The sequence below is a fragment of the Scyliorhinus torazame genome, chromosome 10, assembly GCF_047496885.1.
Source record: "Scyliorhinus torazame isolate Kashiwa2021f chromosome 10, sScyTor2.1, whole genome shotgun sequence".
In the NCBI taxonomy this organism is placed as follows: Eukaryota; Metazoa; Chordata; class Chondrichthyes; order Carcharhiniformes; family Scyliorhinidae; genus Scyliorhinus; species Scyliorhinus torazame.
Genome location: NC_092716.1, coordinates 103,959,459 through 104,103,637, shown reverse-complemented (window position 1 = coordinate 104,103,637; position 144,179 = coordinate 103,959,459). Strand labels below are relative to the sequence as shown.

Below are 144,179 nucleotides of genomic sequence, written 5' to 3'. Positions count from 1 at the left end.
GCCACAGCCAGACAATACGATTTTATTGAATGGTGGCGCAGGTTGGCAGGGCAAAATGACTTATTGCTGCCCCGAAGTCGTATATTTTTATGGAGCTATATTTCAGTTAGTGAACCCCAGCGGTAGCACGATTACTGCAAACCTTAAAAGGAGCCACAAGTAAGCCACAATGGACCTGCATTTTTAAAATGTGTTAATTCCTGGGATGTGGGCTTCGCTAGCTAGGCAAACATTTACTGTCTATCCCTAATTTCCCTTGAAGAAAGTGCTGGTGAGCCACTTCCCTGTAACCAATGTGTTGTAGGGACAGCCACGTTAGTAGTATGAAGGGAGCTCCAGCATTTGACCCAGCGGCTGCGAGGGGACGGCGATATGTTTCCAAGTCAAGATGGTGTGTGGTTTGGAGGGAAAATTAAATGTCCTGTGTTGTCAATTGAGTCTTGGTGAGTGGCTGCAATGCCACACTGCTGCCGGTGGTGGAGAGTGTAAATTTTGATGGTGGTGGATGTGGTGCCAATCAAGTGGGCTCTTTACCCTGGACGATGTGGAGCATTCTGAGTGCTGTTGAAGCTGCATTCATCAGGCAAGTGGAGAGTATAGTGTTGCTGCCCTCTGCTGGCTTCAACTGCCGAAACAGACAAGTCTTCACAGTGAGCTTAATTTTAATACAACTTGAATCACAATTATTATTATTTATTAGTGTATTGAACTCATTGAAACTCACTGAACTCGCTGTCATTTAAACAGTAACGTAAGTTTCAAGACTCACAATTTGAACAAAAATTCCTACCCGATAGTGAGAACCTGGCCAGGAGAGCTCTGGAGTGTGTGCGCGGTGAGTTTCCAAATTTAGAGTCTTGTCTTGCGAATGTTGATCCCAGACTAATCGTTGCTGAAATCTCCAAAGTTTTTATTTCTATGATTTTAGTTCTTAGTTTATAGTTCATTCATATAAACAATCCTGTAGCACATATGCCTAATTTATCTTTGAAAGAACCGAAGTATTTTCAGTAAAAAGTCCAGTTGCAAGTTATCCTGTCTGTTCCCACGGTATTCATTCTACTGAGTTGTAGTTTATGTACACAAGTCTCTTGTCTTCTTTTAACTTCATGTCCACTGTTAGCCTCTTTTACTCTCATGCTTCACGACACAATGTGAGCCATTGGCCTCATCATTCCTCCATTTGATCCACTGAATTGAGCGAAGTGGGTCACAAAAACCATTAGCCAGATCTTCCCATCGGGCAGATATTCAAATCCAAGCTGCGTTACAATTGATCATAACTACTTAAAGCAATTGCAGCAATGTGTGTTTTCTAAAATTATTCAATGGCATATCATTTTCCCATTAATCGCTCCCGTTCTTTCCAAACACAACTCCATCTCTAATTTCTTTTCTATCTGAACTTTCCAGCAATTTGACATAATTATAATATAAGTTTCAAACAATATAATAATAAGCATGGTTATTATTATATATGGGATATAATTAATTTCCATGGGTAAAGCTGTATATTTGTTCCCCAGTTCTAAATATCATCCCACCAATTAGTTTCCTTCATTTCAGTTATGTCGGTTTTGATTACACTTTCTTATTGTACTACCTGCTGGTGTGTTATATAAGCACATTTAAGGCGTTGTTTGTTTACATTTCTGGCAACAGTTCTATATTTGTCACATATTTTCCCCAATAATCCTTTATTTTTTAAAATATGTTTATTCAAAATTTTTCCAATACATTTTTACAAAACACTCCAGAAAGGAAAGAAAATATACAAAAGAGAAATAAAAAGGGAATTACGCCAACGCACAAAGCAACTTAATCCTCTAACCATTAGACTATCTAACAAACTAAGAACAAAAATGGGGCAAACGCCCCTTACATAAACCAAAACAAGAACCCTCCCCCCCCCCTCCCGGGTTGCTGCTGCCATTGACCTCCACCTAACGTTCCACAAGAAAGTCTAGGAATGGTTGCCACCGCATGGAGAACCCCTGCACAGACCCTCTCAAGGCAAACGTTATCCTCTCCAACCTGAGAAACCCCTCCATGTCATTGATCCAAACCTCCACACTTGGGGGCTTCGCGTCCCTCCACATTAGTAAGATCCTTCTCTGGGCTACCAAAGAGCCAAAGGCCAGAACTCCGGCCTCTTTTGGCTCCTGCACTCCCGGCTCGCCTGACACCCCAAATATTCCTATCCCCCAGCTCAGTTTCCCGAGTATCCAAGGCTCTAGACATAGCCCTTGCGAAGCCCCTCCAAAACCCCTCAAGCGCCGGACACACTCAGAACATGTGGGCGTGATTCGCTGGGCTCCCCTGTCCTCTACCCCAAAAACCTTACACATCCTCGCCCCTGTCATATGCGCCCTGTGCACCACTTTAAACTGGATCAGGCTGAGCCTGGCACAAGACGAGGAGGAATTAACCCTGCCCAGGGTGCCAGCCCACAGGCCCTCATCCAGCTCCTCACCCAGCTCCTCCTCCCACTTGCCTTTCAGCTACTCCACCGAGGCTTCCTCCGCCTCCTGCAACTCCTGGTAAATCGCCGAGACCTTACCCTCTCCGACCCACACACCCGGAATCACCCTGTCCTGTATCCTCCGGGCAGGCAGCAGCAGAAATTCCCCTACCTGCCTCCTCACAAACACCCTGACCTACATATACCTGAAGGCATTTCCTGGGGGTAACCCAAATTTCTCCTCCAGCACCCTCAGACTGGCAAAAGTCCCGTCAATGAATAGGTCCCCCAACCTTTTAATTCCCGCCTGATGCCAACTTAGAAATCCGCCATCCATCCTGCCCGGTGCCAACCTATGGTTGTTCCGTATCGGGGACCAAAACGAGGCCCCCACCTCCCCCCTGTGCCATCTCCACTGCCCACAGATCCTCAGTGTCGCCGCCACCACCAGGCTCGTGGTGTATCACGTTGGCGGTAACGGCAGCGGTGCTGTCACCAGTGCCCCCAGGCTAGAACCCAGACATGATGCTGCCTCCAGTCTTTTCCATGCCGCCCCCTCTCCCTCCATTACCCATTTACGAATCATTGTCACATTAGCTGCCCAGTAGTAGCTACACAGATTCAGCAGCGCCAGCACCCCCCCCCCCCCCCCCCCCCGACTGCGCTCCAAGAACAGTCTCTTAACCCTCAGGGCCTTACTTGCCCATACAAACCCCATAATGCTCTTGCTCACTCACTCGAAAAAGGCCTTAGGGATGAGAATAGGCAGGCACTGGAACACGAACATGAACCTAGGGAGGACCATCATCTTAACGTACTGCACCCTACCCGCCATGGAGAGTGGCAACACGTCCCATCTCCTAAAGTCCTCCTCCATCTGGTCTACCAACCGTGCCACGTTGAGCTTGTGCAGGACCACCCAACTCCTGGCCACCTGGATACCCAAATACCGGAAACTCCTCTCCACCCTCTTGAGCGGCAGCTCCTCCAGCCTCCTCTCCTGGCCCCTCGCATGCACCACAAAGAGCTCACTCTTCCCAACATTGAGCTTGTATCCTGAGAAGTCTCCAAACTCCCTAAGGGTCTGCATGACCTCTGCCATTCCCTCCACTGGATCTGCAGTATACAAAAGCAGGTCATCTGCATATAACAAGACCCGATGCTCCTCCCCTCCCCGGACCAACCCCCTCCAGTTTCTGGACTCCCTTAGTGCCATAGCCAGCGGCTCAATTGCCAGGGCAAACAACAGGGGGGACAGGGGGCACCCCTGCCTCATCCCAAGGTACAACCTGAAGTACTCTGACCTCAGCCAATTCATCGAAACGCTCACCACCGGGGCCTGGTATAACAATTTGACCCATTCTATGAACTCCTCCCCGAACCCAAACCTGCCCAGCACTTCCCACAGGTACTCCCACTCCACCCGATCAAAGGCTTTCTCCGTGTCCATTGCTGCCACCACATCCGCCTCCCCCCAACCCCCTCCGAGAGCATCATGATCACATTCAGGAGCCTCCGCACGTTTGCATTCAACTGCCTGCCCTTCACATACCCCGTCTGATCCTCTTGTCGCACTCCCGGGACACAATCCTCAATCCTAGTGGCCAGGACCTTCGCCAACAACTTGGCATCCACATTAAGGAGCAAAATCGGCCTATACGAGCCACACTGCAGCGGGTCCTTGTCCCGCATGAGGATAAGCGAGATCAGCGCCCAAGACATCGTCGGGGGAAGAATACCTTCCTCCTTCGCCTTGTTGAAGATTTTCACCAACAACAGACCCAACAGTTCCACAAACTTCCGATAGAATTCGACCGGGAACCCATCCGGCCCCGGGGCCTTGCCCGCCTGCACACTCCCCAACCCCTTAACCAGCTCCTCCATCCCGATCGGGGCCCTTAAACCTTCAACCAATCCCTCCTCCACCCTCGGGAACCTAAATTGGTCCAGGAACCAACGAATCCCCCCCCCCCCCCCGGGGATTCTGACTTTACAGGTTCCCGTAGAAATCCCTGAAGACCTCATTTATTTTGGCCAGACTCCGCAGCGTGTTCCCCCCTCTATCCCTGATTCCTCCAATTTCCCTCACTGCCTCCCTCCTACGTAGCTGATGATCCAGCATCCGGCTTGCCTTCTCCCCATACTCGTACGCTGTCCCCTGCAACTTCCTCCACTGGGCCTCGGCTTTCCCCGTAGTCAGCAAATCAAACTCCGATTGGAGGCTCCGGCGCTCATTCAGCAGCCCCTCTTCAGGGGAATCCGGGTATCTCCTATCCACCCTCAGTACCTCCCCCACCACTCTCTCCCTCTCCATCCTCTCCCTCTTCTCCCTGTGAGCCCTGATTGAGATTAGCTCTTCCCTGACCACCACCTTCAGCACCTCCCAAACCACACGAACCGCTACCTCCCCATTATCATTGGCCTCTATGTACCTTTGAATGCACCCCCGGACCCACCCACAGACCTCCTCATCCACCAGCAGTCCCACATCCATGCCCCACAGCGGGCACTGGCCCCTCTCCTCCCCCAACTCCAGCTCCACCCAGTGCAGGGCGTGGTCCGAAATCGCTATGGTCAAGTACTCCATCCCCTCCACTCTTGGGATCAACGCCCTACTCACCACAAAGAAGTCTATCCGTGAATAGGCCTTGTGCACATGGGAAAAGAGAACTCTCTAGCCATTGGCCTGGCAAACCTCCACGGATCCACTCCCTCCATCTGATCCATATATCCCCTCAGAACCTTGGCCGCAGCTGGCCTCTTGCCCAACCTCGACCTAGACCGACCCAGTGCCGGGTCCAGTACCGTATTGAAGTCCACCTCCATTATCAGATTCCCGCCTCTAGATGCGGGATCCGGCTCAGCATGTGCTTCATGAACCCTGCATCGTCCCAGTTCGGGGCATATACATTCACCAGCACCACCCGGGTCCCCTGCAGTCTATCACTCACCATCACATATCGGCCCCCATTATCCGTCGCAATACTCATCGCCACAAACGTCACCCGCTTGCTCACCAGGATTGCAACCCCCCTATTCTTTGCATCAAGCCCAGAGTGAAAGACCTGCCCCACCCATCCCTTCCACAGCCTGATCTGATCTGCCATCTTCAGGTACGTCTCCTGCAACATAGCGACGTCTGCCTTCAGTCCCTTTAAGCGCACGAACACCCGGGCCCTCTTGACCGGCCCATTCAGGCCTCTCAGGTTCCACGTGATCAGCCGGATCGGGGGACCACCCGCCCCCCCCTGCCGACTAGCCATCTCCTTTCTTAGGCCAGCCACGTGGCCACGCCTCCCGCACTCTCCAACCCCCCCAGGTGGGGGCTCCCCACCCCGACTCTCCCTCTTACCTCCAGCACCCCCTCAGTCAGTACAGCAGCAACCCAGTTCCGCCCCCATCCCCTCCTCCTCCCCCTGCCAGGCAGTTGCCTAGCCCCCTCACTCCCCCCATTGCACTCCTGTAAGTCAGCTGACTCCTGCTGAACCCGGCCGCTCCCACTTCTGCCGACGATCCCACAATTGAATTCTCCTCGAAGTTCCCCCCCCTCCTTCCACTACGAGCCAGTGCGGGCTCCCATCCGGTACCAACCCCCGTGTCGGGCCACGCCCCCCCACTTTTTGCGCGGAAAAAAAGCCCGCGCTGTCTGCCTGGGCCGGCGCCGCCCCCTGTGGCGCAGCTCCTTTCTCCTGCAGCCTCTCCCCAATTCCCAATGGCCCAGGGACTCCGGCCTCCCGTCCCCCTTCAAGCGCGGGGAACAGCCCCTCCAAACCGATACACATGCCCAGAAAACACACACATCAAATCAAATCGCCCCTTCCCACTCCCCAGCATCCCCACAACCTGCAGCAAACCATTAATTCGAGTCCAGCTTTTCATTTTGGATGAAGGTCCACGCCTCATCCGGCGTATCAAAATAATAAAAGTGACCCACAGCCGCGCTGGCTGCAGCAGCCTAAATTTCACTCCCTTTCGGTGGAGAACCGCCTTGGCCCGGTTGAATCCTGCCCTCTTCTTGGCCAGCTCTGCACTCCAGTCCTGGTAGATGCGGAATTCAGTGTTCTCCCACCTGCTGCTCCGCTCCTTCTTCACCCACCTCATGACACACTCTGTCAGTAAAACAGTGAAACCTCACCACCACAGCCCTCGGTGGCTTATTTGCCCTCGGCCTCCTTGCCAAGTCTCTGTGAGCCCCATCCAGCTCCAGTGGCCTCGGGAATGCTCCCGCGCCCATTAGCGTGCCCAGCATCATGGCTACATATGCCCCAACATCCGACATCCGACCTCTCCACGCCTTCAGGGTGACCCAGAATCCGCAGATTCTTCCTCCTCGACCTGTTCTCCAGGTCCTCGAACTTCTCCTGCCACTTTTTGTGCAGCGCCTCGTGCGCCTCCACTTTCACCGCCAGGCCCAGGATCTCATCCTCGTTATCAGAGGCTTTCTGCTGCACCTCCTTAATCACCGTCCCCTGCGCCCTCTGGGTCTCCACCAGCCTCTTGATCGACGCCTTCATAGGGGCCAACATCTCCGCCTTCAACTCCGCAAAGCAGCTTTTCAAAAATTCCTGCTGTTCCCGAGACCACTGAGCCCACGCTGCCTGGTCTCCGCCCGCCACCATCTTCCTTTTCCGCCCTCGCTCTCCTCTCTTTTCCAGTGCCGCTTTTTTGACCACTCTGCTCCTGGTCCACTCCATACAGTGCTGGGGGAACCTCACTGCTGCCTTCCCACACTGGGAATCGCCGTCCAAGTGCCGCTGGGGCTCCGTAAAAGGGCACAAATGTCCTTTCACAGCGGGAGCTGCCGAACGTGCGACCTACCCAGGCATAGCCGCAACCGGACGTCTTCCCCAATAATCCTTAAAATCCGAATTAATTTCCTCCGTGACATCAATTCACTCTTCTTTCGTTTATGAGTATCAACTAACTCAATTGTACAATGCTAGCTGAAACCTCATATTTTATGCAAAACCTGAGATTCTCAACGAGCATATGCTGGTCCCATGCCCATTAGCTTCTTACTGAGGTGGTAACACAATATTTTCCTTTACCTACATGTACGATGTTTGTGATATCTGTTTTTTGGGCTCTAACTTCTGGGGGAGAAGTTACATTCTCATTTGACTTAAATCCACACTTGGCTTGATCCGAGGGGTTTATTGGATATGGACAGATTATAATTTATCTGGCTTGTTGACATTTGCCCAGCATAGTTCCTATTCATGTTTTGTCCTGTTCTACCGCACATAGGGGTGTACATTTGTGTCCCATTCGCATATCGTGCTAAAATGTTCCTGTATGGACATCAAAGACCCTCACCCCAGACGTTTCAGGTGGGATGATGGGAATCCCTAGTACCATCCCTATTGCTTGTGTAGCCATCTGGGATGGCCACGTCCCAATTACAAAATGGACACTTGGCAAAGAATGCAGCAAAAATTGGACAATACCGAAAAAGCAAGCAGGTGCAAGGTCTGTCTGTTGATTAGAGCTGTAGCTCTCAGACAAAACCAATACTGCAGAACCATCTACATACTAATGAGCCAGCCCCGGGAACAAAAGGCAACATTTAGGTAAACTATGCTTAGACAGACATCCCGGTGCCAGAGGAGACTAAAACAAAGCAAACCAACAGCCACCTAGGACACACCCAGCAATCAGGGCACCCACCCCTCTATTGGAGGAAAATCGATAAGAACGATTGGGAAACGGCCCAGTTAATTGGGGCCAAGTTCAAGGCCTGCCCAAAAGTGCACAAAGCCCCTTTTTAGGTATAAAAAGGATTCCCCAAGAGAGAATCGCTCTCTTGGCCTTGGCTCTCAGCGAGGAGAGACCTGCCCAAGCTACTCCAGACCAAGTAAGTTCCAAGTCAACGCACGCTACGAGATAGACGCTCCTAGTTGCTATCCTGTAAACAGCTCAACCCAGCAGCCTCAGAACCAAGCAACGGTCATTGTTCCTCTGACTGAGTGGGCACCCAAAGCTAAGTATAGGCTTTTAGTAATAGTGATAGTTTAGGTTATAGAGTTTTATGCATGAGTAGATTTAACTGTGTGTAAATAAATAAGCATTACTTTTGAACTTACTAACTGGTGTATCGAGTCTTTGATCATTATTCGGTTTTGAACCTTGTGGCGGCATCAAAAGATACCTGGCGACTCTTGAGCAAACGTAATTAAACAGAGGCAGATTAAGAGACAACAGCAAGTTCGCAACATTTACTGGCAACATCTGACGGGACTCGACTTAGAAGTGGCCTAACCACTCTGAGAGAACCCAAAATTTGAATTGAGAATCCAATTGGAAACAGAAAAACCACAAGCATAAGAACAGTACTGATCAAGCCTCCGAGATTCAGAAGTGTGTTAATGCATGCGAACTAACAGGGATATAAGGTAAACCTGAGAGATTTTGTTACGTAAAACTGTCGGGAGTTTTGCAGGCCGGAAATTAGCGTAAGCCATACCCGTGTTTACATCACCACTTTATCACCCCCCTGTTCCAAATTCAGTAGAGAACCGAGATACAGAAAATGGCAATGAAGGCAATGGAACGCCTTGTGAACCCCCTGGAATTTGAGGTCACAGCGACCAGTAGAGTAGGACAGTGTTCCGTTTCGGAAGATGAGATCAGGAAATATCTCAAAGGGAAAGGATGGCCCCTTTGGAGTGAATTCTGCGTCAATGATGAAACAGGTCCCGGGAGTATAGGACATACTTGGTGGGAGAACCTGTCAGAGATCCACAAGGAGAGCTTAGGGAAAGCTCGCAAGCCGATGGCAATCGTGTCCTGTTTGGCACAATTGTGAGGCACAGAGGAGGTCGTTAGGACGCTCCGTAGAAAGATAGAGGAGAGAGACAGAAGTAGTGAGGTAGACGTGAGCGAAGTAGAGAAGGAGAATAGAGATTTGAGAGAGCAGTTAACGGCAAGGGATAGAGAGGTGGATGATGCCAAGTGGACACACCAGTCTTGTCTCGCGCAATTGAGTAGTTTCCAAACGCAATACGATAAGGCCTACCAGGCCACGCAACGGGCGGTCTTGGTAAGACAAGAGATCGAGGAACAAGTTGAGAAATTGCAGAAACAGTGAAATGATTTGAAAGCAGCCCTACGAGCACGCCATACTTCCACGACAGAACAAAGGCAGAGCTCAGTCGACCACGCAAAGTGACGGAAGCAAATTGCAGAATTGCAATCTCTGCTTTCCATTCAAAATGGGTTTCAAAGCACATTCGGACCCCAGTTAGATCAGGAAAATGGCCCTGATTGGCAGGAATTGAACGAGACTGCCCATTGATACGTACATGGGACATGTACGCAGGAAAAACCCCAGAAAAGGAGAGCGTCCCAACCCCCAACCGAATTGGCAGAACACACTCCCATGAACCCTGTAACCACACACCACAGGGCCACAGCAGAAGGAGACGCAGATTTCCTTTATACAACCCCATTAACCGTGACCCAATTAAGAGACGTGTGTGGAATAATTACACCGTTCCTTCCCACATCAGACCCACACCAATTTTTCGCGAAGGTCAACCAGCAAGCTACCATGTACGGCCTGGATGTAAAGGAGCAAGTGAAGCTCACAGTTTCAATGCTTGACCCTTCAGTTGTGGTAGCCCTTCCCGACCCACAGAACGTAGGAGGAGGCACACTCCAAGAGATGCACACAGTGATTCTTGATGCGATCAGCTACAACAGAGGAGACCCCGTAGAAGGACTAAATAAGTGTAGGCAAAAGAAGACAGAGCACCCCACAGCGTTTGCTGGATGCTTGTGGATACACTTCACAACAGTTTTCGTAGAGTTAGCCCGCGCCCATTTGTCCCCAGAAAATATGGCCAAATGGACTTGAATCCTAGTCTCTCGCGTGACAGACACAGGACAGAAAGCTTGCGCAACTTACGACCCCTCAGATGAGGCCCACAATGAAAAATGGGTTTTGAAGAGATTGTCCTGCGCTTGGGAGCAATCAGTCCAAAGCAAAACCGCATTTATAAAACCCGATGAAGAGCAGGCAGATGTGAATCCAGTTAAAGCGCACCCAGAACTGGAAGAAGACAAAGGGTGGTGGTTGAAGGGAAATGTTCAGACTGGAGTCCAGTTACTAGTGGTGTACCACAAGGATCTGTTTTGGGGCCACTGCTGTTTGTCATTTTTATAAATGACCTGGAGGAGGGCGTAGAAGGATGGGTGAGTAAATTTGCAGATGACACTAGTCGGTGGAGTTGTGGACAATGCGGAAGGATGTTACAAGTTACAGAGGGACATAGATAAGCTGCAGCACTGGGCTGAGAGGTGGCAAATGGAGTTTAATGCAGAAAAGTGTGAGGTGATTCATTTTGGAAGGAATAACAGGAAGTCAGAGTACTGGGCTAATGGTAAGATTCTTGGTAGTGTGGATGAGCAGAGAGATCTCGGTGTCCATGTACATAGATCCCTGAAAGTTGCCACCCAGATTGAGAGGGTTGTTAAGAAGGCGTACGGTGTGTTAGCTTTTATTGGTAGAGGGATTGAGTTTCGGAGCCATGAGGTCATGTTGCAGATGTACAAATCTCTGGTGCAGCTGCATTTGGAGTATTGCGTGCAATTCTGGTCGCCGCATTATAGGAAGGATGTGGAAGCATTGGAAAGGGTGCAGAGGAGATTTACCAGAATGTTGCCTGGTATTGTTGCTAACTTTTGGTTGGTTCAATTGGCTCGGTTTTATAACCTTTGCTCGCGAGTCGCCAGGTATCTTTATGATACCGCCACGAGGTTCAAGTCCAAGTGCTGATCAATAACTCAATACACCGATTAGTAAGATTCAAATCAAAGCACATTTATTATACACAATAATCGCTACTCATGCATAAATTCTACGTCTAAGCTACTTCTACGACTAACAGGCCTATACTTAGCTTCGGACTGGCCCACCAGGTCAGGGGAACAAATGGCCTTTCGTTCGGGTTCTGAGTCTGCGGGATTCGAAGTTGGTACGGATTGGTAGCTAGGAGCGCCTATCTCGTAGCGAGCGTTGACTTAAGACTTACTGGATATCATAGACTAGATTATCATAGAATTTACAGTGCAGAAGGAGGCCATTCGGCCCATCGAGTCTGTACCGGCTCTTGGAAAGAGCACCCTACCCAAGGTCAACACCTCCACCCTATCCCCATAACCCAGTAACCCCACCCAACACTAAGGGCAATTTTGGACACGAAGGGCAATTTATCATGGCCAATCCACCTAACCTGCACATCTTTGGACTGTGGGAGGAAACCGGAGCACCCGGAGGAAACCCACGCACACACGGGGAGGATGTGCAGACTCCGCACAGACAGTGACCCAAGCCGGAATCGAACCTGGGACCCTGGAGCTGTGAAGCAATTGTGCTATCCACAATGCTACCGTGCTGCCCTGAGCATATCGGCGGCAGCTGTACCGGTCACGGTCAAGGTTGGTTCGCGTTGCTGAGTGACCCGGTCAAGAAGAACGATTTGAACTTTGGAGCTTAACTTTATAGTCCCCAGGGGCTTCCCGCCTTTCGGGGCGGACCCTGTACCTGGTTCCAAGTGATTGGACTTTGTTCCAATTGCTTGGTTCGATTTCTCCAATACTGGAGCGGTTCCCTGATCGATGGGCGGTCTTGAGGCGTCCGTTAACCTCTTTTGAGTTGGCTCCTGCTGGCGCCGGGGAGTCTGGCTTAGCTTTGTTTGTCCCAAATGTTGCCATTGTTCCCGGGGATCGCTTATTAGTATGTAGATGGCTGCTACATTATTATGCAGATGCCTGCTTTTCTCAATGCTGTCTGGGCTTTTGCAGATTTTAATACACAGTAACAGCACCTGCTGGTTTCTGCCTGTGTTGGCTGAATTTCCCTGCAGCCTTTGCTGCTCTCCATTTTACATCAGGAGTTGGCCAACCCAGGTGGCTACGTTATGGAGGGAAGATCTTATGAGGGAAGGCTGAGGGACTTGAGGCTGTTTTCGTTCGAGAGAAGAAGGTTAAGAGGTGACTTAATTGAGGCATACAAGATGATCAGAGGATTTGACAGGGTGGACAGTGAGAGTCTTTTTCCTCGGATGGTGATGTCTAGCATGAGGGGTCATTGCTTTAAATTGAGGGGAGATAGATATAGGACAGATGTCAGAGGTATGTTCTTTACTCAGAGATTAGTAAGGGCATGGAATGCCCTGCCTGCAACAGTAGTGGACTTGCCAACACTAAGGGCATTCAAATAATCATCAGATAGACATATGGACGATAAGGGAATAGTGTAGATGGGCTTTAGAGTGCTTTCACAGGTCGGCGCAACATCGAGGGCTGAAGGGCCTGTACTGCGCTGTAATGTTCTATGTTCTATGTTCTAGAACCCCGCATGGGTAAATGAGGGCAGGAACAGCCCACCCCAGCCCAAAGCTCAATTGTGGACAGTTAGGACACTTTGCACGAGAGTGCAAAACACCCCAAAAGCAGCAGAGAAACCAACAAGAGGCACCCTAAACAGGAATAGGGCAAAGCCAATGCGTAGCGTCAGCGCCCGTTTCGAGAATGCAGACATGAACGGCACCGACTGACGGTGTTCGTGCTCCCCAACTTGGGTCTGCGACACCCTTTGGGACGAGTCCGGTAGACCGATAGTAGCAGGCAAAGTTCGGGGACACCCCATAGAATTTCTTTGGGACACAGGAGGGTCCCGCACCACACTCAATTCCTCCATGATGTTTCAACGAGACACGTGGCCCACAACAGACACCATCACACTCAGCGGCTTTACAGGCCATTTACAACAGGGACACATCATAGCCCCTATAGCAATACAGATAGGGAACATCACAACTAAGCACCCCGTAGTTTTGGTTGATTTGCCCCGGACAGCAGAACATATCCTTGGGATCGATTTCATGAGCTCTCATAACCTTTCTTTTGACCCAGTTAACAAGTGTGTTTGGAAAATGGCAAAGGCAGCACGAGCCCCCGCCACGCTCACAGTAGGAGAGTATGTAAACAGAATTAGCTCTGTAGGAGACTTCTGGTTCGACCCTCGAGCCATTCGTGCAGAAAACAGGTTATGGCAGTCCTGCAGGAACACAAAGCGACATTTGCACAGCACAAGCACGACTGTGGCAAAATGGCTGGCTTTGTGAACATTACAGGTCCCGACCCCAAACCACAGAAGCAGTACGGATTTCCCCAGGAAGCAGAGGGAGAAATCTCCAAAGTAATGGAGAGTTTGTTGGATCAAGGCATAGTCAGATCAGTAAACAACGCATCAATTTGGCCCGTCAGGAAACCGGATGGATCATCGTGACTGACCATTGATTACCAGGAACTGAACAAAGTAACCCCAGCAGCAGCCCCCACTGTAGCCACAAGTCCCGAGACCATGCTCAAACAGGGACTCCAGTCAAAATTATTTTCGGCTTTGTACATTAGTAACGGCTTTTGGTCCATTCCATTGGCTAAAGCGTGCCAGGACAAATTCGCCTTTACATTCCAAGGGCAACAGTACACATGGACGTACCTTCCACAAGGCTTCCACAACTCCCCATCCATTTTCCACTGACATCTGGCAAATGGATGGGCAAACTTTTCCCGCCCCGATTGTCTGGTCCACTACGTAGACGACTTGTTACTACACATTTCACTTCTCGCTGAGCTCCTAGGACTCCGAAAAGAAATTGGTTGTAAAGTCAACCCCAAGAAGGCCCAGATTTTGAAAGAAAAAGTGATTTACTTAGGAACAGTGATCACACATGGTAAGCGCGAGATCAAGCAAAAGAGAATTGACTCGATCGTCAAATTGCCCCTTCCCCACAATGTCCCAGCCCTCCCGTCATTTTTAGGATTGGTTGGCTACTGCCGAAACCATATTGACGGTTTCGCCACTAAAGCAGCGCCCCTTTCCGAACTTCTCAAGAAGCATGCACCTTGGTAATGGCTTCCACAGCATACGGATGCCGTGGATGCGTTAAAAAGAGCCCTCAGCACAGCCCCCGCACCACAGGCCCCAGATCCACTTTCCCCGTATGCTATTGAAGTAGCAAGCACCGACCGAACCCTTTTGGCCGTGCTCCTCCAGGAACGCCAATAATAATTACGCCCCGTAGCATACGCCTCACGTATGTTAGACCCTGTGGAGCAAGGATTTTCTGCCTGTGAAAGGCATCTGCTCGCAGTTTTTTGGGCAGTACAATATTTCGCCTGCATTACAGGACTCAACCATCCTCACAGAACACACCCCAACACAGCTATTGTTAGACGGCCGACATAAGGATGGCACAGTCAGCCAAATCCGCGCAGCCCGTTGGACCCTTCTTTTACAGGGACGGGACATCACAGTAAAAATAACCAAGACCCACACCTTCCTTGCCGATAATTTGCAGTATGCAGGCACCCCTCATGGGTGTGTGATCATAACCACAAGACAGAACACAGGCCCATTTATTCCCAAAACACCTCCCAGGAAAACAGGTAGTACACCCCAGAGACCCCAGCCCATAGACACGTGTGCACCCCTGAAGATTTATGAGGATGGCTCCTCCACAGTGTTAAATGGAAAGAGAATCACCAGTTGTAGTATTTACGTAGAGGATGCGCAGGGACGTGCCCTAGATGAGATTGCATTAAAGTTGCCAGGACACTTCGGCTCGCAGGCAGCAGAGCTGGCAGCGATCGATTACATTGTAGACCACCCCGACTCGTTCCCGACCCCAGCAGACATCTATTCGGACAGCTTGTATGTTTGCAATAGTTTGACGGAATTACAATCCCTGTGGGAAACAAGAGGATTGTTTCCGCGGATGGTAAACCCCTACCCTCAGCCCCATTATTCCGCCATATCTTAGAGACAGTGAAGGATGGAAAATATGGAATAATTAAGATTCGCAGTCATCACCGTTCTTCCCCCCTGGTCACCTTAAAGCAGACGCCCTAGCGAAGGCAGGCTCCAGGCATGGTTATTTTTGGAACCCCCCCCGAAAGCACCCCAGTACACGCAGTTCAGGTCTCACAGATCAATATTCAGGATCTAGCGAAGGCACAGAAAGAGGACGAGAAACTCAGGGAAGTTTTAAAGGGTACCTTCCCAGCCCCGTATGATAAATACAAGAATGCAATAACCACACATGACGGTGTTATTTTAAAGGCTGGCATTTATATAGTTCCCAGCCAGGACAGGAACCAGATCATTTGTCAGTTCCATGACAATCATGGACACCAAGGTATTGAACCCACCCTAGCCCACCTCAGACCGCTCTGCTGGTGGCCTGATTTAAAAGCCAATGCTGCGCACTACATAGAGAATTGCTTGATCTGTGCCCAGAACAATCTGGACAGATATGCGAAAAAGGCTCAACTTCGTCATACCCGCCCCGTTAATGGACCCTGGACAAATCTCCAGATAGACTATATAGGACCCCTTGCAGAAATGGTTATAAGTATGTGTTGGTGGTCATCGACACCTTCACAAAATAGGTGGAAGCATTTCCATCAAGAACTAATACGGCCAAGACAACGGCTAAAATATTAACACATCACATCTTTACAAGATGGGGACTCCCCCGCAGTATAGAATCCGATCAAGGCTCCCATTTCACAGGAAATGTAATGAAAAACGTCTTCACGATTTTCGGCATTCGACAAAAGTTTCTCATTGCATACCACCCCCAGTCAAGTGGTATTGTAGTGAGGATGAACAGGACATTAAAATCCACCCCCCAGGAAAATGGTACAGCAGAATAACAGCACCTGGGATTCAGTTATCCCATTTGCTTTAATGATTATAAGAACACGGTATCCACGTCCACAGGATACACCCCCCTCACCCTCATGACCGGACGCCCATGAAAGGTACAGAGTATTTATTAGGACTGGATTTGGCCAGCCCTGCAGTCACAGCCCTCACGCATGAAAATGCGGTTCAACTATTGTTAGAAACATGAAGGCGGCCCAACTCGCAGCAGCTGTGAGACTTGGGACCAGGAAGAAACAGAGCAAAGCTTGTTTCGACAAAACAGTATGCGCCACTGAGTTTGCAGTAGGGCAGCAAGTGATGCTTTCCCTATACAACCCAGTTCATTCCTTTCCCCTAAATTCTCCGGACCGTACTCCATTTCAGACAAAGTCAGCCCCTCAGTATACAAAATCACATATCCAAATGGTAAGTCTGCGCGTTTCACATAAACCAGCTCAAGGCTTATGGCTCGCAGAATAACCACACACACCACACCCTGCTCGCAGCAGCAGACGAGCCCACAGATGACATTTTCCTACCCTCCCCCAACCAGTCCAGCCCGTCCTCAGACACGACTTCAACTCCACCCCCAGAGGCACGACTCTGCCTCTCCCTTCCTTCAACCAGCAGCGACAGCGACAGTGAAAGCGATCACGATGACGATAGCCACAGAACACCACGTTACGATTATCCCCCTGTACCAGGCCCCACTCCCAGTGAATCCGAGCATGATTCCACTGACCCCTTCGAGATTACATATATCAAAACCTCTGACCCAGACCCACCGCCCGACGATTACGGATTGAAACCTAGTAGCTCCAACCTCAAAACACGATTCTGGCGCCGAGACAATTCGTTGAGGCACATCCGGGATGATGAGATGGACCCCAATTTGCCCCAAGCAGCTTTAGCACGGTTAGGGCAGCACGGTAGCATTGTGGATAGCACATTTGCTTCACAGCTCCAGAGTCCCAGGTTAAATTCCGGCTTGGATCACTGTCTGTGCGGAGTCTACACATCCTCCCCGTGTGTGCGTGGGTTTCCTCCGGGTGCTCCGGTTTCCTCCCACAGTCCAAAGATGTGCAGGTTAGGTGGATTGGCCATGATAAATTGCCCTTAGTGTCCAAAATTGCCCTTAGCGTTGGGTGGGGTTACTGGGTTATGGGGATAGGGTGGAGGTGTTGACTTTGGGTAGGGTGCTCTTTCCAAGAGCCGGTGCAGACACGATGGGCCGAATGGCCGCCTTCTGCACTGTAAATTCTATGATAAACTACAGTCAAGAGTGTGGCAGCCGGGAGAAGATGATGACAGAGAGTCTGACTCCCACCAAATAAATCCCTTTGCGACCCTGTTCGCTATTGAGCAGTGAGGTATCTAGATGATGGAAAAAAGGAACCGATGGAGCGATACGGTGTCCTTTCTGATGGAACCTGCACCATGTTTGTTGTATGTTTGTCCGTTAGTGTCAATGTTAAGTGTTGTTTGTAAACTTAGAACTTTTTCACGGCCCCACGTCACCACTCCTTTAACGCCCCCTGGCAGTTAATGGAACAAGTTTGTCCCCAGACAACAGTTCAGAGAAACTAGTTTGTCAACAGAAACCAGTTCAGACGAACTAGTTTGTCAACAGAAACCAGTTTAGAGGTACAAGTTTGTCAGCAGACAACAAGGCAACCCCCACGACGACCACATTCTTACCCGTTCTTGCCGGTTGCTCAGGCAGTGGAGAAACGGCACTGGTCCCGCCCTGCCTGAGGACCCACCTCTGGTCAGCTACGCTCGGGTAGAGCACAACCGGCATTGATCACCGTCCTACCCGGGGATTCCACCCATTTCTTACCCGCCACGGCCCATACACACCCCATTTTGGCATTTTCAGTTCAAAATTCTTTTGTTTGGTTTTGGCAACCCTTAGGTTGCTTCCGTATGCTATTTACATCCTAATACACTAGGATGGTAGATTGCACAGGCTGTGAGACAGCCCGCACTGTGTCAGTATTTTTCTCAGATACCTTGTCCCAAAAACTTGGTTTTTTTTTCAAATGCGGGAGTCACAGATGGTGACCAATTATAAAGAGAAATTGGCAACAAAGGACAGACAGACAGGCATACGAGATCTTAGGCAAGTTATATTATGCTTGTGTTCACAGAAAACTCGCAAACGTCCCGTCCACAAACAGGTCCTTCAGCTTCCTAATTCCTGCTCGCTGCCAACATTGAAATCCCCCATCTATCCTCCCCGGGACGAACCTGTGGTTATTCCTTATCGGGGACCACACCGAGGCACCCGTCACTCCCCTGTGTTGTCTCCACTGCCCCCAGATCTTCAAGGTCGCCACCACCACTGGTTTTGTGGTGTACCTTTTCGGGGAGAACGGTAGCGGCGCCGTCGCCAGCACTTTCAGGCTTGTTCCCTTACAGGACGCCATCTCCAGCCTTTTCCACGCCGCACCGTCCTCTTCCCTCATCCACTTATGGACCATCGACACATTGGCGGCCCAATAGTAGTCACTCAGACTCGGCAGTGCCAATCCCCCTCTGTCCCTACTGCGCTGCAGGAACTCCCTTTTTACCCTCGGGGTCTTTCCCGTCCATACAAAGCTCGTAATGCTCCTATCTATTTTTTAAAAAAAGGCCTTAGTAATCAGGATGGGGAGGCACTGAAACACGAAAAGAAACCTCGGGAGGACCACCATCTTGACCGGCTGTACTCTGCCCGCCAATGACAGGGGCACCATATCCCACCTCTTAAAGTCCTCCTCCATCTGCTCTACCAGTCGCGTCAGGTTAAGTTTGTGTAGGTTTCCCCAGTTCCTGGCCACATGAATCCCCAGGTATCGAAAATTCCCTGTCACTCTCCTCAGCGGCAAAGCATCTATACCCCTGCCCTGTTCCCCGGGGTGCATCACAAAAAGTTCGCTCTTTCCCATATTTAATTTATATCTCGAGAACTCTCCAAACTCCCTAAGTATCTGCATTACCTCTGGCATCCCCTCTACTGGGTCCGCCACATATAGCAGTAAATCGTCTGCATATAGTGACACTCGATGTTCCTCTCCCCCTCTAAGCACCCCCCTCCACTTCTTAGAGTCCCTCAGCGCTATGGCCAATGGCTCAATTGCCAACACGAACAGTAACGGGGACAGGGGGCACCCCTGTCTTGTACCCCTATGTAATCGGAAGTACCCCGATCTTTGCCTATTTGTAACAACGCTTGCCACCGGGGCCCGGTACAGGAGTCTAACCCATCTAATGAACCCCTCCCCGAACCCAAATCTCTTCAGCACCTCCCACAAATAGTCCCACTCCACTCTATCGAATGCCTTCTCTGCATCCATCGCCACCACTATCTCTGCCTCCCCCTCCGGTGGGGGCATCATCATCACCCCCAGCAACCTTCGTATATTGGCGTTCAATTGTCTCCCTTTAACAAACCCTGTCTGGTTGTCGTGTACCACCCCTGGGACGCACTCCTCTATCCTTGTCGCCATCACTTTGGCTAGCAGTTTGGCGTCTACGTTTAGGAGGGAGATGGGCCTGTATGACCCGCACTGCAGCGGGTCTTTGTCTCGTTTCAGAATTAACAATATCGTCGCCTCCGACATTGTCGGGGTAGTGTCCCCCTTTCCTTAGCCTCATTGAAGGTTCTCGCCAGAAGCGGGGCCAGCAGGTCCATATACTTCCTGTAAAATTCCACCGGGAACCCATCTGGTCCCGGGGCCTTCCCTGCTTGCATATTCCCAATTCCTTTGATCACCTCCTCCACCCCAATCTGCGCACCAAGACCTGCCACCTCCTGCTCCTCCACCCTCGGCAACTCCAGCTGGTCCAAAAAGTGTATCATTCCCTCTTTCCCCTCCGGGGGTTTGGGACTCATACAACCTCTCATAAAATGTCTTGAACACCTCGTTCACTTTCCCTGCTCTCTGCTCCATCTTTCCCGTTTCGTCCCTAACTCCTCCGATCTCTCTCGCCGCCCCCCTCTTTCGAAGTTGTTGGGCCAGCAGCCGGCTCGCCTTTTCCCCATATTCAGATTGTATTCCCTGTGCCTTCCTCCACTGCATCTCCGCCTTTCCCGTGGTCAGCAAGTCAAACTCTGTCTGTAGTCTTCGTCTTTCCCTGTATAGCCCTTCATCCGGGTCCTCCGCACACTGCCGATCCACCCTCAGAATTTCCCCAACCAATCTCTCTCTTTCTTTACCCTCTTGTTTCCCCTTGTGGGCTCTAATGGAAATCAGCTCTCCTCTAACCACCGACTTCAGCGCTTCCCATACTACCCCCACCTGGACCTCCCCACCATCATTGACCTCCAGGTATCTTTCGATGCATCCCCTCACCCTTCCACATACCCCCTCGTCCGCCAGTAGTCCCATGTCTAATCTCCAAAGTGGGCGCTGCTCCTTTTCCTCTCCTAGATCCAGATCCACCCAATGTGGGGCGTGATCTGAAATGGCTATAGCCGAGTACTCCGTTCCTGCCACTTTCGGGATCAGCGCCCTTCCCAAGACAAAAAAGTCTATCCGGGAGTATACTTTATGGACGTGGGAGAAGAAGGAAAACTCTTTCCCCATCGGACTAGCAAATCTCCATGGATCTACCCCTCCAATCTGCTCCATAAATCCCTTAAGCACCTTGGCCCAGCCCACAGCCCTGGGTCCAGCACTGTGTTAAAATCCCCCCCCATTACCAAGCTTCCCGCCTCCTGGTCCGGGATACGTCCCAGCATTCGCTTCATGAATCCCACATCATCCCAGTTCGGGGCATATACGTTCACCAGCACCACCGCCTCACCTTGCAATCTGCCACTCACCATCACGTACCTGCCCCCACTATCCACCACTATGGTCTTAGCCTCGAACAATACCCATTTCCCCACCAGTATTGCCACCCCTCTGTTTTTCGCATCTAACCCTGAGTGGAATACCTGCCCCACCCATCCTTTCCTCAGTCTAACCTGATCGGCCAATTTCAGGTGCGTCTCCTGGCGCATAACCACGTCCGCCTTCAGTCTCTTTAAGTGCGCAAACACCCTCGCCCTCTTAATCGGCCCATTTAAACCTCTCACATTCCACGTAATCAGCCGGGTTGGGGGGCCATTTACCCCCCCCCCCCTCATCGACTAGCCATCCCCTTTTTTAAGCCAGCTACTCACCCAGGTCCCACGCACCCGACTGTCCCCCAGACGGCACCCTCCCGGCCTGACCACCTCATCTCGTATCAGCTCCCCCTTACCCTCAGCAGCAGCAACCCAGTTAATCCCCCCCTCCCCCTCCCCCGCTAGATTCCCCTCTAGCTTGATTGCTCCCCCCATATTGCTTCCGGGAGTCAGCCGACTCTGTCTGACCTCGGCTTCCCCCGTTTATCCTTTGACCTCCCTGCGTGTGAGGCCCCCTTCCTTCCTGCGCTCTTTTTCCTGCCTCAATTTCCATAGCGCGGGAAAAAACCCGCGCTTCCCTCTCGGCCCCGCCCCTGATGGCGCAGTTCCCTCATTCCCCTTCCCTGTCCCCTTTTCCACCGGCACCCACATTTCTTCGTGTGTCCCCCCTCAGTGGGGGGGGGGGAGAAAAAAAAATTCCCCGTCCAACATTCTTATTTATTAGCCCCCCCCTCTCCCCACTTTACATTTCTGTGCCACCACCTCGCTACCTCTCTCCAGACATCAATTTCTCAAGTCTAGTCCAATTTCTCTTCCTGAATGAATGTCCATGCCTCCTCCGCCGTCAGATTCCCTTTGTTACATGCACTCCCTGCTTGTCTATCTCCCTGTTGATGTCCTCGTCAATTAGATACCAAAGCATGGAACAGGGGCAAACATGCGAAATAGGAGCAGAAGTAGGTTATTCGTCCCCTCTAGCCTTCTCCGCCATTCAAAAAGGTCACAACTGATCGGCTTGTGTTTTCCAGGCGAGGGCCCAGTGGTGTTGTCAGTGGACTAGTAATTCAGAGACACAACCTACTGTTTCGTGGACAAGAGTTCAAAGCCCACCATGGCAGGTGGTGAAATTTGAATTCAGTGAAAACAAATCTGGGATTAAGTGTCATGACCATGAAACCATTGGCGATTGTCATATAAAATAACATCTGGTCCACTATTGTCCTTTAGGGAATGATGTCTACCATGTTTAACCAGTCTGGCGTGCAAGTAACTCCAGAACCACAGAAACGTGGTTGCTCCGTAAACGCCTTCTGAAATGTCATAGCCAGTCATTCAGTTGAAAGTGAATTTGGCTTGGGCAATGAATGCTCGCCTTACCAGCTGCGACCACATCCTAGGAAAGAATAAAGAAAGAAATCCCGTCCATCCCCAATAACCATTAACCGCGCCTATCAAGAATCCATCATTTTTCATAGATTATCATAGAATTTACAGTGCAGAAGGAGGCCATTCGGCCCATCGAATCTGCACCGGCTCTTGGAAAGAGCACCCTACCCAAGGTCAACACCTCCACCCTATCCCCATAACCCAGTAACCCCACCCAACACTAAGGGCAATTTTGGACACTAAGGGACAATTTATCATGGCCAATCCCCCTAACCTGCACATCTTTGGACTGTGGGAGGAAACCGGAGCACCCGGAGGAAACCCACGCAGACACGGGGAGGATGTGCAGACTCTGCACAGACAGTGACCCAAGCCGGAATCGAACCTGGGACCCTGGAGCTGTGAAGCAATTGTGCTATCCACAAGGCTACCATGCTGCCCGGGTTTTCTACCTTGAAGGTAACCAATGACCCCGTCTCCAACGCTCTCTGAGGCAGAGGGTTCCTATGACGCACAACCATCTGAGGAGATCTTTGTCCTAAAAGGGCACTGTTTTAATTTTATAGTAGACCACTTTCTCAGTAACTTCCAATATCTTTCATCCTTCAAACAAGTGATCGCTCACTCGTCTAAGATCTAATGGAAACAAGACTAATCTGCCTACTTTTTCCTCTTTAAGACAGACGGCTCATTCCATGTATTAATCTAGTAAACCGTTTGAACCGCCTTCAACGCATTTACAACCTTCTATAAATACAGATGCCAAAACTGCACACAGAATTCGAGATGTGGCCTCGCCAATGCTCCGTGTAACTGAAGCGTGGCATCTGTAATTTTACGTTCAATTCATCTCATAATGAAGAAAATCATTCCATTAGCAATCTTAATTATTTGCTGTACTTGAGCACTCGGACTTCTGCTGTTCTCCGCTTAAGTAACACTCTGCGTTTTTACTCCCCTTACCAAAGTGCAAAACGTCGCAATTTGCATATTGTGCTCCATTTGCCAGATATTTGCCCCACCATTCAACCTATCTACATCCATTTGCAAGCTCCTCATGTCCTCTTCACATCAAACTTTTCTACCTATCGTTACTCTGTTTTGAAAGTCAGCTACCATGCCTTCACTTCCGTCATCAATATCATTGCCGTAAATTGTAAAAGGTGGAGGTTCAGAACAGACCCCTACGAGACTCCAGTCACCGCATCCTGCCAATCAGAAAAAGGCCAGTTTATGCATACTCGCTGTTTTTTGCCATCCAGCAAATCATATATCCATGTTCATACATTACTCTCTACACGATGGGCTTTTGTTTTCTGCAAAGGTCCGTTGATCAAAAACCAAGTACAGTTCATCTAAAATCCCCTGCCCCTTCTCCACAGCGCATTTTACTCCTCAAAATTCCAATAAATTGGTTAACAAAACTGATTTTCCTGAAACTATGTTTGCTCTTCACAATTACATTGATTTTAAAAAATTGCCCATCCATAAATTCTAACACTTTCCCTACGACAGGTGTCCCTACGATAGGACAGCATGGTAGAAGTCAGTAGCACTGTTGCTTCATAGCTCTAGGGTCCCAGGGTCAATTCCCGGCTTGGGTCACTGTATGTGTGGAGTCTGCAAGTTCTCTGCGTGTCTGCGTGGGTTTCCTCTGGGCGCTCCGGGTTCCTCCTAGAAGTCCCGAAAGACGTGGTGTTAGGTTACTTGGACATTCTGAATTCTCCCGCTGTGTACCGAACATGCGCCGATCGGGGCGTTTCACAGTAACTTGATTGCAGTGTTAATGAAAGTCTACTTGTGACAATGAAGATTTTTTTTTAAAGCTGACTGTCCTATAGTTTTCTGTTTTCTGCCACTTTCCCCTTTTGAATAGTGAGACTATATTTGCTACATTCCAGCCTGATGTAACTTTTGTAGAATCTTGCGAATTTTGGAAAATTAACAGGAACACCTTTACTACCCCAGTAACCACTGTTTTAAGTCCCTGAGATGAAGTCCACCTGGAACCGGAGACTTGTCCACCTGCTTTGGGTAGGGTGCTCTTTCCAAGAGCCGGTGCAGACTCAAAGGGCCGAATGGCCTCCTTCTGCACTGTAAATTCAATGATAATCTCTGATTAATCGAGGACAAAGGTTCGGCACAACATCGTGGGCCGAAGGGCCTGTTCTGTGCTGTATTTTCTATGTTCTATGTTCTATGCTGCCCAGTCAGTTTGTTCAGTACTGCTTCCTTAGTGATTCTAATTTCACCAAATTCCTCTTCGCTTCCACCTGCTGATTTACTGCTATTTCTGGATTGTTTTTGTGCGCTCTATAATGAAGGCAGAAGTAAGATATTTGTTTATTTCACCCGCTATTTCCTGATTAGCTACTATTACCTCCCCAATGTCACTCTCCAGAGGACCAACACTGAATTGACTTAATTTTCCTTTTTAAATACCTGCAGAAATTATTAATGTTGTTTTCCTTTATATTTCTAGCTAATGTCCTCTTTTATTCTAATTTATTCCTCCTGATTAACCTTTTAGTAAGTCTTTGCCATTCGCTATGTCCTGACCAATCAACTGACTTGCCATTTATCTTTGTGTGGTTATGTGACTTTTCCATGATTTTGATGCTTTCCTTAACTTCTTTATGAATGCTATGCGAATTCAGATAAATGACTCGTTGTTTTGGTACCTTTGCAACAATTAGTCTTCAGTGTTTATGTATTGGTATCCACAGAATCCACAGAATCCCTACAGTCTGCACCAACCCTCCGAAAGAGCACCTTATCGAGGCACTCGCCCCATCTAACCTGCAGTTAATTGGACTGTGGTAGGAAACCGGAGCACCCGGTGGAAACTCACGCAATCACCCAAGCTTGGTATCAAACCCGGGTCCATGGCGCTGTGGCTGTGTGCCACCGATCCCGCTCATGTGGAGAGTAACGATAAGCAAATATTTGCTTTCCTATCCAGCGTCAACTTTCACCTTCACCATCCACCGTTACCTCCTACCCGCCCCCCCCCCCCCCCCCCCGCCCCCCGACCTGCCCACCACCCACCCCGCAACTCACAACCTGCAGCTGAAATCCTTTTCATCTGGTGATAATTTTAAAGACTTCAAGGATTTCTTTGTCGTCAAATAGAAACCACCCAGCCAACGTTCTCTGCTGCTTCTTCTTTACCACTTGTCGACCGGAACAAAACTCTCTTGCACAGCCTACCATACCCCAGATACTCTGTTCCTCAGAAACTTATTTTATTCTTCCCCCAAGCACCCTCTAAACACGCCTTACCCAAATCCCAGCTCGTGCTGCGTGGTCCCAATGCGGAATAAGCAGCCGGTCACTTTTATCAGAGAGTTGTGATATAAAGTGGCGGTTTTTCCGAAGACATGGCCTCATTGGAAACCATTGTCATCACTCCTTTCAATTAACTCACTGTGCTCACCTTCCAAATTGGCACCACAACCTCCACGTCCCGCATGGTGACAGCCAAGCTGTTGTCAGCTCACAGATCCTCTTTCAGTCTCTCCGTGCGGTTTCCCAAATCAGACACACAATAAATAAACTGCCCAGTATTACAATATTTGTGAATATGACCGTGGTGCGTAATCACTTTTTTGCCGTTCTCAACCCCTATATAGTCTTTGACATATTCGAGCAAGCCAGATTGGTCGGTGCTTCGCCGCTGTTAAGAATCATAGCATTTACCGTAAGACCATAAGACATAGGAGCAGAAGTAAGGTCATTCGGCCCATCGAGTCCACTCCACCATTCAATCGTGGCGGATTTCAACTCCATTTACCCGCTCTCTCTCCATAGCCCTTAATTCCTCGAGAAATCAAGAATTTATTAACTTCTGTCTTAAAGACACTCAATGTCCCGGCCTCCACCGCCCTCTGTGGCAATGAATTCCACAGACCCACCACTCTCTGGCTGAAGAAATTTCACCTCATCTCCCTTTTATTTTAAGGCTGTGCCCCCGGGTCCTAGTCTCCACCCTATCTAAGCCATTCATTATCTTGTAAGTTTCTGTTAGATCTCCCCTCAACCTCCTAAACTCCAATGAATATAATCCTAGGATCCTCAGACGATCATCGTATGTTAGGCCTACCATTCCTGGGATAATCCATATGAATCTCCGCTGGACCCGCTCCAGTGCAGAAGGAGGCCATTCAGCCCACCGGCTCTTTGAAAGAGCACCCTACCCAAGCCTCTACCCTATCCCCATAACCCAGTAACCCGACCCAACACTAAGGGCAATTTTGGACACTAAGGGCAATTCAGCATGACCAATCCACCTAACCTGCACATCTTTGGACTGTGGGAGGAAACCGGAGCACTCAGAGGAAACCCACGCAGACACAGGGAGAACGTGCAGACTCCGCATAGACAATGAACCAAGCCGGTAATCGAACCTGGGACCTGTGAAGCAATTGTGCTAACCACCATGCTACCGTGCTGCCCGAGGTAGTTAGAATGCCGTTAGCTGCCAAGAAACATAACCGACTCGGCCATGTGAGTAAATTCAGAGTTAGAAAATCTATATTTCCCTTGCCTTTCGATGTCCGTAAAACAAGTGATTCCAGAAGTAAAATATTGCATAAATTAGAAAATCCCAATTCACAAAACGAATCTTAATTGCTGAGCACCCGGTTCCGGATGTCAGATCTCATTGTGACGTCGCTGATAGAAAACTAACCGCAAACTATTTTTCACCGTTACACGCTCGCAGAGACTCAACGATTCGGTCCATTGTTAAAATTGCAACTTTATATGGTTTTTATGTGGCTCATTCTCCGAGGGGTTAGTCACACAGATACTAGTTTATTTATTTGCCCACTTACCTTAATTAATAAACTGCCTCCGAGGTAGTTTTCATATTAATTTAGCTAACCTTATTTCCTTTGTCTGGGTTAAGTTTTGATCGTCCATCCTCATGTCCTAACTGATGCGATTAACCTGTGTTTGCCTATATTTCTGACAGCTGCGGACCGCGCTTCCTTCAGTGTGTCTCAAGCACCAGAAGAAGTGGCTGTATCCAGAGGGGGGAACGTCACCTTCTACTGCATATTCCCCATTTTTAAAGAACAATCCTGGGTACGGATATTATGGTGGAAGCATGGTGAGAATCAATACCTTCGTTCAAGTGCAGGCAAGAGAAAACGGTTTGGTAAGGCAAGTAAAGTGAGCGGGTTCTTTCAGTTGCTGGGCGCGACATTCGAAGACGCTGGAATCTATCACTGCTCTGTGATCCGTCAGGGACTACTTGGAAGAAATGGAACCGGATCGCATCTAATTGTGCACGGTAGGTTTGGAGCACAGGAGAACGAGACCGCTATAAATATATCAAACACAACAATCGTGGGTGTGCATCACTTCTGTCAGTAAAACATGTATATGAACATGTTTCGCGATAGGTTAGAGTCTATCTGGGTGCTCTGTATCGAAATACTAATTATGCATGCGATGTCACACGGTGAAGTTTGCATATCTTCGCAATATTAATCGACTAGCTTCTAATGAGTACAAATAAATATACTAATAGCTGAAAATCGCAATGAGTTCCTAAAATATAGCTGACTGAAAATTGTTTATACTAAGAGGCCTCTCCCAAAATGTACATGGTTGTTCGTCCAGTTTTGATATTCTGTCTGTCGGCATTAATCTCTTGGGAGATTAATATTTCTGAAATTAAATCTCACGTGATCATACCGTATGGATTTGGATGCGAATGTGCCGCTAACTATAAACCAGTTGATTCACTCAACGGACTGGAGTTTGAAACACGTATGGTTGTCACGTCTCGAACTTCTCAACAAATAAGACACTATAGAGAGGCGATGTTGATGAAACCTCGAGAGTTTCAACTGAATATAATTTACCATTTGTCATGCTCGGGTTCTGAGTTGTTCAGAAGCGACGAATCGTTCCTTTTATCGTCAAGAAAATGCCTAATTTTTTTCACTATCACCACACATCAAGCACATTCGAGGAATCAGTAAGCCGATTTGCCCACCAAGGCCTAATTCCCCAGGCAATGTAAACCAAACATTAGTCAGCAAATCGTTCCGCCTTGCTTTCCAATGCGTCATCTTGCCAACCTGTTTCTTTCAGAAGCGGTAGTGCATCCCAATTTTTTAACTCACAGGCAAGTGATACATCCCTCTTCCCGGACATTTTTTTATTTTTAATTATTTAGTGGGATCCAGCCATTGCCCAACTGAATGCCGAGCTCGGCCATTTCTGAGGGCACTTCAGATTGAACCGATTGCTCTGGATCTGAAGTCACATTAGGGCAGTCCAGGTTCGCAGATGTCGCTCGCCAGAGGGGATAAGCAAGTAGGTGTTTTTTTTACGACAATGGTTTCATGATCAGCATTCGACTTTTTCTGATTCCATATTTTTGTTATTGACTTCAAATTTTGCAATCTGCCATGGTAGGATTCGACCCGGGACCCCGGCTGATCTCTGCTGGTTTTCTGGATTGCACGTCCAGTGAGGATGTCATTGCGTCACGGATTTTGCGAATACAAACCTCAGTAGTGTGCAACAAAAAGCGGCCTGGAAGATAGTAACATCTCGAGAGATATTACCCGCTACATCATTGAAGGAATATAAAATAGCTCTCTTGGGAAGATTACACTCCATTTAAGGCACACACTAATGATTGTTCTAAAGATGGTTGAAAAGGGTATACGGAAGCGACACAAAAGCAAATATACCGATCTACGCATGCGTGGCAAATATAAAGTAGCTCTGGATGTTTACTGGCAAAGTATTGAACTTCGAATGTCAATGGGAGGACTCTGCTCCAGATTTGTAGATCAGTATTTAGCTGCTAATAAACGCATCTGTACAATGGAAGTGATCAAAACGCAATTTAAAGCCCAGATAGAACACCAGTAGTGTCCAGATTAGTGTTATTCTCCAGCACAATCTTGGGTCCCTGAAGTGCTCGTTGCACCCCAACATTGGTCAAGGACAGTGAAATCTGTCTATGATACGTTCCTTTGATCTGCAAGATTTCTAACACACAAAGTAATGATTCGAACGTGAGGAATGAATAAGTTTGGACACCAAAATGCAGCCAACGCACTCCTAACGACATTACATAGAATCATAGAAAATAGAAGCAGGAGGACGTCATTCGGCCATCGATTCTGCTCCACCATTCATTATGAGCATGGCTGATCATCCAATTCAATTGCCTAATTCCGCTTTCCCCCAATATCCTTTGATTCCCTTCGCCCTAAGTGCTATTTCTAACTGCTTCTTCAAAGCATACATTGTTTTCTTTAATAAATAATTTTTATGAAAGTTTTCACAAAATATCAACAACAAAATGTAAAAGGAACCCAATAGAATTAAATACAAAACAAAACAAAACAACCCCGTGCCCCCTCCCCCCTATACATAAATAATATATTAACACCCACCGAAACACATAGCAAACATAGCAAATATATACACCCCCTCAGATCCCCCAGTATAGACAAACAAAAATAAAATAGAATCCCCCCCCGGGTTGTTGCTGCTGCTGACCATTGTCTACCGTTCTGCCAGGAAGTCCAAGAACGGTTGCCACCGCCTGAAGAATCCTTACACCGATCCCCTTAAGGCACATTTCACCCTCTCCAATTTAATAAACCCCGCCATATCGTTGATCCAGGATTCCACGCTTGGGGGCCTCGCATCCTTCCACTGAAGAAGAATCCTTCGCCGGGCTACCAGGGACGCAAAGGCCAGAATACCGGCCTCTTTTGCCTCCTGCACTCCCAGCTCCTCTGCAACCCCAAATATTGCGAGCCCCCAGCCCGGTTTGACCTTGGATCCTACTACCCTCAACACCGTCCTCGCTACGCACTTCCAAAATTCCTCCAGCGCTGGGCATGCCCAGAACATATGGGTGTGGTTTGCTGGGCACCCTGTGCACCTAACACACCTGTCCTCACCCACAAAAAACCAGCTCATCCTTGTCCCGGTCATGTGTGCCCTGTGCAGCACCTTAAACTGTATGAGGCTGAGCCTCGCGCATGAAGAGGAAGAGTTCACCCACCCTCGGGAATCTGCCAATGTCCACTCGTCGATGTCCTCCCCCAACTCCTCCTCCCACTTACCTTTCAGCACCTCCACCGAGGCCTCGTCCTCCTCCTGCATCACCTGGTATGTTGCCGAGATCTTACCCTCTCCAACCCACGCTCCTGAGAGCACCCTGCCCTGTACCGTGCATGGCGGCAGCAGCGGGAATTCCACCACATACCGCCTGGCAAACACCCTTACCTGTAGATACCTAAAGGCATTTCCCGGGGGGAGCCCGTACTTCTCCTCCAGCTCACCCAGGCTCGAGAACTTCCCATCCACAAAAAGGTCCCCCAACCTTCTTATCCCTTCCCTGTGTCACCCCGAAAACCCTTCATCTATTCTCCCTGGGATCCCCTGCAGTGGTTCGGTATTGGGGTCCACACCGACCCCCACCTCCCCCTGTGCCGCCTCCATTGCTCCCAAATTTTGAGGGCAGTCGCCACCACTGGGCTCGTGGTATACCTCATTGGAGGGAGTGGCAGCGGTGCCCTTGCAGCGCCTCCAGGCTCGTACCCTCACAAGACATCATCTCCAGCCTCTTCCATGCCACACCCTCCCCCTCCATCACCCACTTGCGCACCATCGCCGCATTGGCGGCCCAGTAGTACACACAGAGGTTGGGCAGTGCCAGCCCCCCCCCTCCCCCCCACCGCTCCACATCCCTACTCCGCTCCAGGAACACCCTTCTCACCCTCGGAGTCCCTCGCACCCACAGAACCCCGTTGACTCACCTAAAGAAGGCCTTCGGGATAAGAATGGGGACGCACTGGAACAGGAACAAAAACCTTGGGAACACCGTCATCTTGACTGACTGCAACCTACCCTCCAGGGACAGCAGCAACGCGTCCCACCTCTTAAACTCCACCTCCATTTGCTCCACCAGCCTCGTGAAATATGTCTATGCAGGGCCCCCCAGCTCCTGGCCACCTGGACCCCCAAATACCTGAAGCTCCTCTCCGCCCTTTTTAGTGGGAGCTCGCCAATCCCCCTCTCCTGGTCCCTTGGGTGAACCACAAACAACTCGCTCTTCCCCATGTTGAGCTTGTACCCTGAGAAGCCCCCGAACTCCCTGAGGATCCTCATTACCTCCGGCATTCCCCCCACCGGGTCCGCCAGATATAGCAGCAAGTCGTCCACATAGAGCGACACCCTATGCTCCTCCCACCCTGCACCAGCCCCCTCCAGTTCCTCGACTCCCTCAGTGCCAAAGCTAGGGGTTCAATCGCCAGCGCTAAGAGCAGGGGGGACAAGGGACACCCCTGCCTCATCCCTCGATGCAACCAAAAGTATTCAGACCTCCTAGTGTTCATGGCCACACTTGCCATCGGGACCTCATACAACAGTCTAACCCACCTGATGAACCCCTCCCCAAACCCAAACCGCTTCAGCACCTCCCACAAGTACCCCCACTCTACCCTATCAAAGGCCTCCTCAGCATCCATCGCTGCCACTATCTCCGCCTCCCCCTCCCTCGCTGGCATCATGATAACGTTCAGGAGCCTCCGCACATTCGCGTTCAACTGCCTCCCCTTCATGAACCCCATCTGGTCTTCGTGGATGGCCTGCGGCACACAATCCTCAATTCTCGGGGCTAAGACCTTCGCCAGCACCTTGGCATCTACATTTAACAATGAAATCGGCCTGTAAGACCCACACTGCAGGGGATCCTTGTCCCGCTTCAGGATTAAGGAGATCAGTGCCCGGGACATCGTCGGGGGCAACGCCCCCCCCCCCCCCTTGCCTCATTGAAGGTCCTAACGGGCCCAACAGGTCCACATATTTTTTGTACAGTTCGACCGGGAAACCATCCGGCCCCAGTGCCTTCCCCGCCTGCAGACTCCCTATCCCTTTGGCCAGCTCCTCCAACCCAATCGGGGCCCCTAATCCTGCCACCAGTAGCCTCCTCCACCTTCGGGAACTTCAGTTGGTCCAGAAAGTGGCTCATCCCTCACTCCTCCAGTGGGGGCTCGGACCGATACAGTTCCTCATAAAAGTCCCTGAAGACCCCATTGATGCCAACCCCACTCCGCACCACACTCCCCCCCCCCGCCCCCCCCTATCCTTAACTCCCCCAATCTCCCTAGCTGCGTCCCGCTTCCGAAGCTGATGCGTCAGCATCCGACTTGCCTTTTCCCCATATTCATAAATCGCCCCCTGGGCCTTTCTCCACTGTGCCTCCGCCTTCCTGGTGGTCAACAGGTCGAATTCGGACTGGAGGCTATGCCTCTCCCTCAACAGTCCCTCCTCTGGCACCTCCGCATACCTCCTGTCTACCCTCACCATCTTCCCCACCAGCCTCTCCCTCTCCCTCTGCTGTCTCCTCTCCTGGTGGGCCCTAATGGAGATCAGCTCTCCCCTAACCACCATCTTCAGCGCCTCCCAGACTAGCCCCGCTCGGACCTCCCCGTTATTGTTGGCCTCCAGGCATCTCTCTATGCTTCTTTGGACCCGCTCGCTCACCTCCTCGTCCGCCAACAGCCCCACCTGCAAGCGCCACAATGGGCGCAGGTCCCTCTCCTCCCCCAGCTCTAGGTCTACCCAATGCGGGGCGTGGTCCGAAATGGCTATCGCCGAGTACTCGGTATCCTCTACTTTCGCAATCAGCGCCCTGCTCATAACAAAAAAGTAGATCCGGGAATCGGCCTTATGAACGTGCGAGAAGAATGAAAATTCCCTAGCCCCCAGCCTTGCAAATCTCCAAGGGTCCATCCCTCCCATCCGGTCAATAAACCCCCTGAACACTTTAGCTGCTGCCGGCCTCCTACCCGTCCTAGACCTGGAGCGATCCAGTGCCGGATCCAACACCGTGTTAAAATCCCCCCCCCCATTATCAGGCCCCCCACTTCCAAGTCCGGTATCCGACCCAGCATGCGCCGCATAAAACCCGCATCGTCCCAGTTCGGGGAGTACACGTTGACCAACACCACCCTTTTCCCTTGCAGCTTACTACTTACCATCACATACCTGCCGCCATTGTCTGTCACAATGCTCGATGCCTTGAACGACACCCACTTTCCCATCAAGATCGCCACCCCCCGATTTTTGGCATCCAGCCCCGAATGAAACACCTGGTCTACCCACCCCTTCCTCAATCTTACCTGGTCTGCCACCTTCAGGTGTGTCTCCTGGAGCATGACCATATCCGCCTTCAGCCCCTTGAGGTGTGCGAACACCCGGGCCCGCTTAACCGGCCTGTTCAGCCCCCGTACGTTCCAGGTTATCAGCTGGATCAGGGGGCTACCCTCCCCCCCCCCCCAGGCCGATTAGCCATAACCCCTCCTAAGCCAGCCACGTGCTCGCGCCCCACGCCCGGCCCATTCCCCATGGCAGCAGATCCCAGTCCCAACACCCTCTACTCGCTCCAGCTCCCCCTTGACCATACCAGCAGCAACCTGGTTTCCCCCCCCCCCCCCCACCCCCAGCTAGGACCCCTCCTAGCTGCATTGCTGCCCCCATTGCACTCACGCAAGTCAGCTGACTCCTGCTGACCCCAGCCGCTCCCGCCTCTCCTTCGACTCCTCCCATTATGGGTCTTCCCCTCCCCCTCCATTACCCACCAGCAGGCTCTCCGCCTCCCCCTTCCATCCCAAGCATGGGAAAAAACCCGCGCTTCCCGGCCCCGGCCCCGCCCCATCCAGCCTTCAGAGCGGGAGAAAGCCCGCGCTTTCCACCTGCCCGGCCCCGCCACCTCTGCCGCAGCTCCTTTTACAGGCCCAGTCCCCTCAACCCTGACTCGGGCCTCCCCCTCCCCCGCAGGGCCCCATCCCACCTACCGGCCATCCACCCCCTACTCCATTTACTTTACCCCCTCCAAGAGCCCACCCGACAGACCCAACCAAAACAATGCCCAACCCACCCTAACCACCCACACCGAACCAAAACTGAACAAGAACAAAGAACCCCCCTCAAAATGTAACACAACAACAGCAATCCCCGACCATCCCCACGCCTGACCACCCATCCCGACCCTCAGTTTATGTCCAGCTTCTCAGCCTGAACAAAGGCCCACACCTCCGGGGACTAAAAATAATGGTACCGGTCCTTGTAGGTGACCCACCGATGCGCCGGCTGCAGCATGCCAAACTTCATGTGCAACACCGCCTTTGCCCGGTTGTACCCGGCCCTCTTCTTCGCCACCTCCGCACTCCAGTCCTGATATACTCGAACCTCCGCATTCTCCCACCTGCTGCTCCTCTCTTTCTTGGCCCACCTGAGTACACACTCCCGATTAGCAAACCGATGAAACCGCACCAACACTGCCTGCGGCGGCTCGTTAGCCTTGGGCCTCCTCGCCAGCACTCTATGGGCCCCTTCCAGCTCCAGGGGCCCCTGCTCCCATCAGCAAGTTTAACATGGTGACCACATAGGCCCCGACGTCCGACCCCTCCAGCCCCTCCGGGAGGCCCAGGATCCGCAGATTCTTCCGCCTCGACCGATTCTCCATCTCCTCGAACCGTTCCTGCCATTTCTTGTGGAGCGCCTCGTGCACCTCCACCTTTACCGCTAGGCCCAAGATCTCATCCTCGTTATCTGAGATCTTTTGTCGGACCTCGCGGATCGCCACCCCCTGGGCCATCTGTGTCTCCAGCAGCTTATCAATAGAAGCCTTCAACGGCTCCAGCAGGTCCGCTTTGAGCTCCCTGAAGCAGCGCTAGATAACCTCCTGCTGCTCCTGCGCCCACTACATCCATGCTGCCTGGTCCCCGCCCGCCGCCATCTTGCTCTTCTTCCCTCGCACTTTCTTTGGCTTCACCACCACTTTTTTAGTCGCCCCGCTCTTGGTCCAAGCCACACACTGTCGGGGAAATGTTACAGTCTTCTTCCCACACCAGGAAATGTCGATAAAATGCCGTTGGGGGACCTGAAAAGAGCCCAAAAGTCCGTTCCAAGCGGGAGCTGCCGAACGTGCGACTTAGCTCCACACAGCCGCAACCGGAAGTCAGCATACATTGTTTTAGTCTCAACTACTTCTTGTAGTACGAAATCCACAGGCTCACTCTCTGGGTGAAAGGATTTCTCATCATGTCTGTCCTAAATGGTCTATCCAGTACCCTCAGGCTGTAACCCCTGGTTCTGGTTCATCGGGGGCATCGTTCTCGCATCTACTCTATCATTGTATAGGTTTCAATGAGATTCCCCCTCATTCTTCGGAAATCCAGCGAATACATTCCTAACTGACTTAATCTCACCTCATACGTCCGCCCTGCCATCCGAGGAATCAGTCTAGTTAAATTTCGCTGCACTTCCTCTGGAACAAGAACGTCACTCCTTGGATAAGGAGAGCAAAGTTGCACACAATATTCCAGGTGTGGCCTCACCAATGCCTTGTATAACTGCAGTGAGACATCCCTGCACCAGTTCTCAAATCCTCTCGGTGTGAAGGCAAGCATACAATTTGCCTGCTTTACCACCTGCTGCACCTATATGCTTGCCTTCAGTGACTTGCGTACGAGGACATGCAGGTCTGGCTGAACATCCTCTCTCTAAATTTATGCCATGCCGATAATAGTTTGCTTTTCCATTTTTGCTACCAAAGTGAATAACCCCGCATTTATCCAATTTATTTTGCATCTGCCATTCATTTGCTCACTCACTCAACTTGTCCAAATCAAAATGAAGGATCTTTGCATCTTCCTCACAGCTCGCCCTCCCACCCAACTTTGTGCCATCTGCAAATTTGGGCATATTGCATTTCGTTACCTCATCTAAATCATTAATATATATAGTGAATAGCTGGCATCCCTGCACCGAGCCCTGTGGCACCCCACTATCACTGCCTGTCCGTTGGAAAAATACCAGTTAATTCCTACGCTTTGTTTCCTCCCTGTCAAACAGTTATCTATCCATCTCAATACACTACCCATAATCCCATGCGTTTTTAGTTTACACGTGATTCTCGTATGTGGGACTTTGTCAAAAGTCTTCTGAAAGTCCAAATAGACCACATCCGCTGTATTCCCCTCTACTTGTAATATCCTCGAATAATTCCAGTAGATTTGGCAAGCATGATTTCCCATTCATAAATGTATGCTGACTATGTGCAACCCTGCCATTGTTTTCTAAGTGCTCTGCTGTAAAATGTTTGACAATGAATTTTAGAATTTTCCCCACTACTGACCTGAGGCTTACTGGTCTATAATTCTCTGAGTTCTCTATACCTCGCTTTCTAAATAGTGGAGTTACATTAGCTACCCTCCAATCTGGAAGAACTATTTCAGAGCGTATACACTCGATGAAGATGACCAGCAATGCATTCACTATTTGTAGACCCACTTCCTTAAATATCTGGGATGTAGATTAGCAGGCCGTTGGGACTGATCAGCCTTCACTCCCATCAATGTCCCCAATAGGGGCGGCACGGCAGCACAGTGGTTAGCACTGTTGCTTCACAGTGCCAGGATCCCAGGCTCGATTCCCGGTTTGGCCCGCAGTCTGTGCGGATTCTGGCCATTCTCCTTGCTTCTGCGTGGGTTTCCTCCGGGTGGTCCAGTTTCCTCCCACGAATCTCGAAAGATGTGCTGTTAGCTCATTTGGACATTCTGAATTCTCCCTCAGTGTACGCAAACAGGGGCCGGAATGTGGCGACTACGGGCTTTTTGCAGTAACTTCATTACAGTGTCAATGTAAGCCTACTTAACAATAATAAAGATGATTAATATTACAACATTTCTCTACTAATATTGATCTCCTTTAGTTCCTCCCTCTCAATAAACTCTCCGCTCCCAACATTTTTGGTATCTTATTTATGTCCTCATTTGTGAATACAGAACCAAAGTATGTATTCAGTTGTTCAGCCACTTAATTTTCCTCTATTATAAATTACCGTTTCTGACTGTAACCGACCTGCATTTATCTTCACCAATCTTTTTCTGTTCACGTACCTATAGAAATTTCTAGTCATGTATTTTGCCCCGCAAGCTCACGTTCGTACTCTATTTCCCCCTTCTTAATCAATCCCTTGGTCTCCTTTGCTGAATTCTAAACTGCTCGCAATCCTCAGACCTGGTGATGTTCTTGGACAATTTGTATGCTTCTTCCTTTTTTTGGGGCGCTACCTCTAATTTCCCTTGTAAGCCATTGAAAATACATATTTTTACTTTTGTGTCAGACTGGAATAAACAATTGTTGCAGTTCCCCCATGCGCAACTTGAATATTTGGAATTGTCAGCCCCTAATCATCCCTTCAGGTAATATTCCTCAATCGACTATTGCCAACTCGAGCTACATATCATTGTTTCCTTTATTAAGGTTAAAGACCCAAGTCTCAGACTCGACTACATCACTCTGCATCGTGATGAAAAATAATACATATTATGGTCGCTCATCCCCAAGGAGTCTCGTACAACTAGATTGTCACTGACTCCGTTATCATTAAACAGCACCCAGTCTAGGATGGTCTGTCCACAAATTGGTTCCTGAACATATTGGCTCGGAAAACCATTCCATAAGCACTCAAGGAATTCTTTCTCTATGGTATTGTGATTAATTTGTTTTGTCCAATCTACATGCAGATTAAAATCATCCATAATTGCAGATGTTCCTTTACTGCATGTGTCTGTAAATTCCTATTTAATGCCAATCCCAATATTAGTTTATTTTTCTTTATTTAGATATGTCTTCCTATATGAAGTATGAACTCCTCTTTAGAATTGACTCCAATAATTTGCTCACCATCAATGTTACGCAGCAAGTCTATACTTACTGGAGGCAGCGAGGTGGCGTAGTGGTAAGCACTGCTGTTTCACGGCGCCGAGGTCCCAGTTTCGATCCCGACTCTGGGTCATTGTCCGTTTGCACATTCTCCCGTGTCTGCGTGGGTTTAGCCCCCACAACATAAAGATGTGCAGGTTAGGTGGACTGGCCACATTAAATTGCCCTTAATTGTAAAAAGTTAATTGGATACTCTAAATTTACAAAAAAGAGGAGGAAAATGTCTATAATTACTCAGGTTATGCCCCCCCCCCCCCACTTTTTTTTAAGCAACGGTAAAATTGGACAGTCATCCCAACTTCTGGCAGAATTCTTTTACTCTGAAGGCTTGAAATATGATGGTTAGAGCATCCATAATTAACTCAACGCCGAGGGTATATTTCATCCGGCTCTGACAATTGATCTAGTTTCAAGGACACCGAACCCTTTAATATTACATATCTTAGAATGTTATCATTGACCAGAAATCTTTTTTTTTAATGTTTCTATCGGGTTTTATACAAGATATATTTACAGATGAAATCTGAGAGAAACCAAAAAGAAATAACAAGAACACTACGCAACTATAAAACCAAGGGGTGGGAAAATAAAAACAGGAGAGGTGAATATACAGAAAAGCAACAAAGAGAACATTCCATTATATATGTCATTGGGGGGGGGGGGGGGGGGGGGGGGGGGGCTTTCTCTCCCCCTTCTTTTCTGTTTGTTTATTGTTTATAAAAAATACATACAGAACAAGCAAAACAAGACTGGGTGGGAGCGGCGCCTGAGTAGTCACTCTGATGTCACTTGCTTCTTCCGTTCGGTTTTATTTTGTTTTTGTGCGTTTGCCTCCGCATCGGCCGTCTGCTTTTCCTTCCTCCTGTACTTTCTTACTCTCTTTTGCCCTGCTATGTTTGTTGTGGTCGATGTAGTTTCCCGTGCTCTCCTTACAGTTTGTGTTCCCTCGTCTTTGCTCCCCTCTGGCTCCCCTCTATTATTCTCTTCCACTTGTCCTTCATTCTTCCCTGCCCCCCTTACCCCCGTTCCTCCCCCTCCCCCCCCCCCTCCCCTCCCGCTCTGCAGCTCCCCTTTCTTTTCAGCTGTGTTTGGCTACCCCCTCTTACTCTGCTCCCAGCCCCCCCCCCCCCCCCCCCACACACACACGGGTCCTCCCTCCATTCCCTCTCTTCTCTCATGTCTTGGCTACTTTCCCATGCTCTTGGCTACTTGTTTCTCTATTTGTTTTCCTCGTTGGCCAGGAACAGTTCCCGGAACATTTGGGTGAATGGCTCCCATTTCTGAGGAAGCAAACTTCCGACCCCCGGATGGCAAATTAGATTTTCTCCATTTGGAGAAATTCCAATAGGTCGGACAGTCTGTCTGCAGCTTTAGGTGGTGTTGCTGATCGCCAGCCGAGTAGGATTCTACGGCGGGCGATCAGGGTCGCAAAGGCATGGACATCCATCCTCCTCCCCATGAAGAGGTCTGGCTGGTCGGATACCCCGAAGACCACCACTTTCGGGCACGGCTCCACCCTCATCCCTACCTCTTTGGACATTGCCTCGAAGAAGGCAGTCCAGTATCCAGGAAGTCTTGGCAAGACCAGAACATGTGTGCATGTTTGGCCGGGCCTCCTTGGCACTGTTCACATCTGTCCTCCACCTCTGGGCAGAACCTAGTCATTCGGGTTCTTGTTAAGTGGGCTCTATGTACCTTATTTTGTTGCATTAGGTTGAGTCTTGCGCACGTGCAGCTGGGGTTGACCCTATGTAGTGCTTCATGCCAGAGTCCCCACCCTATTTCGAGCCTCAAGTCTTCCTCCCATTTCCTCCTCGTCGGGTGCATACACGTAGTCATTCATACACGCTGCTACAGTATCCTCTACCTAGAATGTTTGCATCCAGCAATTCCTCTCGTAGCATCTGTCACGGGTGTCATGGGTGCATCCTTGTCTCCTTTCGTAGGAAGTTTTTAAGCTGCATGTATCTGAGTTTGTTGCCCTGCAATCTCCCCATCTGTTCATCCAGTGTTGTGATCCTGCCGTCTGTTTATATGTCCTTGACTGTCAGTGTCCCCCCATCCTGTCTCCACCTTTTAAAGGTGGTATCAGTGAGGACTGGCATTAACCTATAGATATTGCAGATGGGGGCTTTGTCAGACATTTCGGTCAGGACGAATTACTGCCGTAATAGGTTCCAGTTCTGGAGGGTGGCTACTACCACTGGGCTGCTGGCGTGGTTTTTGGGTGGGGATAGGAGTGCCGCTGTGCCAAAAGCCCAGAGTGAGCCCCTCTGCAGGAGGCATCCTCTGTGCACACCCACTCGGCTTCTGGCTCCTTCATCCCTCCCCTGGACTTTGTTGTCTGCAGGACCTTCTTTGGGATCCTAGCATTCTTGCAACCCCCCCCCCCCCCCCCACCCCACACCCCCACACAAAAGCTCTGATTAATTTGTCCAGTGAGTTCAAAAAGGCCTTGGTGATATAGATCAGGATGGATCTAAGTCAGAAGAGGTACCTGGGCAGCCCATTCATTTTGATCATCTGTGCTCTCCCCGCGAGGGAGAGTGGGAGTGTGTCCATCTTTGCAGGTCCTTTTTGACTTCCGCGCCCAGTCATGAGCGATTTGGATCCCCCAAGTAGCAGAATTTGTGTCGGGCATGTTGCAACGGCAGCCCCCCCCCCAGCACTACCCCTCTCCCTTGCGGGTTCACCAGGAAGATCTCGCTTTTGCTCATGTTGAGTTTGTGGCCCGAGAAGGAACCAAACTCTTTCAGGAGCACAATGATTCATTTCATGCTGCTTTGTGGGTCCGTAATGTAGAGGAGCAGGTCATATGCATAGAACGAGACTCTGTGCTCTTTGCCTCCCCTTTGTTTCCCCCTCCAGTTTTTTGCTGTTCTGAGAGTGATTGCTAGTGGTTCGATCGCTAGGGTGAAAAGCAATGGAGACAGCGGGCATCCCTGTCTGGTGTCCCTGTGCAGCTGGAGGTACTGGGAGCTGGTGTTATTTGTCACCATGCTCACTATGGGAGTCTTGTACTGGAGCTTCACTTAGGAGGTGAACCCTGTTCCAAGCCTGAACCGCTCCACTGCCTCTATGAGGTACTTCCACTCGACGCTGTTGAAGGCCTTTTCTGCGTCCAGGGAGATGATCACCTCTGGTGTTCGCTCCTCGGATTGAGTCATGATCATGTTCAGCAGGCACCTGATGTTCGATGTTAGTTGTCTACCTTTGACAAAGCCCATCTGGTCCTCTGCGACCATCTCTGGAAAGCAGTTCTCCAGCCTTTCGGCTAGGATCTTGGTGAGTATTTTGGTGTCCAGGTGGAGTAGTGAGATGGGTCTGTATGACCCGCATTCCGTTGGGTCTTTGTCTTTCTTAGGTATTAGCGAGATTGAGGCCTGTGCTAGTGTAGGTGGCAGTGTGCCCCGAGCCAGCGAGTCTGTGAACATCTCCCGCAGGTGCAGGGCCAGTGCTGTCTCAAATATTTTGTAGAAGTCCGCCGAGAACCCATCTGGTCCCAGCGCCTTCCCCGCCTGCATGGACTAATACTCTCCATGATGTCTCCCAGTTCTAGTGGTGCTTCCTAGCCCCATTTTCTGTCCTCCCCCACAACTGGCATGTCCAGTCCGTCGAGGAACTGTTTCATCCCTGTTGGGGGCTCTGAGTACACCCATTTATAAATGGCTTCGAAGCTTTTGTTGACATTTTCTGGGTCTGTTTCCAATGTGCCTCATTGACCAGAAACTTAACTGGACAAACTAAATAAGCAATATGGCTTCAAGAGCAGTTTATATAGTTATTCACTATTTTCCCTGCATTTAGACATCTAGCAATAAGCAAAAACAGACATTTGGAAAGTAATTTTCCAACCTTTATTTAGTCTACCTTCAAACCTCTCTTGTTTCTTTTCCAGCTTCTTCATCTACGCTCAACTTCTCTTTCCCATGCCTAGCAAGTGCAGAACCCCATGATGGCTACCTCCACCCGGAACGGTACCTCCCCCTTTTCAGCCCCTGCACCAACAGTACTAGCAAAACTACTCACAATAATCTTTGTGTCGGCGTTGGCCCTGTTAAGATGCAATATATCCAGCATGTATAAATAATAGCTTCCCAAGAAAGGATCCTCATGGCCCAAGAATTTTAAATTCTGCTACCTATACGAGCTCTCCAGCAATGTATACACCCGCTCTATTCTTTTATTTTTGTATTACTAGTGTACAGCGGAGGTAGTAATTCTCATATTATCGACCCACAGCGTCCTGGTGCCCCAGAGTCGCAATACGGGGTACGGTAATGATGTGCTGGGTCATCCCTCTAGGAGATTCACACGCAACTGTTTATCCGACAATTGTCCAGAAGCGTTATCTTCCACTGAGCAATTTCGCTGGGCTGGGGACCATCCGGCAAAATCGATTTAAGTCCCTAAAACGATACTTACTCTGGAACAGTTCGAAAGAAAAAAAAATCGAGAGTAACTGTTTAAACATCCAGACCCTACCTCAAATGGGGCTCCCCCCCACACACGGCCACCCCCAGCGGATCCCCCACACCACAGCCACCCTCACCCGACCCCCACATTCTGGACCGCCACAAACCCTCTTCCTGGGGTCAGTCAACCCCACGGGTCTGACTGCACCCTGCACACCGTCCGACTCCCACTTCCTGCAGCAAGACCCACCCAAATCCGAAACACAACCCGCCCGTCCCCCCTCCAAGCCCCAGTTCCGATCGTCCTCCCGGTGCGATCGATCAAACATTACCTCCATCTGAGCCTCCCCTCCCCGTCAGACCTCACACTCCGTTCCAACCCTCCTCCCCGTGCAACCCCCATCCCTCCAGTGGCTGGCCACCTCCCTCCTGGTCTGATGTCCTCCTTCAATCTTTTTCCTACCCGGTCCAACCACGCCTCTAGGTCCGAACCCACTCCCGGACTCATCCCCACCTCCTGTACGAACCCATCCGCTCGAATCTGGCATCCCCCCTCCGATGGATCCCCTCCCCCTGGAGACTGCTGCTCCCGTACCAAGTCCCTCCTTCCAGACAGACGCCCCCTCCTGGACTGATCTCCTGGCGGACCTCCTGGACTGCTCTCCCTTCTGGCCTGACTCCCCCCCCCCCCCAGTCCGACTTTCCTTCCTGCTCCAGCCCCCCTTCGCAGACAGACGCCCCCTCCTGGCCCGAAATCCTCCCCCCACCCTCGACCATCACCCTCGACCGGCACTACCCCACTCCTTGTCGGTCTTCCCCCCCCACCACCTCCCCGCCCCACCTCACCCGTCCCCCATTGACAGGACCACTTACATTTGAGACCTACCTTCTCCCTCTAAATTGTCCCTGTTAACCCCTTTACGGCAGCAACTTTCATTAAAAAGGGCATCTCTTTCTTCCCTGCGAGTCCACGCGGATGCAGCCGTGAGGGAGGGGGGCTGGTGGCGCTATGCTGTCCTGGATCCCGCAGTCTGAGACAACAAGGTAGGGAGAGACAGTGCCTTTGGAATGTAAATTTGTCTGGGGAATGTCAATCCTTCTTTCTTTCTATGTTATTGGTATCACTGTGGAACATGATCTCTGCTTGCTCAAGCTGCCCCTCCGAAGGTTCTGCAGCCGTTTAGTGAGCTCCTGGACGGGCACCAGCAAAGCAATACATCCTTGAATCACATCCGATAACATGGAAACACCTTCCTCTCCTGTAACTTCTCATCCATAGAATCCCTAAAATGTCGAAGGGGAGCCGAGTATTCGCCCAACCGAGTATGCACTAACCTCCGAAAGATCCCCCTATATAGGCCCACCGAATGAATCGGTTTGTTTATTTTTGGCTATCCGACACGTACCCAGGCTCTCTATGTATGCACGCACTTCAACTGAGAGGCAATCATTCCTGAAACCGGTTTCCATGTAAAATGCCTAATCGTAGATGGATCACAATGACGTCAGGTGTACCTCAAACTCCAAAGCCTGGAGCAGGAGCCCATATGTGGTTTTCCTGTACGTGGGGAAAAAGCCTTGGACTTCTCAGATGGCGCAGAGAGGGAATGGAAGCTGCAACTCACCAATGATTCAAATTATGGATTTCTTGTAAAATCACACTTTGGTTTTCTTTTTCACTTTTTGAAGCTGGCGCATATTCCTCCTGCTGCCGACTGCCCCTCTCCAGGTAACTCGTAGGACCCGAGCTTGGGTATTGATTTATTTTCTACCAGCTGCATCCACTTCCCCTCAAGTCCAATGCTGCTTTCCAGGTAAATGATATGCTCCAAGTCCTGGCTTCGTTTTATCTTTTCCCGTTCCCTCTTCCTCTCAGTTCCACTCCTGCTACCGACTCTCTCTTTCCGGGTAAGTATTTATCATTCTCTTTAACTCTACATCTAGGTGGTTGGAATTTTTGGAAAGACAGGGGCCGAATCACTGGCAACAGGAAACCAGCCTCTGGCCTGCTCTTGTCGTCATCGTGGCTGTGTGACATGTCCAGTTCAGGTTCCGGTCAATGACGAAAGTCCAAATCTTGATCGTAAAAAGCTTAGCGAGGGTGAGGCTGTTGATTGTGAAAAAGGAGAATGTTGCACTCTCTCTCGTGTTGGAAATGGTTATTGTCTGGAAATTGTGGTAAACCTAAATATTGTCCAATACGTGTTGCATGTCGGCACGAACTACATAATGTTCTAGTAATTTGGGAACACAACATGATGCAATTGCTATCAAACATCCGCACTTCTGATTTTGTGATCCATAAGTTTTTCAATTATTCTTATTCATTGATGGGATATGACATGTGGCATTCCTTGCCCTTCATATTTATTTTGACGAAAGTGCTGGTGAAATAGCTGCAGTCACTGATCAGGGAGATGACCATGTTTAGCAATCGGACGGTGGTTAGCACTGCTGCCTCACAGCACAACGGACATGGGTTCAATTCCGATCTCGGGGGACTGTCTGCGTGGAGTTTTAACGCTCTCCCCCTGTCTGCATGGATTTCCTCCAAAGATGTGCAAGTTAGATGGATTGGATATGCTAAATTGCCCAAAAGATTGGACGGGGTTACAGTGGTAGGGCAGGGGCATGAGTATAGGTAGGGTGCTCTTTCAGAGGATTGGTGTAGACTCGATGGGCCGAATGGCCTCCTTCTGCACTGTATGGATTCTAGGGCACAAACTTGTTCGGGGCTGCGATGAGCGGCTTTAAGCGACCACAACGATATTTTCTTGAGTCAGGCATGACTCCAGCCATTGGAGATTTTTTTCGATCCCAGTGCATCAACTCAGGTTGGGGCCTTAGATTTCACGCTCGTCCAAATAATGCCTTGAACATGCACTCAGCTCCGGAATTCGGCTTTTTGAACGGTTTGAAACAAGGCGAGTGGTGTTAGAACTCTTCCATCAGCTTCATGATAATTCAACGTAGACGGATGGGGAATGGCTAGATTCAGAATTCCCTTTTTTTCAAGGGAAATATAAATGCCTTTGCGATTTATGCACTTTGCTGGGTGGATGTTGCTGTTGTAGCTGTACTGAAACATCTTGGATAGATATGAATCTACTTTGAAATACTTTCTTCAGCAGCACAATGAAGATGTTGTTAGGTGCCATGGCCGTTTAGGTATCCAGTTGGCTCAACCATTAGATGTTTCATATTGAGTGAATTAAATTGGATGAGGACCAACTGGTGTGACCATGGAGAAGGCTGAAGGAAGCCAAGATGGATCATTCTGTTGACATTTCTGACAGGAAAAGATACTGATGCTTCAGCCTGGACTTTTGCACTCAACTCTTGGCTTCCACCTCAGTGTGGATAGTTCATTGTTAATTTCCGTTAGTTGTTTGGTTGAGCGAAATCACTCACGATCACATGTGGATGTCCCGCAGAGCTTTTATCAATACATTGGTTCTGGCTGTCGTTTATCCAGGGCCATCACGCTGATTCCATTGCCCAATTAGTGCATAGCTTGTTGTACAGATTCTCGACGTTTGCATCCCAGTTCTACAAACATCTTGGATGCTGTACTATACTACTCACTGAACCAGAATTGCCCTCCTGGCGTGCCACAATGAGGGATATGGTGGATCATGAAACCACAGGCTATGGTTCTGAATTTACCTTATTGTGCGCACTTTGCTACTTGAACAAGACAATGGAAGATGTCCTCAAGGTGAAGATGAGACTTTCGCCTAACATGTACTGTGCAATAACAATTCTAATCTGAGCTGATGCATCTCTACATGAATCATTAGTGAAGGAGGGATCAAGTAGGCTGTTTCTTTTGTTGTTTCTTGCACCACATGCCACAAGTCATGCCTGGCAACTATGTCCTTCGAGTCGCAGAGATCTCATTCAATAATGAAGCTCTCCAGCTGCTCTTGTTGATGAACATTGAATTGTCCTACCGAAAGATATTATCTGCATTTGCAGACCTCAATGTTTCCTCCTAGTTACTTTCAATCTCAAGGAGGATTGGTAAATCAACCAAGGGTTGCTGGTATTGCAGGATATTTTCTTGCCCAAGTGTGATCTAATGCCATAAGTCACCGTTGGGTCCAGACTCAATATTAAAGAACCTAAGACCTACTCCCACTCCACTCTACTGTTGTACTGCCAACATTAGTGTGTCCGCGCTGCCAGTGGGAAAGTATATTCATGGGGATGGTGATGGAAGTGTATGAAACATTGGCAAGTAGATATAGTCCTGTGAGTATGATCATGTCAGGATGTTGATTCATTCATCTGCGGTAGAGCTTTTCAACATTTGGCACAATTTTGCTAATATTACTGTGAAGAACCTCTGGCCTTTGAGGTAGAACTAGGAAATAGGGCCACTATGGCTCTGAGGAAGAGCAGACAGGGAGATGTTGCTGAAAACATCTGGACTGGTGGCCTGAAGTGCATTTGTTTTAATTCAAGAAGTATAACAGGTAAGGCAGATGAACTTAGAGCTTGGATTAGTACTTGGAACTATGATGTTGTTGCCATTACAGAGACCTGGTTGAGGGAAAGACAGGATTGGCAGTTAAACATTCCAGGATTTAGATGTTTTGGGTGGATAGAGGGGGAGGTAAAAGGGGTAGAGCAGTTGCGCTACTGGTGAGGGAGAATATCACAGCTGCACTGCACGAGGACACCTCAGAGGGCAGCGAGGCTATATGGGTAGAGATCAGGAATAAGAAGGGTGCAGTCACAATGTTGGTGGTTTACTATAGGCCTCCCAACAGCCAGTGGGAGATAGAGGAGCGGATAGGAGACAGATTTTGGAAAAGAGTAAAAGCAACAGGGTTGTTGTGATGGGAGACTTTAACTTACGCATTATTGACTGGGACTCACTTAGTGCTCGGGGCTTGGACGGGGCAGGGTTTCTAAAGACCAATTAGGAGGGCTTCTTAAAACAATATGCAGATACTCCAACTAGGGAAGAGGCTGTACTGGAAGTGGTATTGGGGAATGAGCCCGGCCAGGTGGTAGAAGTTTCAGTAGGGGAACATTTCGGGAACAGTGACCACAATTCTGTAAGTTTTAAAGTGCTGGTGGACAAGGATAAGAGTGGCCTTAGGGTGAATGTGCTAAATTGGGGGAAGGCTAATTATAACAATATTAGGCGGGAACTGAAGAACATAGATTGGGGGCGGATGTTTGAGGGTTAATCAACATCTGACATGTGGGAGGCTTTCAAATGTCAGTTGAAAGAAATTCAGGACCGGCATGTTCCTGTGAGGAAGACGGATAAATATGGCAAACTTTGTGATCCTTGGATAACGAGGGATTTTGTAGGTCTCGTCAAAAAGAAAAAGGAGGCATTTGTCAGGGCTAGAAGGCTGGGAACAGATGAAGCCTGTGTGGAATATAAGGAAAGTAGGAAGGAACTTAAGCAAATAGTGAGGAGAGCTAAAAGGGGTCACGAAAAATCATTGTGGGGTCTGGCCTGGGCTTGCAAAATCCTATCCTTGCTTGAGACAATTCACACCTCTTTGACCTGGGGTTACCCTTCTCTCTGGATCTGTAAACACTTAATTAACTGCAAAAGCTTGCATTCTACGTATTGTCTTGCAACTTTGAATTTGTCTATATATATTTTTCTGGAACATACCTCTTCATTCACCTGAGGAAGGAGCAGTGCTCCGAAAGCTAGTGTTTGAAACAAACCTGTTGGACTTTAACCTGGTGTTGTAAGACTTCTTACTGCACAAAAGGACAGGGGAGGGAATCTATGTGTGGAGCCAGAGGAAATGGGCGGGGTACTAAATGAATACTTTGCATCAGTATTTATCAAAGAGAAGCAATTGGTGGAAGTTGAGTCTGGAGAAGGGTGTGTAGATAGCCTGGGTCATATTGAGATCCAAAAGGACGAGGGGTTGGGTGTCTTAAAAAATATTAAGGTGGATAAGTCCCCAGGGCCTGATGGGATATACCCCAGAACACTGAAGGAGGCAAGAGAGGAAATTGCTGAGGCCTTGACAGAAATCTTTGGATGCTCACGGTTTTCAGGTGATGTCCCGGAGGACTGGAGAACAACCAATGTTGTTCCTTTGTTTAAGAAGGGTAGCAAAGATAATCCAGGGAAGTACAGGCCGGTGAGCCTTACGTCAGTGGTAGGGACATTACTGGAGAGAATTCTTCTAGACAGGATCTACTCCCATTTGGAAGCAAGGGGTCATATTAGTGAGAGGCAGCACGGTTTTGTGAAGGGGAGGTAGTGTCTCACTAAGTTGACAGAGTTTTTCGAGGAGGTCACAATGATGATTGATGCAGGTAGGGCAGTGGATGTTGTCTATATGGACTTCAGTGAGGCCTTTGACAAGGTCCCTCATGGCAGACTGGTACAGAAGGTGAAGTCACACGGGATCAGAGGTGAGCTGGCAAGATGGATACAGAACTGGCTACGTCATAGAAGGCAGAGAGCAGCAATGGAAGGGTGCTTTTTTGATTGGACTAGTGGTGTTCCGCAGGGATGAGTGCTGGGATCTTTGCTGTTCGTAGTATATATAAATGATTTGGAGGAAAATGTAACTGGTCTGATTAGTAAGTTTGTGGACGACACAAAGGTTGGTGGAATTGTGAATAGCAAAGAGGACTGTCAGAGGACACAGCAGGATTTAGATCATTTGGAGACTTGGGCAGCGAGGTGGCAGATGGAGTTCAATCCGGACAAATGTGAGGTAATGCATTTTGGATGGTCTAATACAGGTAGGGAATATACAGTGAATGGTAGAACCCTCAAGAGTATTGACAGTCAGAGATATCTTGGTGTACAGTCCACAGGTCACTAAAAGGGGCAACACAGGTGGAGAAGGTAGTCAAGAAGGCATACGGCATGCTTGCCTTCGTTGGCAGGGGCATTGCGTGTAAAAATTGGCAAGTCATGTTGCAGCTGTATAGAACCTTAGTTAAGCCACACTTGGTGCATAGTGTTCAATTCTGGTCGCCACACTACCAGAAGGATGTGGAGATTTGGTGAGGGTGCAGAAGAGATTTACCAGGATGTTGCCTGGTATGGAGGGCATTAGCTATGAGGAGAGGTTGAATAAACTTGGTTTGTTCTCACTGGAACGAAGGAGGTTGAGGGGTGACCTGATAGAGGTCTACAAAATTATGAGGGGCATGGACAGAGTGGATAGCCAGAGACTTTTTCTGACGGTAGAGGGGTCAATTACTGGTGGGCATAGGATTAAGGTGCGAGGTGCAAGGTTTAGAGGAGATGGAGGAAGCAAGTTTTTTTACACAGAGGCTAGTGGGCGCCTGGAACTCGCTGCCGGAGTAGGTGGTGGAAGCAGGCACGATAGTGACATTTAAGGGGCATCTTGACAATACATGAATAGGATGGGAATAGAGGGTGTTTTTTCCTCATGTTTAATTCCAGTACTCAGTTAGAAGTTGAGCCGCTGGTCGTGTTTTGTTGTTGCTGCACTCTTTTTGTGGCAGTTCAATACTATTGGGTGACTTGCTTGTTGAATTCAGACCACAGCTAAGAGACAAACACATTACTGTGGCGTTGCAGTCACGCATAGGCCACAGCAGGTGAGGACGGTATATGTTCCTGAAGCATCTAGTATATTTTACGTAGACTGATTTTGGTGTCCACTAAAATAGACTAAACTCTCAACAACATCGGACACATGCACGAACAGAAGTGGAAAGGTCAACGCATTGAAGAGACAAGCTAAAGTGTTGGCGGGTGTTTTGCTGTTACTAACACACATTGTGAAATAGTGACACGGACGCGTGGGCCTGACAAGCTAAATAAGGAACATGGCTCAATAGTTCAGCTCTGCTGCAGCAGAATAGATTTAGGTGGTAAGTGCAACACCCTGAAAAATAGCAAGTGTTGCAGAGCAACGGTTACTATGCCTCGAGATCAGTGTAATTGCAGCACAGGCAATGTCCTCATTAAAGGAGGATGGTTTCTTGAGATTTTCGCTTGTAATGCTGATTTATGCAGGCGGGATGGATTAGGGAGATAATGCCAGTGCTTTAGACCTACCAATCAAGGCAGGGTCACCAATGGAGGAACAATTTAAATTGGGCATGCTGAAGAAATCAGCATTGGACGACACAAGTGCTGCAGAGGTTTGTATGGCGAAATAAGAACATCGCCTCTTGCTGCAATTACACTGAGCCACGTGGCGCTGTACGTTCATATTCCACACTCGTAAGTTTTTAGATTTCCGGAATCAACAGCGAAATTTCACTTTCTGCATAGAAAAATAAAAGCAGAAAGACGGGGGATTTAAAAGCACGCATGATCATTTTAAAATAGGGACATTGCTGAACTTGGAGAGTGTTTGTCTGTGAGAGAGGCATGATGGTGTGTGCCAGTTATGACATGCATAGCAGACATTTCGATTACCTAAAGTTTGAGGAAGGGTAAAAGTGAGAGGCCGTCTATTAGCGCATCGGTGCAATCGCATCCAGTGTATGTTCTAGATATTATTTGAACTTATATTCTAATTGTGTTCACTTATCTTTAACCATTTAGGAACAGGAGACAGTCTGGGGAAATAACCTATGAAATCGTTAATAAGTTGTAGTTACATATTAAAGACATGGAGGGACTTGCCTAGCGTACTACGGCTCTTTGGGCGCAAGTTGATCTCTGTTCTACCTCCATAATAAGACCATAAGACATAGGAGCGGAAGTAAGGCCATTCGGCCCATCGAGTCCACTCCACCATTCAATCATGACTGATTTCAACTCCATTTACCCGCTCTCTCTCCATAGCCCTTAATTCCTCGAGAAATCAAGAATTTATCAACTTCTGTCTTAAAGACACTCAACGTCGCGGCCTCCACCGCCCTCTGTGGCAATGAATTCCACAGACCCACCACTCTCTGGCTGAAGAAATTTCTCCTAATTTCTGTTCTAAAGTGACTCCCTTTTATTCAAAGGCTGTGCCTCTGGGTCCTAGTCTCCCCTGCTAATGGAAACAACTTCCCAACGTCCACCCTATCTAAGCCATTCATTATCTTGTAAGTTTCTATTAGATCTCCCCTCAACCTCCTAAACTCCAATGAATATAATCCCAGGATCCTCAGACGTTCATCGTATGTTAGGCCTACCATTCCTGGGATCATCCGTGTGAATCTCCGCTGGACCCGCTCCAGTGCCAGTATGTCCTTCCTGAGGTGTGGGGCCCAAAATTGCTCACAGTATTCTAAATGGGGCCTAACTAGTGCTTTATAAAGCTTCAGAAGTACATCCCTGCTTTTATATTCCAAGCCTCTTGAGATAAATGACAACATTGCATTTGCTTTCTTAATTACGGACTCAACCTGCAAGTTTACCTTTAGAGAATCCTGGACTCAGCCTCCCAAGTCCCTTTGCACTTCAGCATTATGAATTTTGTCACCGTTTAGAAAATAGACCATGCCTCTATTCTTTTTCCCAAAGTGCAAGACCTCGCACTTGCCCACGTTGAATTTCATCAGCCATTTCTTGGACCACTCTCCTAAACTGTCTAAATCTTTCTGCAGCCTCCCCACCTCCTCCATACTACCTGCCCCTCCACCTATCTTTGTATCATCGTCAAACTTAGCCAGAATGCCCCCAGTCCCGTCATCTAGATCGTTAATATATAAAGAGAACAGCTATGGCCCCAACACTGAACCCTGCGGGACACCACTTGTCACCGGTTGCCATTCCGAAAAAGAACCTTTTATCCCAACTCTCTGCCTTCTGCCTGACAGCCAATCGCCAATCCATGTTAGTACCTTGCCTCGAATACCATGGGCCCTTATTTTACTCAGCAGTCTCCCGTGAGGCACCTTATCAAAGGCCTTTTGGAAGTCAAGATAGATAATATCCATTGGCTCTCCTTGGTCTAACCCATTTGTTATCTCTTCATAGAATCATAGTCATAATCATAGAATCATAGAATTTACAGTGCAGAAGGTGGCCATTCGGCCCTTTGAGTCTGAACCGGCCATTGGTAAGAGCACAATACCCAAGCCCACGCCCACACCCACATCCACACCCACATCTCCACCCTATCCTCGTAACCCCACCCAATGTTTTTGGATACTAAGGGCAATTTAGCATGGCTAATCCACCTAACCTGCTCATCTTTGGACTGTGTGTATGATGCTGAGAGGGTCACCCGCATCGTGGCATCATGGTGGCCTGCTGCAAAATCCACAATATAGCACAGCAGAGTGGCGGTATGCCAGAGGAGAAGGATGAGGAGGTAGGGCAGGCCTCGGCCAATGAGGAGGATGCGGGGGAGGGGTTTGATGAGCAGGACATGGGGCACAGGCAAGCAAGGGAGGCTGCACTGCCATCGCCAGAGCCAGCGCACACGGGACACTCTGATCGTGACACGGTTCACTGACTCGGAGGAAGGGGGATTGCTGGCAAGGAGTATGGACACCACATCCCAGACCCACACCCCTTCACCTCTCACACCATCAAACCACCTGCATGCGCACCCCCTCCATGATACAAACCTGCTGCGCGACGAGCTGGAGGACCCGGGGTTTGCAGTAACAGTGGGTCTCGTCCATTGGATGGAGGATGATGACAACCCACTCTGCGATGAGCTCTGGTGCTCCACATCGTATGACAACGTCTGGCTCATGCCCACAGTAGCACCTTCCACCTGAGTGATCCCTAGTTGGAAGCTGGCCAGTCCATCACACGGTCCCATCCGATCCCTGCATTGGGGATGCCAGCGACGGTTGGGGCAGGAGGGGCAAGGTAGGGAGGGTAGGTAGCATATCCACCCACGGGTCCAGCACTGTCCCCCACCCCCCCACTCCCCTTGGCCAGCAATGACCAGTCCACCCCACAGACAGCACACAGAGCACTGAGGCAGGTTTCAACAATGGTAACAGGTGTTTATTGTGCGGAAATATATACACAGTCTGTGCCCTAGCCCCGATAACTCAACTGTGCCAACTTAACTTGTGTCTAATTTACTCGCCTTACAGGCCCTCACACTACGCCTTGGTGGTTCCGCAGACTGTACAGCAGGGGTGGAGGCTGCCTGCTGTGAGTCCTGCCCTGCCACAAGGGTCGCCGTTGACAAGTGCCACCCTGTTCTGCCTGCTGCCCACCAGATGTACCAGGGACAGGAGGGGGTGTCTGAGATGCTGCAGTGTTCCAGCACCTCCCCTGGGGGAGCCACCGGCATGGGCCCCGTCACCTCCGCCTCCCTACGGGTGCCCAATGACACCCGGGGTACTCCATGGGATGGGAGTGCGAGTGGAACCATTCCCGAGGCTCCCCCGCCAGCTGGCGCTGCCAGTCCTTCAGGCCCGCTCTGGTCTTGACTAGGGTCTGCATGTTCACGGCCATAGAGTGGACCATCTCTGTCTGGGACTGTGCCACATCAAGCTGTGACGGTGCCACCACCCCGAGGGTCTGTGCTGCATCAGCCAGTGACTGGGTCACTTTCTTCTGGGACAGGGTCACCTCACTCTGGGACTAGGACATCTCCCTCTGGGACTGGGCCACTCGCTCTTGGAATGGGCCATCTCCCTCTGGGACTTGGATACTTCCCTCTGTGTCTGCGCAACTCTGGCCTGCACCTGGTCAATGCCACCGACGTTGTCAACCATGGCCTGTTGTGACTGGGCCATGCTGAGGAGCTCTGCTGCAATTACGAGATGGCTCTGGAACATGGCTGCCTGTGAGAGGGCAGCCCTGTCCTGGGCATCGGCCACCACCTGCACCTGCGCAGAATGCCCCAGGCTTTCGAAACTCTGACCCATAGCCAACACCATCACTCCCATTGCCTCCACCACGGGCATCACCCGTGTGGTGTCGTCTTGGGTGGCACGCATGACCAGCACCACCCCATGCTCCTGCATTCAAATGGACACCTCCACCTGGGCCTGCAGATGCTGGGTACACGCCGTCTGGGACTCTGATTACAGCTGCACTATGGCTGGGACTGAATGTTCCAGGAGCCCAGGACCCGTCAGGATGGCAGCTGATTCCTTGGGCCGGCCTGCCCTCGGAGCATCCAGCCCCTCCTACCTCCACCTGAAGTACGGGATGCGATGTGTATTGCGCACCAGATAGTATCCCAGGAGCCTCTCCACGAATTTGCTCAACCAAGGTAATGGTCTCTGGGATGCTGGCAGGTGTTGGGTACAGCAGCAACGGAGATTTGGTGTCCTCCATCCACCCATGCTCCAGAATGTCCTGAGTCTCAGGCACAGGGCTGGTGTTCGGGCTGCTCTCCCCATCAATGTTCAGCCATCTGGGGGGCATGGGTTCTGGCACTGACTGCGGCCGGGGATCTCCGGGGGGCACTAGCCCCATCTCCAGCAGTTCCTGTAACACACAAGACGACGCATATGGTTAGAGAGCTGGTCAGGTTTGCGTGGGGTGGGGTTTGGGGGGGTGAGGCGGGTAAGGGAGAAAGGGTGAGGGGGTTAAGGTGTGTGTGGGGTGGGGTGGACGATGTGTAAGGGGGTGAGTGGGTGCATGGGGTGAGCGGGCTGTGGGGGGTGTCCACATGTATGTCATGGTGATCCACAATTTAGCGGTCTCTCACTTGCTCGTCCACCGCTGACCTACACCTCGGAGACCTCCCTTTCCTCCGGGCCGCTGACAACATCCAGTGCCCTCTGCTCGGGAATGGTGAGGGGCCGCAGGTCTGGTGGTCCCCCTCCAGTCTACTCCCACTCCCGGCGGTTATGTGCCTTCTACGGGGGGGAGGGGGTGCGCATACACAAACAACGACAATGTTAGACATTCCGACACATGCAGTCGAGGGTTTGGGTAGATGATGGCATCAGTGGCCAGGGCACCCGGCCATTGAAGCTGGCATGGGTGCCAGCTTTTGGGATAGGGTGGGGGTTCGGCCGTCCCCTAGGGGGAGGGGCTGGGTTACGTGTGTGGGGGTGTTGGTCGGGGTCAGTGCTAAGTGCACAGTGCTGTCAACCTACCCTGGCTGCCCTGAGGTCATGCAGTTTCTTCCGGCACTGCATGCCAGTCCGGATGACATTGCCGACGGCGCTGACTGCCTCTGCCACCTGCGCCCACGCATGGTGAATGGTCATGCTTGGCCGCCTTCCTCCCAGGCCATGGTACACGGTCATCCTTCTCTCCTCCACGGCGTCCAGGAGGGTGTCCAGCTCATCGGCCCTGAACCGTGGCGCTGCTCTCCTTCCAGCCATCTAGTTGGCTGGCACGCTACATGTGGGGATGGATCATTTAAGTGCGGTATGTGAGCCTCATATGCGCCAATCACGGACACAGCAAATCCGGCACCGTATTGCATGGAGCCGACTGTGTACCATGTGGCAATGGTGTGAGCTCATTTAGAGATGCTGGATCGGTGCATCCGTTCCCACGCTGGTGTCAGCACTTAATCTCAAAGTCAGAGAATCCAGCCATCGGTGGGATTCACCGTCGGGCGACACCAAAATTGCGGAATGCAATTAGGCGGAGAATAGCCTCTGACAACAAAATCGGGGTTGGCACCAGTTTGACGCCAAATTGGGATGCTCCTGCACCCCGGAAATGGTGTAAATGCTTTGCTCACCGTGCAGAGCTAAAGTACAGTAGGCAAATTATTATCTGGCCTAACACCCTATTCTCCGAGGTGTCTGACATTCCCCACCTCCAATGGGCCGAGTTTCCGATGCTGTGGTTCACTTGTGCTCTCAAAAGTCAAGAACCTGGCATCGTGGCTGCTGAGCGAGAGAGAGGTGGCAGGAAATGGCGTGGAGTGACTGCGGGCTGCCGGCCCAGACACCGGCCGTGCTGGCTGTGGGCGGGAGCCACCTTCCAGGGTCAGGGGAGGGGAGGAGGAGGGGTGACTCCCCCCCCCCACAGGACTGGGGCTGTGCCCAGGCGCGACCGCCATTATGGCGGCCAGCTTGCTGCACACCCACTGACCACCTCGGCCCTTGGTTCTACACAGTGACACCGGCTGTATGGGTGCGGCCAAACCCGCACCCCTCCCGCACCGCTCCCCCCTCCCCGCCACAGCAGCCCCCCTCCACCCCCAAACATCCCGCTCAACTGGCCGTCACCCACCGGGGGCCACCCAAGGTAACACCCAAGGCAGCCCCCAGTTAGGACAGTGCCAGCCAACAGTACCCCTGACAGCAGGAATGGGCCCCAGGACTGGATACGCTGATGGTGCCAGACAGCAAAGGGGCAGGATTGCAGGGGTGGGGGAGGGACATGAGTGGACAGAGCCCACAGTGCCAACCTGTGCCACTGTGTAGCCCATGGAACCTGGCTGGGCATGGGAGTATACACCATACTAATTTGTTGGCCTTCCACCCCTTGCAGACAATGGCGTTTGGTGTTCAACCAGCAATGCTGGCCGCTGTGGTGATGGTCACAGCTCTGCGAGGTGCCCTGCGGCCGCGTGAGCTGGGGCCGCTCAGAGAGGAGGGGGAAGCTGCAGCAGCAGAGCAGGCAGCAGCCGAATGGCCACTAGAGGGCCATGTTGCAGAGGACCGGGCTGCAAAGGGGCAGGTGGCGGCCGCGCAGGCTGGAGCGCTGGCCGACCAACAGGCTGAGGAGGATGTGCCAAAGAGGTGCCGCCTGAGGCTTTGTGTATACTGGCACTGTCTGTCATTCGAAGACCTGCCAGACTGGGCATGCCGTCGGAACCTCCGGATGAGCAGAGAGACAGTGCAACACATCTGCCAGATGATGGCACACCTGGAACCATGGGGTATGGGGGAGGACACCCGCTCCCAGTGTCCATCAAGGTTATGGTCACCCTGAACATCTATGCAACCGGTCCATCCAGTCGCCGAGTGGGCACCTGTCGGGGATCTGACAGACCTCAGTGCACAGGTGAATCCGTGCTGTCATGGAGGCCCCATATTCCCAGGCGCCTTAATACATAATAATAATTTGTACTGTCACAAGTAGGCTAACATTAACACCGCAATAAAGTAAACTGTGAAAAGCATCGGTGCAACGACCGCTACAGGCGCAAAGGACCGCTCTGGGGGTCCCTCAATCATGATGCTGTGAGGGTCGCCCGCATCATGGTAGCCTGCTGTATCCTCCACAACATCGCACAGCAGAGGGCCGATGTGCTGGAGGAGGAGGATGTGGAAGAAGGGCAGCCCTCATCCGACGGGGAGGATGCAGAGTAGGGGGATGATGAGTAGGACATGGGTCCAGGGCAGGCATGGGAGGCCACACAAAATCATCGCCAGGGCCAATGCACATGGGACCCTCTGATCACCTCCAGGTTCACCGACTGGAGGGAGGGGATGGAGGGGGGCTGCTGGCCAGGAGCACGGACTCCACATCCAAGACCAACACCTCCTCACCTCCCACACCACCAAACTACCCGCTTGCATACCCCTCCTTGAGAGGATGGCATGGGTGCTGGCATGTGGGGCAGGGTGGGTGTTGGGCTGTCCCCCGGTGGGAGGGGCCCATGTTGTGGGTGTCTGGGGTGGGGGAGGGCATGTAAGTGCCAGGGCACAGAGTGGCCAACTCACCCTGTCCGCCTTGAGGAGGTCGTGGAGTTTCTTCCTGCACTGCATGCCAGTTCGGGCAATGTGGACGGCGGCGCGTAGCGGACTTCTCTATGGGACAGGGTATAGGGTCATCCATCTCTCCTCCATGGCATCCATGAGGATGTCCAGCTCAGCATCCCTGAACAATGGCTCTGATCACCTTCCTGCCACCTTGTTGACTGGGATGGCGTGTGTGGGGGATGGATCATTTAAGTGCAGCTCTGGCGTGTGAGCCTCATATGCATCAATGATGGAACCAGCGAATCCGGCACCATTTTGCATGGAATTGATTGTGTTCCACGTGGCGATCGTTCTAGCGATTTTAAAAGTAGCTGAATCGGTGCGGATGTTGCGCTGTTCTTTTTGTTCCAAAACGCCACTGTTTCCACACCGGCATCGGCACTCAGTCTCAAAATCAGAGAATCCACCAAATGGCTGGGATTCACCATCGGCCGATGCCGAAATCGTGAAACACAGCGGGAGAATTCAGAATTTCCAATTCACCTAACAAGCACGTCTTCCGGGACTTGTGGGAGAAAACCGGAGCACCTGGAGGAAACCTACGCAGACACGGGGAGAACGTGCAGACTCTGCACAGGCAGTGATCCAAGTGGGAATCGAACCTGTGAACTAGCCCCTATGACTAAATTGAGTCCGGCACCAGTGCCAACTTAACTGTTGTCTAACTTTCTGGCCTAATGGGCCCTAACACTACACGTAGGTGATTCCCCAGATGGTGCAGCAGGAGTGGAGGCTGCCTGTTGTGAGCCCTGCCTATGACAAGGGTCCCCATTGGCGTGGATCTCCTGGTGCGACCCGACCTGGATGGACCCGGCTGCAATTCAGGTGTCCCAGGTGGTGTGGTACCACCCTGCTCAGCCTGCTGCCCACCAGATGCACAAGGGACAGGAGAGGGAGAGTCCGACGTGCTGCAGTGTTCCGGCACCTCCCCTGCGGGAATCACTGGCACGGTTCCCATCACCTCCTCCTCCCTCAGGTTGCCTGATGGCCCCTGGGCTCGACCACGGGATGGGCGTGTGAGTGGAGCCATCCACTGAGCCCCCCCCCCCCCCCACCACCACCACCTGGCGCTGCCAGTCCTGGAGGACCTCTCGGGTCTCGACTAGGGTCTGCATTCTCGTGGCAATGGAGCACAGGGAGTGCACCATCTCCGTCTGGGACTGCACCACATCAGGCAGTGACTGGGCCACCTCCCTCTGGGACTGGGCCTCCTCGCCCAATGTCTGCTCCATCCCGGCCCGGGCCTGGGGAATGCCACTGATGTTCCCGCCCGTGGCCTGCTGTGACTGGACGATGCTGAGAAGTGCCAGTGCAATGTCCAGGTGGCTCTGGAACATCTCTGCCTGTGAGAGGGCAGCTCTGTTCTGGGCCCCGCCACTGCCTGCACCAAATGACCCAGGCCTTGGACACGCTGATTCATCACTGAAACTGTCACCCCCAATGCGGACGTCACCCATGTAGTGTCGGCATGGGTGGCACACATGGCCCGCACCACTCCCTACCCCTGCAAGCGGTTGGACTCCGCCACCTGCGCACACAGATGCTGGATTCCCGCCATCATCCCCTCTTGTAGCCTTTGGCTCTCTGATTGCATCTGCTCTGTAGTTGGGACTGGATGTTCCAGAACCCCGAGACCCATCTGGATGGCAGCTGGTTCCCGGGGCCTGCCCGCCCTCCAACAGTCCGGCCTCTTTGGTGCTCCTACCTTCACCTGCTGTACTGGATGAGATGTATGGTGCACACCAGATAGCTTCCCATGAGCCTCTTCACTAATGTGCCCAACCGAGGTGATGTTTTCTGGGATGGTGGAGGGGGTAGGAGACTGCAGTGTTCCGGCACCTCCCCTGCGGGAATCACTGGCACGGTTCCCATCACCTCCTGTGATGGAAAGTCAGTGTCATCCTCTGACCTGAGCTCTGGGGTGTCCTGAGTCTCAGGCGGCGGGCAGGTTTTCAAGCTGCTCTCCTCATCAGTGCTAGGCTCTCTGGGGGGATCCGGCTCTGGCACTGGCTGGGGGCGTGGGAAACCCGATGGATCCGCCCCATCTGCAGCAGATCCTGCAAGACACAAGATAACATGAAGATGAATGGGTTCGCGGGCAGGGGATATGTGGGGGTGGAGGATATGGGGGTGCGGGGTTCTGGGGGTGAGGGATGTGGGAGTGAGGGGAAGTGGGGTTGAGGATGGTGTGGGGGTTTGGTTATGAGGTTGAGGGTGGTGTCGGGGTGAGGGTGGTGTGTGGGTGAAGTGTGTGGAGGTGGGGGGTAGTGGGGTGAGGGTGGTGTCCGGCTGAGGGGTGTGGTGGTGGGGTGTGTGGGGGTGAGGGGATGTCTCGACACACATGTCATGGGGAACTGCATCTCAACTGGGTCTCACTTCCTCGCTCATGACTACACTCCACCCCGGCGACCTCCCTTTCCTCTGGGCCACCCGTCACGTACAGGGCCCTCTGCTCCATGCATGGTGAGGTCCCAGAGTTCTGCTGTTCCCCCTCCGGTCTTCTCCCGCTACCGGCGGTTGTGCACAGCCTTCTCCTGGGGGTTGGGGTGAAAACACATACAACAAAACCATTAGACGGTCCGACACATGCAACCCAAGGGCTGGGTCGATGGTTACTTCAGTCACCAGGGCACTCGGCCATAACGGACGGCTTGGATGCTGGCACGTAGGGCAGGGTGGGTATTCAGCCGTCCCCTGGGGCGAGGGTCCGGGTTACAGGTGTGTAGGGGTGCGGCGTTAGTGTCAGGGGCACGGAGCAGCCGGTTCACCCTGTCCGCCCTGAGAAGATCATGGAGTTTCTTTCAGCAGTGCATGTCACTCCGGGCGACAGTGTCTAAGGTGCTGACTGCCTCTGCCACCTGCGCCCAGTCACAGCGAACGGCAATGCCTGATGGCCTTCCTCCCGGGATGGGGCATAGGGTCATCCTTCTTTCCTCCACGACGTCCAGGAGGGTTTCCAGCTCAGTGTCTCTGAACCGTGGTCCTATTCTCCTTCCAGCCATCTTGTTGACTGGGACGCTGTGTGTGTGTGTGGGGGGGGACCGTTTAAGTGGGTCTGCGGCGTGTGAGCCTCATGAGCGCCTATCATGGACAAGGTGAATCTGGCACCTTGTTTTCCTGGAATTGATTGCAATCCATGGCGCCGGGCTAGCCCATTAAATGTTGCTGGACAGGTGTAGGTGTTACACTGAATTTGTTGTCGTAAAACTCCACACATCCTCCGCTGGTGTCAATATTAGTCTCAAAAACGGTAAATCCAGCCCATCATATTTGTTTCATAGAACGCCTATGGAGCAGAAGGAGGTCAGTCATCCCATCGAGTCTGCACTGACCCTTTGAAAGAGGCCCACTCCCTTTCCTATCCCCGTAACCCCACCTAACATTTGCACATTAAAGGACAATTCACCATGCCCAACCCACCTCACTTGTACATCTTTGGACTATGGGAGGAAATCAGAGCACTCAGCGTAAAGCTACACAGACAACGCGAAAACGTGCAAACTCCACACAACCGGTCACCCAAGCCAGGAACTGAAGCCTGGCGCTGTGAGGTTTCAGCGATAACCACTGTGACACCAGGTAACATAATAAAGGCAAGCAGGAGGATAGCACACCGTTTGTGATTTGCAATGGCCCATTTTACGCTGTTTTTAAATCGAATTACATCCCCCCTTTCTTATGTTTCTTGAGGCCATACACATTGCGGGATCGTAGCAGTTTATAGTGGACAATTAAAACTTTATGTATCATTTTTAATGAACAAAATAATTCCGGTCTCAAAACCCCTCAACATGATACGGGACGACATAATAGCATATTGTTGCAAAGCTTCCCTCTCTGAGGCATGCCTAGAGGTGCGCGTGTCCAACAACGGCACGGCTTTCACGTGTGTGGAATTTGGCGCATTTATGAAGATGAACGGGTTCGCCATGTATGGACTGCGCCTTTTCACCCGTTCTCCAATGGATTCGCTTTGTTGTGTTCTTTGCTTTGTTCTTCAGAATGATGAAGGTTGTAGTGTTGACAAAGGACAGGAAGCAGTGTTTAACTAACAAAGCAAATTTATTACACCACACCTTTTTAAAAATTTAGAGTAGGCAATTATTTTTTTTCCAATTAAGGGGCAATTTAGTGTGGCCAATCCACCTAACCTGCACATATTTGGCTTGTGGGAGTGAAACCCACGCAGACATGGGGAGAATGTGCAAAGTCTACAGGGACAGTGACCTCGAGCTGGGATTCGAACCCGGGTCCTCAGCGCCGCAGTCCCAGTGCTAACCACTGCATCACATGCCACCCCTACTGCTATACACTTAATTAGATTTGAACATTTACTGAGGAATTAGGTAGGTAAAGAATACACTGCACTTCCCCAATACTATATTATTCTATTAGTGAATCTATCTCTCATCTACTCAGTCTGGCTTCTTTCCACTCTCTCCTGTGTCTCCCCTGACTCTCCTGTTTCTCTCCCAGAGGTCAACGAGGCATATGCTATTTATATGGTTGCTCTATGGCAGCATTCTGTGACTCGAGTAGTAACATTGCATTAACCCTTTATATTCCTTACAATATACACGTATTGTGACAACTTCCTTTGAAAAATTGGAGTTTTACATTCAAATTTACATTCAGGCAGTGTGTGAGCAATGTACAATAATGAACATTATTAAAGTTACACATGAACTAAATTAGTGTTTTGCAGTTCATAGATTGAGACGATCAGGTTTCTTTCTTGATCACCTTGATCATCTCAATCCCACTGTCATCGAGTCAGAATTTTCTTCTGATTGATACTTGTATCGGTCAGGTACAGTATCAGATGATGAAGTGCAGTTTCAACAAATGCCCAGGAAACCTTCTGTTAGAGAACAATTATTGAGGCTTAACAAAGAACAAAAAGCAAAGAACAATACAGCACAGAAACAGACCCTTCGGACCTCCAAGCCTGTACCAGTATTGATACCAACCTTGGCCAAAACCTTGAGCACTTCCTTGTGCCGTATTCCTCTATACCCATCCTATCCATGTATTTGTTAAGGTGCCGTTAATATATCTGCTTCCACAACCTCCCCTAGCAACACTTTCCAGGCACTCTCCACCCTTTGGGGGAAAAAAATGTCTCGCACATCTACTCAAAACTTTTCCCTATGGACCTTAAACCTATGCCCCCTGGTCACTGACCCCTTATCCTGGTAAAGAATGCCTGCCCATCCACTCTATCCATGCCCCTCATAATCTTGGAGACATCCTCTATCAGATCACCACTCAACCTCCGTCTTTCTAATGAAAACAGTCCAAGTCTATTCAGCCTCTCCTCATAGCTAACACTCTCCAGACCAGGCAACATCCCGGTAATCCTCCACTGCACCCTCTCCAAAGACTCCACATCCTTCTGCTAGTGTAGCGATCAGAATTGTGCGTAATATTCCAAGTGCATCCTTAACAAGGTTCTATACAACTGTAGTATGACCTACCAGTTTTTAGGCTCGATGCCCCATCCAATTAAGGCAAGCATTCCGTATGCTTTCTTAACTACTTTGACCACTTGTGTTGCAACTTTCAAAGATCTGAGGACTGGCACGCCCAGATCTCTCTCACTTTCTATATTCCTAGGTTTTGCCATTTATGGTATATTTCCCCTCTATGTTAGACCTGCCAAAATTCAATACCTCACATTTGTCTGGATTAAACTCCATTTGCCATTTTCCTGACAAAGTCTCCAACCTATCTATGTTCTGCTGTACCCTCTGACAATCCTCAACACTATCTGCCACTGCACCAACTTTGGTATCATCCGCGAACTTACTAATCCGACCAGCTACATATTCCTCCAAAATGTTTATGTACATTACAAACAACAGAGGTCCCAGCACAGATCCCTGTGGAACACCACTGCGCACAACCTTGCATTCAGGAAAACACCCTTCTTCTGCTGCCCTTTGCCTTCTGTGACTGAGCCAGTTCTTCTGCATCAGGCACCTTAACAAAGGTTTTACTGAAGTCAATGTAAACAGCATCCCCTCTTCAATAATCTTTGCCACCGCCTCGATCAAGTTAGTGAGGCACGACCTCCCCTTCACAAAACCATGCTGACTATCGCTAATGAGTCCATTTGTTCCCAACTGGGTATACGTCCTGTCCCTAAGAATTCTCTACAATAATTTACCTGATACCGACGTGGGGCTCACCAGCTTATAGTTTCCAGGATTTTCCTTGCTAACTTTCTCAAACAACTGCACCACATTAGCTATTCTCCAGTCCTCTGGGATCACACTTGTAGCCAATGAGGACACAAAGATGTCAGTCAAGGCCCCTAAATATTCTCCTAAACCAGTAATGCTATCCCTCACCCCTTTTACACCCCCTCTATCTATCCAGAAGCATCTACCTTCCAACGATCAGCTGCCAATCCTGCCCTTCCTTTAACTGTGTTTCTGTGAGAGCTACAACATCATAATTCCAAGTACTAATAAGTTATCTACATTAATCTGCCTTACCTGCTATACTTCTGGCGTTGAAACAAATAGATTTCAAACCACTGCATTTGAGCAGACAGAGTGATATTGTTTTCTTAATTTTGTTCTTTATTTCTCCTTCAGGTTTACACCTTCTAATCTAGCACCCGAGTGACTCCAGCAAACTTCCCAACCGGGATATTGATGCCCCTCCAGTTTAAATGCAACCCTTCCTTCTTGTACAGGTCCCACCTGCCCCGGAAGAGATCCAAGTGCTCCAGAAATCTAAATCCCTCCCTCCTACACCACCAATTTAGTCACGTATTTAGCTGCACTATACTCCTATTTCTAGCCTCACTGGCACATGGCACAAGGAGTGATCCTGAGGTTACAACCCTAGAGGTCTTGCTTTTTAGCTTACTGCCTAACTCCCTGAACTCCTTCTGCAAGACCTCATCACTCTTCCTGCCTATGTCATTAGTACCTATGTGTACTACGACCTCTGGCTGTTCACCCTTACAGTTCAGGATGTCTTATTTCCGTTCAGAGGTTGAATCGGAGTTGGAGGTTACTTCACCTTCAGCAATGCATGCCGATTTTTCCTGAATATCAAAACTTCAGATTTATTTACAAGATATGAATGTGGAGCTGCCTGACTTAAAACACAAGCAGTACAGGACCATCCACTAGTTGGATCTTGGATACGTACACAATCTCCTGGAACTAGCAGAATCAGCTAGTTTATAATAATAATTATTATAATAATCGCTTATTGTCACAAGTAGGCTTCAATTAAGTTACTGTGAAAAGCCCCTAGTTGCCACATTCCGGCGCCTGTTCGGGGAGGCCGGTAAGGGAATTGAACACGTGCTGCTGGCATTGCTCTGCATTACATGCCAGCTGTTTAGCCCACTGTGCTAAACCAGCCCCTGCTAATTTAACAGCCTTGTTGTAGTACAAGCTTTGAGTTAACTGTTTCTGTCTCATCTTGTTTAGGATTGGTTTGTCATCAAGATTTGTGAAGTTCCCTTTCTGTTCAGAAGACTGGTTTCTTTGATAAATGGCACATTCAGAAACATAATTTTCATTGTCAGAATTTGTGCCGGGCCAATACTTTGATTTGCTTGCGCGTCGCTTACATTTCTCAATACCCTGGTGTCCTTCATGGATCTGGGTAAGAATCTGTCTTCTCAACTTTTTAGGAATGACTATTCTATCCAGTTTGATTAAAATTCCATTCAGCACAGAGAGTGCATTTGGCCATCCATAAATTATGTGGTGAATCACTCGCTGCAAAATTTCATCCGTTACAGTTTCTTCTTTAATGAGTCGTAATTTAACATCAGCTGGCATTTCAGCTTGAGCTTCGATCACCTGTACAAGATGTGGTATCTTATCTTCATGTTCAGTAACACGTGATAAGGTATCTGCAAGGATCACATCTTTTCCTGGAGTATATACTTAACAGAAATCATATCTTCTTATTCTCATCCGCATTCTTTACAATCTGGGCGATGTCATTTAGACTCTTGTGACTTATATGCACAAGCGGCCTAGGATCATTCTCTATCACAAACGTAGGTAGACCATAAACATAATAGTGAATTTTTTCCATACCCGTCACCAGGCTAAGACATTCCTTTTCAATTTGTGTGCAGCGCTGTTCTGTGGGCATCATGGCTCAAGAAGTATATGCTACCGGTCCCCGTAGATTATCTGACATGTTCTGTTGAAGAACAGCTCCTATCCAGTATTGACTTGCATCCATCGAGATCTTTGTCTCCTTTGTCGGATCGGAAAATGTGAGATCTGGAGCTGTGGTCAGTGCGGATTTTAGGTTGGACCATTCCTTTTCATATTGTGAAGTCCAAGAAAAAGAAACATTTTTCTTGATCAATTGTCGAAGAGCCGTCATGCTAGATGAAAGAATCAGTATACGTTTTCCAAGAAAGTTGACAATTCCAAGCATTCTCAATGCTGCTTTTTTGTTTGTCGGAAGAGGCATTTTGTGTATCGCTTTAACTTTATCACTATACAGTTGTACACCATTCTCAGATATGAGATCTCCCAAAAACGTCAGTTTGGAAATCGCAAATTGGCACTTGGATTTGTTGAGCTTCAATCCATATGAATTAATGCGTCGTAGCACTTGTAGTCTAGAATTGTGCTATTCTGGTGTTACAGACCAGAAAATAATATCACTGACGTACACCCGTATCCCATCAATACCTTTTGTTGTGGTTTCCATTGGTCTATGGAGCATTTCTGAGGCAGCGATAATTCCAAAAGGCATGCGATTAAAACAATATCTTCCATACGGCGTGTTAAATGTACAGAGCTTCCAGCTGGACTTATCAATTTGTAGCTGCCAAAATCTTTTTGAGGCATCTAACTTAGAAAAACATGTGTGTGCCATCTCTCCTGTAATCTCTTCATGGTTAGGAATTGGATAATGCTTCTGATATTCTTGTTAAGATACTTTGGTTCTTTGCATATTCTAAGATCTCCATTAGGCCTCCGTACAGATACCATTGAACTAACCCAACCCATAGGTTCAGTTATCTTGGATATTATGTTCAGTTTATGCATTCGATCCAGTTCCTGCTTGAGACGTTCTTTGAAAGGGGCTGGTACTCTTCTTGGAGAATGTATTATTGGTTATGCATTTTCTTGAAGGTATATTTTATAGGTAAATGGTAACATACTGACTCCAGCGAATATATTTGGAAACCTACCAAGAATGTGCTCTATGTCATCTTGCTGAAAATCAACACATCGATTGGCGCTGTGAATCCTTTTCAGAAGATTCACCATCAAACAAGGATCAACACCTAATAGAAACGATTAATTGACATAGAACATAGAACATAGAAAATACAGCACAGAACAGGCCCTTCGGCCCACGATGTTGTGCCGAACCTTTGTCCTAGATTAATCATAGATTATCATTGAATCTACAGTGCAGAAGGAGGCCATTCGGCCCCCCTAGCCTGCACCAGCCCCCGGAAAGAGCACCCCACCCAAACCCAACACCTCCACCCAACACCAAGGGCAATTTGGACATTAAGGGCAATTTATCATTGGCCAATTCACCTAACCCGCACATCTTTGGACTGTGGGAGGAAACCGGAGCACCCGGAGGAAACCCACGCAGACACGGGGAGGACGTGCAGACTCCGCACAGACAATGACCCAAGCTGGAATCGAACCTGGGACCATGGATCTGTGAAGCAATTGTGCTATCCACAATGCTACCGTGCTGCCCTTAAGAATAAATAAATCTACACTATATCATTTTCCCGTAATCCATGTACCTATCCAACAGCTGCTTGAAGGTCCCTAATGTTTCCGACTCAACTACTTCCACAGGCAGTGCATTCCATGCCCCCACTACTCTCTGGGTAAAGAACCTACCTCTGATATCCCGCCTATATCTTCCACCTTTCACCTTAAATTTATGTCCCCTTGTAATGGTGTGTTCCACCTGGGGAAAAAGTCTCTGACTGTCTACTCTATCTATTCCCCTGATCATCTTATAAACCTCTATCAAGTCGCCCCTCATCCTTCTCCGCTCTAATGAGAAAAGGCCTAGCACCCTCAACCTTTCTTCGTAAGACCTACTCTCCATTCCAGGCAACATCCTGGTAAATCTTCTTTGCACCTTTTCCAGAGCTTCCACATCCTTCCTAAAATGAGGCGACCAGAACTGTACACAGTACTCCAAATGTGGCCTTACCAAAGTTTTGTACAGCTGCATCATCACCTCACGGCTCTTAAATTCAATCCCTCTGTTAATGAACGCGAGCACACCATAGGCCTTCTTCACAGCTCTATCCACTTGAGTGGCAACTTTCAAAGATGTATGAACATAGACCCCAAGGTCTCTCTGCTCCTCCACAATGCCAAGAACTCTACCGTTAACCCTGTATTCCGCATTCATATTTGTCCTTCCAAAATGGACAACCTCACACTTTTCAGGGTTAAACTCCATCTGCCACTTCTCAGCCCAGCTCTGCATCCTATCTATGTCTCTTTGCAGCCGACAACAGCCCTCCTTACTATCCACAACTCCACCAATCTTCGTATCGTCTGCAAATTTACTGACCTACCCTTCAACTCCCTCATCCAAGTCATTAATGAAAATCACAAACAGCAGAGGACCCAGAACTGATCCCTGCGGTACACCACTGGTAACTGGGATCCAGGCTGAATATTTGCCATCCACCACCACTCTCTGACTTCTATCAGTTAGCCAGTTCGTTATCCAACTGGCCAAATTTCCCACTATCCCATGCCTCCTTACTTTGTGCAGAAGCCTACCATGGGGAACTTTATCAAATGCCTTACTAAAATCCATGTACACTACATCCACTGCTTTACCTTCATCCATATGCTTGGTCACCTCCTCAAAGAATTCAATAAGATTTGTAAGGCAAGACCTACCCCTCACAAATCCGTGCTGACTATCCCTAATCAAGCAGTGTCTTTCCAGATGCTCAGAAATCCTATCCTTCAGTACCCTTTCCATTACTTTGCCTACCACCGAAGTAAGACTAACTGGCCTGTAATTCCCAGGGTTATCCCTAGTTCCTTTTTTGAACAGGGGCACGACATTCGCCACTCTCCAATCCCCTGGTACCACCCCTGTTGACAGTGAGGACGAAAAGATAATTGCCAACGGCTCTGCAATTTCATCTCTTGCTTCCCATAGAATCCTTGGATATATCCCGTCAGGCCCGGGGGACTTGTCTATCCTCAAGTTTTTCAAAATGCCCAACACATCTTCCTTCCTAACAAGCATTTCCTCGAGCTTACCAATCTGTTTCACACTGTCCTCTCCAACAATATCGCCCCTCTCATTTGTAAATACAGAAGAAAAGTACTCATTCAAGACCTCTCCTATCTCTTCAGACTCAATACACAATCTCCCGCTACTGTCCTTGATCGGACCTACCCTCGCTCTAGTCATTCTCATATTTCTCACATATGTGTAAAAGGCCTTGGGGTTTTCCTTGATCCTACCCACCAAAGATTGTTCATGCCCTCTCTTAGCTCTCCTAATCCCTTTCTTCAGTTCCCTCCTGGCTATCTTGTATCCCTCCAATGCCCTGTCTGAACCTTGTTTCCTCAGCCTTACATAAGTCACCTTTTTCCTCTTAACAAGACATTCAACCTCTCTTGTCAACCATGGTTCCCTCACTCGACCATCTCTTCCCTGCCTGACAGGGACATACATATCAAGGACACGTAGCACCTGTTCCTTGAACAAGTTCCACATTTCACTTGTGTCCTTCCCTGCCAGCCTATGTTCCCAACTTATGCACTTCAATTCTTGTCTGACAACATCGTATTTACCCTTCCCCCAATTGTAAACCTTGCCCTGTTGCACGTACCTATCCCTCTCCATTACTAAAGTGAAAGTCACAGAATTGTGGTCACTATCTCCAAAATGCGCCCCCACTAACAAATCTATCACTTGCCCTGGTTCATTACCCAGTACTAAATCCAATATTGCCCCTCCTCTGGTTGGACAATCTACATACTGTGTTAGAAAAGCTTCCTGGACACACTGCACAAACACCACCCCATCCAAACTATTTGATCTAAAGAGTTTCCACTCAATATTTGGGAAGTTAAAGTCGCCCATGACTACTACCCTATGACTTCTGCACCTTTCCAAAATCTGTTTCCCAATCTGTTCCTCCACATCTCTGCTACTATTGGGGGGCCTATAGAAAACTCCTAACAAGGTGACTGCTCCTTTCCTATTTCTGACTTCAACCCATACTACCTCAATAGGGTGATACTCCTCAAACTGCCTTTCTGCAGCTGTTATACTATCTCTAATTAATAATGCCCCTCCCCCCACCTCTTTTACCACCCTCCCTAATCTTATTGAAACATCTATAACCAGGGACCTCCAACAACCATTTCTGCCCCTCTTCTATCCAAGTTTCCGTGATGGCCACCACATCGTAGTCCCAAGTACCGATCCATGCCTTAAGTTCACCCACCTTATTCCTGATGCTTCTTGCGTTGAAGTATACATACTTCAACCCATCTCCGTGCCTGCAAATACTCTCCTTTGTCAGTGTTCCCTTCCCCACTGCCTCATTACAAGCTTTGGCGTCCTGAATATCGGCTACCTTAGTTGCTGGACTACAAATCCGGTTCCCATTCCCCTGCCAAATTAGTTTAAACCCTCCCGAAGAGTACTAGCAAACCTCCCTCCCAGGATATTGGTGCCCCTCTGGTTCAGATGCAACCCGTCCTGCTTGTACAGGTCCCACCTTCCCCAGAATGCGCTCCAATTATCCAAATACCTGAAGCCCTCCCTCCTACACCATTCCTGCAGCCACGTGTTCAACTGCACTCTCTCCCTATTCCTAGTCTCGCTATCCCGTGGCACCGGCAACAAACCAGAGATGACAACTCTGTCTGTCCTGGCTTTCAACTTCCAGCCGAACTCCCTAAACTTGTTTATTACCTCCACACCCCTTTTCCTACCTATGTCGTTGGTACCAATGTGCACCACGACTTCTGGCTGCTCCCCCTCCCCCTTAAGGATCCTGAAGACACGATCCGAGACATCCCTGGCCCTGGCACCCGGGAGGCAACATACCTTCCGGGAGTCTCGCTCGCGACCACAGAATCTCCTATCTATTCCCCTAACCATTGAATCTCCTACAACTATTGCTTTTCTATTCTCCCCCCTTCCCTTCTGAGCCCCAGAGCCAGACTCAGTGCCAGAGACCTGGCCGCTAGGGCCTTCCCCCGGTAGGTCATCCCCCCCAACAGCATCCAAAATGGTATACTTGTTTTGAAGGGGAACGGCCATGAGGGATCCCTGCACTGTCTGCCTGTTTGTTTTTTTCCCCCTGACTGTAACCCAGCTATTCTTGTCCTGTACCTTGGGTGTGGTTACCTCCCTGTAACTCTTCTCAATCACCCCCTCTGCCTCGCGGATGATCCGAAGTTCATCCAGCTTCAGCTCCAGTTCCCTAACACGGTCTTTGAGGAGCTGAAGTTGGGTGCACTTCCCGCAGGTATAGTCAGTGGGGACACCGGTGGTATCCCTCACCACCCACATCCTACAGGAGGAGCATGTAACTGGCCTAGCCTCCATCCCCTCTTACCTTAAAGAATATAGCTGCTGTGTGGACTAACTAGATCTCCGCCCTCCGACTCTGCTCCCAGTCAGCTACACTTCCTGTAAACTCCTGGCTCTCTTCGCACTCTTTGCGGAAATGTTGGAAACAAAATGAAAGGAGCACCTTACTCCCTCCTCACCTAACTCCCTCGGTCACCAAACTCTCACTATCGCACTCAAAAAGCACCAAATTCAGCACTCAGTGCAAACAAAGTCTGCACTGTAGGGGATCACTTTTATACAGTGAATCTAGCCTCTGAAAAACTGGCCTAATCCAATTAAGTAATTAACAAGCTCCAGCTGCAAGTGCCTACAAGTAGAAGCCTGTTTAAAGCTGATTGAAAACTCACCTTCTTCTAAACCAAACAGCAACTTTTAAGTTAATTAACTAAATAAAAGAAAGACTAAACTTTAGATAAAAATGAAGCCTTATACTCCCTCGGTCACCAAACTCTCACTATCGCACTCAAAAAGCACCAAATTCAGCACTCAGTGCAAAACCTGACATCAACTGTTTCAAATTGCACTGACAGGTGGATTTCATTGTTGCTTACTGTTAGACAACACAATCATCTTGTGCTAAAGATGTGCTGAAGATGTTGCCGTTGTAGTCCCTCAATTGACATTTAGTAGCTTTAATTGAAGGTGGACGCGGTATTTTCGAGAGTTCTGATTCAGTGATCAGATTTACATAAGCTCCAGTATCCAACTTGAAAAACAGTTTTGACTCATTTACCTTTAATAATATGTCCCAATCTGTCTTGAAGCGAACAGATGATATCTGCTTTAAATGTTGCTTGTCAGCAATATCAATCTTGTTGACTGAGTCAACAAAGAATGTTACTTCCAAATCACATTGTTGTGCCTGAATATCGGAATGAGAAATATTTTCTCCATTTGATCCATTTTGAACGCTTTTTATCTTCCTAGCATTGTCAAAAAAAACTTTTTGTATTACTTTGAGGCTTTGTTGTACTTAAACGACACTGTGAAGCGTAATGAATAAATTTGCCACAGTTCGCTATTTTTTCCTTGGTGCACATGGCGACAATGTGCATACGTCACCACGCTGCTTACATCATTTTCAAAATGGCCACCAGCTGCAGGGCGACTTTTTTTTAACTGTGCCACAGCATTAATGGCGTCAGCCACGTTGTCTCCTTTTGTGCCTTTCTCCTGGGACTGTATATCAGCATACTGACTCGCGGCTAGTTCACTCGCTCGACATACACTTGTTGCATCTTCTAATGATAAATTATGCTGCCTGCGTAAACACTCATGAAGTATTTCATTTTTTAATCTCAAGCGCAATTTGGTCATGGTGGAGGAAATCTGCATTGAAAAGTCGCAAGGGGAGAAGGCAGGAGAATGGGGATGAGAAAAATATCAGCCATGATTAAATGGAACAGCAAACTCGATGGGCCGAGTGGTCTAATTCTGCTCCTATGTCTTATAGTCTTATGGTCTTATGCCGTTCACCCGGTCCATTACAACCCACCAGGCCCAGCACAGCAGGTGATTGGAAACCAGCCCGAGCAAAGAGGATGAAGGATATTTTCCCTCTAGGCGTCGAAATGGACGAGGTACCCAAGTGTGGAAGTGGTTTAAGGGTGTAAGATCCATAGCCGGAGGCCACGGGGCATGCAACATCAGAGTCCCCATGATCACCCTCAGATGAGGGAGCGGAGCTTCACACTTAAGCAAGGATTCCTTGGGACATAAATACCCTGGCCCAAGTGTGTCGCAGGAAGACCCTTCGGGCAATAGGAGTTGTATCTAGTAGGTTAAATAAACATTGAGTTTTCTAACAGTCATTGCTTTGTTGTGATCGCTCGCCGAGAATTTTACAGTCCTGTTATTATTTAGGTTAAATCGCAAAAAGTGAAATAATCAAAAGGTCATACAGAATCATAGAATCCCTCCAATGCAGAAGGAGGCCATTCGGCCCATCGAGTCAGCACTGACCCTCTGAAAGAGCACCCTAACCTAGGCGCAATCACCCACTTTATCCTCGTAGCCCCACCCAGGGACAAATTAGCCTATCCAATCTACCCAACTGACATATCAGTGGACAATAGGAGGAAACTGGAACACCCGGAGGAAACCCACACAGACACGGGAAGAATGTGCAAACTCCACAGACAGTTGCCCGAGTTTGGAATCGACTCAGGTCCCTGGCGCTGTGAGTCAGCAGTGCTAACCACTGTGCCGCCGTGCTGCCCTAAATATAAATGTTCAGATAAGTTCCAGTGTTAGTTTGTATCATGCATGACTAATTTGAATATTTGTGATATAAGGCTGAATCAAACATTTATTTGTAAAACATAGAACATTACAGCGCTGTACAGGCCCTTCAGCCCTTGATGTTGCGCCGACCTGTGAAACCACTCTAAAGCCCATCTACACTATTCCCTTATCATCCATATGCCTATCCAATGACCATTTGAATGCTCTTAGTGTTGGCGAGTCCATACTGTTGCAGGCAGGGCATTCTACACCCTTACTACTCTCTGAGTAAAGAATCTACCTCTGACATCTGCCCTATATCTATCTCCCCTCAATTTAAAGCTATGTCCCCTCGTGCTAGACATCACCATCTGAGGAAAAAGGCTCTCACTGTCCACCCTATCCAATCCTCTGATCATCTTGTATGCCTCAATAAAGTCACCTCTTAACCTTCTTCTCTCTAACAAAAACAGCCTCAAGTCCCTCAGCCTTTCCTCATAAGATCTGCCCTCCATACCAGGCAACATTCTGGTAAATCTCCTCTGCACCCTTTCCACTGCTTCCACATCCTTCCTATAATGCGGCGACCAGAAACGCAATACTCCAAATGTGGCCGCACCAGAGTTTTGTACAGCTGCAACATGACCTCATGGTTCCGAAACTCAATCCCTCTACCAATAAATGCTAACACGCCATACGCCTTCTTAACAACCCTCTCAATCTGGGTGGCAACTTTCAGGGATCAATGTACATGGACACCGAGATCTCTCTACTCATCCACACTGAGAACCATTTTACCAGGATGCAAGTTTACTTGTCGGTAACATAGATGAATGCGCATGTACGTATCTAATTCTGTGGTTGTAAGTTAAATATGCATGCACCTTCCGTTTCTGCCTTAGTCGACAGGCGACACAGAAATTCCAGCTTCTGGAAGCCTCTCCGTATCTTGGCTGTATAAGCACTCCCTTTACTGCTATATAGGGGTAATCTCAGTACGACTTTGCTCCTACTGTTTGCAAAGTACGCGTGCTGTACATGCCATGCTATCTATATACACTAAAACAACCAATGGTGTCACTAAAATATAGCGCTCCTCGATAGGTTTGGATGACGCTATCTGTTCAGCCAACGTGCTGATGTAAAGGTCTAAAAATCAACTAGCTCAACAAAATCCGGCCTGATCGCTCTCAACCGTATAACTGTTGTGAAATGCATAACTCGCCATGACGCCAAAATCATTAAGTAAGTAGCCTTCTGATAGTGATGGGTGAGAAATTAAAAGGACAACGTGACCAATTAACGCAGAATTAAATAATTAATTTTGCTATTTTTTGTTTTCCAAGACGACTATCCATTTTCATTGATATGTTTACCCTTCGCATAGTGTACGCATTTTAATGATCTGGAATAAATATCTTTACACGAGGCATGCATAGTGTCATCGCATTTTGTGTTTGTGTGCATTTGCACTCGATGCTGCGGCTTTGTTCTCATGCCTGAGCGTTGGGCGGGATTCGGACGTCTGTTTGTGGGCACTATAATAATAATAATACTAACCTCTATTGTCGCAAACGTAACAAAATGTAGCCCGTACTTAAAGGGAAAGCGCAGTGTTCTAAATGATACCAGACTCCTCAAGTGTTAAACAGGGGATTATCGATTCACTGGCTGCTGTTTTGTATCGCTATTTATGCAGCTATGCTGTTGCTTAAAGGGATTCCGGAAGAACCAATATATTCATGGGTGTTATCTTAATGTGACATCACAACTACCTTCCACCTTGTGCCAGGTTCGCGCTGCGGATGAAACTGATCAACAACACATCCTATCACATTTCTTCCATACAATACTGTGCTTGGACAGGATTAGTTGGTGCAAATAAAAATTGTTGCCAATCGAAAAACGTTTGAATAAAACTCGCACAACTTCAGACATATAGTTTTGACATTTGAGAAACGTCTGCACAACTTGATTGCTTTAAAAAAAAAATTTTTTTTTACGTTTGTCACATTTATTATCTATTATCCAGCATTTATTATCTATCCCGAATTGCCTTGAGAAGGTGGTGATGAACTACCTTCTTAAACCACTGCCGTTCCTGAGGTGCAGGTACACACACAGTGCTGTTAGGAAGGGACTTCCAGGAACTTGGCCCTGCCACAGTGAATGAACGGCGATATATTTCCAAGTCAAGATGGTGGATGACTGACAGAGGAACATCCAGGTGGTGGTGTTCCCAGGTATCTACAATCCTAGTTATCCATAATTTAATCATTAATACAACATTGCAGTACTTACATTAAGGAAAGTGTCATGTGCTTAGCGGAGATGCGCTGATAGTCGCGTATAGATAAATAAACTACCCGAAAATGTATTTAAGAACACACGTGGCATAATATTGGAATGTGAAATATTAGGAACAATTCATGCGCCTTAAGGTGATCCGGCTGAAGTTTACAGTTGTTGGTGAGTAAGAAAAGTTCACAATGGAAAACATGTAGAATATCCGTTTAATATGGGGATTCTGTTTCTGCAATTATACTGAACCCTGTGTCGAATAAATATAGGTACGTAACACGAGGTACATTTTAATGTTTAGATCAATAACAGCTAAATTTAAACGTGTACTACTGCAGCGAGATGGGCCACTGAGCATGTTCTTTACTTAGTTTTCTAAACCCGCCCAGCAACTCCATATTTCGCAACACTTGTTAATCTCGCAAATGCACAGACGGCGTATCGGTTCCACATGTTAATCTTTTCAGCGTTCTCAGGAACTTGTCACGCTTCATTCCATAGAAAAAATGCATAAACTACAGTTAATATACATACTGATCTGTTAATGTTGAGTCCTGAAATTCATGCGTCTATTGTAACTGACACTTAATTCCGTAAAATTATAGTAGAATGCTACAGATAGAATAAAACTGGAGGCAGTTTCAGCATCGTGGAAGTGTAATGACATCGCAAGAACAACCTTCCGATGATTGGACATATCCTTATTGTGCATGTAATTATTACACAGTTGTGTGTTGAAGAAACTACCCATGTCATTTGCACTCTTCCTTTAACCACCGGCACCAACGTCTCAGCAAATATCAAATGATTATCCAAACAAGATTTTAATGGATATTTTGGATTGGATTTCTTTAACCATCACATGCACCGAGGTACAGTGAAAAGTATTGTTCTGCATACAGTCCAGCCAGATCTTTCCAGGCATGAAAAAACATAGGACATATTTAAATACACAAGGAAAATACATAGAAACAGGCAATAGGGTGAAGCATACGGAGTGTAGTACTGCTCATTAGAGAAAATGTGTGAAGAGATCAGTTCACTCCATAAAGGGTTCATTCCGGATTCTGGTAACTGCGGGGAAGAGGCTGTTTTTGAACCGGTTAGTGCGTGTTCTCAGACTTTTGTATCTCCTGCCCGATGGAAGAGATTGGAAGAGCGAATAACCCGGGTGAGAGGGGACTTTGATTATGCTGCTCGCTTTCCCAAGGCAGCGGGAGGTGTAGACAGAGTCAATAGATGGGAGGCGCTTTCGCGTGATGGGCTTGGCTGTGTTCACGACTCTGTAGTTTCTTCCGGTCTTGGGCCAAACAGTTGCCATACTAGGCTGTGATGCAGCTAGATAGGATGCATCTATGGTGCATTCTATGGTGCATGTAAAAATTGGTAAGAGTCAATCTGGACATAAAAGAGAATGTGAAACGGGTTTTAGTAAAGAATTTCTATTTCCACAAAAAATATATAAAATGGAATCTTCTTCTTGACTAAATAATACGAATTTACCAGCTCACGTTTCAGTATTGTTACACTTCAATTAGTCAGTTTGCAGTCTTGTGCTTTGGAAGGTATTTAAATGACAGGGAAATTCAACGCAGAGAACAGTAGAGTTCTATGACCATAAAGAATACAAACTTAATTGATGATGTTTAAAACATCTAAGGATAGAATTCAAAGAGACACATGATTCAGGTCGCAAAACATGCCTAGTTAATGCACAGCAAATGGAATCGCTGGAGGGTATTAAAACTACAAAGGCAATACAGTATACTGTAGGTTCAACAAGAGGAGAACCAAATTGTGAAGTGGACCAATGATATTGTGACCAATTTTGGTCATACTTGCTAAAATCACTTCAGAAAGGCACAAAAATGTATTCCTATTGTCAGGTTATCCAGTTATACAGATGCCGTGAATATATTTGATATTATAAACAACAAAAGAGGCGGCTTTTGTGGAAATGCATGAGAATGCAAAAAACGCAACAACAAAAAACATTGAGTTTTGCATTATTCATTCTTTGGATGTGGTTAAAGCTGGCGCAGATATTTATTTTCCATCTTTTGTTCCCTCAGTTAGAGAAAAGGAAAAGGTTTGCACGGCTATTTCAGAGACCTCTTAATAGTTAACCATACTGCTCTAGGATTGGAGTCACACAGAGGTTAGCAGGATCGTGTTAAACTGAGTTTCGGCTCCGAAGGACATTGAACAGATCCTTACCATTGTTGCCAATCCCTCAAATGAACGCTCTTTTATTTATAACATGTGGAATATAATTTTTAACTGAGTCCAAACTCTCAAAATTCCATTGCGTACTGGAAAGGGATCCAAAAAAATGGAGCCTCACCACTCTGACGGAGGAAGTAAAAAACGACCTGCAAAGATGGAACACACTCGCACACTCCCTCGCGGGGAGAGTCCAGACGATCAAAATGAACGTACTGCCCAGGTACCTCTTCCTACTTAGATCCATTCCGATCTACATCCCCAAGGCCTTTTTCAAAGCACTAGACAAACTAATCATGGCATTCATATTGGGGGGGGGGGGGGAGGGGGAAAGAATGCTAGGATCCCAAAGAAGGTCCGACAAAAAACAAAATCCAGGGGGGGGCTACCACTGGGCGGTGATGGCCGAACGAATAAGGGGATGGATTAAGGATCGAGAAGCCGAGTGGGTGCACGCGGAAGAGGGCCTCCTGCATGGGAACCTCCCTCCAGGCCCTCGCCATGGCAGCACTCCCATCCCCACCCAAAAAGCACTCCAGCAGCCCGGTGATGACAGCCACCCTCCAATCCATGAACCAACTACGGCAGCAATTTGGCCTGACCAAAATGTTGGACAAAGTTCCCATCTCCAACAACCATAGGTTCACACCGGCGCTGACTGATGCCACCTTCAAAAGGTGGGGATAGGACGGAGGGACACTGACAGTCAGGGACCTATACATGGACGGCAGGATCGCAACACTGGACGAACTGACAGAGAAATTCCAGCTAGCCAGGGGGAACGAGCTAAGGTATCTACAATTCAAAACTTCCTACGAAAGGAGACAAGGACGTACCCACAACCGCCACGACAGACATTACTGGAAGACTTACTGGACGCAAGCATACTACATAAAGGAAACTGTAGCGACATGTATGACTGACTGGTAGAAAGGGCCGACAGTGTACTGGACGCAACAAGAAAGAAATGGGAGGAGGACCTGGGCATTGAAATAGGGTGGGGACTTTGGACCGAAGCACTGCACAGGGTCAACATCACCTCCACGTGCGCAAGGCTCAGCCTGACACAGCTAAAAGTGGTACATAGAACCTGCATAACAAGAACCCGTATGAGTATGCACTTCCCGGAGGTGGAGGATAGATGTAAATGGTGCCAACCACGCCCACATGTTCTGGTCTTGCCCTAGACTTGCAGGGTACTGCACAGCCTTCTTTGAGGCAATGTCCAAAGTGGTGGGGATGAGAGTGGAGCCCTGCCCGAAGGTGGCAGTCTTTGAGGTTTCAGACCAGCCTGATCTATTCCTGGGGAGGAGGGCGGATGCCCTTTCCTTTGCCTCCCTGATCGGCCGCCATAGAATCCTGTTCGGCTGGCGGTCAGGAGCACTACCCAAAGCTGCAGACTGGCAGTCCAACTTCTCGGAATCTCTACACAAATGGAGAAAACCAAATTCACCATTGCGGGTCAGACGACAGCTTTCACAGAACGTGGGAGCCATTCACCCAATTGTTCTGGGACCTATTTGTGGCCAACGAACAAGCAGAAGAATAGACAGGTAGCCAAGAAACAGGGGAGAGTAGCCAAAGCATGAGAGGGGAAGATAGACTGGGAGGGGGGGGGGGAAGGGGGGGAATGGGTAAACCTAAGAAAAGGAAGGCGAACCAAAGGAGAGAGGAGGGGGAAAGGGACAGGGAACAAGAGACAAGAACCAGGGAGGTGGGGGCGAGGCAGGGAAATGTTAGCCGGAAGGAGGGCATGGGATGATGATAAACCTGGCATCTAAAGGAACAGAGAATAAGGAGAATGCAGGCGAAAGACGTGAGGAACGGCTGAGGCGGAGGTGAGCGCAAGACGACAACGGCAGCGAGATCCGTCTGGGAGAAGCAAGTGATAACATCAAACCCATTCTAGTATTGCCCACTGTAATTGTTTCTCTGGCACCCAAATGTATATCTACCTCCCCCCCCTCCCCCCCCACCCCAAAAACAGTTGCCTATTTTTGTGTTGTAAATAATTTTGCCAGTTGTACAGAGCTGCTGCTGTTGAGGTGGTGCACAATACCCTACCAGTTATTCTATTTTATTTTTCATTTTATTTTTTATTATTACTTTTTTTTGGTATGTTTGGGTTTGCCCTTCTCTTCTATATATATATATATATATATCTTAATCTGTGTCCATAACGGTAAATACACTTTGTTCAAAAACCCAATGAAAAAACATTTATATAAAAAAGAAATTCCAAGCGTGGTGCACGCCCATTAGCTCAGTATTACAAATCCACACTTTTGAGTTACTGCTGAAATAACACCACATTTTCCGACATTTTTAGTACCACATGCATAACTGTAAGTGAGAGGCTAGGGACATTGGTAAAACAAACCAAAAACTTTAATTTGACTAACAATGCCCGGAGATTGTTTTTCTCGCAGAGAACAATATGTTGTAAAAACGTACAAGCAGATCAAGTGTGTGGAACTTCCTCAGGTCCCATAACAAATAATAATAATCGTTATTAGTTTGAGAAGTAGGCATTTATTAACACTGCAATGAAGTTACTGTGAAAATCCCTTCACCGCCACACTACGCGCCTGTCGGGTACACTGAGGGAAAATTCAGAATGTCCAACTCACCTGACAAGCACGTCTCTCAGGACTAGTGGGAGGAAGCCGGAGCAGCCGGAGGAAACACAGGCAGACACGGGGAGAAAATGCAGACTCCACATAGACAATGGCCCAAGCCTGGAATCCAAGCGGGGTCTCTGGTGCTGTGAAGCAACGGTGCTAACCACTGTGCTACCGTGCCGCCCAGTAAAACTTGGATTCTACATTAAAGAGGGATTTCCTCATTTATGGGCGGAGAAAGTAACATTACTATCAGCAGTTATTTTGAGGTGTTACGCTTTCCAGGCTTTATTAGGAATCCGAGTCGGTGAGGCCATCAGCAGTCGTGTACATCGACTCACGAATGGACATTGACAGGATTTAACTTAAAAACGCCACAGGCATCCAAGAACTGAAACAATTGATCAGATTTCACGTGTCATTATACAGAAAGTGACAATTTTCGTTGGTGTTGTCAGATAATCTGAATCGTTATAATCTGACGGTGTAACAATTCTTTCGTAATAACAGGCTAAATTCGGCGGGAGTTTCAGCGAAGGATGTTTGTGTTTGCTTCAAATATGTATTCGAGCAGTTCTCGTGTACATAACACCAGAAGACCAAAAGACATAGGAGCAGAATTAGGCCACTCGGCCCATCGAGTCTGCTCCGCCATTCAGTCATGGCTGATATTTTCCCATCCCCATTCTCCTGCCTTCTCCCCATAACCCCTGATCCCCTTATTAATCAAGAACCTATCTATCTCTGTCTTAAAGAAAGTCAGTGATTTAACCTCCACAGCCTTCTGTGGCAAAGAGTTCCACAGATTCACCACCCTCTGGCTGAAGACATTCCTCCTCATCTCTGTTTTAAAGGATCGCCCCTTTAGTCTGAGATGGTGTCCTCTGGTTCTAGTTTTTCGTACAAGTGGAAACATCCTCTCCACGTTCACTCTATCCAGGCCTCGCAGTATCCTGTAAGTGTCGAGTTGCTCGGGCCATTCTCAAAAATGATTCCAGAGATACACAGTTGGAGCTACGAGTATAGATTGAAGAAATTGGGTCTGTTTCCGTTGGAAAAAGGAGGCTGAGAGGTAAGTTCGTAAACGCATTTAAGGTCCTGAGGGTATGAGCATGGTAAATAAAGAGAAATATTTTCTTCTCAGGTGTATAACAAGAACAAGAGGGCACAGATTCAATATAATTGCAAAAAGCAGTAGAAGTGACATGAGGATTATGTTTGAAGTCGAGAACGCACATCCTTAAAGCAGTGATGGAGGCAGGTTCAATCGGGGTATTCAAAAGGGAATTAGATTGTTATCGAAAATGAAATGACGTGCAAGGTGACGGGGATAACGGAAGAGTGTGGGATTCGGTAGAATGTACTTTCAGGGATCCAGTGCAGAATCCATGGGCCGAATAGCATCATCCTTCTGCATTTTAATGACCTTGTGAAGCTTTGAGGACGCCCTTATCTTCATTCTGAAGATTTACCTCAAAATCAAACAATCAAACCAATGCTTACCCTTATTCTTCAAACAAAATTCCGCTCCAATGATGATTATAAGCAGCAGAAACACCAATCCACCCACGATACATCTACTAGCCCAGAGGTAACGATATTTATCAGCGGAATCTGCAAGTGCAAATGGTGGGTGCTCAGTGTTAATTTGTTTCGGCCATTACCTATCCTGGCTCTCGCGAAAATGAATTAGGTAAACCAGTGCTCATCTATGCAGCGACTATGCAGGACAGTCTGGGGAAAGCGTCATTTAAAAATAATCTTAATTCATTTTTCCAGATTTTATGTCAACAAATAAAAGCAGCCGGATCAAATTTCACCCATTTCTGTTTCACATTGTACTTCTTATTCAACGCTCATCTACAGAAGTCCAGGGATAATGACATTTACCATCATAATTTGCACGTAAAAGTAATATATTTTCAGAAAGGATAGCACAATGTCACAATAATCTGCGAGGAAGAGTACCAGTTCTGATGTTCTAAATATTGGCGTTGGTTAACATTCCGATTGTCAAAAAGGCCTTTCCTTGTACTTAATTTTCCTTCCGCTCTTTCACGTTTTGGTGATTAATTCGGGCCAAATCAGACTTGCCATGGTTGAGGACAATAGTTTTTCTTTTAATTTTAACAAATTATTCTTTTAATTTTAATCAATTATCGGCAGCTTATTAACTGAAGACCGCCACTACAACGGGAAGAAAATCCCCTTCAAAGCAATGCTTACGAATCTTTCTAAAATTAAATTTCGGTTGGTTGTTAAATAGACGGTAATCAGACGTGTTCAACCGCTTTTAATGGAAGCAAATCCGAAATGAAATATGTGAAATGCTATCCAGCTCCAAACCTCTGAAGAATGGAGAGAAATAAAAACAGAAAATGCTGGATAAATTCAGAAAGTCTGGCAGAGAGAAACAGAGTTAATGTTACGGGTCCAAATGACCGTTCTACAGAAAGTGGTCGGATTAGGGACTATCCACAAAGCAGATTTCAGACCCGTTCGCAGTGAGGCCACTGATGCAAATAGACGCTTCATGTCCTGTAAACTCGTGTGAGGAATACTAAAACTGGGGATGAATAATATCAGTTTAAGAAGTGGCCCAAAATGTAATAACATGTACAAGGTGTAAAATGATTGAATGGATGAGAAATTCCGCCTGTTCATTCCTTTTTAAAAAACAATTTAAACAAAAATATTTTTTTCATGGAACTATTAAGATTCCCTTAGCTATTATATTTTCCGGAGTTTATTTTAAAATTAGATCTGTTATTATTAATGCCAATAAGTTCCAATAAATGTTCCTTTCAGAATTTGTAGATTGATTCTTGACCTGTTGGTCTCATATCTGGGCAGGAATTGGTAACAGTGTGGATGGCAATTGCGGGAGTCCTGAGAGAGATGTGAGTTACCAAACAGATGTAACAGCCTCGCACAGGTTGCGTCTCCTCCAAAGAGCTGGAAACTTCATAGAGTCCTTCAGCGTTCCGCTGTTTAATCAGATTCATCTCAGCTGGGACAATGGTGCCGTCTTTATACCAACGGAGGGACAAATCACCCGGGTAATCACCACAGTGGGGCGAAATAAATAAACTGGTATTCTTAGTTCTGGAGCTCATGTGAGGAAAACTGATCACAGAAAAATAAACTCACTTTGAGAAGTGGTTACATATGAGCGTTCAATAATGAATGCGATATGTAAAATAATTGTATAATTGGCGTGTTCCTTTTGTCTTTTTAACAATTTGAAACCGGCCAAGCTACAACAGGCAGAAGGATAGTGGTACATTACTTCGATTTGACAACAGGTTTGAGTCAATAATATTTTACATAGAAGTTACATTTTCCCTATGATTTTACATTTCCAGTACTTTGGTTTAAAACTATCTTTATGATTATTGATTCAGTAATCTGTAAGAAATATCCTTTTCTGATTTCTACTAACTGCTAAACTCAATTATTGACCTGTTGGCCTCATACCTGGACAGGTCCTGTTGGTAACAGTGTGGATGGCAATGGCGGGATTGCTGAGGGAGATGTGAGTTACCAAACAGATGTAAACAGCCTCGTCTCGCACAAGCTGCGTCTCCTCCAAAGAGCTGGAAACTTCATAGAGTCCTTCAGCGTTCCGCTGTTTAATCGGATTCATCTCAGCTGTGATATTGGTGCCATCTTTATACCAAAAGAGGGACAAATCACCCGGGTAAAACGCAGCCGTTTGACACACAAGAGTCAGAGACGTAGATGGCTTACTTGCGAGAGGCTTCAGGAAAATCTTTAACGGAGTTGGTGCAACTGCGAACAGAAATGAGGAATATCTGGTTAGTGGAGAGACGTTACGCATAAGGATTGAGAGGAGAATGGTATCACATTCTCTTCCCATTCTGTTAATAATAATCGCTTATTGTCACAAATAGGCTTCAATGAAGTTACTGTGAAAAGCCCCGAGTCGCCACATTCCGGCGCCTGTTCGGGGAGGCCGGTACGGGAATTGAACCCGTGCTGGTGCCTTGTTCTGCATTACAAGCCAGCTCTTTAGCCCAGTAACAAAAGGTCCGTCAGCAATGTCCCCCAGAGAGAAACAAACAACCTGTCGACACTGATAAGAAAAGTGAAGTTGTCGTAATTTCTGGAGGCTCGCACAGGCGGAGAGTGAGGAATTTAGAAGAATCAGAGGTGTTTTCTTTAGAATATACAAGATTCTTAAAGCGTTTACCAGAGTAGACACGGCGAGGTTGGTCTCTCTGGCTGGGGTATCTAGAGTACGGCGAACCACCCTCAGGCTAAACCTGATGTAAAAATTGTATTTTGAATGAATCCGGTAACATTCCACTTGAAAAAGTTATAGACTGGAGGTTTAACATTGTTTCCCTCTCACAGATATTCCCTGAATTGCTGAGTATTTCCAACAGTTTGGAATAACACACTGAATGAAATATCACGTTCTGCTGCATAACTAGACGTTGTGCACGGGGTTTTATAACATCAAAAGCGGCACAATAGAACAATGACAAAATAGTGCCTGATGTTTCCCGCCATTCCGCTCACTTACCCAAAACAGTTAAACTGGATCCTGTCCCATTTCCACTATATTTTCCGTCACGGATCACTCCGCAGTGATAGATTCCTGAGTCCTGGAGAGTCGCGTTTCGCAGCTCAAATATACCACCTCCTTTGCTTTGGAGATCAAATCGTTTTCTGCCATCTACTCCATTTGCGAGGTATTTATTCTCACCTTGTTTCCACCAATGCACTTCGACCCCGACATTGTCATGAGAAAGGGGGATTATGCAGTAGAAGGTGATGTTTGTTCCCCTTAATATAGTTACCTGTTTGGGACTTTGAGTCACACTGATCGAAGATGCTGGAGCACCTGTTATCAAATATATTTGAGGTTTGTGTTAATTAATTGTATTCAAGAAGAAACCAGAGACTTTTCACATAACTGCAGGGAAATGCAAAAGAGAAAAAGGATAAAAGACGGATGAATTACATCTAATAAAACTGATGGGCGAACTGTGAAAAAAGTTTTATTTAATATGACCTCTAAAATGGAGGATATTCCGATACCTGTTGAAATGATCCTCGGGAGAGACAGAAACATGAAGAGAAAGATCGTATTCGACGACATTGCAAGATAGGCTCAATAACTGATAACTGGCTGCACCGACCGTGTGTTTGCCTATGTGAAGTGTCTGCTGAGCATTTCACATCAGCCTGCCGCAATGACGTTTGATATCCTGTGTCCATTTGTTCAAAAATAGTTTTAATTTGTGCTCTTCGGTAGCTGTTGGCCGACCAATAAAAACAATAATGGTTAAAACCTGACTTTAATTTGGATCATTTACAACAACAGCTTGATTTTATGGCGCGTTTGAACCAGTAACATGTATAAAGGCGTTTCATTGAACCATTATAAAGCATCAAAGGACACCGAATCGCATAAGAAGATATCATGGGTAATTAAACTTCATCAAATAGACAGGTTTTAACGTGTTTATTAGAGGTGGAAAGAGAAGTGGAGACGCGGGAAGTTTACGGAGGGAGTTAGAGAGCTGGGTGCCTTGCAAGCAGGGGGCCGGATGCCAATTTCGGAGTAATCGAAAGTGGGGCCTCCGACAGCCATATGGCTAGAGAAGATCACGGAGGTAAGGCGGGGGCAGCTAAAATAAGCATGTTAAATGTGATTGCTTAATTGGGAACAGAGGTAAATCAGCGAATACAGAGGTGATGGATAAGAGATTTTGATGAGAATCTGAGAATTTGCAGCAAATTGTTCGATAACATTAGGGTTGCAGAGGGTACGGATTAAATAGGAGTAGTCAAGCCTGGATGAAACAAGGAAATGGACGAGGATTGCAGGGTCAGAGGAGATCTGGTTAGCGAGGAATTGACAATGGAAGTTAGCATATTTGTTGACGTTGCAAATATATGTTCAGAATATGTTCATCTACAAGTCAAACATAACGTTAATGTTACAAAAAGTCTGATTCACTCCAGACAATTGCGAGCGAGGGGACGGACTCGATGGTTAGGAAATGATTTTTGGCCTGAAGGATTAACTGTATTTCTCTCTCCACAGATGCTGCCAGGCGTGCTGAGTAGTTCCAACATTTTCATCTTTTATGTCAGACGTTCGGCATTAGCAGTACTTTATTTTTGAAAAAAATCAGTATGTGTTAAACAGTTCAAAGGTATCGAGGAAGGAACGAAGGGGATGGTCTGTGATAGGATGGAACGCGGTGAATTGGAAATGTTGACGTTTCTCAGCGACCAGGCTTTTCGATAAATCTATTCAATTGTAAGCATCAATTCTTTAAATTTATCATTCTGTATCAAAGAGAATGAATGGGGGGGGGGGGGGTATTGCCCATAGAAAGCAAAGGATAACAGCAAATTCGCAGCAGGTTGAACAGTAATGGTGGTAAGAGTGGCGCGCCCTTGAACCTTGAATAGATTGTTCTTTACGATATATTTATCCAGATAAACCATGACATCCATTCCCCGGTAATCGGTTCCTCTGCGTCCCTAAGCCCCATATTTTCACCATGTATTCCCTCCTTGAGTTTATTAGCCTTTCCTCTCTTCAGAATCTGTGGAAAATACCCCGAACTTTATTTTTCAATTATTTTCCGCTATTTAAAATTTTCCGCATTTTCAAAAATGGAAGAGGAAGATATTAAGAAACATTATTTCATGGGAACAAGGAGTAAGTAAAGTTACAGACAATTTTTGACAAGAAAGAAGAAAGACCTTCTGCCAGTCTAACCACTTACCTTTTAATTGTACCTTTCAATACCCCCTTTACGGCACCCAGCCCTGTAAAGTGGGGTATTTCATACCTTGCTATGTCCCAGATCCTCCACGCCACAGCAGGGTCGTGCTTCACCGCTCCTAGAACCATAGAATTTCCATTGTGCAGGCGGAAGTCATTCGGCCCATCAAGTGTGCATTGATCCACCAAAGCAGCGCACCACCCAGGCCCACTACACTGCCCTTTCCCCTTAACTTAATAACCCCACCTAACCTGCACCTGCCTGGACACTAAGAAACAATTTACCATGGCCAATCCACCTACTCTCCACACCTTTGGACTATGGGAGGAAACCCGGATCCCCGGTGCTGTGATGCAGCAGTGCTAACCACTGTGCAACCAAGCTGCCCCATGCTCTCACCCAGTCTGAGTTAGGAAGGTTGGGCGAAGGAGTAGTTTTGGAATGTCATCGTGCGTAAATCCAGCGAGATTGGCAATCCACCGGAGATTGCTACTCTGAGGGATTTAAGTAACTTCCATTCAGTTTTTTGGGTTTAAGGAGATTGTCTTCCGCACATGCGTGTCAAGACTATGCGGACGTCCCGACGCATGGACATGCACGCTGAAAGCACGCCAAGTCCAAACCTCCATAATGTGTTTTTGAGGTCTTTTGTTAACTACGCTTCGCTTAAAAGATAAAAGGGAAGTCACAGGACAGTGCGAACTTTGCCTGCTTGCGCCGACTTTATTTTTTCCCATCAACAATCATCATGGAGAGACAGGAGGTATCGGAGAGCATATTTACGGTGTGTTAACGTTTTATAATAGTGTTTATAAAGATGTTTAAAATGCACATGAAGTGAAAGAAAGATAAATGTTTTAAAACTTTTTTTCCCATGCAGTTAGCAGATGGCCCATGTGCAACAATATCGCGTACCAGCTCCCACAACGTCCTGTTGCTTCTGGACTCATAGGTCCCCCTGAGTCCCGTGTTCCAAGACTCAGGTATCTTAGAAATAATTGTCATTCTTTCCAGCTACAGACAAGAAAGGAAACAGCAACAGCAGCCTCCAGGCATCTGCAACCACCAGCGGGCACAAGCTATTTTTAAACTTTGATTTGTCTTGTTCCAGGTCATCTGGCAGCAGATGCTTTTGGACATTGAACCCTCCATCCAGCCCCCCTCCTGCCCTTCCGTCCCTTCCTTATTAGCCAAAAAAGGAACCGTTGTGTTAAGAAAAAATATATATTTTATTGATTATTTTGTCAAAGTGGAAAAAGATGTTTTATTGCAAGAAATCTGGAAACATTTAGGCAGTTGTTAAACAGAATGTTATACTGCAGCTGATAGGTTAACATGGTATCAAAGTTTTGTATTTAAAACAGTAGATTTGCTAATAACTGTTTCCGATTAAACTTTATAAACTGCTGCAAATGTCTTAATCAAACATCAAGACACATTTAAATATTAGATCATTATAATTGAGTGACATATTTCGCGTAAACAGGACAGAAAAATACTAATGATAAACACCATCAAAAAGTCAGATGTTTCGAAACACATTTTGCATCAAATCAGTGGCCAGCTGCACAGAACAATTTAAAAAGGTGACAGCATTTTATGACACCTCAGAAAGTTAGCAGACATTAAACAGACATAATAGTGTGTTGTCTAGATTGCATCTGACGCACCATGGTAGCATAGTGGTTAGCACAGTTGCTTCACAGCTCCAGGGTCCCAGGTTCCATTCCCGGCCTGGGTCACTGTCTCTGCGGAGTCTGCACGTTCTCCCCATGTGTGCGTGGGTTTCCTCCGGGTGCTCCGGTTTCCTCCCACAGTCCAACGATGTGCAGGTTAGGTGGATTGGCCATGCTAAATTGCCCTTAGTGTCCAAAAATTGCCCTTAGTGTTGGGCGGGGTTACTGGGTTATGGGGATAGGGTGGAGGTGTGCGGTTCGGTAGGGTGCTCTTTCCAAGAGCTGGTGCAGACTCGATGGGCCGAATGGCCTTCTTCTGCACTGTAAATTCTATGTATGTTCACTTATAAATATTACACATTAATCATCAAAAATCAAACTAAAAATTACAATTTAAAGGAACCAGTAACAAGGCATTAACTTTTTATTGTAAATACCAAACGAACGATAAAATAATATTCCAATTCCCTAATAAAAGCAGAAAATCCTTTTCCCTGGCTTCACTTTAAGACTGCTGTTTTACAGCACGCCCTCAATGTGCGTTCCCAATCTGGCACCGTCATAAGGGTGCACTCCTCCTGCACCGCTGGGGCCTGCGCATTCTGTCCCGCCCCATCGCGATTTTTCAACGAGGTAAATAAATTAAAAGAAATATCAGAGAACCATGGTTTTCCGCGCCTAGTTGGAACTTATGGGCCAATTATTATTTTTTCCTCTAAGTCTTCCCGAGTAACTATCAGGCTAAAACTGTCAGGACCCAAAGTTAATGCTTCAAATCGCTTTTGTCCCTCAGCACAATTGCCCAGAAGATGTCAGCACTTCTCTTACGGAACTTGCTAGAGGGATTCACCATCATTGGGCTACGACCTGAATGAGACGCTGGGGAAAATGAAATGATGTTGCTGTATACAGTGCATTCGACTATTTTCTAGGTCACGGGAAGTGATTCGAATTAAAAGAAGGCCCTTCCTCTGGAGGAGATAATGTTCACTCATTCAGTGCACATTATCAAGATTATGAAGAACGAGGATGGTAATATCCATGCAGCATTCTCTTCCAATTACTTGTCGATTGTCCACCACCATTCACTCGTGGATGTGGCAGGCATGGAAATTGTCTCCAAGCGGTTGCCTGTGGGATTGCATAACACTGTCTGTAACTTGTTGTTTCCAGTGTTTCACATGTACACCTTCCGCACAACTTCACTAGATTGCTATTTCAGTTTGTAAACGGGCGTGGTGCAGATCCAGGCATGCACTTGAGCACAGAGCCCTGAACCAGAGAGTCTAGGGATTCTGAAATGCTGGAAATGTCCCAGAGGTTTGGAAAAATGCCAACGTAGCATCTTTGTTCAAAAAAGGAGGGAGACAAAAAAACAAGTAACTATAGGCCAGTGGTCAAAGATTTGGCAGATGGAATACAATGTCAGCAAAATGTGAAGTTATGCACCGTGGTAGGAAAAATAAAGGAGTTGAATATTAATTAAATGGAGAAAGACTGCAGGTGGGGTTACAGGGTTACAGAGATAGGATGCGGGTGTGGGCTTCGGTAGGATGCTCTTTCCAAGGGCCAGTGCAGACTCTATGGGCCGAATGTCTCCTTCTGCACTGTAAATTCTACGATTCTATGATTATATGATAACTGCAGCACAATATTCTGGGGGGGATATTTGCTAATGCTCTTCGGGAGGGTTTAAACTAGTTCAGCAGGGGCTTGGGTACCTGAATTGTAGCTCCAGTATAAAGTATACAGGAGGCTGAGAGTAGTGAGGTCATGAGTAGGGTTTCAAAGTTGCGGGAGTGTACCAGCAGGCAGGAAGGTGATTTAAAGTGTGTCTTCTTCAATACCAGGAGCATCCGGTATAAGGTGGGTGAACTTGTGGCATGGGTTGGTACCTGGGACTTCGATGTTGTGGCCATTTCGGTGACAGGAATGGTTGTTGCAGGTGCTGGGATTTAGATATTTCAGTAAGCTCAGGGAAGGTGGTAAAAGAGGGGGAGGGGTGGCATTGTTAGTCAAGGACATTATTACGGTGGCAGAGAGGACGTTTGATGAGGACTATTCTAATGAAGTAGTAGGGGCTGAGGTTAGAAACAGGAAAGGAGAGGTCACCCTGTTAGGGGTTTTCTATAGGCCTCCGAAAAGTTCCAGAGATGTAGAGGAGAGGATTGCAAAGATGATTCTGGGTAGGAGCAAAAGCAACAGGGTAGTTGTTATGGGGAATTTTAACTTTCCAAATATTGACTGGAAACGCTATAGTTCGAGTACATTAGATGGGTCCGTTTTTGTCCAATGTGTGCAGGTGGGTTTCCTGACACAGTATGTAGATAGGCCAACGAGAGGCGAGGCCATATTGGATTTGGTACTGGGTAATGAACCAGGACAGGTGTTAGATTTGGAGGTAGGTGAGAGTACTTTGGTGATAGTGACCACAATTCGATTACGTTTACTTTAGTGATGGAAAGGGATAGGTATATACCGCAGGGCGAGATTTATATCTGGGGGAAAGGCAATTATGATGCGATGAAGCATGACTTAGGATGCATCGGATGGAGAGGAAAACTGCAGGGGATGGGCACAATGGAAATGTGGAGCTTGTTCAAGGAACAGCTACTGCGTGTCCCTGATAAGTATGTACCTGTCAGGCAGGGAGGAAGTGGTCGAGCAAGGGAACCGTAGTTTACTAAAGCAGTCGAAACACTTGTCAAGAGGAAGAAGGAGACTTATGTAAAAATGAGACATGATGTTTCAGTTAGGGCGCTCGAGTGTTACAAGTTAGCTAGGAAGGACCTAAAGAGAGAGCTAAGAGCCAGGAGGGGCCATGAGAAGTCTTTGGCAGGTAGGATCAAGGATAACCCTAAAGCTTTCTATCGATATGTCAGGAATAAAAGAATGACTAGGGTAAGAGTAGGGCCAGTCAAGGACATTAATGGGAAGTTGTGCTTGGAGTCCGAGAAGATAGGAGAGGTGCTAAATGAATATTTGTCGTCAGTATTCACACAGGAAAAAGACAATGTTGTCGAAGAGAATACTATGATTCAGGCTACTAGACTAGAAGGGCTTGAGGTTCATAAGGAGGAGGTGTTAGCAATTCTGGAAAGTGTGAAAATAGATAAGTCACCTGGGCCGGATGGGATTTATCCTAGGATTTTCTGGGAAGCTAGGGAGGAGATTGCTGAGCCTTTGGCCTTGATCTTTAAATAATCTTTGTCTACAGGAATAGTGCCAGAAGACTGGAGGATAGCAAACGTTGGCCGCTTGTTCAAGAAGGATAGTAGAGATAACCCCGGTAACTATAGACCAGTGAGCCTTACTTCTGTTGTGGGAAAAATCTTGGAAAGGTTAATATGAAATAGGATGTATAATCATCTGGAAAGGAATAATTTGATTAGAGATAGTCAACACGGTTTTGTGAAGGGTAGGTCGTGCCTCACAAACCTTATAGAGTTCTTTGAGAAGGTGACCAAACAGGTGGATGAGGGTAAAGCAGTTGATGTGGTGTATATGGATTTCAGTGAAGCGTTTGATAAGGTTTCCCGTGGTAGGCTACTGCAGAAAATACGGAGGCATGGGATTCAGTGTGATTTAGCAGTTTGGATCAGAAATTGGCTAGCTGGAAGAAGACAAAGGGTGGTGGTTGATGGGAAATGTTCTGACTGGAGTCCAGTTACTTGTGGTGTACCACAAGGATCTGTTTTGGGGCCACTGCTGTTTGTCATTTTTATAAATGACCTGGAGGAGGGCACAGAAGGTTGGGTGAGTAAATTTGCAGATGACACTAAAGTCGGTGGAGTTGTGGACAGTGTGGAAGGATGTCAAGTTACAGAGGGACATCGATAAGCTGCAGCGCTGGGCTGAGAGGTGGCAAATGGAGTTTAATGCAGAAAGGTGCGAGGTGATTCATTTTGGAAGGAATAACAGGAAGACAGAGTACTGGACTAATGGTAAGATTCTTGGCAGTGTGGATGAGCAGAGAGATCTCGGTGTCCATGTACATAGATCCCTGAAAGTTGCCACCCAGGTTGAGAGGGTTGTTGAGAAGGCGTACGGTGTGTTAGCTTTTATTGGTAGAGGGATTGAGTTTCGGAGCCATGAGGTCATGTTGCAGCTGTACAAAACTCTGGTGCGGCTGCATTTGGAGAATTGCGTGCAACTCTGGTCGCCGCATTATAGGAAGGATGTGGAAGCATTGGAAAGGGTGCAGAGGAGATTTACCAGAATGTTGCCTGGTATGGAGGGAAGATCTTATGAGGAAAGGCTGAGGGACTTGAGGCTGTTTTCGTTAGAGAGAAGAAGGTTAAGAGGTGACTTAATTGAGGCATACAAGATGATCAGAGGATTGGATAGGGTGGACAGTGAGAGCCTTTTTCCTCGGATCTTGATGTCTAGCACGAGGGGACATAGCTTTAAATTGAGGGTAGATAGATATAGGACAGATGTCAGAGGTAGGTTCTTTACTCAGAGAGTAGTAAGGGCGTGGAATGCCCTGTCTGCAACAGTAGTGAACTCGCCAACACTAAGGACATTCAAATGGTCATTGCATAGACATATGGACAATAAGGGAATAGTGTAGATGGCTTTAGAGTGGTTTCAGAGGTCGGCGCAACATCGACGGCCACAGGGCCTGTACTGCGCTGTAATGTTCTATGTTCTATGTTCTATGTTCTACAGAGAGATTTGGCGGTCCTGGTGCTGAAATCACGAAAATCTAGTATGGGAGTTCAGCAGGAAATTGGGAAGGCAAATGGAAAGTTGGCCTTATTTTAAAGGGAATTGAGTATATAAATAAGGGAGTCCTGTTAAAAGTACACAAGGCACTATTTAGACCACACCTGGAATACTGTGAACTCCTTTGGTCCCCATATTGACGGAACGATAGAAACATAGAAACATAGAAAATGGAAGCAGGAGGAATGCATTCGACCCTTTGCGCCTGCTCTGACATTCATTAAGATCATGGCTGAACATCAAGTTCAATTGCCTGAAACCGCCTCCCCCATATTCCTTGATCCCTTTAGCCCCAAAAGCTATATCTAATTCCTTCTTGAAATTACACAGTGTTTTGGCCTCAACTACTTTCCGTGGTAACGAATTCCACAGATTCACCACTCTCTGGGTGAAGACATTTCTCCTCACGTTTGTCTTAAAAGGTTTAGGGCAGCACGGTAGCACAAGTGATTAGCACTGTGGCTTCACAGCGCCAGGGTCCCAGGTTCGATTCCCCGCTGGGTCACTGTCTGTGCGGAGTTTGCACGTTCTCCCCGTGTCCGCGTGGGTTTCCTCCGGGTGCTCCGGTTTCCTCCCACAGTCCAAAGACGTGCAGGTTAGGTGGATTGGCCATGCTAAATTACCCATAGTGTCCATAAAGGTTGGGAGGGGTTATTGGGTTGCGGGGATAAGGTGGAAGTGAGGGATTAATGTGGGTCGGTGCAGACTCGATGGGCCGAATGGCCTCCTTCTGCACTGTATGTTCTATGTCATGTCTATGTTTACCCCTTATCCTCAGACTACGACCATTAGTTCTGGACGCCCCCACCATCGGGAACATTGGACGGGATTCTCCGAAATGGAGGCAGAGTGTTCGCGCCGTCGTGAACACCGTTGAGGTCCACGACGGCGCGAAACGGCCCCTATCCCGACCGATTCAGGGCCCGATAATGGGCTAGGAGCGGCGCTGCGTCATTTACGCACGCCAGGCCTTGGCGCCGCGTCAAGGCGGCGCTGCATACATGACACTGCCAGCGCCACATAACTGGCATCACCCGCGCATGTGTGGGTTGGCCGGCGCCAACCCGCGCATGCGTGGTTGCCGTCCTCTCCGACTCCGCCCCGCAAGAAGATGTCAGACGGATCTTGCGGGGCTGCGGAAGAAAGGAGGTCCTCCTTCAGAGAGGACGGCCCGATGATCGGTGGACACCGATCGCGGGCCACACCCCATTTGATTTGGCGACCCAGGCGATTCCCCCCAACCGGCGCGGGAGCGGAGAATCGCGCCCATTATTTCTGAATCTACCCTGTCTAATCCTGTTAGAAATATGTAGGTTTCTAGGAGATCCCCTCTCACTCTTCTAAACACCATTGAATATAATCCTTACTGACATGGTCTCTCCTCATATAGCAGTCCCGCCATCTCAGGAATAAGCCTGGTAAATCTTCACTGCACTCCCTCCATAACAAGAAATTGCATCCTCAGATAAGGACACCAAAACTGCACACAATACTCCGGATGTGTCCTAACTAATGCCCCATACAATTGCATATACTCAAATCCTCTCGCTGTGAAGGCCAAAATACAATTTGCCTTCATTATTGCCTGATGTACCTGTGGACATCCTTTCAGTGACTGATACACAAGGACACGAAAGTCTCATTGAGTATCCACCTCTCTCAATTAACACCCTTTCAAATAATAATCTGCCTTCCTATTTTTGCTCCCAAAGTGGATAACCCCAAATGTATCCACATTATATGACATCTTCCATGCATGTGCCTCTTCACTCAGCCTGGCCAAATGGCACTGAACCATCTCTGTATCCTCCTCATAGCTCACCCACCCACCCAACTTTGTATCATCTGCAAATGTGGAGAGAATACATTTCGTCCCGTCGTCTAAATCATTAAAAAATAATATGAACAGTTCGGGTCCTAGCAAAAATCCCTAGTCACTAATCATTGCCTGGCAATTTATTCCGACATTTTGTTTCTTGTCTGCTAACCAGGAAGACCATCTCAAGACACTACCATTAACCCCCCACATATTAACATTACACATTAATCTTCTATGTGAGATAGGGAATGGATGAGGGCATGACAGAGAAAGAACAGGAAGACAAATCGCTCTCCAAACCATATATACAGTTTTGGATACTGTTGGGGGAGATGGCTCCCCAGGGGAGGGCGGCAACAGCCACGCTCATGGCACTGTGGGACGCTCTGCTGCACGAGAGGTCGGGAAAAAGCGTGGACTATATTGATAGGGGATTCAACTGTCGGGGGAATAGATAGGCGTTTCTGTGGTCGCAACGTGACTCTGGATGGTGTGTTGCCTCCCTGGTGCAAGGGTCAAGGATATTTAGGAGCAGCTGAAGGGCATTCTGGAGGGGGCGGGTGAACACCCAGCTGTCGCGGTGCATGCAGGCACCAGCAATATAGGTTTAAAAAAACGAGATGAAGTCCTACAAGCTGAATTTGGGGAGTTCGGAGTTAAAATAAAAAGCAAGACCTCCAAGGTAGTAATCTCAGGATTGCTAGCAGTGCCACCGGCTAGTCAGAGTAGGAATGGTAGGAGAGCTAAGATGAATACATGGCTTGAGGGATGATGCAAGAGGGAGGGATTCAAATTCCTGCAACATTGGAACTGGTTCTGCGGGAGGTGGGACCAGCACAGAGCTATACCTTGGGCAGAACCGGAACCAATGTCAAAGGGGGAGTCTTTGTTAGTGCTGTTGGGGAGGGTTTAAAGCAATATGGCAGGGAGATGGGAACCGATGCAGGAAGCCGGAGGGAAAGCAAGTGGGGATAGAAGCAAAAGGCAGTATCGGGGAAAGTGAAAGGCAGAGAAACCAAAGACAAAAATCAAAAAGGGCCACATTACATCATAATTCTACAAAGGCAATAAATGTTTTGGTTTTTTTTAAAGCCTGAAGGTTCTCTGTCTCAATGTGAGGATATTTGGAATAAGGTTGTTGAATGAACTACGCTGGCAATCATTAATGGATATGATATAATTGGGATCATGGACACCTGGCTCCAGGGTGACTAATGATGAGAACTCAACATCCACGGGTATTCAATATTCAGTAAAGATAGAAGGAAAGGAAAAAGAGATGTGTAATGTTGCAGGTTAAAGATGAGATTAATGTAATCGTAAGGAATGGCGTTAGCCTGGATGATGTGGAATCTGAATGCATGGAGTTGTAGAACACCAAAGGGCAAAATGCCTTAGTAGGAGTTGTGTACAGACCACGAAACGGTAGTTGTGAGGTTTGGGATGGATACAATAGAAAATTAGGGATGCGTGCATTAAGGGTACAGCAGTTATTATGGGTGACTTCAATATGTACATTGATTGGACTAATCAAACTGGCAGCAATAGAATGGAGGATGATTTCCTGGAATGTATAAGCGATGGTTTTCTCGGCCAATTTGTTGAGGGGCCAACTAGAGGGCAGGCCACCCTGGACTGAGTATTGCGCAATGAGAGAGGATTAATTAGCAACGTTGTGGTGTGAGATCCTTTGGGGAAGAGCGACCACAATATGGTAGAATTCTTCAGTATGATGGAGAATGACACAGTTAAGTCTGAGACAATGGTCCTGAACCTAAAGAAAGCTAAACTTAATGGTATGAGACATGCGTTGGCTAAGATAAGCTGGTAATGGATATTTAAGGGCTTAACAGGGGACAGACAATGACAGACGTTTAAAGAATACATGGAAGAACTTCAACAATTGTACATCCCTGTCTGGCGGACCAGTAAGATGGGGAAAGTGGCTCAACCATGGATAACAAGGGAAATCAGGGATAGTGCCAAAGCAAAAGAGGAGGCATATAAATTGTCCAGAAAAAGCAGCAAGCCTGAGGACTGGGAGAAATTAAAATTCAGCAGAGGAGGACACAGTGTTTAATTCAGAAGGGGAAAACAGAATACGAGAGTAAACTTACATAAAACATAAAAATTGACTTCAAAAGCTTCTATAGATATGTGAAGAGAAAATGACTGGTGAAGCCAAATGTAGGTCCCTTAAAGTTAGAATCAGGTGAATTCATAATGGGCAACAAAGAGATGGCAGACCAGTTGGATTTGTCTTCATCAAGGAAGACACAAATAACCTTCCAGAAATACTAGGGGACAGGGGGTCTAGATTGAAGGCGGAACTGGAGGAAATCCATATTAGTCAGGAAAATGTATTGGGGTAATTGATGGAATAAAAACCCGATACTTCCCCAGGGCTTGATGCTCTACATCCCAGATTATTTAAGGACGTGGCCCGAGAAACAATGGACGCATTGGTGATCATTTCCCAGCATTCTATAGACTCTGGAAGTGTTCCAATGGTTTAACGGGTAAGCACGCTCTTAAAAAAACGGGGGAGAGAGAATACAGCGAATTATAGACCAGTTAGCCTGACATCGGTATGTGGGGGAAATGTTGGGGTCAATTAGTAATAATGAAATAACTGAGCATTTGGAAAGCGGGGGCATGATCACTCCAAGTAAGCATGGATTCACTAAAGGGAAACCATGCTTGCTACAATTTCTGGAATTGTTTGAGAATGTGACCAGCAGAATGTACAAGGCTGAACCAGTGGATGTTGTGTATCTGGACTTTCAAAAGGCTTTTGACAAGGTGCCACACAAGAGCTTAATGAGCAGAATTAAAGCTCATGATATTGGGGTAATGTATTGACGTGGATAGAGACATGGTTGGCAGACAGAAAGCAGAGAGTGGGAATAAATGGGCCCTTTTCAGAGTGGCAGGCAGTGACTAGTGGCATATCACAGGGTTCAATGCTGGGACCCCAACTGTTCACATAAACATTAATGATTTGGACGAAGGAATTGCATGCAATATCTCCAAATTTGCAGATGACACTAAGCTGGGTGGCAGTGTGTGCTGTGAGGAAGATGCCAAGAGGCTGCAGGGTGACTTGGACTGACTGGCTGAGTCGGCAAATACTTGGCAAATACAACATTATGTGGTTAAATCGGAGGTTTTCCACTTTGGTGACTAAAATGGAAGGGAGATTATTATCTGAAAGGTGACAATTTAGGAAAAGGGGAAGTGCGACGAGACCAGGGTGCCCTGGTGGAACAGTCGCTGAAGTTTGGCATGCAGGTACAGCAGGCCGTCAGGAAAGCTAACAGCAATCTGGCCTTCATAGCGAGAGGATCTGAATACAGGCATAGGGGTGCATTGCTGCAGTTATACAGGGCCTTGTTGAGGCCACACCTTGAGTATTGGGTCTTCTAGTTTGAGGAAGGACATTCTTGCTATTGAGGTTGTCCAGCGAAGGTTCACCAGACTAATTACCAGGATGGCAGGACTGACATATGGAGAAAGACTCAAGCGACTGGGCTTGTACTCACTGGAGTTTAGAAGAATGAGAGGGGATCTCATGTACTTATATAAGATCCTGATAGAACTGGACAGGCCAGATGCTGGAACAAGGTTCCCGACGATGGAAAAGAAGTAGAGGGTCACAGCCTAAGATTAAGGGGTGAGACATTCAGGACTGAGATGAGGAAGAACGTCTGCTCTCAGAGAGTTATGAACTTGTGGAATTCTCTGCCACAGAAAGCTGTTGGGGCCAGTTCGTTGGATATATTCAAGAGGGAGCTGGATGTGGCCCTTGCGGCTCAACTGGTTGATTGATTGATTGACATTATTGTCACATGTACCAAAGTACAGTGAAAAGTATTTTTCTGCAGCCAAGGAAACGTACACAGTACGTACATAGTAGACAAAAGAATAATCAACAGAATACATTGACAAATGGTATATCAACAAACAGTGATTGAGGACAGCACGGTGGCACAGTGGTTAACATTGCTGCCTCATGGCGCCGAGGTCCCAGGTTCGATCCCGGCTCTGGGTCACTGTCCGTGTGGAGTTTGCACATTCTCCCTGTGTCTGCGTGGGTTTCACCGCCACAACCAAAAATTATGCAGGGCAGGTGGGTTGGCCATGCTAAATTGCCCCTTAATTGGAAAAAATGAATTTGGTACCCTAAATGTATTTTGAAAAAACAAACAGTGATTGGTTACAGTGCAGAACAAGGGCCAAACAAAGCAAACACATGAACAAGAGCAGCATAGGGTGTCGTGAATAGTGTTCTTACAGGGAACAGGTCAGTCCGAGGGACAATCATTGAGAAGTCTAGTAGTAAGGTGGGAAAGAAGCTGTTCCTATGTTTGGATGTGCGGGTCTCCAGGCCTCTGCATCTTCTGCCTGATGGAAGGGTCTGGAAGAGGGCAAAGCCTGGGTGAGGGGTCTCTGATAATGCTATCAAGGGGTATGAATAGCAAGCGGGAGTGAAATACTGAATTTGCATGATCAACCATGATCATATTGAATGGTGGTGCAGGCTCCAAAGGCCGAATGGCCTTCTCCTGCACCTTTGATCTATGTTTCTATGTATTTATTGAGGTTCAGGACCCTGGTCTCAGAATCAACAACCTCACTTTTCACCTTGGTAACGAAATCTACCATACAATCGTCACTCATACCCAAGGTTTCGGGCAGCATGGTAGCACAAGTGGATAGCACTGTGGCTTCACAAGGTCATAGGTTCGATTCCGCGCTGGGTCACTGTCTGTGCAGGTCTGCACGTTCTCCCCGTCTCTGCGTGGGTTTCCTCTGGGTGCTCCGCTTTCCTCCCACAGTCCAAATACGTGCAGGTTAGGTGGATTGGCCATGATAAGTTGTCCTTAGTGATCAAAAAAAAGGTTAGGAGGGGTTATTGGGTTATGGAGATAGGGTGGAAGTGAGGGCTTAAGTGGGTCGGTGCAGATTCGACATGCCAAATGGCCTCCTTCTGCACTGTATGTTCTCGGTTCTATGTTTCTTTCACAACTAGATTGCTAACTAATCCCTTCTCATCACACAACACGCAGTCCAAGATGGCCTGTTCCCTTGTTGGTTCCTCAACATACTGGTCCAGTAAATCCCGTATACACTGCACAAATTCCTCCTTTATTGTACTGTGATTAATTTGAGTCACCCAATCTATAGAACATAGAACATAGAACATGACAGCGCAGTACAAGCCTTTCAGCCCTTAATGTTGCGCCGACCTGTGAAACCATTCTAAAGCCCATCTACACTATTCCCTTGTCGTCCATATGTCTATCCAATGACCATTTGAATGCCCGTAGTATTGGCGAGTCCACTACTGTTGCAGGCAGTGCATTCCACGCCCTTACTACTCTCTGAGTAAAGAACCTACCTCTGACATCTGTCTTATATCTATCTCCCCTCAATTTAAATCTATGTCCCTTCGTGCTAGATATCACCATCCGAAGAAAACGGCTCTCACTGTCCACCCTATCCAATCCTCTGATCATCTTGTATGCCTCAATTAAGTCACCTCTTTACCTTCTTCTCTCTAACGAAAACAGCCTCAAGTCCCTCAGCCTTTCTTCAAAAGATCTTCCCTCCATGCCAGGCAACATTCTGGTAAATCTCCTCTGCACCCTTTCCAATGCTTCCACATCCTTCCTATAATGCGGTGACCAGAATTGCACGCAATACTTCAAATGCAGCCGCACCAGAGTCTTGTACAGCTGCAACATGACCTCATGTCTCCGAAACTCAATCCCTCTACCAATAAAAGCTAACACACCGTACGCCTTCTTAACAACCCTCTCAACCTGGGTGGCAACTTTCAGGGATCTATGTACATGGACACCGAGATCTCTCTGCTCATCCACACTGCCAAGAATCTTACCATTAGCCCAGTACTCTGTCTTCCTGTTATCCCTTCCAAAATGAATCACCTCACACTTTTCTGCATTAAACTCCATTTGCCACCTCTCAGCCCAGCGCTGCAGCTTATCTATGTCCCTCTGTAACTTGTAACATCCTTCCGCATTGTCCACAACTCCACCGACTTTAGTGTCATCTGCAAGTTTACTCACCCATCCTTCTACGCCCTCCTCCAGGTCATTTATAAAAATGACAAACAGCAGTGGCCCCAAAACAGATCCTTGTGGTACACCACTAGTAACTGGACTCCAGTCTGAACATTTCCCATCAACCACCACCCTTTGTCTTCTTACACCTAGCCAATTTCTGATCCAAACTGCTAAATCACCCTGAATCCCATGCCTCCTTATTTTCTGCAGTAGCCTACTGTGGGGAACCTTATTAAACGCTTTACTGAAATCCATATACACCACATCAACTGCTTAACCCTCATCCACCAGTTTGGTCACCTTCTAAACGAAATCAATAAGGTTTGTGAGGCACGAACTACCCTTCACAAAACCGTGTTGACTATCTCTAATAAAATTATTCCTTTCCAGATGATTATACATCCTATCTCTTATAAAGCTTTCCAAGATTTTTCCCACAACAGAAGTAAGGCTCACTGGTCTATAGTTAAAGGGGTTGTCTCTACTCCCCTTCTTGAACAAAGGGACAACATTTGCTATCCTCCAGTCTTCTGGCACTATTCTTGTAGACAAAGATGACTTAAAACCAAAGCCAAAGGCTCAGCAAACTCCTCCCTAGCTTCCCAGAGAATCCTGGGATAAATACCATCCGGCCCAGGGGACTTATCTATTTTCACACTTTCCAGAATTGCTAACACCTCCTCCTTATGAACCTCAAGCCCTTCTGGTCTAGTAGCCTGAATCTCAGTTTTCTCCTCGACAACATTGTCTTTTTCCTCTGTGAATACTGATGCAAAATATTAATTTAGCACCTCTCCTATCTCCTCGGACTCCAAGCACAACTTCCCACCACTGTCCTTGACTGTCCCTACTCTTACCCTAGTCATTCGTTTATTCCTGACATATCTATAGAAAGCTTGAGGGTTATCCTTGATCCTACCTGCCAAAGACTTCTCATGTCCCCTCCTGGCTCTTCTTAGCTCTCTCTTTAGGTCCTTCCTAGCTAACTTGTAACTGTCGAGCGCCCTAACTGAACCTTCATGTCTCATCTTTACATAAGCCTCCTTCTTTCTCTTGACAAGTGTTTCGACTGCTTTAGTAAACCACGGTTCCCTTGCTCGACCACTTCCTCCCTGCCTGACAGGTACATACTTATCACGGACCCGCAGTAGCTGTTCCTTGAACAAGCTCCACATTTCCATTGTGCCCATCCCCTGCAGTTTTCCTCTCCATCCGATGCATCCTAAGTCATGCCTCACCGCATCATAATTGCCTTTCCCCCAGATATAACTCTTGCCCTGCGGTATATGCCTATCCCTTTCCATCACTAAAGTCAACGTAATCGAATTGTGGTCACTATCACCAAAGTGCTCACCTACCTCCAAATCTAACACCTGTCCTGGTTCATTACCCAGTACCAAATCCAATATGGCCTCGCCTCTTGTTGGCCTATCTACATACTGTGTCAGGAAACCCTCCGGCACACTTTGGACAAAAACGCACCCATCTAAAGTACTCAAACTATAGCGTTTCCCAAACTTACCACTGTGTTTTTGTGGTCGGTATACCACCCCTACGAATGTCGTTTGCCCCTTGATGTTTCTTAACTCGACCCAGACAGATTCCACATCATCTCTACTAACATTGTAATACTATGTGTATTGTAAGGAATGCAAAGGGTTAACAATAAGATAATAATACTTCTCACCACCAGATGTAGAAAAGGAGCAGTCGTATAAATACCATGTGACTCCTGGGATTCTGGGAGAAGGTTGTAAGGCGTTAGTATGGAGTATTCAAAATAAAATGGATGAGTTTAGTTGTGCAGCTAGATTTCAAGGGATATCATGTAGTTACAATACCGGAGAGATGTCTCCAAGGTGACCAAGGATGGTAAGTAAGCATTGAGGGCTATTCAGTTTTTAGAAGATCAGGCAGAAAGGAAAAGCTGGAGGAGTTACATTGTTGATTAAAGAAGATATGGATACAATATTGAGGAAAGATATTGTGATGCTCTCTGTTGGGTCTATAAGGATGCTTTGAGAACGTAGTGCTAACAAAGAACGTCAAGCTGAGTTATTGAACAAAGCTGATTTATTTACACAACTAAATTAAAGATTCTAGCCAGTCAACAAGGAATAAGTTAGGAAATAAAACAATACGATATCTCTTCCAACAGAACTCTATGCTATGCACCTAATCTCTCTAACATCTCTCCGGTATTCTAACTACATGATATCCCTTGAAATCTATCTGCACAACTAAACTCATCCATTTTATTTTGAATACTCCATGCGTTCAAGTACAAAACCTTAAGGCTAGTAATTTTACAATTCCTTGTACCGCCCCTACAATTATTTTACAGTGTCATTATCTGATACGGGCCTTTGATTTCTCTGCCAGTCACTTTTCTTTTTCTCCTTTCTGCCTTTTTCTTTTGTTCTTGATTGTCCCTGTTCTAAATCCTTACAGAAGTTCTCTCCCCCTGCCATATCCGTTTATACTCTTCAATCGCTCTGGCAAGTACCAGCCCACTGTAACCATGTAAAATGGCTGCGTTCCGATTAATCTGGCCAAAACCCAGTTTAAAATGGCTAACCCGAAAGACTCCAATTTTGGATCCAGTCTCCATAATTTCTCTGGATCCCATCGGCTCTTACTTTCTTGATCAGCACCCCCCCCCCACCCCCCCCCCCCACCCCCACACACACACACACTCCCCTCCCGCAGATCTTACAAGCCTTGCTGACTCCTTGTGGAGTACGTCAACCATCAGATGTGTTAGACATGATCCCCCGGCAAAGCCATGCCAACTATCCTTTTTTAAACCTTGCCTCTCCAAGTGATAATTAATGCTGTCTATCAGACATTATTCCAATGCTTTCCCTATCACTAATGTTGCTCTTAATGGCCTGCATTTCTCTAGTTTTTCCCCTAATTCCCTTCTTGAATAATGGTACCACATTAGCTGTCCTCCAATCCTCTTGCATCCAGAGAGGGTATGGAAATTAGCCTCAGAGACCCTGAAATCTCCTCCCTTGCCTCACATATCAGCTTAGGATACATCTTATCTGGGCCTGTGGATCTATCCAATTTTTAGCACACTAAAACCACTACCACCTCCTCCCTTCCAAAGCTAATCTGTTCAATTATATCACAATCCCTCTCCATGCTTTTGATACCCATATCATCCTTTGCCATAGTGAACACAGATGCAATAAACTAATTTAATACCTCACCTACCTCTTTTGGCTACACACATATATTGCCACTTTAGGTCCCTAATGGACCCTTCCCTTGCCCTGTTTGCCACCTTGCCCTTAGTATAGAACAAGAAACAAAGAACAAAATAGCACAGGAACAGGCTCTTCGGCCCTCCAAGTCTGTATCGGCCATGATACTAACCTTTGCCAAAACCCTCAGCTCTTTGTTGTGCTGTATCCCACTATCCCATCCTATCCACATGTTTGCCTTTTGAACGCCTTAAATGAATGCTAACAAACCACCTTGAGATTTTCTTGTATTTTGTCTGCCAGTGTTCTTTCATGCCCCCCTCTTTGCTATCCTAATTCCTTTAAGTCTCCCGCTCCCCCTCCACTTCCCATACTCCTCCAGTGCATCCATTGGTTTGATCACCCTGTATCTGCCATAAGCCACCCTTTTGTTTCCTTATGCAATCCTGTATATCCCTTGACATCCAGGGTACTCCGGCCATTTTGTTCCCATCCTTTACCTTTACAGGAACATATTGGCCCTGTACTTTCGCTCCTTGATTTTTGAATGACTCCCACTGACGTAGATTTTTTAAAGCACAGGCATGGAAACTGACTCAATATTGTAATCATTGAACGTAATTAATTTGCATTATTCCAGTTAAGTACGAAAGAGTAACAAATGCTTTTGTTTTCAAGTTATCAAAGAAGTGGATTCCATTTTATTCAAATCTTATGGAAATAGAAATTGTTTGCCACAACCTATTTCACAACAGTCTTTGTCTCTTTTTGATGCTGCATTGAAATTTCGTTTTGATAATCATCTGTTACATGTTCAGATGCTGGTGTAGCTGCATAAAGAAAGAAGAAAAGTGACACTGATATCTTGAACAACATTCAGCTATAATACTTGTATGTAAAAATTACATGTACCATATCCGAATGTTGTTTTTGCGAGATGACATTACACGTATAAGGTGCTGAAACTGCCTCGAGTTTTACCCTATCTGTGACACTGTATTGTAGTAAATACCGACAGAACGAAATATCAGTTATAATAGGCACACACATTTCCGGACTTAACATTGCCACATCAATAAGTATATTACCTGTGGTTTCTATATATTTCTAGGTAATTAATCATGATACGTTCCGAAGCGCAGTGGAAAAATAACTTGAGGAAGCGATAAGCGAAAGTCCCCCCTACGTTTTGTAATATTGGCAAGTGTTGTGAAATAAGGACACAAGTTTCTACAACTAAACAAAGAACGTGCTCAGTTGCTCACCGCGGCAGTAGAAGTGCACATTTTAATTTCGCTGTTAATGATTGCAACAATTAAATGTATCTAGTGTTGCGTTGCAATAGTCATTGGGCTCATGGTTCCATGCAATTGCAGACACAGATGATGTTGAAATTAAACGGATATTCAACATGTTTCCCATTGTGAACTTGCCGTTCTCACTAACAATGAAATATTCAGCAGGATCATCTTAAGGCGCATGAATTGATTCTAATCTTTCACTTTCCAATATTACGCCATGTGTAGAAGTGTTTTCTTAAATATATTTTCGGGTGTTTCGTTTATTCATCTCCAGGCATATTTTAGCACACATAGGCTATAATCAAGTTACCTTAATGTAAGGTGCTGCAATGTTTTAATATTGATCTAATTGCATCAAATTTGCAAATTGTGCATTACTGAAATGTCAAAAGTTTAGGTTTAAATGGTACAAACTGTTTTCAATCGACTTTCGATGCAACAATTTTTCTATTGCTAACTCCAATGCTGTGCAAGCACTGCATTTTATGCAAAACAAAAAACTTATTGAATAATAATAAGCAACAGTTTAACATACATAAATAATAGCTTATTGTCACAAGTAGGCTTTAATGAAGTTATTGTGAAACGCCCCACATTCAGGCGACTGTTCAGGAATTGAACTCGCACTGCTGCCTTGTTCTATATTACAAACCAGCTATTTAACTCAGTGTGCTAAACCAGGCCCTGGTTTCAAATGGTGATTGAAGGCAGCAGTCAATGTAAAGCTATTTTTGAATGGCGAGTGAATGGTGATCCAAATGGTGATTGAAGGCAGCAGTCAAAGTAAAGCTATTTTCCTGCATAACACTGAGACGGTATTGATAAGTTAGAAGAGTGCACTTTCTCTTGAAAGAACATCCTGCATTTTTCGAGACAATAGAAAAGTTAGAGCTCACGAAAAATACCTCAAATACTGCCCAACATTCACACATGAGAACCTACTGCAAGTTTGGGCTGCACAAATGGACATAACGCGAAATAATAATAATCTTTATTGTCAAAAGTAGGTTTGCATTAACACTGCAATGAAGATACTGTGAAAAGGCCCCAGTCGCCACATTCCAGCGCCTGTTCGGGTGCACAAAGGGAAGATTCAGAATGTCCAGATTACCTAACAGCACGTCTTTGGGTCTTGTGGGAGGAAACCAGAGCACCGGGAGGAAACTCATGCAGCCACGTGGCGAACGTACGGGCTCCGCACAGACAGTGACGCAAGCCTGGAATTGAACCTGGGACCCTGGCGCTGTGAAGCAACAGTGCTAGCCACTGTGCTACAATGCTGCTCTGTGACGACACCACGCATGCCCAGTAAAACAATACATGTTTTCTGGGAAATGTACACATGTCAATGAGAACGGAGTGTCGTCTTGTAAGACACAAAAGTTGTATAATTCATTCTGTCCAGATCTACGTCTTAACCCATCACAAACTCGTTGTGATTTCTCACCAATCACTTTCAGAGAGTTTTGTACCTTACGATTCTGAAGTTAGGGCGAATGTGCCTTTCTCAACATAGTTCTAAGTTTGAGAACGAACAGGCTGGGCTCCATATTATCCAGTACTTCAGTTCTACACTTTGCAAACAATGGGGCAACGGACATTGCATAATTTCTATTTGTAAGACGGTTGCCTATGCAGCTGAGATGCAGAGAGGCTTCTAGTAGAGAAAATGTTATCTCCCTGTCGACTCAAACAAAACAAACGTCGTATGTATATTGAGCTTGCAACCGCAGAGTTACATACGAGCACACACATGTGAATTATGTTATGTTCTAGTCAGGTAACCTGCAACCTCGTACAAATTGCTATCTGTTTTGGAAACGAATGTTAAATTCAACTTTATTTCTGAAAAAAACAGGAACTTTAACACAGACGCACCCTGATAATTACCGGAACACATTATATCTCTATGACATTTTGGCTATTTCAACTTTTGAGGGTTTTTACCAAGAGAAGGAAAACTGTACCTCTTGATACTCTGACGATCTGCATCAGATCATCCTTTTTAGACACGCGATAAAACATACAATTCAAATATTTCTCTATGTCGCTGGTGGCCCAGTGAGTAAATCGACTCCGGGATGCAGTGCTCAGCCATGCAGAACATCAAGTTATCTTACTTCTAAGCCACTTTGGCTGTTGAAATTCTGTTTAGGTGGTGAGTTATACAGTGCCACTTATATCTTGTGAATTTAATACGAGGTTCCTGCATGAAAAATACCAATTGGTTATGTGGTGGATCTTACAATCTGATTATCCACTGTTGGACTAGCGAGAGCAAAATGTAAGTTGTCGATCTCAATGTCCAGCCTTTATTGACTGTTAGTGGTATCCTAAGTTGGAATAAATCATTGGAGAGGGCGTCTGATAACACCCCAAGCAAGGAGGAAATATCAAACGATTGCTGCATTTTAGATTTTCCGATGTTTCTCTTCGCGTTCTCCTTTTCTACCCGGCTCTCATGTTTCCTCTTTTTCTCTTTAACAACAGTCTGTGACCTTCAGTTCGGTCTCCAAACGCGCTGGGTTTCTATTTTTCGGCCTGTAAATTGATCTTCATTCACAGTGCTTTAGGTTACGAGCTATCCTTTGGTTTCTAGCAAATTGAAAAGTTTTCGTACCATATTAACAATGCGCTGCAAATGCACCCTTGCATTACTTGTATTGACACGCAGTCGGTGCAAATTCAGGTTAGCATCCGTCTTATTGTACACAATCTAGATATTTATATAGGAGATTCTGCTTGGCAAAATTATTGAACTATTCGAATCACGATAAACAACTCGAATGCTTTATTCTTTTGAAAGATGCTGTCGAACATGATGTCAGAGGCGAACCCAACACATTTTTGAACATGACTGTTACCAGCCGGGAGACAAGCCTGATTACACCGGATCAGCCTGACGTAGACGTAGCCAGGCCTTAAGAACTGAAGTTCTCGTACAACTGCTTTCCAACACAAATCGTTCCAGTTATGGGCACAATGGTTAGCACTGCAGCCTCACAGCGCCAGGGAGCCGGCATTGGTAATTGTATGTGTGGAGTTATCACGTTCTCTCCATGTCGATGTGCTCCGGTTTCCTCTCACAGCCCAAATATATGCAGGTTTTGGTGGATTGGCTATGCTAAAATTGCCCCTTAGTGTCCAAGGATGTGCAGGTTATGTGGTTTGGCCATGATCAATGCGCGGGTTTAAGGGGTAGGGCGAGGCAGTTCTCTTTCGGAGTGTCGGTGCAGATTACATGGACTGAATGGTATGAAATTAAATAATTTTTACTTTTATTGTTGTGTGAGGCTTTTTTTAAACAACAGAAGTAAAATTAGGCCACAGATATAAAGCTAAACGTTTTCAACATGCAGCTTTATCTGAAAGGTCACATCGTCCATCCTTGTTCTGCCGTAGACAAACATGATTCGCTTTTACAGGTTCTAACTGTCTCTTGAATTATTTCAGAATTTTGTCTCCACTTCGATGCACGGTGGCACAATGCTTAGCACTGTTGCTTCACAGCGCCAGGGTCCTGGGTTCGGTTCCCGCTTGGGGTTCTGTCCGTTCAGAGTCTGCACGTTCTCGTAGTGCTTGCATGGGTTTCTTCTGGGTGCTCCGGTTTCCTCCCAAAAGTCCCGAAAGACGTGCTTGTTAGGTGAATTTGACATTCTGAATTCCCCCTCCGTGTACCCGAACAGGCGCAGTAGTGTGGCGACTAGGGATTTTCACAGTAACTTCGGAGCAGTGTTAATGTAAACCTACTTGTGACAATAATAAAGATTATTACCTCAAGTACTAAGAAATGATGGATCGATAACTGCATAGTGAAATGCTTTGTATTGCGCTTTTAATCTTTCGATCACGGTGACATTTGCAATGCCATGCAAAATGGCTTTTGTTAAAATTGATGGTATTTATCTGAATGGTTAGGGAGGGAATTCTAGCGTATAGACTCCAAGATGTGAAGGTTGACATTTGTTTGTCAGAATGGTGTGTGAATTGCAGCAGAAAGTGGATGTGATTGCGTGTCCTTCATGTTGCTGCTCTGATAGTGCTTGCTAATAGAATTCCAACCGCTGTGAGATGCTGTCCAAGAAGAATTTCCCCATAAAATTCGGAAAGTGATTTGGCTCATGGCCGCCTTCGTGTTTAAGCGTTTGTAACATTTCCGTCAAGAGCGCGACGTTTAGACAATTTGCCTGAAATTTCACGTACAACTATATTTCCCTGTACTTCTAATAAACCTCTGAATCGTCATAATTTTTGAACTGTAAGATATAGTAAGAAGTCTTACAACACCAGGTTAAAGTCCAACAGATTTATTTGGAGTCACTAGCTTTCGGAGCGCAGCTGCTTCATCATTCACCTGATGAAGGAGCCGCGCTCCGAAAGTTAGTGATTCGAAACAAACCTGTTGGACTTTAACCTGGTGTTGTAAGACTTCTTACACCCACCCCTGTCCAACGCTAGTATCTCCACATCATGTAAGATATATGAGTACTGAATGTATTAAATTACTTTAGTATCAATGCAATGTATTCTGCAGAGGAACATAACTTTCAGCTAAGATGTTCTACTTCAGGAGGCAATGATAATAAACCTTAACCCTACCTAGTATTGCAATAGATATGAATGCTATTAAACAACTTAATTTTCAGACTACAAACTACAACAAAGACAGCTGTTTCTTTGTGGAATCTGAAACTACTTTCGTGGCAATTGTTTTCCCGTGTAATAAACACCACTACAACTAACGATCTTCATTACCTCCAAACTAACTTTCGTGCGAAGGAATAATTTTCTCCTCAACTGCCTGTATTGTCTAAAATCGCAAGAATTGAACATGCCCACAGATCTGAGCGATTTCGACACTTACCACACACCTGGACATGCTGACAGAAATTGTTTATCACCTAAAAATTGCTTTTGTTCTCATCACCAATCTCTCTGTCCGTTACACCATTAATTTCTTATGCCATCATAATACTATCCGCGGTCCCTCGGCCCCTCCTTTGCAACGAATGTACCAACCAGGACACCCTACCTAATTACTGTACCTTCAGCTTGTTGAATACGAGACATGTTCCCTCTGATCCCTGCTCAGTGGTTGCTGCCCTGCTAATCACTAGGACCCAAACTATATCCCTGCTACTATGAATAATAACTTCCTCGTGATTCATTTTCTTTTTACCTTCCACTTTTCCACCACAAAGCTAAACACTGCGATTTTAGAATGGAAATTAATTTAAAATGTAGGATTTATGTGACATTGTGTTTGGAACGTTGTAGCCCACTGTGTCAAATTGTCCATGTATATAAAACATTCTAAAGTACGACGAATTATACAATTTAACGATATTGTTCTAGAGATACTTGGTTCTAATCCTGCCTTGTGTTAACATTGAGATGAACATCTCATCTACATGAAGCATACGTCTCCATTCCACTCTTCAACCTCAGCCAATGGCCCCAGTCATAGGGATGCACCCTCATACGTCATTGTCTAACACTTATTATCAGGTTGTACATAGCCTTATTTCCCCGAAGAAAGTACTTTCCTGTTAGTTACTTCAATTGGCCGGTGACATCGCTGAAATGCCGATGAGGGCTGAGTTTCAGAGCGTACTGTTAATAGGAATTACCTGCATTGGTATTTCCCATATTTCGTTCTTTGTCTTTCCTCTTATTTTCCTCGCTCTCAAAATCGCCCTCAGTGTTTGATAATCATAACTAATGTTCATTTTCTTCTATAGTTGCTGCCCATCCTCTGCTTGAAGTGACCCAGATCCCGGAAAATATCTATTCGTTCATTGGTACGAATATTGCATTCGACTGCACATTTCTTAGTTTCCAAGACGATTCAGATGCGAACGTTTATTGGTGGAAACTTGGCGAAAAGCAAATGATGCACCCTGGATCAGAGAGCAGGAAACGATTTGTCACTGGGAACGGAAAAGCCTCCTTCAAACTCCTGAATATCAGTGTTCAGGATTCCGGAGTTTATTACTGCGGAGTGGCACAGGAAAACAGGGCCGCAAATGGAAGTGGATCAACGCTCATCGTCAGTGGTAAGAAAAGCGTAAAGAGAGTAAGCTGTATAGTATAGCAGTTATTCAAATAAGTAATAAAGAATATAATTTTCCTCACTCCCTTGGGTGTTCCTTTAACATTTGCAGCTTGCAAACGGTGTCAGATCACGAATGAAGGAAATATAAAATGTTTTCGCAAATGCATTTTTTCTTCACGACAAAGGCACCTAAATGTTTCATCATGTTCGCCAATTCATCCACCTAAACAGGATATTCGGATATTAAACAGGGAAAGTAATAATCAGACCTGATTATTCTGAAGATCGGCACTGCACTGTTTTGGAAGGAAAACAACTTCAAAGGCAACTTCAAAGCGAATTTGACAATCCCTTGTCGGGAATCATTTGCAGAGCTCGGGCGAGGATCAGGGGCGTGGAATGAATTCCGTAGGTCTTTGGGGGTTTAGCAACAGGCGAAACTTTCATTTCACAGGTTACTTTAGCATCTGAGAGACAGTTATACTTGAAAATTAAGAACGCCGGTGATTAGAGTTTGGACAACCCAGGGACAATTTCAGTATATTCTTTATCGATGACATTATCGGGTATGAAAGAATTTCAAGCAATTCAAGTTCTTGCGTTGGTCACTCAGGATCTGACCAAAGCTATTGATTGAAGAACAGAAAATACAAACCAATAAACTAGTGTCTGATCCCTCAGAATTCGGACATACGTGTCACAGACACGTTAGGCCGAGCTGCATTCGGCTGTGCAGTAGAGTATAACATATAGAATGGTTGATTCGTATTGCTGTTTATTTAACCATTAACAAACAAGCGGATAGGTGTTTTTTGACTATTCTAGCAGATCCAAAATAATCATAACTCTCCACTGGGAAGGGGCCATCATAGAATTGAATGCTACTCTGTGTTCCAGAATCGGCGATTTATTAACTTTCTTCTCGACCTTCCACCAGCCCTCCCAACTCCAGTGAAGATTGTTCCCCACGTATCTGAAAGTAATGTACCTGGTTCTTTGACTCTCCTGTGCGAAATGGCTTCATTTCACCCGGCGGGTCTGACTATCACTTGGTACAAAAACAATGAAAGCATTGCGACTGGAATAAACACCACGAAGCAGCTGAGCAGAGCCGGAATGTATGAAGCTTGGAGCTATTTTGAAGATGCACAACCGATCCGGGAAGGAACTGTTTATATCTGCCTGGTTTCGCACGTGACTCTTCAGATCCCAGCGATGGCAAGTTACACGGTTCCCAATTGTAACCCAGGTAAGATGTAACTTTTCTATGACTGTAGTACTTTATTTCTAGGCAGGATTATATTTCCTCCTTTCCTAACAGAAAGAAAACGTGTTGGAAAACTGGATCAACAAACAGGAGGAATTAAGCGCCTTACGAAGTATTGTGAAAACCCACCAATATTCAAAATACCGCAGCTTCGTGGACGTAGGGGAGTTGTTTCCATTAGCAGGGGAGACTAGGACCCGGGGGCACAGCCTTAAAATAAAAGGGAGATGAGGTGAAATTTCTTCAGCCAGAGAGTGGTGGGTCTGTGGAATTCATTGCCACAGAGGGCGGTGGAGGCCGGGACGTTGAATGTCTTTAAGACAGAAGTTGATAAATTCTTGATTTCTCGAGGAATTAAGGGCTATGGAGAGAGAGTGGGTAAATGGAGTTGAAATCAGCCATGATTGAATGGTGGAGTGGACTCAATGGGCCGAATGGCCTTACTTCCGCTCCTATGTCTTATGGTCTTATTACTTTAAGCTCGGAACACCTCTCGGACATGGGTGCTGAAGATCCTTACTCGGCAACTTTGAAGGTGATCAAATTCCCTTGGTTCCTCTTTCTTTGTATGTGAACATTCCTATAATCGTGACTCCTGGCGTAATGGAAAACGGGTATAATTCAGAATTCTGAAGATACAGAGTACTGGTGCATATCTTTCTTTTTCGTGGAATATTGACAGTCATTTGGTTTGGATTGAATTGAGCGTTGACGAAACAAGGGGATTGTCGGATACATTTCACCATCACATTATTCAAAGTAAGCCAACATTTCTGGACATGTCTAACAGGGTAAACCTTCGGAAAAAGAAGTGATTGGTGAACTCATTGATTTAATTCCTTAAAACTGACATTGAATATTTAATTTTCCAATACAAACTGCTACCGTTCCGCAATGCAAAGGGATGTCGAGACTATGGCCAGCTTCGCTGTAACCGAATGAAACGGAATGTAATCTAATGGAGAAACAGTGTAAAATTGGCCATTGCGAATCATAGCTGGTCTACCCTCCGCCTGACTGTCTTTCCATCAGTATGTCTCCCCCCCCCCCCCCCCTCCCCGTCAACAAATATGATGTATGCCGACCGCCTGCCACGTCCCAACACCCAATTTTGGTTTTATACGGCGCCAAATACATTTCCATCAGCAAACGTTTTAATTACTCAAGCAAAACTGTTAAAGCGAAAATCCGATTCTCTTACGTTTCTCACTGCCCATGGCATTCTTCACATGTGAAAATTATATTAATCTTGCAGGCCGTGGCAGTAGGATCTTTGGATATACAAGGCTCGCATTGACCTTTGTGATTTTGATGACCACCATTATAATGCTGTTCAAATTCAGTGACTGTAAAGGTAAGACATTTAGTTCAAATACCTATCATAATGAACAGAGACTTTTCAGTGAGTAACTTAAAGGTTTTCATTTTGCTGGCGCAGGAATGGTGGTTGTTGAGATTTGAAAATGGTCTGTAGTCCTGAAAGGCAGCAGTTATTTTAAATTAGTAAGAGCTAATAGGTAGACGCCGCCCATCGTTTTCCGATACGAAAATCGTTTCACTGGGCTTCACGAAAATACATACGTTAGGAGAATGATAGTCTCCAAATGTTTTTTCCTACTTCGGGAGAACTTTGCAGAGAGCAAGTTGGCGTTAGTATTTACCATCCAGCATCTCACTGTGTAAACGCAGGTTACGGAATTTTATGACGCCTTCAGACTTTGTCCGCATTATAAATTTGCCGGATTGATAAAATCACATCTTGTATCATTGAAAATGGGGTTTTGAATTTTGTGTTCTAGTGAGAAGACAGAGAACACAAGCTATTCTGTCCAGTAGCCGAACAACTGACCGATGCTTTTGCGAACGTAATCTACTGCCCTGATAGATCATTTTGTATTGATCTCTGGTATTTTGACAATAAAGCGTGTTCTGTCAGCAGTGGATATCAGGTCGATTCCTTAACTAAGAAATGTATTGCACTTATGTCGATGGTCCGACGCACGTTTCTGTTGCTCAGCACTTGCCTCGTGAGAGTCATTCGGGTTGAGAGTGGTAAGCCGCGGGAATTCTGTGTTGGAAAGAATACTCTTCCAAGAACTAACCGATATGGGAGTTCAATTGTCATGACAAGGAGAAACTCCTCTGAAGTATAGTCGCGCAGCGTGTACAATCCAACATACGTGAGGGTGTATTCGAATCTTGTATTTCCCGTCATAGTTAATAATTTTTTAACTTCCTGGAATCCTAAACGTACCTTAACAAGAACATCGCTGTCAGATTGAATGCGTCTACAGATCTAAAAGTAGAAGTTCAATAGGGCTGGATATCCAAATACAGATCACTGACTGGAGCGGAAAGAGGGAGCGAAAAAACGGAGCAAGAAACAAAAAGATTTAAAACAAAATAATGAACTAAAATATCGGAATCGCTGTGCATGGACACGATTGCTGGAAGTGTACACTGAAACATTAACAAAATAGCTTATGCGATCTTAACGTCCAAATTAGCTGTCACCTAAGGCAGACATTGTTAGAGCTCTGAGAACATTGGAACTCCATCCCAAACCCTGGTTGCCTCTTCTGTGTATCTCTTTCTTCCTTCCCGCCGTACATTATAGTTCGCGCCTTGGGGATAAAGACATCTTCCCAAGTATCTGCTTATTTGGGGCAGTCCTAGCAAAGCCTGGGGTTTAGGCCGATAAAATTGGGCACTTACAATTAAGCATTGAACATTTTAAATCAAACTGCAGTCAACGTCAGGCAGACTGGTGGGAATTCAGACTTGACCAAAGTCAAATACAGGACGCACAGACAAACTGCCAGGACATGTCTGGAGCTGCCTTGTCAATCATCGGGAGTTCAACCATTCTATTGATATGCATCGATTTGTTTTGGGTTGCTCAGATTGAGCCAGACTTTCTGACACACAGAGTTCCAACAGTTACTTTATATGGTAACAGGTTACGTGCAAGCAACACCACCAGAGATGGGAACCAGGGGAGGCCCCCTGTCCTGTTAAGCGGTCATCATCTAATCCACTGGGGTTTCGGACCCCCTCCAGTGGCATCATTGGTCAAAAGCCAGAGAAATTTCTGGAAAGTCAAGAAGGGAGGGGGATAAAGGTAGACACCCAAGACACCCCAGTGAAGACCCGATGTGGAGGTGCATTGGCCATTCAAAAATCTGACCAGTGAGGGAAGGAAACAACCCAGATCAGACCCACCTTTGCAACGATGCCTGAGGGACTCAAAAATCGGACTCGCGGCTCAACCGAGTCCATCAATATGGGTAGATTAACGAATCTTGTGAACCTTTAATATAAGATTTTAGGTTAATTCAAGGGTAAATATTGTTGTCGTTGAATAAAATTGATTTGACTCTCTATTTATGTTGTCCCTTGTTTTCCTCGCTAATACAGACAGCTGGGTAAAACTTTTGATTAATACACTGGTCGAACTTTCCAGAGGAACCGGCCTCCATATTACTGGAGGAGGTGCTGACGACAGTGGGACTGGAGAAGGGGGTAGTGTCAGCGGTGTATGGAGCTATTTTGGAAGAGGATAAGGCACCACTGGAAGGGGTCAAAGCAAAGTGTGAGGAAGATCTGGGGGGGGGGGGGGGGGGGGTTATAGAGGAGGGAGTTTGGTGTGAGGTGCTCTGGAGAGTGAACGCCTCCACCTCATGTGCGAGGCTGGGGCTGATACAGCTGAAGGTGGTATACAGAGCACACCTCACGAGGGCGAGGATCAGCCGATTCTTTGAAGGAATAGATGTGTGTGGGCGTTGCACCTCACGTTCATATGTTTTGGTCCTGTCCAAAGCTAGAGGATTACTGGAAGGAGGTTTTTAGGGTAATTTCCAAGTGGTGCGCATGAAACTGGACCCGGGTCCCCAGGAGGCCATATTCGGGGTGTCGGACCAGCCAGGATTGGAAACGGGGACAGAGGCAGATATCGTAGCCTTTGCCTCATTGATTGCCCAAAGGCGGATCCTGATGGGTTGGAGAGCAGCCTCTCCACCCTGTGCCCTGGCATGGCGGGGGGACCTGTTGGAATTCTTGACTCTTGAGAAGGTTAAGTTTGAACTGAGGGGAAGGATGGAGGAGTTCTACAATTCATGGGCATTATTCATTATGCACTTTCAGGAACTGGATAACATCGAACATTAGTTGGGGTGGGGTGGGGGGGAGGGGGAGGGGGGCTGTGTGCATTAAGGGTGACTGGGTAATTCCTGATTCCTTTTTGTCATTTGTTTATGTAAACATGCTGGCTAATGTTTCGGGTTTGGGGGGAGGATGGGATCGTTATTGTTATGGGGATTGACACATTTGTTGCTGATTATTGTTTATTGTTGGTGGGTGTAAATTTGGGAGAAAATGTGAAAAAGGAGAATAAAAATATATATATTTTTAAATACACTGGTGGAACTATCTGAGATTTTATAGATGCAACAGTGTAGTTTTTATTATTAAAGATCATATGAAGAATCTACGGACGTTTTACTGCGTTATAAACAATCTGCATTAAGGAAAAAATTAGTGAGTTTTACTGTGCATAACCGGACTATCGATGGGAAATGTAACGCTCGAAACTTATCTGGCAAATGATGTCTACACATGGCACAATATAAGAAAATTAAAAATATCAACCACTTTAAGCAGTAGCGATTGTTTATTCTAATTGACAGTGATGTTAAGTAAGGTTACCACAACTCTAGCAAGAAAAATAGCAAGAACATTAGCCAGTCGTATTTTCACAGCGAGTCAGAAAAGCAGCTTAAAACCCGCTGGGTTTCACTGGGTGGGTTCCTAATGGCACGGGAGACTACTGGGATTCGAGTTTCATTCCTGGTTCACCATTAAATCCCAGCGATCTCCAAGCAAATTTGATCAATTTTACTTGTTAATTATGCGAATTGCCTTCCGACAACCAGGGGGTGACTTTGTCGCACCGTCATTTCCAGGTCTCGCCGCGGGGGAATCGAAGTGCTTCCTCCAGCCTTGATGCACACTTTCGCGGCCCCCACTAAATTCCACCGTTTATTACAGTCTTGTTTCAAACATTGCTGAAAGAGCTGAATTCGGGAGGTCAGCTGAGAGTACGTTTCCTGGACATCAAGATAACATCTGATCGAACATCACACAAAGAGGTTTGGCGCAATTTGTGTCACCGACAACGACAGGAAAACTGGGGCGTCATTCTCCGACCCCCCAGCGGGTCGGAGAATGGCCGTTGGCCGCCGTGAATCCCGCCCCCGCCGGTTGCCGAAGTCTCCGAAGGGAGAAAAGTCGGCGGGGCGTTAATGGCGCCGCTGACGTCGGAGAATGGCACGGGTGGGCGCAAGGCAGCCGATTTTGGGCCTGCCGATATTCTCCCGTCCGGATGGGCCGAAGTCCCGTCGACGTGATGACTGGTCACGTCAACGTAAATCAAACCTCCTTTTAATCGGCGTCAACCTGTGCTCCAGGTTTACGCCGACCAGTGTGGAGGTGGGTGACGGCCTGGTGGGTGGTTAGAGTGGGCTGGGCTCCGGGGGAGTACCGGGAGGGGGGTCCATGCTGGGGAGGAGGATGGGGGTTCCGTGCCGGGGAGGGGGATGGGGGGGTCCGTGCCGGGCAGGAGGATGGGGGGTCCGTACCGGGGAGGGCCGGGGAGGGAGATGGGAGGGTCTGTGCCGGGGAGGAGGATGGGGGGGGTCCATGCCGGGGAGGGGGATGGGGGGGGGTCCATGCCAGTGAGGGCCGGGGAGGGGATGGGGGTGGTCCGTGCCGGGGAGGTGGATGGGGGGGTCCATGCCGGGGAGGGAGATGGGGGGTCCGTGCCGGGGAGGAGGATGGGGGGGTCCATGCCGGGGAGGAGGATGGGTTCCGTGCCGGGGAGGAGGATGGGGCCCGTGCCGGGGAGGAGGTTGGGGGGATCCGTGCAGGGGAGGAGGATGGGTTCCGTGCCGGGGAGGAGGATGGGGCCCGTGCCGGGGAGGAGGTTGGGGGGATCCGTGCAGGGGAGGAGGATGGGGGGTCCGTGCTGGGGAGGAGGATGTGGTCCGTGCCGGGGAGGAGGATGGGGGGCCCGTGCCGGGGAGGAGGATGGGGGGGGGTCCGTGCCGGGGAGGAGGATGGGGGGGTCCGTGCCGGGGAGGGAGATGGGGGGGTCCATGCCGGGGAGGAGGATGGGGGGTCCGTGCCGGGGAGGAGGATGGGGTCCGTGCCGGGGAGGAGGATGGGGCCCGTGCCGGGGAGGAGGATGGGGTCCGTGCCGGGGAGGACGATGGGGTCCGTGCCGGAGAGGAGGATGGGGGGCCCGTGCCGGGGAGGCGGATGGGGGGGTCCGTGCAGGGGAGGAGGATGGGGGGTCCATGCTGGGGAGGAGGATGGGGTCCGTGCCGGGGAGGAGGATGGGGACCCGTGCCGGGGAGGTGGATGGGGGGGGTCCGTGCCAATGAGGAGGATGGGGTCCATGCCGTGGAGGAGGATGGGGGGCCTGTGCCGCGGAGGAGGATGGGGGGGTCCGTGCAGGGGAGGAGGTTGGGGTCCGTGCCGGGAGGAGGATGGGGTCCGTGCCGTGGAGGAGGATGGGGGGGCCCATGCCGGGGAGGAGGATGGGGGGGGGGTCCGTGCTGGGGAGGAGGATGGGGGGCCCGTGCCGGGGAGGAGGATGGGGGGGGTCCGTGCACGGGAGGAGGATGGGGTCCGTGCCGGGGAGGGGGGGGTGTGAGGGCAAGTGAGTTGGTCCACCTGGCCAGGTGCCAGCCTCCAACAGTTGGACCCATGCGGTCCATGCCACCTGGCTGGGGGGAGGAGGGGATATGGGCAATGATGACATGTCGTCGTTCCCACGCCCCCCCCCCCCAAACCAGGCCGTCATGTTTTCCGATCATCCAGCGATGTTGGCCGTCGTGGCGGCAGCCGCTAATGCCTATGTTGCCCTGGATGAGGAGGAGGAGGAGGAGGAGCGTGCCAGAGAGCCGGTGCAGGCTGCCACAGAGGGGCAGGCGGCAGCCGCCCAGGCTGGAGGGACACCTGACCGACAGGACGAGGAGGGGGAGGAGGACGTCGCGGCCCAACGGCAATGGAGGCACCCGAGGGCGCCCCGTGTGTACCGGCCCCGGCAGTCATACCAGGACCTCACGGACTGGGAATGCAGGAGGAGACTGCGGATGAGGCGGGAAACCGTAGCACACATCTGCCACCTGCTGGCACACCTGTCACCGCGTGGCACTGGCGGGGGACACCCTCTCCCCGTGTCCATCAAGGTTACGTTGGCCCTGAACCTTTATGCAACGGGGCCATTCCAGGCACCGAGTGGGGACCTGTCCGGCATATCGCAGACATCGGTGCATCGGTGCATCCGGGTAGTGACAGATGCCCTATATGCCATGGTGCACCGCTACATCCGCTTCCCTGTGGACCGGGCCAGCCAAGATTCCCGGGCCGTGGGCTTCTCTGCCGTGGCCGGGTTCCCCATGGTCCAGGGCGCGATTGATGGGATGCACGACGCCGTGCGGCCACCTGCAGATAACAGGGCCATGTTCACCAATAGGAAGGGGACCTATTCGATGAACATACAGGTGGTCTGCGACCACCGCATGATGATCCTGCGCGTCTGCGCCCGTTACCCAGGCAGTGTACACGACTCATACGTGTTGTCGCGGTCATCCATCACCGGCATGTATGAGGGACGCCATCCCCGGCTGAGAGGCTGGTTGCTGGGCGACAGGGGCTACCCATTGCGATCGTGGCTGATGACGCCTATACGGAGGCCACGCAATGAGGCGGAGAACCGCTACAATGATGCCCATGTAGCGACAAGGGGAGTGATAGAGAGGTGCTTTGGCGTGCTGAAGATGCGTTTCAGGTGTCTGGACCTCTCTGGGGGCGCCCTCCAGTATCGGTCAGATTGGGTCGGCCGCATCATTGTGGTGTGCTGCGTCCTGCACAACATAGCCCAGCAGAGGGGCGATGTGCCGCAGGCAGAGGAGGGTGGAGTGGAGGAGCAGCAGGAAGAGGCACAGTCCTCCCAGATGAGGGGGCTGGGGGCAATGGTCAGGGCAGACGGGCTAGACACAGGCGGGTGGCTGTCCACCGTTATCGGCTGGGCCAGCGGGCACGGGACAGGCTGATAGCCGCCTGCTGCACTGACTAGATGGGTGTGGAAATCGGGTAGTACGGCCACAGACCGCACACCATGGCAACAGCCAACCACCCACACCCCCCACCCATCCACCCACCCAGCACCCTCACCCCCCTCCCAACTCCACCCACCCCACCCGCATGCACACCACACCCCCCCCCCATTGCCGATCCACCTGCGGCACAATGGTCGGGCTCACACAGTTGCGGGTGGACGCGTGTCTATTGCAGGCCATGGAGAATGATGACAACCCGCCCTGCGATGAGCTCCTGGCTCCACATCGTTGGACTATGTCTGACCCATGGCCACAGTACCACCATCCACCCGGACCATCCCTGCATGCGGCTGTGACACTGCAGCGCACGGTCCCGTCCTCTGCCCGGGGGGATGTTGATGGCGGCCCAGGGGGAAGGGGCAGACTCACCTGGGGCTGAGGTAAGACCACACCTCACACACACACACTTGTGCTCAACGTACATGACACCACCGCACGCTTTGGACAGAGCACAAAGGCAGCTTCTGTAGGTGTAACATTGACTTTAATAACCAAAGGAGTTCATGCACGTGCCCTAGCCCCTAAAACTCATCTGTGCCCTGCACCCGTGCCAACTTACTCAGTGTCTAATTGTTTGGCCTTACGGGCCCTTTGACTACATCTACGTGGTTCCCCAGATGGTACAGCAGAACTGGAGGTGGACTCCTGTGATTCCTGCCCTCTGACACGGGATCCCTTTGGCGGCCGTTTCCTGGGGTGTCCTGGCCTAGATGGGCCAGGCTGCGGCCCGGGCGACTGGGATGGCGAGCTGCCAGCCTGTCCTGCCCGTTGCCCACCCGATGCACCTGGGATGGAAGGGGGGGGGGAGTCCGAGGTGTCGCGTTGTTCTGGGACCTCCCCTACAGGGGGACCCGGGACGGACCACACCTCCTCCTCCCTCGGGGTGCCCGATGGCCCCCAGGCCTCTACATGGGTGGGGGATGCGAACGGACTGGCCATCCGATGCCCCCCCCGACATCTGGCGCTGCCAGTCCTGGAGGCCCGTGCTGGTATCGACAGGGGTCTGCAGGTTTGCAGCCATGGAGCCCAGGGGATTTGCAAACCCTGTCTGTGACTGTGCGACGCCGGCTCGCACATGGCCAATGGCGCCGATGCCCTCAGCGATGGCCTGCAGGGACTGGGCTATGGCCTGCTGAGACTGGGCTATGGCCTGCTGAGACTGGGCTATGGCCTGCTGAGACTGGGCCATGGCATTGAGCGCCTCTGCCATCTGACGCTGGCACTGGCTCATGGCCTCCTGTGAGAGGGCAGCCATATCCTGGGCCACAGACGCCGCCTGCACGGAAAGCCCCAGGCTTCGCAAACCGTTCCCCATGTCTGACACCGTCGCACCCATTGCCTCCACCGCGGACGCCACCCGTGCGGTGTCGGCCTGGGTGGCACATATGACCGGCACCACTCCCAGCTCCTGGACGCGGGTGGACTCCTCCACCTGCGACTGCAGCCGCCGCAAGCCGGCTGTCACCCTCTTCGCTCGTCTCCGGGTCGGTGGTTGCATCGGATCAGTGGGTGGGTGTGGTAACTCCAGGAACCCGGGATCCATCTGGGCGGCAGATGGTCGCTTGGGCTGGGCTGCCCTCCGACCGCCCAGCCCCTCTGCTACTCCTACCTCCACCTGCTGTACCGAGACGGCTGTGTTGTGCGCACCAGTGAGTGTACCAGACGCCTCATCACTAAAGTGCCCAACCGAGGTGAGTGTTTCTGCGATGGTGGAGGGGGTTGGTGACAGCAGTAGCATTGTGTCGTGCTCTTCGTCCCACTCTGAGTCCATGGCACTATGGGGTGGGGGTTCGTCTCCACCCATCCACTCTGTGTCACTGTCCGGTATTTCGTCTTCCTGGGTAATGCTGTCCCGGGTAGGGGTGTCCCGGGTAGTGGTGTCCTGGCTCGGCAGTGACGGGGGCCTGTGGCTGCCACTCTCGTCGCTGGGTGGCACACGCCTGCGTCGTCGCACCCGCACGTGACGGGGGCGTCGTCTCCCTGTTGCTCCAGGTCTCTCCGTCTCCCGTGGTCTCCGAGGGGCATCCTGCGGGCGGTCTGCATCTGCGGGGATGGGTGCCTCGACATTTGCTCCTGCGATACACAATGAAGCATGCATGGTTAGACACGCAGGCAGTGATCAGGTGATATGGGGGAGGGGGATATAGGGGAGGGGGGATAATGGGGATATGGGGGAGGGGGATATGGGGGATATGGGGGAGGGGGATATGGGGAGGGGGATATGGGGGATATGGGGGAGGGGGGATATGGGGGAGGGGGGATATGGGGGATATGGGGAGGGGGATATGGGGAGGGGGGATATGGGGGAGGGGGGGATATGGGGAGGGGGGATATGGGGAGGGGGGATATAGGGAGGGGGGATATGTGGGATATGGGGGAGGGGGGATATGGGGGATATGGGGGAGGAGGATATGGGGAGGGGGATATGGGGGAGGGGATATGGGGATATGGGGGAGGGGGATATGGGGAGGGGGATATGGGGGAAATGGGGTAGGGGGGATATGGGGGAGGGAGGATATGGGGGATATGGGGAGGGGGATATGGGGGAGGGGGGATATGGGGGATATGGGGAGGGGGGCTATGGGGGAGGGGGGATATGGAGAGGGGGGATATGGGGGATATGGGGAGGGGGGATATGAGGGATATGGGGGATATGGGGAGGGGGGATATGGGGGTATGGGGAGGGGGATATGGGGGATATGGGGAGGGGGGATATGGGGAGGGGGATATGGGGGAGGGGGATATTGGGATATGGGGGAGGGGGATATGTGGGAGGGGGATATGGGGGAATTGGGATAGGGGATATGGGGGAGGGGGGATATGGGGAGGGGGATATGGGGGATATTGGGGATATGGGGGAGGGGGATATGGGGGATATGGGGAATAAGGGGGAGGGGGGATATGGGGAGGGGGGATATGGGGGATATGGGGAGGGGGGATGTGGGGGATATGGGGAGGGGGGTTATGAGGGCTATGGGGAGGGGGGATATGGGGGAGGGGGGATATGTGGGAGGGGGGGTATGGGGGAGGGGGGATATGGGGGATATGGGAGAGGGGGGATATGGGGGATATGGGGAGGGGGGATATGGGGGAGGGGGGATATGGGGGAGGGGGATATGGGGGATATGGATATTGGGCAGGGGGGAGGCTCACCCTGCCTGCTCTGACGAGGTTGTTCACCTTCTTGTGGCACTGGGTGCCTGTCCGTGTGTCAGGGCCGCAGCGGTGACGGCCTCTGCCACCTCCCTCCACAGACGCCGGCTGTGGCGTGGGGCAACTCTGAACTTTCCCCCTCTGAACTTTCTAACTTCGGTCGAGTTCTGAATTGCATTATCAACCTAACATCTCTCGTATCCTGCCTGTGTCATATTTCTCTCCACTTCCTTCGTCATTCTGAGAGCTCTGGCTTTGTTTGTCATATCATTCCCCTTCGTGGGAAGGGTAATATGCCTCGACTCTACCTGGCCCATGTGTTCTTTAAAAGCCGCCCATTATTGAATGACAGTTTTGCCTATCAATCTTTGATTTTAATCTATCTGGGTGTTAGGAAAACAAAATTTTAAGGGACTTATATTTGTATTGTTAAACATTAGAAATAAGATATAGTTTCAGGTGGTTTTAATTTAATGTTTCAGTTCATGGAAGGATAAAACCTAGAGGTTTTCAACAGTTTTTGTATCTGGGGGGATTGTTTTCAATTCCAAATGTGTTCCTATTTTGCTTAGAGATGTCTATGATGTGAAACATAAATTAAACTAGCAGTGGTTGCTTTGCAACCGGGCCACTTTCCAGAGGGAAGGACTTTCGTCTGGTCTTAGTTTTAACTGAATTTATTGGCAGTTGGAGAGAGGACTGCCGGGAGTGACGATCTCTCAACTCTGCCAGGAGAAACTGGACAGGACAAGGGAGCTGCAAAGAGACAGATGTCCCAAAGAACCCTTACAGTCCATAAAATCAGGGAATTGTGGCAGAAACAATGTCTTAAGAGGACTGAAGTTAAGGAACAGAAACCAAGGTGTTGTTCAGGAAAAAAATTAAGAAAGAGAAAGCGAAGTGTTCTGAGTTATCGAGACAATTGGGGTAACCAGACTGCAACTGGGGAAGGGAAAGCAGATTTCAGAGGTAAATCCATAAGAGCATAAGACATAGGAGCAGAATTAGGCCGCTCGGCTCATCGAGTCTGCTCCACCATTCAATCATTGCTGATATTTTTGCATCCCCATTCTCCTGCCTTCTCCCCATAACCCCTGATCCCCTTATCAAACAAGAACCTATCTTTCTCTGTCTTAAAGACACTCAGTGATTTGGTCTCCACAGTCTTCTGCGGCAAAGAGTTCCACAGATACTCACCCTCTGGCTGAAGAAATCCCTCCTGATCTCTGTTTTAAAGGATCGTCTCTTTAGTCTGAGGTGGTGTCCTCTGATTCTAGTTTCTCCTACAAGTGGAAACATTCTCTCCACGTCAACTCTATTCAGGCCTCGCAGTATCCTGTAAGTTTCAATAAGATCCGCCCTCATTCTTCTAAACTCCAATGAGTACAGACACAGAGTCCTCAACCGTTCCTCATACGACAAGTTCTTCATTCCAGGGATCATTCTTGTGAACCTCCACTCAACCCTTTCCAAGGCCAGCACATCTTTCCTCAGATACGGTGCCCAAAACTGTGCACAATACTCTAATGGGGTCTGACCAGAACTTTATACTCCCTCAGAAGTACCTCCCTGGTCTTGTATTCTAGCCCTCTTGACATGAATGCTAACATTGCATTTGCCTTCTTAACTGCCGACTGAACCTGCACGTTAACCTTAAGAGAATCATGAAAAAGGACTCCCAAGTCCCTTTGTGCTTCTGATTTCCTATGCATTTCCCCATTTAGAAAATAGTCTATGCCTAAATTCCTCCTTCCAAAGTGCATAACTTCACACTTTTCCACATTGTATTTAATTTGGCACTTCATTGCCCACTCTCCTAGCTTGTCCAAATCCTTCTGCAGCCCCTTGCTTCCTCAATACTACCTGTCCCTCTACAGATCTTTGTATCATCTGCAAACTTAACAACAGTGCCTTCAGTACCTTCTTCCTGATCATTAATGTATATTGTAAAAAGTTGTGGTCCCAGCACAGACCCCTGAGGCACACCACTAGTCACCGGCTGCCAGGCTGAAAAAGACCCCTTTATCCCCACTCTCTGCCATCTGCCAGTCAGCCAATCCTTTATCCATGCCAGGATCTTACCCTTAACATCATGAGCTCTTAACCTATTTAACAGTCTCCTATGTGGCACCTTGTCAAAGGCCTTCTGGAAATCTAAATAAATCACGTCCACTGGTTCTCCTTTGTCTAACTTCCTTGTTACCTCCTCAAAGAACTCAACAGATTTGTCAGACACGACTTCCCTTTGACAAAAGCCATGCTGACTCAGTCCTATTTTATCATGCACTTCCATGTACTTTGCGTGCTCATCTTTAATAACAGACTCTAAAATCTTACCAAGACCAAAGTCAGGCTAATTGGCCTATAATTTCCCGTCTTCTGCCTCCCTCCCTTCTTAAACAGTGGTGTTAAAATAGCCACCTTCCAGTCCTCTGGGACCCTTCCTGCCTCCAGTGATTTCTGAAAGATCATCACTAATGCCTCCACAATTTCCTCAGCTACCTCTTTTAGGACACTGGGGTGTAGTCCATCCGGTCCAGGTGACTTATCCACCTTCAGAGCTTTCAGTTTCCCCGAGCCTTCTGCTTAGTAATGGTCACTGCACTCACCTCTGCCCCCTGGTTCACCTGGAGCTCTGGCATCCCACTGGTGTCTTCCACCAAAGGTGTCTTCCTTCCAAAGCTTGATGCCATTTTAACAGATTCTGGGAATCGGGAGTTAAAGCAATTGTGAACGGTTTGACAGCAGTCAAGACAAATTATATCTTAAAGGGGTGGTGTGTAACCTGGATACTGGGTTAACTGTTATAAATGGAGCAGATGCTTTGTTTAACAGAGTAATTTGGTAAATATGGACTGAACTTCGGAATGCAAATTGCTAATCGACAGACAGCATTATTTTGAAATAAGATTTTGAAACGGGTTTTGGGGCATGGAGTTTGGTAGCTCTTACGTGACAATAATTTGGGTGGATTTTAAGGAGTAATCCACGTACACTAACTTAGGTTCAGAACGGAAAGTGCGTATTTGAACAGAGTCGATCTGAGTGCTTACAAGGACTTTGTGTTCCTCAGAACGTTATATCTTAAGATACACTTTGTAAAGCATAAGAACATAAGAACTGGGTGCAGGAGAAGGCAATTCAGCCTCTCGAGTCTGCTCAACCATTCGATACAATGACTCTCGGCCTCAACTCCACTTTCCTGCCCATTTTGCACAACACTTCAACTCATTACTTATTAAATATCTGTATCTGTTCTGTAGCCATCTGGGATGGCCACCTCCAGAATACAAAATGGACATTTGCAAAGGTTGCAGGGAAAAATGGACAATGTTAAGAAAGCATGCAGGCACAGAGCCTGTCTGCATATTGGAGCCGCAGCTCCCAGACAAGACTGAAACTGTAGGCCCATGAGCATATGGATGGCCGATCTCCGGGAACAAACGAAGATACTTAAGAAACCGATCTGGCCCCAGACCTCACGGCGCCAGTTCCCCAAACCGAAAGCAGAAAACAAAGTAGGCCAACGGCCACCTAGGACACGCCCAGCCATCAGGGCACCCACCCCTTTATTGGTCAAGATCAATACGAGTGATCAAGATACGGTCCAATTAATTGGGGCCAAGATCAAGGCCCACCCAAAAGCATGTGAAGCCCCTTCAGGTATAAGAAGAAGGCCCCAAGAGAGAATCGCTCTCTTGGACTTGGCTCTCACAGCGGAGAGACCCGTCCACCAGCTGCACCAGAAGCAAGTAAGTCCAAGGTCAACAGTCGCTACCAGGCGGACGACCATAGCTGTTCCCCTTCACCACTTCGACCGCAGCAGCCTCAGATCCGAACAATGGCCATTGTTCCTCTGACTGAGTGGGCGCCTGAAGCTAAGTATAGGCTTTAGCAGTAGTGATAGTTTAGCCTGTAGTATTTCGTGCATGAGTAGATATTACTGTGTGTGTTAATAAATAGTATTGACTTTGAACTAACTAACTGGTGTATTGGCTCTTTGATCAGTATTCGGCTTTGAACCTTGTGGCGGTATCGAAAGATAACAGGTGACTCTAGAGCAAACATAATTAGGATGAAGGAAGGCGACCGTATTGATCGCCATATTCAGAGCCAACCAAAGAGAGCAACATTTACTGGCGACTTCTGACGGGACTCAACCTAGAAGTGGCCTAGTCACTCCGAGACAACCCAAATTTGATTTGGAATCCAATTGGAAACAGAAAAACCACAAGTGTAAGAACAATACTGATCAAACCTCTAAGATTCGGAAGTGTGTTAATGCATGCATACTAACAGGGATATAAGGTAAACCTGAGAGATTTTGTTGCATAAAACTGTCGGGAGTTTTGTAGGCTGGAAATTTGCATAAGCCGTACCCGTATTTACATCATCACTTTATCACCCCCTGTTCCAAATTCAGTAGAGAACCCTGAGATAGGGAAAATGGCAATGAAGGCCTTATGAACCCCCAGGAATTCGAGGTCGCAGCGACCAGTAGAGTAGGACAGTGTCCTGTATGGGAAGAAGAGATCAGAAAATATCTCAAAGGGAAAGGATGGCCCCTTTGGAATGAATTCTGCGCCAATGATGAAACAGGTCCTGGGAGTATAGGACATACTTGGTGGGAGAACCTGACAGAGATCCACAAGAAGAGCTTAGGGAAAGCTCGCAAGCCAATGGCAAGCGTGTCCTGCTTGGCACAATTGCGAGGCACAGAGGAGGTCGTTAGGACTCTCCGTAGAGAGATTGAAGAGAGAGACAGGAATAGTGAAGGAGATGTGAGCGAATTTGAGAAGGAGAACAGGGAATTGAGAGAGCAGTTAGCGGCGAGGGACAAGGAGGTGGCTGATGCCAAGCGGGCACATCAGTCTTGTCTCGCTCATTTGAGTGGTTTTCAGACCCAATATGATAAGTCCTACCAAGACACGCAATGCGCAGTCTTGGTAAGACAGGAAACCGAACAACAGGTTGAGCAACATTGCAGAAACAATGCAATGACTTAAAAGCTGCCCTACGAGCACTCCACACTTCCACGACAGAACAAAGGCAGAGCTCGGTAGATCACGCAAAGTGCCGGAAGCAAATTGCAGAATTGCAATCTCTGCTTTCCGTTCAGAATGGGTTTCAGAGCACGGTTGGACCCCAGTTAGACCAGGAAAACGGCCCCGATTGGCAGGAGTTAAATGAGACTGCTCACAGATATGTACATGGGACATGTACACAGGAAAAATCCCCAAAACGAAAAGCACTCCCACCCCCGACTGCATAGGCAGAACACAATCCTATGAACCCTGTAACCACACAATGCAGGGCCACAACAGAATGAGACCCAGCTTTCCTACACACCACCCCATTAACAGTCACTCAATTACGGGATGCGTGCGATACAATTACACCGTTCCTACCCACATCGGACCCCCACCATTACTTTGCAAGAGTAAAACAGCAGGCGACCATGGATAAAAAGGAGCAAGTGAAGCTCCTTTCAGTCGTCGCAACCCTTCCCGACCCACAGAATGTACGAGGAGGCACACTCCAAGAAATGCACATAGCGATCCTATATGTGATCGGCTATAACAAAGGAGACCCTGTTGAAGGCCTAAACAAATGTAGGCAGAAAAAGACAGAGCACCCCACAACGTTTGCTGGACACTTGTGGATTAATTTTACAGCGGTATTTGGAGAGTTAGCCCATGCCCATTTGTCCCCAGATAATATGGCCAAATGGACTTGCATCCTGGTCTCTCATGTCACAGAGGCAGGACAGAGAGCTTGCGCAAATTACGACCCCTCAGACGAGGCCCACAATGAGAAATGGGTTTTGAAGAGATTGTCCCGCACTTGGGAACAGTCCATCTAAGGCAAAACCGCATTTGTTAAAACCGAGGAAGAACAGGCAAACATATGGATGATAATGGCATAGTGTAGGTTAGATGGCATCCAGTTAGGACGCACCAGAGCCCCGCATGGGTAAATGAGAGCAGGAACAGCCCACAGCAACCCAAATCCCAGGAGTGTTACAATTGTGGACAATTAGGACACTACACACGAGAATGTCAAGCGCCCCAGAAGCAGCAGAGAAACCAACAGACAGGCACCCTACATAAGAATAGGGCAAAGCCAATCCACAGCATTAGCGCCCGTTCTGAGAATGCAGATATGAATGGCACTGACTGACGGTGTTCGTACTCCCCAACTTGGGTCTGCGACAACCTTTGGGACAAGTCCGGTAGACCGGTAGTGGCAGGCACAGTCCAGGGACACCCCATAGAATTCCTTTGGGACACAGGAGGGTCCCGCACCATGCTCAATTCCTCCACGATATTTCAGCGAGACACGTGGCCCACCACCGACACCATTACACTCAGTGGTTTTTACAGGTCATTTACAGCAGGGACACATCACAGCCCCTGTAGCAATCGAGATAGGGAACATTAAAACCAAACACCCCGTAGTTCTGGTCGATCTATCCCAGACAGCCGAACACATCTTAGGAATTGACTTAATGAGCTCCCACAATCTATCATTTGATCCGGTAAATAAATGTGTATGGAGAATGGCAAAGGCAGCACGAGCCCCCGCCACGCTCACAGTTGGAGAGTATAAAAATAGAATCAGCGCAGTAGGAGACTTCTGGTTCGACCCTCGAGCCATTCGACAGGACAAACCAGTTAGGGAAGTCCTGCAGCAACACAAAGCAGCATTTGCACAGCACAAGCACGACTGTGGCACGTTCGTTGGCTTAGTGAATATTACAGGTTCCGACCCCAGACCCCCAGAGCAGTACGGTTTTCCCCAAGAAGCAGAGGGAGAAATCTCAAAAGTAATACAGAGTTAGTTTCATCAAGGCGTACTCCGATCAGTAGCGTCCCCGAATAACGCACCAATTTGGCCCATCAGGAAACCCGATGGATCATGGTGACTGACCGGGAACTGAACAAAGTAACCCCAGTAGCAGCCCCACCGTAGCCACGAGTCCCGAGACCATGCTCAAACAGGGACTACAGTAAAAAAAAAATTGGGTTTTGGACATTAGCAACGGCTTTTGGTCCATTCCGTTGGATAAAGCGTGCCAATATAAATTCGCATTCACATTCCAGGGACAACAATATACATGGACATGCCTTCCACAAGGCTTCCACAACTCCCCCTCCATTTTCCACTGGCAGCTGGCAAATGGATTAGCAAAATTTTCCCGACCCGATTATCTGGTCCAATATGCAGATGATCTGCTACTACAGACGGACACAAAGGGAGAGCACATTTCGCTTCTTGCCGAACTTTTAGGACTCCTACAACAGATTGGATGTAAAGTGAACCCCAAGAAGGCCCAGAGTTTGCAGGGAAAAGTGATTTACTTAGGTACAGTAATCACACATGGTAAACGCAAGATCGAGCAAAATAGAATTGACTCGATTGTCAAATTGCCCCTTCCCCATAATGTAACAGCCCTCCGGTCATTTCTAGGACTGGTTGGCTACTGTAGAAACCATATCGACGGTTTTGCCACAAAAGCAGCGCCCCTATCCGAACTTCTCAAGAAACAAGCACCTTGGGAATGGCTTCCACATCACACAGATGCCGTGGATGCATTACAAAGAGCCCTCAGGGGCAGCACGGTGGCCTAGTGGTTAGCACAGCTGCCTCACGGTGCTGAGGTCCCAGGTTCGATCCCGGCTCTGGGTCACAGTCCATGTGGTGTTTGCACATTCTCCCGTGTCTGCGTGGGTTTTGCCTCCACAACCCAAAAATGTGCAGAGTTGGTGGATTGGCCACGCTAAATTGCCCCTTAATTGGAAAAAATAATTGGGTAATCTAAATTTTTTTTTAAAAAGGAGCCCTCAGCACAGTTACAGGTCCCAGATCCACTTTCCCCGTACGCAGTTGAAGTTGCAAGCACCAACCGAACCCTTTTGGCCGTGCTCCTCCAAGAACGTCATGACTGATTTGGCCCCTTGGCCCCTCAAGCATGTTAGATCCTGTCGAGCAAGGATTTCCTGCCTGCGAAAGGCACCTGCTCGCAGTTTTTTGGGCAGTACAATACTTCACCTACATTACAACCCCATCACCATTCTCACTGAACGCATCCCAACACAGCTACTACTAGATGGTTGACTTAAGGATGGCACAGTCAGCTAAATCCACGCAGCCCATTGGACCCTTCTTTTACAGGGATGGGACATCACACTAAAAGAACCAAGACCCACACTTTCCTCGCTGATAACATACAATATGTAGGTACCCCACACAAGTGTGAGATCATCTCCACTAAACATAATGCAGGACCCTTTATACCTAAGTCAGCTCCCAGGAAACCAGGTACTACACCCCAGAGACACCAGCCCCCAGACACGTGCGCACCCCTCAGAATCTATATGGATGGGTCCTTCACAGTTTTAAATGGGAAAAGAATTACCGGTTGCGATATTTATGTAGCGGACATGCAGGGACGCGCCCTAGAAGAGATTTTGTTGAAATTGCCAGAACACTTAGGCTCGCAGGCAGCAGGACTGGCAGCCATAGCATACATTGAAGATCACCCTGACTCGTTTCCGAACCCAGCCGATATATATTCGGACAGTTCATATGTCTGCAACAGTTTAACCAAATTCCTACCCTTGTGGGAAACTAGAGGATTCGTTTCCGCAGATGGAAAGCCCCTACCCTCAGCCCCATTACTCCAGCATATCCGAGACAGCTAAAGATAGGAAATATGGCATCATTAAAGTTCGTAGTCATCATCGTTCTTCCCCCCTGGTAACGTTAATGCAGATGCCCTATCGAAGGCAGGTTCCAGACATGGTCACTTTTGAAAGCACCCCAGTACACGCGGTTCAGGTCTCACAGTCCAACATTCAAGATTTGGCAAAGGCTCAAAAAGATGAGAAGCTCAGGGAAATTTTGAAAGGCAACTTCCCAGCCCCTTATGATAAGTTTAAAAATGCGATAACCACACATGACGGTGTGATTTTAAAAGACGGCATTTATGTAGTCCCCAGCCAGGACAGGAACCAAATTATTTGTCAGTTCCATGACAATCATGGACACCAGGGCATTGAACCCACCCTACCCCACCTCAGACCGCTCTGCTGGTGGCCTGATTTAAAAGCCAATGTTACTCATTACATTGAGAATTGCCTAATCTGTGCCCAGAACAATCCGGACTGATATGCAAGAAAGGCGCAGCTTAGTCACACCCGCCCCGTTAATGGCCCCTGGACGAATTTGCAAATAAATTATATAGGACCCCTACTCCCCTGCAGAAATGGTTTTAAGTATGTGTTGGTGGTCATCGGCACCTTCACAAAACGGGTGGAAGCTTTTCCACCAGTACAAACATGGCCAAAACGGCAGCTAAAATCCTAACAGCACATCTTTACAAGATGGGGACTCCCACGCAGTACAGAGTCCGATCAAGGCTCCCATTTTGCAGGACGAGTGATGAAAAACGTCCTCACAATTTTCGGAATAAAGCAAAAGTTTCAGATAGCATACCACCCCCAATCAAGCGGCATTGTGGAGAGGATGAACAGAACTCTAAAAGCCACCCTCAGGAAAATGGTGCAACAGCACAATAGCACCTGGGACACTGTTCTCCCATTTGCTTTAATGTTCATACGAGACACGGTATCCACGTCCACAGGATACACCCCCCACACCGTCATGACCGGACGCCCCATGAAAGGGACAGAATATTTATTAGGACTGGATTTGGCCAGCCCCACTGTTACCGCCCTCATGCATGAAAAAGCAGTGCAGCAGATTATTGATTATGTAAAGGCAGCCCAGCTCGCAGCAGCTGTTAGACCTGGGACACGGAAGAAGCAATGTGAGGCTTGCTTTGATAAAACGGTACACACCACCAAGTTTGCAGTAGGGCAGCAAGTGATGCTGTCCCTATACAATCCCAGTTCATTCCTTTACCCAAAATTTTCCGGACTGTACTCCATCTCTGACAAAGTCAGCCCTCTATATACCAGATCACATATCCCAATGGCAAGTCGGCATGGTTTCACATAAACCAGCTTAAGGCTTATGGCTCGCAGAACAACCATGCACACCACATCTCGCTTGCAACAGCAGATGAGCACGCCCCACCCACGAATGACGTCTTCCTACTCTCCTCCAACCAGTCCAGCCCGTCCTCAGACACGAGTTCGACTCCACCCCGAGAGGCACGACTCCGCCTCTCCCTTCCTTCAACCAGCAGCAGCAGCGACAGCAATAGCGATAGTGACAGCCCAGCACACCACGCTACAATTACACCCCTGCACCAGGTCCCACTCCCAGCGATTCTGAACATGATTCCAGCGACCCTTCGAGATAACATACATTAAAGCCCCTGACCCAGACCCACCACCCGATGATTATGGATTAAAACCTCGCAGCTCCAACCTCGACACGAGATTCTGTCAGCGAGACAATTCATTCAGTCTGACTCCCACCAAACGAATACCTTTGCGACTCTGTTCGCTACTGAGCAATGAAGTGTCCAGATGATGGTAAAAAGGAACCGATGGAGAGTTACGGTGTCCTTTCTGAAGAAACCTGCACCATGTTTGTAATGTATGTTTGTTCGTTATTGTGAATGTTAAATGTTGTTTGTTAATTTAAAGTTTTCATGGCCCCACGCCACCACTCTTTTAATGCCCACTGGCAGTTAATGGAACATGTTTGTCGGCAGACAACCAATCATAGCTTCTCTTCTGATTTGAAGGTAATCATAAGAGGCAGCCCCTACGATGACCACAAATTCTTACCATTCTTGCAGGTCACTCAGGCAGTGGAGAAACGGCACTGGTCCCAGCCCTGCCTGAGGACCCCCCCCCCCCCCCTCTGGTCAGCTAAACTCAGATAGAGCACACACGGAACTGGTCAACGTCCTACCGGGGGATTCCACCCATTCTAACCCGACGCGGCCCATACGCACCCCATTTTACTCTTTAAGTTCAAAACTCTTTTGTTTCTTTCTGGCAACCCTTAGCTTGCTTCCAAATGCTATTTACATCCTCGAACACTGGGATGGTGGATCGCACAGGCTGCGAGACAGCTCACACTGTGTCATTTTTTTTCTCGGACGTCTTGTCCAAAAATATTTGGTTATAATATTTTTTTTAATGAGGGAGTCACAGATGGTGACCAATTATAATGGGTGATTGGCAATAAGGGGACAGACAGACAGACATATGAGATCTTAAGCAAGACAATAACAGATATTATGCTTGTGTCCATAGAACTTCGGTACCTCAGGAATCTCAGAAGAAGACAGAAAGAAGGCAAGATGAAGACCACCATCATGCTCTACAGTTGGATCTTTGCGGGATCCCTCCAGTTGCATGCAGTCGCTACCCCCTGCCCCCTACCATGCAGGCCGTGAATGTTTCCCACCCCTGCCATACACTAAACCCCGAGATAGTTACTGATACACCGACCTGGTGTGACCGGTTCATCACCTGGTATTCCCTATCCTACATTGTGGAATCACTATTAGTACTTGCAATGCTCTGCAGTGTTGTTCAGACTCTAAGACTGAGGAAATGGCGGAGGAAAGCCTCCCGCACTCGCACTCTGATATACACCCTCAGATCCCCTATTTTTAGACTTCATCAAACCCTCAACCCCTTTAAGTGAATTAAAGTGCATCCGTTTTTTGTGTGTGTTTTGTTCGTTCCAATAAAAAGAAATGTAAAACTCTGTGCTTGGCTGCCAAGGCAGGGACCTGTGTTGCTGCTATTGTACAGTTTAAAATGTTGTAAATTCTTTTGATTGTTTGAGTAAGGATAGTTTAGTTAAGGATAGTTAGAGGTTCCAGTTTTTTAATATTGTAATGCATGCCTGAATGTCATAGCACCCCGTAGAATTTTATAATGATGTATGTACATAAATAATTTATGTAAAAATTGCAATTCATAGGACAGAGCAGTGTAGAGCCTGTGAAGTGCTTACGGGTGCCCAACTTGGGAGAAGAACGAAGATGACGCGGTTATTTGATCCTTCACGCTTCGCATTGAGGATCACAAGGAGGATGTGTAGCCATCTGGGATGGCCACTTCCAGAATACAAAATGGACATTTGCAAAGATTGCAGGGAAAAATGGACAATGTTAAGAAAGCAAGCAGGCACAGAGCCTGTCTGCATATTGGAGCCGTAGTTCCCAGAAAAGACTGAAACTGTAGGCCCATTAGCATATGGATCTCCGGGAACAAAGGAAGATACTTAAGTAACCAATCTGGCCTTAGACCTCACAGCGCCAGTTTCCCAAACCGAAAGCAGAAAACAGAGCAGGCCAACGGCCACCTAGGACACGCCCAGCCATCAGGGCACCCACCCCTTTATTGGTCAAGATCAATACGAGTGATCAAGATACGGTCCAATTAGTCGGGGCCAAGTTCAAAGCCCACACAAAATGCGCGAAGCCCCTTCAGGTATAAGAAGAAGGCCCCAAGAGAGAATCGCTCTCTTGGACTTGGCTCTCACAGCGGAGAGACCCGTCCACCAGCTGCACCAGAAGCAAGTAAGTCCAAAGTCAACGCTCGCAACCAGAGGAACGACCTTAGCTGTTCCCCTTCACCACTTCGACCCCAGCAGCCTCAGATCCGAACAACGGCCATTGTTCCTCTGACTGAGTGGGCACCCGAAGCTAAGTATAGGCTTTAGCAGTAGTGATAGTTTAGTCTGTAGTATTTCGTGCATGAGTAGATATTACTGTGTGTGTGAATAAATAGTATTGACTTTGAACTAACTAACTGGTGCATTGGCTCTTTGATCAGTATTCGGGTTTGAACCTTCTGGTGGGATCGAAAGATACCTGCCGACTCTGGAGCAAACATAATTAGAATTAAGGAAGGCGACCGTATTGATCGCCATATTCAGAGTCAACCAAAGAGAGCAACTGTTCCTTAAATTTACTCAATATTCGGGTATCCAATGCACTCTTGCAAAGTGAATTCCATTGATTCGTGACCCCTTGAGAGAAGTAATTTCTCTTCATCTTGTTTTAAATCTGCGGGCCCTTATCCTAAAACTATGACTTCTCATTCTAGATTGCCCTACACGAGGCAACATCCGCTTTACTCTACTTTATCAATAACCTTTTTCATCTTATATACCTCAATTAGGGGGTGGAACAGTGGTGCAGTGGTTAGCACTGCTGCCTACAGAGCTGAAGACCCGCGTTTGATCCCGGCCGTAGGTCACTGTCTGTGTGGAGTTTGCACATTCTCCCCACAACCCAAAGATGTGCAGGTTAGGTGGACTGGTCACACTAAATTGCCCCTCAATTGGAAAAAAATTATTGGGTACTTTAAATTTTTTAAATACATGTACCTCAATTAGATGTCCTCTCATTTTTCTGAAGTCGAGAATGCATAGGCCTAAACTACTCTCCACAAGACAGACCCCTCATATCTCTAATTAATCTAGTGAGCCTCCTCTGAACGGCCTCTAATCTCTCCTAAATATGTGGTACAAAACTGTACAGAGTACTCCGTATTAATATCAAAATCTGTGTATATCTGTTAAGTTAAATGGAGAAAATAGTGCATTGTATCATAATCTATTTTTACACGCTCAATATCTTTTTTTCTTTTTGCCAAATTTAATAAATGCGGTTGTGACACTGTTGCTCCAGCTTTTATTTATTTTAAAGTGAAAGTTATGGGCGGGATTCTCAGTTGTCCGCCGCCGATATCGTAATCAACGATCCGACAGCCAAATCGGGGGCGGCGCCAGATTGACGACGGTTTTCGAGTCTCCCTTCCCTCCGAAATGGCGTCATCGCGTGAACCACACGCAGTTGAAATGGTGTTGACGCGTCATTGGAAGGCCCTCCCTCGATGCTCTGCTTCATGTTGCCAACCGTGCGGTTGACCTGTGGTCTGAGAGGTCGGGAACCGAACGTGGCGGCTGCGGACTGTGTGCAGCGATGGCACAATCTGCTGGGATGCATGCCGCTGGCCCGGGGGGCTTCCGCAAGGGCTGGGAGGACTGGTGGGGGACGCCCTGTGGAGTCGCATTTGGCGGGTGGAGTCCTCGCACGGCCAGCGCCATGTTGTACAGCGTGACCGCTGGCAGGCTATCGCTGTGCGCACGCGCAGCCCGGGAAACGGCCATTCTCCACGGCTGCTGGGCGTTTCACCGGGCGGCGCTGCTAGCCCCTCATCATCCCTCGAATCGGTGAGGGATCAGCGCAGATTTTGGCGTTGTAAAACGCCCGGGAATTCTGAGTTTCAGCCGGCACTTAGCCGCAGAAACGGAGAATCCAGCCCACGGTATTTTAAGCCAGGGCATCATTCTGGGATATTCCCGTTCAATTAGACCAACTGGGATCTTAACATGGGCAACATCAGTTCTGAGCTCACTAAAACTGGCACTTCTCCAACTCAGTAATTTTATTCTAAATTGCTCCTTTTCATTTCACACCTATCGTCTCAATTTAATGGTACGACAACCTCAGATGTCGAGGTGTTCTGCTGTAGGAACTTGATCGACGTAACCCACTACCTTCCCCAAAACAAAATACAGCAATGCATTCTCTCTTGCTGGTCCGGAAATGAAATGATCTTATTTACTTTAACTAATTTCAGAAAGTCTTCTCCATTCTTGCCATTAACAATATTATTGTATCAATTTATATTCAGTTATATGACGTTCTTCTTGACCCCTCTAAAGCATTGTATGTCTTCAGTATTCTATCCTTCTATTAATCAATGTTGCTACCTTTTCTCCTTTCCTTTCCTTATCTCTATTGCAATGCAATGCGATGCACATAGGCACAGTATTAAAACCAGGAACATTAGCAACAACGGGTAATACATACATAGAAATCACACGACGTTTCTAAGAATTCCTCTGAAAGTCACTACGTTTTCACAATTCACAAAACAAAATCAGGCAAAACGTTCCAACTTTCAACAATTTTGTGTGGGAAAATACGGGGTGGGATTTTCCATTGGGTGATGCCGGAATCGGGAAATGCGATTGAGCGGAATAACGGTTCCGTCGTCGAAATCGCGACAGGCACCGGTTTCACGTCAAAGCTGCAGTTGGATATAGCTAAAGTGGGAAGCAAAGTGTATCGCGTCTTTGAGGCTGGCAGCAGGGAAGTTCAACAACCAGTCAGCGAAATGAGGGTGGAACGTGCAACTTGTACGGTCTGGAAGGGCACAGGCAGCATCCGCTTGAAAATAGCACACGCCACCCCAAGCCACACGTCATAGTGACGTTCAGCAATATCGCGTTTGCCCACTGTCAATGGGTCAACAACCTGAATCTATATCTCGAACAGCATTGTGAGTCTAATCATATGAGATGAACTGCAGAAGTTCAAGAAAGTGGCTCACCATCACCTTCTCAAGGGTAGTTACGGATGGACAACAAAGCTGGTCTGGCCAGCGACACCCAAATCCCATGGAAGTAAAACTGAAATGTTAAACAGGCAGTTGGCCCTTACCTTCCAAGCAGTGGTTGTATTCTCTGATAGAAGCAGCGCTTTGCAAAGCAGTTTCTAAAACTGTTCATGTGGCATCTCTTCATTGCAATTGTTTCACCATTTCACAAACAGTCCTTCTGGTGGTGCTGTCGCCTTCCACTGACTGCCGGATTGGAGACAGAGGACCTGACAGCTCTTTTCGTGGGTACGTCGGATTCCACTGTAAATGTGCCCCTTAACTGATTCCTTGGGAAGTCCATCTAGTTTCCCACGTCAACTAGAACAAACAGAGTTGTTATCTCTGGGTTGTTGCCCGTGCCACGTGATAGTGAGATAAGGAATAAGGAGAGAGAGCATTTAAACACGTGGCTACAGGGATGGTGCAGGCGGGAGGGATTCAGATTTTTGGATAACTGGGGCTCTTTCTGGGGAAGGTGGGACCTCTACAGACAGGATGGTCTACATCTGAACCTGAGGGGCACAAATATCCTGGGGGGGAGATTTGTTAGTGCTCTTTGGGGGGGTTTAAACTAATGCAGCAGGGGCATGGGAACCTGGATTGTAGTTTTAGGGTAAGGGAGAATGAGAGTATAGAGGTCAGGAGCACAGATTTGACATCGCAGGAGGGGGCCAGTGTTCAGGTAGGTGGTTTGAAGTGTGTCTACTTCAATGCCAGGAGTATACGAAACAAGGTAGGGGAACTGGCAGCGTGGGTTGGTACCTGGGACTTCGATGTTGTGGCCATTTCGGAGACATGGATAGAGCAGGGACAGGAATGGATGTTGCAGGTTGCGGGGTTTAGGTGTTTTAGTAAGCTCAGAGAAGGAGGCAAAAGAGGGGGAGGTGTGGCGCTGCTAGTCAAGAGCAGTATTACGGTGGCGGAGAGGATGCTAGATGGGGACTCTTCTTCCGAGGTAATATGGGCTGAAGTTAGAAACAGGAAAGGAGAGGTCACCCTGTTGGGAGTTTTTTATAGGCCTCCTAATAGTTCTAGGGATGTAGAGGAAAGGATGGCGAAGATGATTCTGGATATGAGCGAAAGTAACAGGGTAGTTATTATGGGAGACTTTAACTTTCCAAATATTGACTGGAAAAGATATAGTTCGAGTACAATAGATGGGTCGTTTTTTGTACAGTGTGTGCAGGAGGGTTTCCTGAAACAATATGTTGACAGGCCAACAAGAGGCGAGGCCACGTTGGATTTGGTTTTGGGTAATGAACCAGGCCAGGTGTTGGATTTGGAGGTAGGAGAGCACTTTGGGGACAGTGACCACAATTCGGTGACGTTTACGTTAATGATGGAAAGGGATAAGTATACACCGCAGGGCAAGAGTTATAGCTGGGGGAAGGGCAATTATGATGCCATTAGACGTGACTTGGGGGGGATAAGGTGGAGAAGTAGGCTGCAAGTGTTGGGCACACTGGATAAGTGGGGCTTGTTCAAGGATCAGCTACTGCGTGTTCTTGATAAGTATGTACCGGTCAGACAGGGAGGAAGGCGTTGAGCGAGGGAACCGTGGTTTACCAAGGAAGTGGAATCTCTTGTTAAGAGGAAGAAGGAGGCCTATGTGAAGATGAAGTGTGAAGTTTCGGTTGGGGCGATGGATAGTTACAAGGTAGCGAGGAAGGATCAAAAGAGAGAGCTAAGACGAGCAAGGAGGGGACATGAGAAGTATTTGGCAGGAAGGATCAAGGAAAACCCAAAAGCTTTCTATAGGTATGTCAGGAATAAGCGAATGACTAGGGAAAGAGTAGGACCAGTCAAGGACAGGGATGGGAAATTGTGTGTGGAGTCTGAAGAGATAGGCGAGATACTAAATGAATATTTTTCGTCAGTATTCACTCAGGAAAAAGATAATGTTGTGGATGAGAATGCTGAGCCCCAGGCTAATAGAATAGATGGCATTGAGGTACGTAGGGAAGAGGTGTTGGCAATTCTGGACAGGCTGAAAATAGATAAGTCCCCGGGACCTGATGGGATTTATCCTAGGATTCTATGGGAGGCCAGGGAAGAGATTGCTGGACCTTTGGCTTTGATTTTTATGTCATCATTGGCTACAGGAATAGTGCCAGAGGACTGGAGGACAGCAAATGTGGTCCCTTTGTTCAAAAAGGGGAGCAGAGACAACCCCGGCAACTATAGGCCGGTGAGCCTCACGTCTGTAGTGGGTAAAGTCTTGGAGGGGATTATAAGAGACAAGATTTATAATCATCTAGATAGGAATAATATGATCAGGGATAGTCAGCATGGCTTTGTGAAGGGTAGGTCATGCCTCACAAACCTTATTGAGTTCTTTGAGAAGGTGACTGAACAGGTAGACGAGGGTAGAGCAGTTGATGTGGTGTATATGGATTTCAGCAAAGCGTTTGATAAGGTTCCCCACGGTAGGCTATTGCAAAAAATACGGAGGCTGGGGATTGAGGGTGATTTAGAGATGTGGATCAGAAATTGGCTAGCTGAAAGAAGACAGAGGGTGGTGGTTGATGGGAAATGTTCAGAATGGAGTACAGTCACAAGTGGAGTACCACAAGGATCTGTTCTGGGGCCGTTGCTGTTTGTCATTTTTATCAATGACCTAGAGGAAGGCGCAGAAGGGTGGGTGAGTAAATTTGCAGACGATACTAAAGTCGGTGGTGTTGTCGATAGTGTGGAAGGATGTAGCAGATTACAGAGGGATATAGATAAGCTGCAGAGCTGGGCCGAGAGGTGGCAAATGGAGTTTAATGTAGAGAAGTGTGAGGTGATTCACTTTGGAAGGAATAACAGGAATGCGGAATATTTGGCTAATGGTAAAGTTCTTGAAAGTGTGGATGAGCAGAGGGATCTAGGTGTCCATGTACATAGATCCCTGAAAGTTGCCACCCAGGTTGATAGGGTTGTGAAGAAGGCCTATGGAGTGTTGGCCTTTATTGGTAGAGGGATTGAGTTCCGGAGTCGGGAGGTCATGTTGCAGCTGGACAGAACTCTGGTACGGCCGCATTTGGAGTATTGCGTACAATTCTGGTCACCGCATTATAGGAAGGACGTGGAGGCTTTGGAGCGGGTGCAGAGGAGATTTACCAGGATGTTGCCTGGTATGGAGGGAAAATCGTACGAGGAAAGGCTGATGGACTTGAGGTTGTTTTCGTTGGAGAGAAGAAGGTTAAGAGGAGACTTAATAGAGGCATACAAAATGATCAGGGGGTTGGATAGGGTGTACAGTGAGAGCCTTCTCCCGCGGATGGATATGGCTGGCACGAGGGGACATAACTTTAAACTGAGGGGTAATAGATATAGGACAGAGGTCAGAGGTAGGTTCTTTACGCAAAGAGTAGTGAGGCCGTGGAATGCCCTACCTGCTACAGTAGTGAACT

At 47.9% G+C, this 144,179-nt stretch overlaps 1 protein-coding gene across 1 annotated transcript; it reads left to right on the top strand.

Annotated features, from left to right (window-relative positions):
- The first annotated feature begins 26,907 nt into the window (after positions 1–26,907).
- LOC140430240 (tyrosine-protein phosphatase non-receptor type substrate 1-like) lies at positions 26,908–115,938 on the top strand. The gene is made up of 6 exons (XM_072517668.1): positions 26,908–27,019; positions 27,416–27,736; positions 112,476–112,790; positions 113,727–114,038; positions 115,312–115,410; positions 115,856–115,938. Exons 1-6 carry the CDS (start codon positions 26,908–26,910, stop codon positions 115,936–115,938), a joined length of 1,242 nt encoding a protein of 413 aa, XP_072373769.1.
- Positions 115,939–144,179: the final 28,241 nt, after the last annotated feature.

What these genes read in the sequence shown, in the direction of transcription:
- LOC140430240 (XM_072517668.1), top strand. Translation starts at nt 26,908, where the DNA reads ATGCCGTTAGCTGCCAAGAAACATAACCGACTCGGCCATGTGAGTAAA. An exon ending in TAAAACAAGTGATTCCAGAA is followed by an intron (nt 27,020 to 27,415) that starts GTAAAATATTGC and finishes TATTTCTGACAG; the next exon opens with CTGCGGACCGCGCTTCCTTC. An exon ending in GGTTCCCAATTGTAACCCAG is followed by an intron (nt 114,039 to 115,311) that starts GTAAGATGTAAC and finishes TTAATCTTGCAG; the next exon opens with GCCGTGGCAGTAGGATCTTT.